This window comes from Onychostoma macrolepis, chromosome 04 (genome assembly GCF_012432095.1).
Source record: "Onychostoma macrolepis isolate SWU-2019 chromosome 04, ASM1243209v1, whole genome shotgun sequence".
Classification (NCBI taxonomy): Eukaryota; Metazoa; Chordata; class Actinopteri; order Cypriniformes; family Cyprinidae; genus Onychostoma; species Onychostoma macrolepis.
In genome coordinates this window covers 29,565,383-29,709,561 of record NC_081158.1, presented here as the reverse complement: position 1 = coordinate 29,709,561, position 144,179 = coordinate 29,565,383, and the positions used below count along the sequence as shown (strand labels likewise).

At 38.4% G+C, this 144,179-nt stretch overlaps 3 protein-coding genes across 23 annotated transcripts in view; 2 read left to right on the top strand and 1 right to left on the bottom strand.

Moving 5' to 3' along the window:
• Nucleotides 1–24,644: 24,644 nt before the first annotated feature.
• Nucleotides 24,645–25,049, top strand: LOC131539627 (perforin-1-like). The gene has a single exon (XM_058774270.1). It carries the CDS (start codon nt 24,645–24,647, stop codon nt 25,047–25,049), a length of 405 nt encoding a protein of 134 aa, XP_058630253.1.
• Nucleotides 25,050–44,838: 19,789 nt separating this feature from the next.
• On the bottom strand, nt 44,839–117,193 carry wnk1b (WNK lysine deficient protein kinase 1b). 18 transcript variants are annotated; one of them, XM_058773838.1, is made up of 33 exons: nt 116,550–117,193; nt 114,513–115,726; nt 84,400–84,572; nt 81,718–81,938; nt 80,034–80,191; nt 75,356–75,444; nt 73,826–74,045; nt 73,449–73,752; nt 73,183–73,367; nt 68,489–69,787; nt 66,855–66,938; nt 66,592–66,627; nt 65,644–65,790; nt 62,423–62,650; nt 62,026–62,093; nt 61,726–61,882; nt 61,509–61,625; nt 61,223–61,330; nt 61,086–61,140; nt 60,867–61,001; nt 59,473–60,563; nt 58,475–58,555; nt 57,257–57,343; nt 56,900–56,936; nt 56,701–56,771; nt 56,114–56,607; nt 55,817–56,019; nt 54,721–54,921; nt 50,880–50,972; nt 49,500–49,541; nt 47,076–47,127; nt 45,459–45,664; nt 45,024–45,196 (listed from the first exon to the last, which is right to left on the bottom strand). In XM_058773838.1, exons 2-33 carry the CDS (start codon nt 115,248–115,250, stop codon nt 45,168–45,170), a joined length of 7,209 nt encoding a protein of 2,402 aa, XP_058629821.1. In that variant the 5' UTR covers nt 115,251–115,726; nt 116,550–117,193; the 3' UTR covers nt 45,024–45,167. The 18 variants fall into 18 exon arrangements, with proteins under 18 accessions (XP_058629807.1, XP_058629808.1, XP_058629811.1 ...); XM_058773840.1 differs by having other exon boundaries at nt 50,901–50,972; XM_058773824.1 differs by lacking the exon at nt 47,076–47,127 and having other exon boundaries at nt 44,839–45,196; nt 116,550–117,192.
• Nucleotides 117,194–119,876: 2,683 nt separating this feature from the next.
• Nucleotides 119,877–144,179, top strand: part of ninj2 (ninjurin 2) — a 32,100-nt gene continuing 7,797 nt past the window's right edge. For 2 of the 4 annotated variants that reach the window (XM_058772687.1, XM_058772686.1), the window contains exon 1: nt 119,877–120,577. Coding sequence is in view for 1 of the 4 variants with exons in the window: in XM_058772688.1 (XP_058628671.1) it covers nt 125,851–125,883 (33 nt within the window). In the remaining 3 variants the exon portion in view is untranslated. Of the gene's footprint in view, nt 120,578–125,621; nt 125,884–144,179 lie in introns of those variants that run through there. The other 2 variants (XM_058772685.1, XM_058772688.1) reach the window with 2 other exon arrangements.

Here is a 144,179-nt window from a genome sequence, read left to right as displayed (position 1 = left end):
GTGTTTGTATCCTATTTTTATCAGCATTGCACATTGGGGTACGATTCGTTCCCAATTATAATTTGGAAAAAAAGCTAATATATATTAGTTATTTGGGTTATTGGTAATAACTAAATGGTTTTATATAATATATATATATATATATATATATATATATATATATATATATATATATATATATATATATATATTGCATAAATAGTTATCTAATATTGCATAAAATCATTTTGACTATTTCTTTTGTGTTTTTGGTTTTGAAGCTTGATGATTCCAGACATCATTTACTTCACCTTTAGTGTTCCAAGGATGAAAGTCATCTGTATTTTCCTCTCTTGGTGCAGAAGGCACCTACCTATACTAGCTGACTTATAATTTAGTATTTAAATGTACACAACATAACCCTTTCTATAGCATATAGAAACTAGTGTAAAATGCACGCATCAGACGTGTTATATGGTGTGATTTTCACTTCAAAATGGAATTTGTCAGCAGGAAGAGGAGATATGGATATGGTACAAACATCTGAGAATGAGAGATGATTGTGAGACTGCTTAGATTTGATTTTTGTTGGTAGGATTACATTGTGATTACACATTTTTTTGCTAACAGACTAGAAGCATTTTGATGAACACATCAATTAACAGTTATTACTCTTGAGCATTTTACAATGGAGGTTTGTCTCAAAGCATCTTAAAAAGTGCTGAGAGATTTACTGAACATTATAGGTGTAATACAGAGTTCCTGCATTCAGAGAACAAACAGCATTGAAAACTCCTTTGGACAACGTTTTGGTACACGTGTCCAAGTAATCATCAAATATCAGGTCTTTGTCCCACACCTCCAGCTTCAAGGTTTCATTTACTTTGCAATTTGGGAAGTTGAACTCTGCAGACCATGTAGGATGAGCAGTATCCCTCTGATATTCTGTCTGCCCCGCAAAAGTAGAGTCACACCAGACCTTGACGTATGGATCAGGATCGTTCCCAGCAGGATCACCGGTGAGGTCCCTGGCATTTAAGCCAAACACCCGAACAGCAGCACTGGCAAAGTCCAGCTGAGACGCCAGCATCAACACGGCCAGAGACACCAGCCCAAGATTATAAAAGACTGCCATGGCTATCAGAAAGAATACATGTTGAGTTATAAAGATTTAAAACACAAATATTGAAATGTAAAAAATAATATTGTATCTTAAGTGTCAGTGTGATTCAGCGTTAAAGATACCTTACCTCGCTTGTATTAGATTGCGTCTGAATGCGTTGTGATCCTCACCCCTTTATAAAGCCAGTACCATCTTCCAGTAAGTGATCAGGTGGTGAAATGTCATTCGTATCTGTGTTAACATTCTGTGTTTTCCCAGTTTACATGTAAAGCTGCCAAGAGTGTATAAAATGTTATCCCAAGAAATCATAGAAGCAGTGCATTAAAACAATGTTAGTAATTATATCCCGAGGCAACAAAAGCAGAAAACACTGGGGCATATAAAAGTGTACGTTAGAATGCCAAAATTTTTTAGCTTTTAAATACCTAGTTTAAAACACTTAGAAATGTACTATTTATATGTTCACATCAGTTTCTTTTTTTTTTTTTAAACCGTTATACCTTTTTTAAGATAAGTAATAATCATGTGGGACAACCAAATAATAATTAAAAAAAAAACATATTCAAACATGTTTTAAGTTGTAAACATTTAGAAGGACAGGGCAGAGTGCATGTGCACACGTGGAAGGACACTGCGTGTCACTCACCTCCAAAATAGGATCCCTGCCAGATGAAGATTTAGTGCCACAACCCATTCAACCAAATTTTCAGCCAAAACTCCCCATTCTCTTTCTATATTGCACGTAGGTTGGCTAGTATGAACACAAATAATTACTGGACATACAGTATATGCCACATTTAAAGGTGGGCACAAATAACAGAGTGCAGTAGTAGAGACATAATATATTGATATTAAATGCACTTAAGTATTAAAAGTGAGTTTAATCAGCTGTTTATTTATTTATTTTTTTTTCATTCTTATCAAAAAAGTCAGCCTTGGTCAAGAGACTGTACAACATTCACGTTCATGTTTTCATAACCGCTGGCCAAATTCAAAAACGAAACTAAAATTAAAACATCTTTGAGAGCAAGGGGGCCCCCTGGTGTTTCGGGGGCCCTACGCAGCGGCTCTGGGAACAACATCCATTTCTCGTGGCCATGACTAGGGCTGGGAATCGATTTCAAAAAGAATCGCCCCGTAGCAGATTTAATTTGTCAACTTAATCATGTAGTTAAACTTCAAAAGACTTCGAAAAAAACAAAGATAGTTGTGACACACATAATGTCATCAGAAACTTCTACAAGCGTATTGTTATGGTTTATGGTAGGATAAGGAGTTTTTAGTATTTATTTCAGCATTGTGTAGGAAATCCTCACTGATACTGACATGACCAATGAAATCTTTAGATCTTTAAGGTTTTTGCTCTTAACTGGTTGTGCTTAGGAAAAGAAATCTGATCTCTCTCTCTAATCATCCCACGAAGAAGAATGCTGCCAAGGTCAACATCAGCAGTCTGGCAATATTTTACTTTAGAATCAACAAAAAATGAAGTTAAATGCCAAATTTGCGATAAAAAGTTGGCATATAATGGAAAACAACATCACCAATGATTAAACATCTTAGGGCTGTCCACAAAAAGGAGGTGACAGAAGAGGATCAGGTAACAAGCTAATGCACCATTTTAAGTCAGATATGGGATAGTTCACTCATGAAAATTTTCTTACTCACCTTAAGGCCATCCAAGATAAAGCACATCAAGGAGCAGAAAATTAATATCCGTGGCTCCTGGAGTTATATTGTTATAGGTGTAAGAGCCAATTTAACATATCAACAATTTGTATATTATTATTGTTGCTTTGAGTGTTGATTTTACAAGTAATAACTGAAAGTATTATGTAATTTTCTTTGAGAGGCAATTCTGATATTTCCTGTTTATATATTTCAGTATTATTTTCTATGTTTTCTGATGTATAATTTCTGTTCTGTTTCTTTAATGGTTACGCCCACTTGTTGTTGCGGAAGATTTAACTTGTAGGGGTTCGTCATAGGAAGAAAGGGAGAAACAGTTTTCTTACCGTCTTGTCTGTCTTTTATGGACAAATCTTGTGTTTAAAGGTTTAAGATAACACAAGATAAAGGTTGACAAGTGTAATATAATAGGATACAGGAAACAACAGGAATTTTGTACATTTTGAATTTTGTTTTTATTAAACTCGCACTTGCTTAACGTTACGGATTTTTGACTGGCATCTTTGACGAGTAAGAACCCATTTTTCCTGCCGCTGTAATACAAGTGAAGTTAACCTAGGACTTTGCAACAACATTAAGTAAGAAGACTTCTCTTTGTCGTCCGATACGAGCAATATTTTTGTTAAACGAGAGGATTATCCAGTGATTCGTGCATCATCAGAGACGATATTTGGATTTAATGGACTATCGCGGCTGAGATTTTCTGATTGCATTTGGATTTCACACACTACAGATGTAGCTGATCGGACTTTGATTACTATGGAAACAGAGGAACTGAACGCTACCTCTAAAAGAGTGTCGAAGATGACTGTTAAAGCACAAGAGGAACGGCTTAACCAGTTGATGGGAAGTAGAAGAGCCAAACTGGGACATTTAACAAGGCAAATGAGAGAAATTGAAACTCTGCTTGAGGACTCTGGTAATGTTGACACTGTGTATGAATGCATAAATGGTGAGTTTGCACAGTCTTTCATTGCATTCCAAGACATTAATAATGTAACCAGAGAACTTATGTCAGATGATGAGGTATATTTAGATCAGATAAACTGGTTTGAACCCAAGTCACAAGCAGTTAAGCACTTTGTAGATAAGGACAAAGATTGGGTTGAAAGAGTAAAACTCCAATCCAAAGAGGCAGAGCAATGTGATGCAGAGGTTGAATGTACTGACAGTGCCTCAATGGTTATTTCTTCTTCACAACTGCCTCTCTTTCCGAAAAAATCTGGTAGTCAGGTGGCCTCAGGTGTTTCATCTACAGCTTCTTCTAGGCTGAAAATTGAAGCTGAAAGGGCAGAGCTGTTGGCACGAGCTAATACTTTGAAGCAGAAACAAGAGCTCGAGAAGGAGGAAGCTGAGCTCAAAGCAAAGAAGGAAGATTTAGAACTCCAAACTGCTATTGCTGCGGCTGAAGCCAAACTTCAGGTTTTTTCCATGTACGAGCCAGCTCGTAGTGTTTCTGATGCATCTGGTAGTGCAACACGAGCAGCCACAACTAAAGGAAACCTTAAAGCTACATCTGATAAAGTAGTACGGCCAAAAACAGTTTTCCGTGAGTTAGCATCTGACGCTGATGCAGCTCCAAGAGTCAGTGATATGCAACAGGATTTTGCACAGCCTCCAAGGACAGATGTGAGCATTCCTTCACATGTTGATACAGGGAGCTTGTTGAACATCATGCAACGTCAAAATGACATTGCTGAGGTTTTCATGAAACAGCAATCTTCATCTACTCTCCCGCCAATGAACATTCCAGTCTTTGGTGGAGACCCGCTTGAATTCACATTCTTTATTCGAGCCTTTGAACATGGAGTAGAGAATAAGACCACAAATAACAGAGACAGGTTGTACTTCCTAGAGCAGTTCACCACAGGGCAACCAAAGGTGCTGGTACGCAGTTGTCAACAAATGCCTTCTGAAAGGGGCTACAAAGAAGCTAAGAGACTACTCTACCAACATTTTGGCAATGAGTATACAATTGCCACTGCCTATACTGCCACTGAACTGGCCAGCTTTAAAATCTGAGGACAACAAAGCCTTAACGGATTTTGCTCTTTTCCTTACTGGTTGTCGCAACACTGTTGACAGTGTGGAATATGTTGAAGAGATGGACAGTCCAAGCAACATGCGTGCGATTGTAACAAAGCTTCCTTTCAAACTGAGAGAAAGGTGGAGAGTAGTTGCCTGTGAGCTTCAAGAAAGGACTGGCAAGAGAGCAAGATTCTCTGACTTGGTTAGTTTTGTAGACAAACAGGCAAAGATTGTTTCGCATCCGCTGTTTGGCAATATTCAGGACAACAAAATGGTGAAAGACAATATCAAATTCAAACCAAACAAATCAAGTAACTTACAAGTGAAAGAAAGGAAAACCACATTTGCAACAAGTGTGACACCGGTTCCAGACCTCAAAAAACAAAGAACAAAGGTACAAGATGGAGCAAAAGCAAGCCATGGAACCCTCTGCTTATGCTGTAATAAAGACCATGGATTGGACGTTTGCAACATTTTGAAGCATAAGCCACACAAAGAAAAACTAGACTTTCTGAAATCTAAGGGCTTGTGCTATGGTTGCTTATTACCAGGTCACATGAGTAAAGGTTGTGTTCAAAGACTTACTTGTCAAAAGTGCTCACTAAAGCATCCAACCATCCTTCATCTCCCAGAAAGGCCAGTGCTTCCAGGATCTCAAGATGGAGACAGTTCCACAACTGTTACAGAGTTGTGTACCGCAACCAGCGAAACCTGTGGCTGTACTGGGGCTGGTGGATTGGTATGCTCTTTGGCCATTGTACCAGTTAGAGTTAAGTCCAAAAAAAGCAATCATGAGGTTACGACCTACGCCTTCTTGGACCCAGGAAGTTCTGCGACATTTTGCACAGAACAACTAATGAAGGAATTAAAGCTAACTGGTAGGAAAGCAAACATCCTGCTGCGTACTATTGGACAGGAAAGGTCTGTTAGTACACATATTTTTACCGAACTGGAAATAAGTGGACTGAATGAGAACCATTTTGTGGATCTCCCTCAGGTGTTCTCACAAAAGGAGATTCCAGTTAAAAGAGAAAACATTCCGCAACAGAAGGATGTTAAGAAATGGAAATACCTTGAAGAGGTGCATCTTCCTCAGATCGATGCAGGTATTGGCTTACTAATAGGAATAAATGTACCCAAGATTCTTGAGCCATGGAAAGTCATCAACAGCAGAGGAGATGGGCCTTATGCTGTCAAGACCATCCTGGGTTGGATTGTAAATGGACCATTGGAGAGAGAGAACATCCAAACTGACAGAAACACAGGATGGCCAACGGTGATGGCAAACAGGATTTCAGTGGTAAGCCTGGAGAACCTAATTCAACAGCAAATGAGTTATGATTTTCCTGAATGTAAACAAGCTGAAATTTTGGAAATGTCTATAGAGGATAGACAGTTTATGGAGTCTGTATCACAGTCCATAGAGCTTGTTGATGGACATTACTGCATTGACCTTCCTTTGAGAAAAAAGGATGTAGTGTTTCCAAACAACTATGTTGTTGCTTCTTTGCGTGCTCAATTTCTGAAAAGAAAATTCAAAAGAAGTTCAGCTTTCCACAATGACTATTTTAGTTTCATGGAAGACATGTTACTTAAAGGTCATGCTGAGAAGATCCCTGCAAGTGGAGCTGAAGGAAACCCTGGCAGAATCTGGTATATCCCACACCACGGAGTGTATCACCCACAGAAACACAAACTTCGAGTGGTGTTTGATTGCGCAGCTACCTACCAAGGAAAATCACTCAACTCTCAACTGTTACAAGGACCCAACTTGAATAATTCTCTCATTGGTGTGCTGACGAGATTCAGACATGAGCCGATTGCCCTTGCAGCAGATGTAGAAGGGATGTTTCATCAGGTCAGAGTCCCTGCTAAAGACAAAGACCTGTTAAGATTCCTTTGGTGGCCTAAAGGGGACACTGCACAGGAAATGGAGGAATACAGAATGACTGTTCACTTATTTGGTGCTACATCCTCCCCAAGTTGTGCAATCTACGCTCTACAAAGGTGTGCAAAAGACAACAGTGCACAGCACAGATCAGAGGTAATTCAGACAGTTCTTAGAAATTTCTATGTAGACGACTGTTTGACATCTGTGGCTACTGAACAGCAGGGTATTGCTCTAATGCATGAATTAAGGGAGGTGTGTGCATCAGGAGGATTTAATTTGACCAAGTGGATGTCCAACAGTCGCACTGTACTTGCATCAATAAGTGAGGAGAGCAAAGCAAAGACAGTGAAGGACTTAGATATGGAGAAAGAAAAGTTACCATTGGAAAGAGCTTTAGGGGTTCAATGGTGTGTAGAGACAGACACTTTGCAGTTCAAAGTAACTCTACAGGAAAAGCCTCTTACAAGAAGAGGAATCTTGTCCATGGTCAGCTCCATTTATGATCCCCTTGGAATACTTTCTCCAGTCATTCTTTCTGCAAAACAAATACTGCAAGAGCTTTGTAGAACAAAACATGAATGGGATGACAGTATTCCAGAAATGCTCAGACATCAGTGGAACCTGTGGTTGGCTAGTCTTCGGAACTTAAATGACTTTCAGGTTGAGAGATGCATAAAGCCACCTGGCTTTGGAGAAGTCACCTCAGCGAAGCTGCATCATTTTGCAGATGCCAGTGAGCTGGGTTATGGCACAGTGTCTTACTTGCTTATGGAGAACTGCAGAGGTGACCAACATTGTGCCTTTATTATGGGTAAAGCAAGGGTTGCTCCAGTAAAATCAGTAACCGTGCCACGCCTCGAGCTCACTGCTGCTACAATGGCTGCTAGAATGGACAATATGCTGAAATCTGAATTGGACTTGATTCTTCAGGAGTCTGTATTTTGGACAGATAGTACTTCAGTCCTGAAGTATCTCAACAATGAAAGCGCACGGTTCCGTACATTCGTGGCCAACAGGGTAACTGCAATCAGAGAGCTCTCAAAGGTGTCACAATGGAGGTATGTGAGTTCTTCTTCCAACCCAGCCGACATTGCCTCAAGAGGACTCACTGTAGATGCTTTCCTTAAAGCAAATTCATGGCTTACAGGTCCATCCTTTCTGACAAAGCCAGAATCAGAATGGGCAAAAATGCCAAATCACACTCTTAAGCTATCTGGCAGTGATCTGGAAGTCAAGGAAGTCTCTGTCAATGCAGTGTGTGCAGATTGTTATGATTATACTTCTCAGTTCTTTTCACACTACTCAGATTGGTACCGTTTGAAAAGAGCCGTTGCACGGTTTCTCAAATTTAAAAACATTCTGAAGGCACTGATGGAAAAAAGGAAAGAGCTGTGCCACAGTCTAAAACACAATGTAACAGTGAATTCTGATCTTGAAAGGGAAATGGAGAACTTCAAAGCTTCACTGTCAAGTGTTACATTGACTGTAAGTGATGTTGAAAAGGCTGAGAAAGAGATCATTCGCTACAGCCAAACAATCATGTTTCCCGAGGAAATCAAAACCCTCCAGCAAGGTAAAACTGTGAAACGCAGTAGCGCTCTCTACAGGTTGTCACCAGTTTTGCAAGACAAAATCCTAAGAGTAGGTGGCAGACTAAGCAGATCAGCTATGCCTGAGGAGTCCAAGCATCCTGCTATTTTAGCGAGGGACCATCATGTTTCACATCTGATCTTAAGATCAATTCATGTAGATGTAGGTCATAGCGGCCGTAATCACATGTTGTCAAAGTTGCGAGAGAAATACTGGATTCCAAAAGCGCAAACAGCCATCAGAAAAATCCTGTCTCAATGCACAGTTTGTAAACGCCAGCACGGCATTACAAGCAAACAATTCATGGCTGATCTTCCACGTGACAGACTTTTGCCAGACGAACCCCCATTTACAAATGTAGGCATTGATTATTTTGGCCCATTTGAAATCAAAAGAGGAAGGTCATTGATTAAAAGATATGGGGTAATCTTTACTTGCTTGACGTTAAGAGCTGTTCACATTGAGATTGCTAGCTCTTTGGACACTGACTCGTGCATTCATGCACTAAGGAGGTTCGTTTCTAGAAGGGGTCAGGTTCAGACAATCAGGTCTGACAATGGAACAAATTTCATTGGTGCAGAAAGGGAGTTGCGAAAGGCCATACAAAGTTTGAATAATGACAGGATTCAAACCACATTGCTCGCAAAAGGTGTACAGTGGATTTTCAACCCCCCAACTGCATCCCACCATGGAGGAATTTGGGAACGACAAATACGGACTGTCAGAAAAATTCTCAACTCCATTGTAAAACAGCAGTCTCTTGATGAAGAAAGTCTTCAAACGCTCTTGTGTGAGGTGGAGTCAATAATCAATAGCCGTCCCATCACTAAGGTGTCCAACGACCCAAATGACTTGGAGGCCCTCACTCCAAATCATTTGCTGCTGCTGAAAGTACAGCCATCCTTGTCTCCTGGGGTTTTTGACGAAACAGACCTGTATTCCAGACGTAGGTGGCGCCAAGTTCAGTATATGGCTGACCTATTCTGAAAGCGCTGGATCAAAGAGTACTTACCAGACCTGCAAGAAAGACAAAAGTGGAAAAGCCTAGTGAAAAATCTCAAGCCTGGGGACATTGTATTGGTTGCTGACCATTCCGCACCACGAAACTCTTGGGTAATGGGACGTGTGCTACAAACATTCAAAGACAACAAGGGTCTTGTGCGTCAGGCCCAAGTGAAAACCAACATAAACACTCTTTTACGGCCTGTTACTAAGCTTTGTTTACTTTTAGAGGCAGACTTATAGTTTCTTACACAAAATCCTATTTGAAGGATGTGGTATGGGTATGTGGTATCTATTGTGTTAATTCAGGTTAACATCTTATTGGAATTTGATCAAGACTATTTGTTATCTTTAAATAATTGTTTAGCTCTTTGGTAAATAGATTGGTAATTGTTTTGTTGAACACAAAGACAATTAGGGGCTGGTATGTAAGAGCCAATTTAACATATCAACAATTTGTATATTATTATTGTTGCTTTGAGTGTTGATTTTACAAGTAATAACTGAAAGTATTATGTAATTTTCTTTGAGAGGCAATTCTGATATTTCCTGTTTATATATTTCAGTATTATTTTCTATGTTTTCTGATGTATAATTTCTGTTCTGTTTCTTTAATGGTTACGCCCACTTGTTGTTGCGGAAGATTTAACTTGTAGGGGTTCGTCATAGGAAGAAAGGGAGAAACAGTTTTCTTACCGTCTTGTCTGTCTTTTATGGACAAATCTTGTGTTTAAAGGTTTAAGATAACACAAGATAAAGGTTGACAAGTGTAATATAATAGGATACAGGAAACAACAGGAATTTTGTACATTTTGAATTTTGTTTTTATTAAACTCGCACTTGCTTAACGTTACGGATTTTTGACTGGCATCTTTGACGAGTAAGAACCCATTTTTCCTGCCGCTGTAATACAAGTGAAGTTAACCTAGGACTTTGCAACAACAATAGGGAAATCTGATTCTTTTCCACGAACTGATTCAGTTCGTTTCAATGAACTGGTTCAATTAACAATTTTGTTTAGTAACCAAGCAATGACGTAACTAATATGCAGTTATATTATTAAATCACCCAATAATAATGCGAACTGTTTCAGAAGTTTCAGTCCAATTTGGTGAACTGATTCACTTAGTTCCCCAAAAGAACCGGTTAAAAAGAAAGATTCATTCGTGATCCGGACATCATTCCGGACTGTTTGCCTGAGAGGCTATGGATTAGGCCAACATGTAATAATGTTGTAACTAATGTTCACTTTCTTGCAAAAGGTGTACAGTGGATTTTCAACCCCCAACTGCATCCCACCATGGAGGAATTTGGGAGCGACAAATACGGACTGTCAGAAAAATTCTCAACTCCATTGTAAAACAGCAGTCTCTTGATGAAGAAAGTCTTCAAACGCTCTTGTGTGAGGTGGAGTCAATAATCAATAGCCGTCCCATCACTAAGGTGTCCAACGACCCAAATGACTTGGAGGCCCTCACTCCAAATCATTTGCTGCTGCTGAAAGTACAGCCATCCTTGTCTCCTGGGGTTTTTGACGAAACAGACCTGTATTCCAGACGTAGGTGGCGCCAAGTTCAGTATATGGCTGACCTATTCTGAAAGCGCTGGATCAAAGAGTACTTACCAGACCTGCAAGAAAGACAAAAGTGGCAAAGCCTAATGAAAATCTCAAGCCTGGGGACATTGTATTGGTTGCTGACCATTCCGCACCACGAAACTCTTGGGTAATGGGACGTGTGCTACAAACATTCAAAGACAACAAGGGTCTTGTGCGTCAGGCCCAAGTGAAAACCAACATAAACACTCTTTTACGGCCTGTTACTAAGCTTTGTTTACTTTTAGAGGCAGACTTATAGTTTCTTACACAAAATCCTATTTGAAGGATGTGGTATGGGTATGTGGTATCTATTGTGTTAATTCAGGTTAACATCTTATTGGAATTTGATCAAGACTATTTGTTATCTTTAAATAATTGTTTAGCTCTTTGGTAAATAGATTGGTAATTGTTTTGTTGAACACAAAGACAATTAGGGGCTGGTATGTAAGAGCCAATTTAACATATCAACAATTTGTATATTATTATTGTTGCTTTGAGTGTTGATTTTACAAGTAATAACTGAAAGTATTATGTAATTTTCTTTGAGAGGCAATTCTGATATTTCCTGTTTATATATTTCAGTATTATTTTCTATGTTTTCTGATGTATAATTTCTGTTCTGTTTCTTTAATGGTTACGCCCACTTGTTGTTGCGGAAGATTTAACTTGTAGGGGTTCGTCATAGGAAGAAAGGGAGAAACAGTTTTCTTACCGTCTTGTCTGTCTTTTATGGACAAATCTTGTGTTTAAAGGTTTAAGATAACACAAGATAAAGGTTGACAAGTGTAATATAATAGGATACAGGAAACAACAGGAATTTTGTACATTTTGAATTTTGTTTTATTAAACTCGCACTTGCTTAACGTTACGGATTTTTGACTGGCATCTTTGACAGTAAGAACCCATTTTCCTGCCGCTGTAATACAAGTGAAGTTAACCTAGGACTTTGCAACAACAATAGGGAAATCTGATTCTTTTCCACGAACTGATTCAGTTCGTTTCAATGAACTGGTTCAATTAACAATTTTGTTTAGTAACCAAGCAATGACGTAACTAATATGCAGTTATATTATTAAATCACCCAATAATAATGCGAACTGTTTCAGAAGTTTCAGTCCAATTTGGTGAACTGATTCACTTAGTTCCCCAAAAGAACCGGTTAAAAAGAAAGATTCATTCGTGATCCGGACATCATTCCGGACTGTTTGCCTGAGAGGCTATGGATTAGGCCAACATGTAATAATGTTGTAACTAATGTTCACTTTCTTGCACAGACGGCCAGTTTTGGTTTATAAGACCTCAACATATTGTCAGGAGCAGTGTTGGGCTGTAACTAGTTACAGTAATAATATTACTTTATATTATTTATGGGGAAGATACGAAATTACAACTTATTTGTGGCATGAAAGAAAAGTAGTAACTATTAGTGTAACTTATTGCTGTTGCCACACTGTAAAATAAAAAAGTTGAGCCAACTTAAAATTTTAAGGCAACCAGCTTCAGCAGATTTTTGAGTTTTCTCAACTTGTCGTTTTAAGTTTATACAACAAAAATTTGAGAATCTCCTACAAAAATAAGTTGAGCAAACTCAAAAATCTGCTGAAACTTTTTTTCTTTTTTTTTTTTTACAGTGCAGAAAGTAATAAGTAAAGTAATAATATTACTTTTGAAAGGAGTAATTAGTACTGAGTAATATATTATATTTTTTGCGTAACTAGCAAAACACTGGTCAGGAGTCACAGGCATTAATTTGTGTCCTCAAAAACCAGTAGCTGCTGATATGTACTGTATTTTATGAAACATAAAGGACCACGGTTTCAGCTAAAAAGATTTCTTTAGTGTTCTACCCGAAGAAAAAAAGTCAGTTACATCTTGGATGGCCTGTGGGTAAGTAAATTAACAGTAAATTTACATTCTTGGGTGGACTTAAGCAGATCAATTTGAAGATTTAAAAGACAGATTTAGGTAGCTTTATCAACTCTGGAGGGATTTCATTTTTCCCTGAAATTCCCTGAAAAAAAAAAAAAAATGATGAGGAGGGAGCCTGCCCCGAAGAAGCTTTTGGTCCAGACATCAGTTGAACAGCAGTTTGGTGCCAAGATGCCGTACCCTGGTAAGTGTATAATCAAAAGATGTAGTAGTAGTCTAAATGATGTAGGGTGTTGCGATATTGACAAAAAAGGATATCTCGATATTTTCTGGGATTTTATCAATAACGATAATTAGACAATATTTTTCTGAGTGTGTTATTGTGCTGATATTTTAAGGACTTCTGGAGTTCTGGATCAAAGTGTCTCAAAATGATGGAACGGCTTAAATAATGACATATCTTTACATTAATTTCTTTTCAGGCTGTACAAAGTGTTTGTCTTACAACAGACCTATGGACATCTTTTGCCATGAAATCATATATTTCTGTGACAGCACATTATATTACTGATAATTTCTCACTAGAGTCCAAATTACTGGAGGTTGAAAGGTAAGATTTTTTATTTTTTTTGCATGTGTAAATTTTTTTCTGTAATCCCTGAGTAAATTCAGAGCAGGGTTAAACTGGCTGCACACTAGACGATTTTCAAATCTTAACCGATTTTAAAACCATGGGAGACCACAGACATGAAGACAGTTCAACCGACTTTTTAAAAAAAAACTTAATATTTATATTTGGTGATGCTAGTTGTGTAGAAATTACTCTTCAGATTTAACAGTCAAGTAACAATGTGCATAATGAGCTTATCTGAGTATATATTATTTCTTTTTTAGATTTGAAGGAAGACACACAGCAGATGGCATAGCCACCCACCTCCGGAGTATTCTATTGGATTGGGGACTTCAGGACAAAGTTTTTTGCGTTACAACGGACAACGGTGCATATGTGGTTGCAGCTGTGAAGAAAATGAACCTGAGACATCTGCCATATTTTGCGCACACTCTTAATCTCATCGTCAAAGACTCTGAACTAGATGATTTGAGATCCAGAGTGAGGTGAGTGGTTGGATTTTTTAGATCCAGCTGCACAGCAAAAGAAAAGCTTGATAGCTTGCAGAAAGACCTGAAAATGCCCCAGCTTCATCTTCTTCAAGAAGTAGAAACTCGATTGAATTCCACTTATTTGATTTTCGAAAGATTTTTTAACCTCCAGGAACCCCTGTCTGCAGCTATGAGCAACACGCACCTGTCCATGTTTTTCCCCCAGGACTGGACTGTAATGGCTGATGCCATTGAGGTGACTATAATTTGTATCATACTATGTATTGTGCAGATAGCTTTGTTTCCCTTACAAAAGGGAAACAAAAATTTGTATATGTTTATATATATAATTGTGTTTGTATATTATATATATATATATATATATATATATATATATACATACAATTGTGTTTGTATATTATATTTATGAGGTGTAATACTGAATAAAAAGTGACATGCATTATAGTATATAAGTAGATATATTGTCATATGAAAAGCTGCAATTCCTTATGTTTTATTTAATATATTCTAGTATATTAACACAATACATAATTCTATATATCTTCAATATACTGTTAAATCATTTGATATAGGCTATTAATCATTCATATATAAGAAAATATACGTTCTTTACATATGGGGTTTGTTTACCATATAATATTTATTTAACCTTAATTTTAAAGTTTGTTTTACCAATTGTTTTTATACAGGTCCATGAAACCAAGTTAATTATTTTAGTACGCAACCTGCAGAAACTGACAACAAGTACGGCCAACAGTTATGCACCAGAGTCTGTTGGCCAGAGGCTAGCTAGCACTTTGAACAAGCATCTGACCAAAAGGTGTGGAGACTACGAATCAACAAGGTTTGTATAGATTAATCACAGGATATATCTCAGTATATAATTAATTTATAACTCAGTTTGTTTGATTATTATTGCCACATGCACAACTTTTAGATTTCTCGCAGTATCAATGCTGCTGGATACTCTGTTTAAAAAAGTAGCCTTTGCCATGGAGATAAATGCAGAGATGGCTGTTCGAGCGTTGACATCCGAGGCCAGCCAACTGAATGCTGTGGAATGCCACCCAGAGGCACCACTCACACAACAACAAACCAGGGCTAGTTGTGTGTGGTCTGATTTTGATTTGAAGGTTAGATTTACTCATCAGATTCTTGCAAATACTGTAAGCATTAATAAATGTGACCCTGGACCACAAAACCAGTCATATAGCACAGGTATATTTGTAGCAATGGCCAAAAATACATTGTATGGGTCAAAATTATCCATTTTTCTTTTCATTTTTCTTTTATTCTTTTAAGATATTTTGTAAATTTCCTACTGTAAATATATCAAAACTTCATTTTTGATTAGTAATGTGCATTGCTAAGAACTTCATTTGGACACATTTAAAGGCAATTTTTATGTATTTAGATTTTTTTGCACCCTCAGATTCCAGATTTTCAATTAGTTGTATCTCGGCCAAATATTCTCCTATCCTAACAAACCATCAATGGAAAGCTTATTTATTCAGCTTTCAGATTATTTATAAATCTCAATTTCAGAAAATTGACCCTTATGAACCAATAAGAAAATGGTTGAAAGTTTTTTTTGTCCCTTCCAGATTGAGGGATCTAGTTGGACAGATTTTTTTTTTTTATTATTCCACTCCTTTAAAAACAAACAAACACATTGGAGACTGAGGCTTTCAGTGTCTTTTACTGTGTGTTCTTTAGAAGAAAAAGCTCCACTGATCTCATCTGTCTCTCTTTGTTTGTCTGTCTCACTCTCTCTCACAGGTGAGTCAGCAAAAAAAACAACATGGATATCATCTCTGAAGTGAAAATGTACCTCTCCCAGCCAAATGTCAACAGAATGTCTTTACCATTGTACTTCTGGCACGAACAAGGACAAAAGTTCCCAAACTTGCAGACTCTGGCAAAAAAATACTTTGCCATAATGGCAACATCTGTGCCAAGCGAGCGTGTATTTTCAAAGTCTGGTGAGCTTATCTCAAAAAGATGCTCTTGCCTGAAGAGCTCTCAGGTGAAATGTATGATGTTCTTACACTACAATATGTGATTGGTCTAGGCCTATGTGATGTTGGAATGGTTTGAACCCTGCTCTGAGTGTTGTTTTTAATTACAAAGTGTATATATGTAAAGTGAGTCTGTTCATGAGCACAAGGCTTTTAAAATTTAACAGAAATTTGTTTAATTTAGCATGTTTGAAACTGTACAGTTTTATGACACTGGATGAAATATGTACTTCACACTGACTGTTTTGTTACATTTCAGAGGTTTTGTGGCTTGAATGCAAGATTAGCACTGCACTAATTGTAGAAAGTAGACAACAGGGGATTGTATTAAAAATGTATAAATTTTTTAAAATACTGAATTTAATAAATCCAAATGTATGGTTATAACCACTGAGCTGTACAGCATTTTTATTTATGTATGTATCCGAGCATGCATGCATGTATGTATTTAATAATTCATTTATTCATTTCTATCACGTGTGTAATGTATAACTTAGTGTAAATAGCGTCTACACAGAATATGTATATTCATTTTAGTTCCAGCACACCTATCTGTAAATATCAAGTGCTCATGAAGATCTCAGTTAGCTGGTGTGTGTTTGATCAGGTTTGGAGCTTTTATGGTGCGTTCACACCAGACGAGAATGAAGCGTTAAGCGCGAGTGATTTACATCCCTGCTAAAAAAAACCAAAACAATAGAAGCCCAATAGAAACCATCACAGAAATTCCAATGGTTTCCATTAAAATACCATTATAAACTGATTGTATCCTAAGATGGCATAAAAGTGGCATAATATAATTTTAGTAATTCTGTCCTCATTGGCTACAAAAGGAGAAAACACTGGGTCAATGACATACAAGAATGTACAGTTCTTTAAAAAATGTATACCATTTTCAGGAAAATATTCAATTCAATGACAAAAAAGTATGTGGTGTAAAAAACTAGTTAAACAGTTGTTTGTTTTAAACATAATATATATATATATTATGCATCTCAATAAATTAGAATGTCGTGGAAAAGTTAGTCAGTAACTCAAATTATGAAACTCGTGTATTAAATAAATTCAGTGCACACAGACTGAAGTAGTTTAAGTCTTTGGTTGTTTTAATTGTGATGATTTAGGCTCACATTTAACAAAAACCCACCAATTCATTCAACAAATTAGAATACTTCATAAGACCAATAAAAAACATTTTTAGTGAATTGTTGGCCTTCTGGAAAGTATGTTAATTTACTGTATATGTACTCAATACTTGGTAGGGGCTCCTTTTGCTTTAATTACTGCCTCAATTTGGCGTGGCATGGAGGTGATCAGTTTGTGGCACTGCTGAGGTGGTATGGAAGCCCAGGTTTCTTTGACAGTGGCCTTCAGCTCATCTGCATTGTTGGGTCTGGTGTCTCTCATCTTCCTCTTGACAATACCCCATAGATTCTCTATGGGGTTCAGGTCAGGCGAGTTTGCTGGCCAATCAAGCACAGTAACACCATGGTCACTGAACCAGCTTTTGGTATCTTTGGCAGTGTGGGCAGGTGCCAAGTCCTGCTGGAACATGAAATCAGCATCTCCATAAAGCTTGTCAGCAGAAGGAAGCATGAAGTGCTCTAAAATCTCCTGGTAGATGGCTGCGTTGACTGTGGACTTCAGAAAACACAGTGGACCAACACCAGCAGATGACATGGCAGCCCAAATCATCACTGACTGTGGAAACTTCACACTTGACTTCAAGCAACATGGATTCTGTGCCTCTCCACTCTTCCTCCAGACTCTGGGACCTTGATTTCCAAATGAAATGCAAAATTTACTTTCATCTGAAAAGAGGACTTTGGACCACTGAGCAACAGTCCAGTTCTTTTTCTCCACAGCCCAGGTGAGATGCTTTTGTCGTTGTTTCTGGTTCAGAAGTGGCTTGGCAGCCCTTTTCCTGAAGACGTCTGAGCGTGGTGACTCTTGATGCACTGACTCCAGCTTCAGTCCACTCCTTGTGAAGCTTTCCCAAGTGTTTGAATCAGCTTTTCTTGACAGTATTCTCAAGCTTGTGGTCATCCCTGTTGCTTGTGCACCTTTTCCTACCCAAATTCTACTTTCCAGTCAACTTTGCATTTAATATGCTTTGATACAGCACTCTGTAAACAGCCACACCTTTCAGTAATGACCTTCTGTGACTTACCCTCTTTGTGGAGGGCGTCAATGTTCGTCTTCTGTATCATTGCCAAGTCAGCAGTCTTCCCCATTATTGTGGTTTCAAAGAACAAGAGATACCCGGAATTTATACTGTAGGGATGGTCATTAATTGAAACTCAAATGTAAATATTCTAATATTTTGAGATACTGATTTTTGACTTTCATGAGCTGTAAGCTCTAATCATCAGAATTAAAAAAAAAAAAAAAAAAACATTTGAGATGTTTTACTTTACATGCAATGAATCTAAAATATATGAAAGTTTCACTTTTTGAAATAACTTACAAGAAAAAATGAACTTTTTCACGACATTCTAATTTATTGAGATGCACCTGTATATATATATATTTATGTAAATGCCTCATCAAAAAAAGCTGTTTTATTATAACACTTTTACTTCAGAAAGCACATGGCAAATTAAATTGGGAACTGGCTGCACTCAGAATCCAAGGAAAAGTCACGTATACAAGCACACATTTGGAAGGACAGGGCATGAGTGCATGTGCACACATGGTGTCTTTCACACCTTTATAATGTAGGATCAGGACTGGATCAAAAGTTTGAGATGGACATACAATATATGACACATTAAAGGTGGGCACAAATAACTTTGAATATATTCTTAAATGTACCAGAGACTAATACAAGGTGCAGTTCTGTATTAAGTGCATACCTTGCAATTTTTATAGAAAAAAACCCTGAAAATCGGTTAAATGTAAATGATCTTGCCATATACAGTAAAAAGCTGTAAATAGTATAATGCATAAATGGTACAATACTGTCAAATGTATGTTTCTTGCCAGAAAAAAAACAAACAAACAAACTATGGGCTTGCAAAAAAAAGTAAAAAAACAAAACAGTAATGTGTTACATTTTATGTTATTTAGTTAACATTTTGCATTTTAGTGTGATGTATGATGGTGTTTTGTCTTTGTGTGTATGACCCTGAGGTAGTATTTTTACAGCAGGGTCTAGTACTATAGCTCTTTATTTCATAAGCATGATTAAAAAGCTTAATGTGTTCTCTAACCGGAGTTGGTGCCTTTGTGTGGTGCACTGTGTGAACTAATAATGATAATGTCATTGGAATTAGAGCAACATTTTACCATCAAAATAGTTTTTTTGTTTTTTTTCTTCCTCAGTTATGGGCTCTATCATTAATGCACTCTAGGGGTTATTTTGGGTGAGCAATCCTGCAGTATGTAGCAAAATTGCAGTTTATCCAAAAATGAAAATTGTCCTTACTCACCCTCATGTCAAAATCTGTATGACTTTCCATGCAAAAGACAAGAGATCGCTGCAGAACATATTGGTTTGTCTCTAGAAGACTTAAAATATGGCATACAAGTCAATTTAATTAATTTGTATGGCGTTCTTGGTCTATAAACTGTAAAAAGTTTCAGTAAAATGCTATAAATGGTTTAACATCACATTAAATTTAATTTTACTGTTAAATATTGTTAAATTTTTTGTTAAAAAAGTGTATGATGCTTACAAGTACAAATTGCTAAATAATTGAAAACAATAAAATTGCTGTAAGTTCCTGTGTGACACATGACATAAGATTATATTTTGCATGAATAATTTAGTTTCTTCTCATTTTTTTTATCAGTAAATGCGTGACATTTACTGGTTAAATCCCATGCAAATCTTTGTTAAATATTATCATGAAACATGGTGGCCTTTTTACATTTGTCAAGTTACCAAGAGTGTATAAAATTGCATTCTAAGAAGACATAAAAGTGATGATTTAAAATAATTTCAGTAATTCTGTTCTCATTGGCTATAAGCAGAAAACACTGGGTCAATTATATACAGAAGTGTATATTATAAAGAAAATAAATAATCATTTAAACATTTAGTTCAAATTCATGTTGATTTTTAAGATTTTTCTTTAAAACAAAACACAAATTATTATAAATTGTTAATTTTCTAGTAAAAAAACAACACCTTTTTTCTTTTTTTTCTTTTTTATGTATATGAATTGTCCAAAAAAAAAACAACAACAAAAAAAAAACAAATATCTAATATTTCATGATGGTTGGACCACATTTGACCATTTTCTCAAATATTAAAAAGCCATTTTTGATAAAATAGTTTTACTTGGCCATGTATAGTTGTCTGTGTTTGTTACAATCAGAAATCACATGGCAAAATAATATGGTACTGCAGTGGCTTAATTTAATTGGGCATTGATTGCACTAAGAATCCAATATGGATATGAAGAACAGAGTCTTGCTCCAGGAAAAGACACGTAGGGCTTGTGCATGTACACATTTTGAAGGACAGGGCACAGAGTGCATGTGCACACATGGTGTCTTTCACACCTTTATCATACAATCAGAGGCAAATCAAGAGTTTGAGATGGACATACAGTAGGCTATATGACACACTAAAGGTGTTGCATAGGGTACGACGGGGCTAAAGGCCCCCCTTAAGAAAAAATGTGCTCTTCACTGCGCCTAAAATGTATAATTGCAGAAAAAAATATAGACGTTGTATTGAACATTAATGGAGCAACAGATTTTGTGTGAAAATAAATCATTCAAGTTGTTTATTTTGTTTAAAAATCTTATAAATGTATGAGGTGGCAAGGGAGGCCTTTTACCCGACACACGGGGGAAAAGACACACGGTATTGATACAAATACTTCAGCTAAAATAATGTTTTTTTAAAAATAATTTGTTCAATAAATATACAGTTATTAAAATATGTTAATATAAAAAAATATATTTTAAAATACAGAAACAAAATAATTTTAATAAGTAAAGATTCTGAAAGTATTGAAGGAGATCCAATAATAATTGAATATATATTTACAGTAGTAACAACAAATTATATTTTATTATATGATATGATTAATATCAGGTTTTTAAATATGATGGTTTCATTCTAAACATTGTGTGATTATCTCTAATATGGACATCCAACATAATATATGATATTTACCATCTGAATCTAACCATGTCATGTCAACAAATGGAAAAGTCAGCTATCTATTAATTATCATGTTAATAACTGTGCGCCTTTAGCCCCAACAGCAGGGGCGCTTTTTACCCCAAATACCATACTTTTACATATTCTTTCGTTATTTAAAAACTGTTGCTTTAATTATCTTAACATTTAAAAAAAAACATAAAATATTAGATCAAGTAAGCACAGAATCAACTTCGCGCTGCTGCAGATGTCTTGGAAAGTGCTAAGCCATGTTTTTGTGTCATCTAGTAAGATGAAAATAATAGGTGTGTTCGACTTCATGCAGCACTGCGCAGACCGATCGGCGGCTGACTTGAAGCAGTGCATGCCGGTTAGAAATTTTGTCCGACTTGAACCAGCGCCAACGCCATGTTACTGTCACGTGTGGCATCAAAGTACCGTGATAGCGTTTGGAGAGCAGCCGGCTCACTCAGCTGGCACAGCTTTTTCACGATTGGCCAAATTCACCATATGACAACAATGACCTGTGTTTCTAACATCTTCAAATCCAATACTGCTCACAAATCTTATTTTACTTGGAAAATATCACATTCATGTGAAAAAAATGGACTAAAGCTAAGCCAAACTTTGAACATTTTATAAAAGAGATTAAACAATATGGTACTACATTAGATAAAATTAAGAACAAAAAAGCAAGAAAGACCTATGAAGCTTTTTGTTACTTTAAATTGTTGTAATTTTACCCCTGGCATGAATTGTTTCACTTTACATATTCTTATGAATGTTTTTTGGTTTTTGTACTTGTTGTGAGTTGTATATGCTTGTACAAACCTTTGTATAATTTTTGCATAATAATAATTTTTAAAAGATACTGGTCACAAATCTGTTTTTAGTAAAAGCTTTTTCACTGTATAGTCGCAATGTTATATTGAGTCACATTTAATAAAAAACACTGATAAGAGCAAATATACCCCCACTTTATTGGTATTTAAATAGTACATGTTTATGTTTATTCTTGAACAAATGCCCCTGTATTGAGCTGTATATAAAAAGTGTTTCTGTTGCTCATGAAAACATTTCTGAAACGTCTGTGCATTTGACAAATATTGTATGTTAGTCACTTCATCTGTGATAGAGTATGCAAACACCACGAGAGCATCACTACCGGGAGCAGAAAGTGTCCGACTTCACCTCTCCACTTTCAATTCCGCCCCCGACTGCAAGCGGCTATTCTCGCCGATAGGTCTGCACAGTGCTGCATAAAGTCGAACACACCTAATATCAAAGGCGCCTTTTACCCCCGCCTTTAGCGAGATGGTCCTCACTGCAGAACACAAGATCCAGGGGGCGTGGTTGGATCTAGATCCAACTCCTCCCACCTTACATATACCTAAACCTACCTGTCTCCACCCCCTGATCCCTAAACCCACCCATCCCCACCCTTTAACCTACCCATCTCCACCCCTAAACCTACCATCTCCACCCCTTAGATGTGGATCCAACCCCGCCCCCTGGATCTTTGTTCTGCAGTGAGGGGCTACTGCCTTTAGGGGCACATATAGGGGGTGGAGACGGATAGGTTTAGGGGTGGGGATGGGTGGGTTTAGGGATCAGGCGGTGGAGACAGGTAGGTTTACGTAAGGTGGGAGGAGTTGGATCTAGATCCAACCACGCCCCCTGGATCTTGTGTTCTGCAGTGAGGACCATCTCGCCTTTAGTCCCATTGTACCCTAATTTTAGTGTGATGTAGCCTGCAGTCTGTTACCCTCATGGTGTTTTGTCTTTGTATATTTGTATACAGAGGTAGTACTTTTACTCTTTATTTCAGACGCATGAAAAAAAAGCTTAATTTGGGCCAAGTTATAATGACGTGTTCACTAACGGGAGTTGGTGCCCTCGTGTGGTGCACTGTGTGAATCAATAATGAGAATGTCATTTCAATTAGAGCAAGGTTTTACTATCAAAATAATTTTTTTTCTCATTCATGGGCTCTATCAGTAATGCACTCTTGGGGTTATTTTGGTGAGTATAGCCTATTCCTGTACTATATAAAAATATAAAAATTCCATCCTTATTTACTCAATCAGTAAATTGAGTAGATTTACTCAATCTAATTCATGTCAAAATCCGTAAGACTTTTTGGGGGTGTTTGGGGGTTGTTAGGTTTGAGGGGGTTAAAGTAGCCCCCAAAGTACTGCAATCACCATATCCTAAAGTCAAAAAATATTATATAAAGGTTTGAAAGCATAAGGATCCAACTGCTCTCTTATTGCTTACACTGATCATTCTGTACAGTGCCACTTCAAGTTAAACACCTATTTCCTCATTATCTTCAGCTTATCAAAAAAGATACAGTAAATGTACTACCTCTTGTGCACCTGTACTCTGTGTGCTGTTTTTGAGCAAGACTGTCTTCTCCGTATCGGAGTCATTGGACTTTGTGTTGGACCAGTTCTATGTCAATTTGCCATATGCTTTCCCAAATCTCCACAGCTCAGAAACAGAAAAAGACAAATGTTCTACCTAAGTATTTAAATAAAATATGGTAAAAAGTTGTAAGGAAAGCACATTGGTTTCAACAGCTTTAAGTCTGGATTTCCTGTACAGGCACATTTAGGGCTTTTTAGAGATACCAAATGTTTGGAGGTTTGAATATGACTTTCTATTACAAAACAGGGCATCATTTTCATATCTTTATATGTTAATCAGGAATTTTTGGCAGACACAAGTTAATAGAAAAAGAAATTATAGATTTGCATTCCTATGAAATATAAGATAGTCTTATGAAAATGTTGCCAGGTTATTACATTGTAAAAAATGATAAGTTGACTTAACTTAAAAATTTAGGAAACCCGTTGCCTTAAATTTTTTAAGTAAATGATAATAAAAAAAAATAAGTTAAGTGAATTGTCAAGTTCACTTAACTTTTTAAAATATTTTATTATTATTTACTTAATAATTTTAAGGCAACGGGTTTCCTCAATTTTTTTAAGTTAAGTCAACTTATCACTTTTTACAGTGTACTCATATTTTTATGGTTCTCAGGAGGATATGACTGCTGTCCAGCTGTTGTACTGTAAATATAAATTACAGCACAGAAAATAAATAAATGGCATAAAAGCAGAAGACAGGTCTCATGACTATAAAAATTATATTAAAATTAGCCAACCGATGCACTAAGGTTTGCTTAAAGTCTTAATGATTCTGTTTTTGACAATCTTTAATGTTTGAAAGCAGAGAATATAAAAGAGAATATTAAATGAAATTGAGAAAAACCCGCTTTTGTATCCAGCTCAGGACAATGAATTGTTAAAATAATTCTTATAAAATCTTGCTGACTTGACAAATGTAAATTTGCCAACATGTTACAAGAAAAAAAAAGTTGTTTAAGTAAATATGCATGGGATCTAACCACCTGCTGACTGCCAGTAAAAGAATTTTGCGTTGGTGGTTGCATTATAAAGGGAGCAAGGATCAAGAAACATACACACAACATCTAAATACAAGCAAGGTGAGACATCTTTAAAACTACATCACACCTCAGCTTCAGTTATTCGTTTTGCCTTTCAATATTTGCGTGTATTAAATCTTCATTATATGTATTCTTTCTGGCAGCCATGGCATTGTTTGATCATCTTGGGCTGATGTCTCTGGCCATGTTGATGCTGGCTTCTCAGCTGGACTTTGCCAGTGCTGCTGTTCGGATGTTTGGCATACATGCCAGGGACCTCACCGGTGACCCTCTTGGAAACAAACCCGATCCATACATCAAGGTCTGGTGTGGCTCTACTTTTGGGGGGCAGACAGAATATCACAAGGACACTGCTAATCCTACATGGTCTGCAGAGTTCAACTTCCCAAACTGCAGATGTAATGAAACCCTGAAGCTGGAGGTGTGGGACAAAGACATGACTTATGATGATCTCCTGGGCACGTGTACCAAACTGGTGCAATATGGGTCTTTCACCGTTACTTGTTATCTCAACAAAGGAACTGTGTTTTACAGGTTTGATGCTAAATAAATCTGTTCCAAATCATCACTTTGTAAAGATGCTTTGAGACAAACCTCCTTTGTAATATCAGTAACAATAAAGTTGAATGGTTTTCATTGCACACTCTGCATGATTTGTAAGTATGTTCAAAAGTTATGACTTTGATTTTTATTTTTAAAAAGCGCACTTATACTAATAGTCATGAATCAAATAGCCTATTTAAACCCTGATCCCTTGAGATCTCGTGTGCTGGCGATTATGAGAAAACAGAACATCTCCAGGCATTACCGCGGGAAGTAGGGCTGCTGAGGGTGCTGCAGCACCCCCTGGAGTGTAGCCCACGAACAAATGGATGATAAAAATAAATGAATGTACAATTTGTAACAAAAAATAAATAAAATTAATTTTATTGAATTAATTTGTATATTCATTAAAATTCATTGAAAAAAGTAGCCTGAGCCTACAATGACCTGAAGCAACGGTTAAATATGAGTTGAACCAAATTGACTGTGAACGTCGCTTCAACTTATTAAACTTATCAAACTGACTTAAAAAAATCATTTGATGCCATGGTTTTTTATTAAGTCCTATATTATTACCTGTAAAGTCTGTGCGTACCCAAATTAAGAATGAACGATTATTTCTACAGACATAGCAAAGAGACAGCAAGAGTGAACGAGAGCGTTTACCTCAGCAGCAACAAAACGATTTGGTCTTTCCTGTTGAACAAAATTAATGCTTACGGTTGATTCAATATTACTCTTAAAAAAACATATCAGCAATCCTACAATGACAAAGTCGCTTATATTAAACACAAAACTTATGAACATAACGAAGACTGATGTACCCGCGTTGTAACAAGTAGTCTATACCTGAAAGGTTTTTGGATTTTCCCCTTCCTTTAAATGAATGCATATGGCTCATTATTATTAATGGAGGGGGGAAAAAAACATAGGCTATAGCCTACAATAAAATAGTACAATGACAAATTTACTTAGCCTATATTAAACTGTGTTTTACCCACGTTTAACACACAAATAGGCTAAATATGGTTTTCCCCTAGGCTACCTTAAAACGATCGTAGTTTGTGGTTTATTATCTTATTAATTAAAACACATCAGCCATAAAATAGTAGCTACAATGGCATATTCGCATATATTAAACATCTAACTTTTATTAACAAAATGAATAAAATGGATATAGCCTTGTATTGTAACCCAAATAAATAAGGCCTTTTCCCTCATTTAAAACGTTTGTGGTTCATTGTTATTTTTTTTAAATGACCGGCATAAAAAAACAAACAAAAACATTTTATATTTTAAAAAAGTTTTATTCATATTAGTTTTTATATATGATATAGCAAAAAAGATTTTAAAACGTTTTAAAATATAAAATGTATGTTCATTTGCAACAGTTATGCTAACAACAATAAAAATACATTTATGGCATTAAAACAGCGACATCCGCTGACAGACACAGTGCTGCGCGGCAAGGGAACATCTCAGCTGAAGATGAGGAAATTACGTCTCTCCCTTTGCCAAGTGCATTTCAAAGGACTACATAATGGCTCGCAATGTGCCCTGTTCACTCCAAAGTCCCCACTCCAAGGGGATAGGGCTGGTCACTTATATATATATATATATATATATATATACACACACACACACACTTATTTTAAAACCCAGTTACATTAAAATAACCATAGTAATTAAACATAGCTTTAATACAATAATCATACTACCATGGTTTTACAACCATGCTTAATGATATTTTTTGTAGTAAAAACCCTACCTGGTCTCATGGCATAAACGTACCTGGGTGCACTTTTTAGCCAGACCGTTTTTACGTAGCCTACCTTACTGCACGTTTCGCCGCAGTTTCATAGAGAAATGTCCACTGAGTGGCGCTAAAACACAGGTTCAGTACGTAAACCCTGGCACGTTTTTATTATGTCGATATAGGTATGTATTGCTGTGCTATTATTACATTGCACATTACAATGTTGATTCAATAAGTTGACTCGTATTCCTACTACCTATAGTCAATGGTGGACCTAAATAGGTGAATGTGTGAATGTTGACCAGCTTATTTCTCATTTGTGTGTGTGTTTAATTGCTTATTAGACTGTTTTTAAAGAAGACTTAGACAAATTATTATTATTGGACATATAGGCCTACATATTATGATTATTTGTTTCTTCATTGCGACAGATTTGAAGAAATTTAGCACTACATCACTTTCTCGCCAATAAACCCTCTGCAGTGGATGGGTGCCGTCAAAATGAGAGTCGCTGATAAAAACATTATAATAGTTCACAAGCAATCCACATGACTCCAGTCCATCACAGAAGTAGCCTAGTATTTTTTTGTAAAATGTACTCCAGTAATCTTTCTTTTACTTAAAACAAAATTGAAAAAAATAAAAAAATAAAAATAGCTTGCCAATAGCAGGTGTGACATTAATACATGTAACAAGAAAAACATTTGTGCCTTGCCGCACAATTATCGTGGGGTTTGTTAAAAAATAAACAGTGTAAGAATGTACGCATCTTTTTTGATTTAAAGTAATGAATTAACCATGCGTCCCTAGGGTCAAAACGACCCGAAACTGATTTTCAAAGATTTTTTTTAAAAATCGAGCGTTGATCATTATGATCCGAGACTTCAGGACTTTTGTCACACTTGCACCAGGAACACAAATTAAAAAAATTGGAGTGGATTCGAAGATGTTAAGTGGCTGTGAAAAAGTAACAAAAGTGTCCCTTGTGGGTCAATTTGACCCGGAGCCGAAAAAGACTAGAACTGCGGTTTTTTTACATTGAATTTTGTCACAGTTGAGCACGGAGCACACAAAAGTCGATTCGATGACTTTATGTGGGTGTAATAAAAAAAGTAACAAAAGTGTCCCTCGTGGGTCAATTTGACCCGGCTATAGGAATCAATGGAATATCCCAAAAAAAGGGAGGGGGGGGGGGTTTCTTTTACCGTACAAAATCTGACACAATCCAGGAAAGATGCATACTCAAACGAAGGGCTGAGACTGCAGAATGTCCCCAATACAGAAAAAACTCACATACCCATACACACAGGCACACACACACAAACACACACATGGTACACACACTCCCATAGACATACATTATAACATAAATTATGTTTCTGCTGGGAAATGAATATCATTTTGACCTTTTTTAACCAAACACAGTTAAATTTGAGTGATGAGGTGAAGACCAATGACTTGAAATCATTTTTAGATTTTTAAATTTATCTTTTATATTTATTACATATTTATAAAAATTTATGGATATGCATGTGTTTGGATTAAAATACAGTATAAATTTAGATTTTTTTTAACAAAATATTTTTGTTACAATGTTTTTATATATATATCTGAAAGCTAAATGAAGCCTCAAGTTGGTGTAGTTTTCAAGATTTCACTTTCTGAGCTCAGTTGAGAATCTCCATAGGGTTCAATAGGCCCATCTAGTGGCTGAAACTATAAATGCAGTTTTTTGTCATTTTTCCCAGCCAGATGGCCTCAGAGACACTCAGTGACCTAGTTCCTGATGGATAATGATGTTTAAAGTAGAAATGGTGTCTTTGTTTGTTTGTTTTTTTGGTGAAAAAATGTATGCAAATATGCTAATTTTTATTAAAAAATCTGGAATTTAAAGAAAATTGACCATGTTTGTGGAATAACAGGATTTATTTACGCCGTCGGTATTCCTGAGGTCAGATCTCCGTTTCAACCTAAAGAGAAACTACTGATGGAGATCATACAACAGACACACACATGTTTGTTTTTGTGAAAAGTGTGGACATCCCATAGGCGTAATGGTTTTTATACTGTACAAACTGTATGTGCTATTGCCCTACACCAACCCTACACCTAACTCTACCCCTTACAGGAGACTTTCTGCTATTTCAGATTTTCAATACACTCCATTCTATGTGATTTATAAGCGTTTTGAAAAGTGGGGACATGGGGTAATGTCCTGAAAAGTCACCTTCTCCTTGTAATACCTATGTCATACCCTTGTCATTATACAAATTTATGTCCTCATTTGTCACAAAAACACACGCACACACACACACACACACACACCTTTATTATAGATTAAGGTTGTTATATTCACAGAGGATCTTAATATCATGAGAGTAGTTAAATGTAGTACATGTAGCTTGTAGAATCATGAATGGTTCATTCAAATCAGTTGTGTGAACAGGATCATAAGATTAATTGAAAAAAGCGATAAATGATGACACCTTTAGTATTTTATGGAAGAATGTCAACTGTTTTTTATTTCCCCATCTAGAAGTAAGAGACCTGCAATAAGCAAGCTTACCATTTACTAGATGTTGTACATTACATGTATACTCTTTCTTTAGCATAAAAACTGTTGAAGAATACAAGTTTTTACAAGAATCTGTCAGCAGGAAGAGGAGAAGCAGGGCTAATATGGCACAAACATATGAGAAAAAGAGGTGATTGTGAACTAATTAACCCCCACAGAAGTCTCAAATATAAATATATGAAAGACTGCACCAGATAAACTGTATTAAAATATTTTACAAATTCAGTGTGAATATTCAATGTATATTGTCGACTTATCAGGCTAGTTACAGTGGCGGTTGGTCTTTCAAAGTGATGGTTCTAACAACTCATACTTGTAAAGCACATTACCTTTTTTCAGATAACAAGTACCAGTGAAAGACCCATATTGCAACACTCTGGTACACGTGCCTAAGCGATCATCAAAATTCAGGTCTTTGTCCCACACCTCCAGTTTCAGGGTTTCTTTTGCTTTGCAGTTTGGGAAGTAGAACTCTGCAGACCATGTAGGATTAGCAGTATTCTTGCGAAATTCGGTCTGCCCCCCAAAAGTAGAGCCACACCAGACCTTGACGTATGGATCGGGTTTGTTTCCAGCAGGATCACCGGTGAGGCGTCTGCCACGCAAGCCAAACACCCGAACAGCAGCACTGGTGAAGTCCAGCTGAGACGCCAGCATCAACACGGCCAGAGACACCAGCCCAAGACGATGAAAGACTGCCATGGCTGTCAGAAAGAATACTGGTTCAGTTATAAAGATTAACAGATACATTTTGAAATGTGAAAATGAATTAGTGTTAAAGATGCCTTACCTCACTTGCATTAGATTTTGTATGAATTCTTCCTGGTCCTCACCCCTTTATAAAGCCAATGTGGTCATAAAAACCTTCTTAAAGGTGATCAACAGGTGGTTAAATCCCATGCAAATCTAAGTTAAATATTATCATGAAACTGTCATGACAGATACACGGAAACAGTATGCAAGTAGAACTCAGTTTTATTGAACTATAGAAATGATGAATCGTGCAGTCCAAAGAGAAACAGGATAGTGGCGCAGGGACTTCAATGGTCAGATGAGTTCTGTGAAGAGAAGTGCAGAAAAAAACTGTAATATTGTGAAATATTATTACAATTTAAAAGAATGTTTATCTATTTTAATATACTTTAAAATAGCATTTATTTCTGTGATGCAAAGCTGAATTTTCAGCATCATTACTCCAGTCTTCAGTGAATGATCCTTCAGAAATCATTCTAATATGCTGATATATTATCAATATTGGAAACAGCTGTGCTGCTTTTTTAATTTATTCATTTTATTTTTTATTTATCTTTTGGAACCCGTGATACTTTTTTGGTAAACAACATTTATTAAAAATAGAGATGTTTTCTAACAATATCAATCTTTACTATCACTTTTTCTATCAATTTAGCAAATCTTTGCTGAATGAAAACTAATTTCTAAAAAATAAATAAATAAATAAATAAATAAATAATAATAATAAAAAATACTGACCTCAAGCTTTTCAACGTATGTTGTTACAAAAGTTATATTTTAAATAAATGCTGTGTTTTTTGTGTGTTTTTTTTTTTTACTATTTATTTATCAAAGAATCCTGAAAAAAGTATCACAGGTTTCCAACACTGATAATAAATCAGAATTGCATAAAATGTATTTTAAAGTTGATTAAATATTTGATCAAATAAATGCAGGCTTGATGACCATAAGTGACTTCTTGCAAAAATATAAAATAGTAATGTATCCAAACTTTTGACCTATAATTTTTTTTTTTTAAGTTGCCCCTATTTGACATTTGAGCCCCTGCCCCTGAGAAACTCTCTGCACGTCCCTGTACCTCAATCAAAACGTGTTATAAAACGGGGGGCCCCTGGTGTTCAGGTCCCTGGGCTGCAGCAAAGGTCAAACAAGAAGCACTCTCCTTTAGATCACGATCTGACTTGCTGCCTCGCTGCCTCATGAGGCAATAACTTTGCAGGCAGCGTTTATTCATGAAGGCACCACACGAAACTGATTTCGGACAGGCTTCTGAGGCAGCGTAATGGTTTAATGATCTACAACAAAATAGAAAGAGTTTTGATAACTAAACAAATATTTAATTACTTTAATACTAATTTCTTGCTAGAAATAACATCAAAAGTGCAAAAGGTTAATGAGAAATATACATTTACACACAAACTAACCACCAAATGCAACTTTCAGACACCATCTTTATTTTTTAGCTCAACCGTCACGGAATGGAACGCACAGGATTGTGGGATATCAAAGGCAGCGAAGGATACATCCATGCAGCCTTCAAAAATCGATCACATGAAGGCATCTCAGGAGACAGGAAGTGAAGCGAATTTTGGATTCGGATGTGTCTTGATGCCTTCCTACCTTGGAATGTGTCCTCCGAAGGCAGCATTTTTCAGTTTTCGGATGCAGTCGAAGTTCATCATGTGCTGAATGATATTTCTCTTTTGTTATTCAACTACTTATGCGTAGTGTAAAGCTTGGGTGCCCCCTGCTGACGAACCTGATTTTAACAAGAATAATTTTACTCAGAACAGTGCAGTCCAGTAATAGTAATGAATGTCACAAGAATGTTCATTTTTTTCTTTTTATTTGTCTCTTATAAATACTCAAAGCTACAACAACACTGCAACACTACAACAACACCAAGCAAGTCCTTTGACCACTTTTTATGGTGTTTTGAAGCTCAACCATTCCTGGCATCATTCACTTCCTTAAGTGTTTTAAGGAAGAATGTCATCTGTTTTTTTTTTCTTCTCTAGGAGTAACAGACACTTACTAGCTGATTTATTAGTTAGTTCATGTTGTACATTTGACCCTTTCTGTACCATAAACACTAAAATGCTTTTGTTTACAATGCCTCCATGCCAGCAATATCAGATCCAGCGCCAGATGCCATGATCCTGTCAATATCAGCTTTGTCTGGTAACAGAACAACTAGTCAGTTAATTGTCTAATATCCAAAACCTGTTAACAGGAAGTCTTGTCTCGTACGCAAAACTAGTTCCCAACACTGTATTAACGGTCTTCTATCAGCCAAGAAGTTGACTACCTCAACACTACAGGACTGCTTTCAGTGTACTGACTGGAACATGTTTAAAGAGGCGGCCACCTACAACAACCACACAGACCTGCAGGAGTACACTGAAACTGTGACTGCTTACATCAAAAAGTGCATTGATGATGTGACAGTCACCAAGACCATCACCACACGAGCAAACTAGAAGTCGTGGATGACAGCACCTCGCTAAACCAGGCAGTCATCCCCACATGTCTCAAATCCACAGCAATCATACCGGTATCAAAGAAATCACCTGTGTCCTGTCTAAACGACAACCGTCCCATAGCACTGACTCCAATCATGATGAAGTGCTTTGAGAGGTTAGTCATGCACAACGTCAAAACCAGCCTCCCTAACACACTCGATCCGCTCCAGTTTGCATACCGTCCAAACCGCTCTACGGACGATGCAATTTCCTCCACCCTCCACCTGGCTCTTACTCACTTAGAAAATAAAGACTCCAATGTTAGAATGCTGTTCATCGACTTCAGCTCAGCATTCAACACAATAATCCCACAACAGCTCATTAATAAACAATTCCCTCTGTAATTGGATCCTGGACATTATAACCGGAAGACCTCAGTCAGTCTGTGTCGGTCACAACACCTCGAGCACTACCACACTGAACACAGGTGCCCCACAAGGCTGTGTGCTCAGCCCGCTGCTCTTCACGCTGCTGACTCACGACTGCACTGCCAAGTCATCAAGTTCGCTGATGACACAACAGTGGTAGATCTCATCAGCAACAACGATGAAACGCACTAGAGAGGAAGTGGCACAGCTGGCTGAATGGTGTGGCTCTAACAACCTGTCCCTCAATGTGGGGAAGACAAAGGAGGTTGTGATGGACTTCAGGAGAAACTCTGTTGACCCACTGACCATCGACAGCTCGTCTGTGGAGAGAGGCAGCAGCACTAAACTCCTGGGGGTGCACATCACAGAGGATCTCACCTGGACCACCATGTCACTCTCCAAGAAGGCACAACAGCGCCTACACTTTCTCCGCCGGCTGAAAAGAGCAAGTCTCCCTCCCCCCATCCTCACCACTTTCTACAGGGGAACCATTGAGAGCGTGCTGACCAGCTGCATCACTGTCTGGTACGGGAACTGTAATGCAGCAGACCGCAAGACCCTACAGCTGACATTGAACACAGCTGCAAAGATCATCGGTGCCCCTCTCCCCTCCATCCTGGACATTTTCCTCACATGATGCTCCAGCAAAGCCAACAGTATCGTGAAGGCCTCCACCCATCCCTCCCACAGTCTCTTCTAGCTCCTACCATCAGGAAGACGGTTCCGGAGCATCAGAGCCCGCTCCGCCAGACTGCTCAACAGCTTTTTCCCCCAGGCTGTGAGAGTCCTGAACTCAAATCACCCCACCCCCCTCTGAAACCCCATAAATGGATCTCCTGAAACATGGACCATCTCATGGACCAAATCTGTCAGTAGGTTAGTTTGTGTATAGGTTAATAGTATTTTACTTCATTGTTGTATGTCTGTATTTATGTAGCACCGTGGCCCTGTGAGGCACGACATCTGGTTCCACCGTATGTCCCCACATGTAGCGGAATGACAACAGGGGCGTAAATTTCATCTAACAGTAATTTTTGAAGGGGACACAAATAATACAGCCAAAATTGTCCTTGTAAGGATAGATGTGTACACAGCATGGAGACTGTGTTTAAATATGAGTTCATGGTTCACCACGTGGTCATATTATAATTATTATTTTGCATCATCCATAGTATTTTAGGTTTGGTCTGAAACCTAGTACTTCTCTTTCGCATTAATTCAACCGCATTAAACCCACTGATCTGCCAATTAACATCATATTGAACAAAACCCAGCACGTAGGTCTACAATATTAGCCTAATATCAGTTCACACACAGGCTTATCGCCATGTTAGTTGTAGTGGGTGACAAGCTACTGTATTAAGCTTGTTAACCTTATAATCGCTCATAGAAAATACATCGGATGTCATAATTTTTTGTCATGACTAATTTAATACAGATGATGCTGGATCATTAATAAAGAGAAAGAATCATTTCACCTGATGTTTAAAGAGAATAAAATAGCCTTGACAGCCTTACACATAACTAACTTGCTCTCTCTCACCGGACTCGTGTGTGTGTATCGGTAAAGAAGGAAAGCAGGCAGTGGACCAAACCACTGTGAGGAAAGGGAGGGGGGAATCAAAACATTTATGAACTTAAAACTTTTTTTTCGTTCATTTTGTTTTACTAATCACACAATTATTTTAAGTATATGTCCATTATATAGTCGCTTGTAATGATATTTTTAGGGGGGACAAGCCTCAGATGGGGGGGTCCTGTCCCCCCCGTCCCCCCCGGGATTTACGCCTATGAATAAAGCTCAACTTGACTTGACTTGACTGAGCAAAGCCATTGAAGAACAGAAGCAGGAGATGAAGTAGTGATGAATAAAAAAAATAGGGCAGAGTTTATTGAATAATCTTAGCCGTGTATGCTTCAGACTTTGTCTGAGTGCAATTATACCACAAGCAATAGCAATGAAAAATTACTGCTTTACAAAATAATATTAAAAAACAATAATAATATAATATTAATGACTGATCAATGAATAAAATCAATGAAATGAGTATATAAATGGCTTAAATGATTAGGCTATTATAAATGAATATATGATTACATTGAATAATGAAATGATTAAATGATAAATTATTAGCCTAAATAAGGATGCACAAAGAATAAATTAATATAAGAGAAAGACAGTAAAACAACACAAATGAAGCAACACAGTTTGCATTTGAGGATCCTTCAACAAGTATCAAACGTTATGTGGCATGATGTGCAGTTTAATGGGGAATTTATTACCCACTGGGACTATATGTAAAAGGAAGAGAAGGAAGACTAATATGACTCAAACATTAACTAACCCCAAGTCTCAAGCTTGCTTCTAAATTCACATTGAATAAAATTTTAAATATTTGTAACTTTTATTATTGTATTGTGTGTGTATCTTTTGATGATGAATATTTTTATTATTTTGCTACAGTAAGTAAGAAAACAGCAGGCTTTCTGAACGCCTCACTTTATAGTGCATTCACTTGTCATGTGCTATTAGTGAATGAGAGAGCAATTTCAGATCCAGCTTAGTCTTTAAAGGGGTCACATAATGCCACATGCACTTTTAGTAGGGGGACACTTTTACTATTTGGCACAACACCGGACGTTTTTGACCGCAGTAAAGATAGTTTGCGGTTCGATATTCAGATTTCTTTTGGCTATTAATACGCAGTGCGCTGTAATAGACACGCAAATAATACTGAATGACATTCTCCATGATTTGTGAATTCAGTTTACAGTGTCCTCCGGGCCGAAATCGTTTTTTTTTTTCGTAGGGATCCTTAATTTTATAATGGCTATAGCTCCAAAAATTGGACAATTGGAAGACTGAAAACGGTGTCATCTTCACCAGCTTGATCTGTGAATTTTTTCACAGAAAAGCTTTTGTCCACAGACCCCTTGGTAAGTCCGCTATAAGGAAAGTGAAAGATAGGCGTTCTTCATGTTTAAACGTCTACTGCCAAATGAACACGCAGATGGCTGGAATAAAAATTATTGTTTTAGCTCGAGTTCCATTTGTGAAAACTTTCACAATCGCATTTTATCGCGTGGCAGTGTTTCTCTTTGCTCTGGCCCCTTTTCTTGTATAACAATGTTATATGGCGCTATTGAATAAAGGGTCATAATTCTAAAAATATAGTCTAAATGTTTTTTAGCCAAAAACATATATGAAATATATGTTGCAAACAAGGAAGCTGAATGAAAAATGTTTTGTTAATAAAATAAATATATTTAGTTTCAACTTTTACATACCAAAGCATATTTCTAAATGGGTTTTTCAGGGGCAAGAAAATGCATTTTGATGGACTGTCAAATGCTTTTAAACATATATATTTCTGTATTTAAAATACATTTTCAAAAATATATAAAAAAAATCAAATAAATGGCCCAAGACGTATTGGTAGAAAATATTTTTAAGCAATTTTTCTTTTTACATTTTTTTGTATGCTTTTTATTTAAATGTATTTAAAATGTAAAAATATATTTTCAAAGATATACAAATTTGGGTCAGCTGACCCTCCTCTGAGTCATGTACATCACTATTCTGATCTGTGAAAACTTTCTGAGGTAAGTACGGGTCAGCTGACCCTACCCTGGGTCACTAACATCACTATTCTGATCTGTGAAAACTTTCACAGTTCAGTACAGGTCAACTGACCCTTCCTGGGTCACTAACATCACTATTCTGAGCTGTGAAAACTTTCTGAGGTAAGTACGGGTCAGCTGACCCTACCCTAGGTCACTAACATCACTATTCTGATCTGTGAAAACTTTCACAGTTCAGTACGGGTCAGCTGACCCTTCCCTGGGTCACTAACATCACTATTCTGAGCTGTGAAAACTTTCACAGTTCAGAATAGTGATGTTAGTGACCCAGGAAGGGTCAGCTGACCCTTCCTGGGTCACTAACATCACTATTCTGAGCTGTGAAAACTTTCACAGTTCAGTGCAGGTCAACTGACCCTTCCTGGGTCACTAACATCACTATTCTGAGCTGTGAAAACTTTCACAGTTCAGTACGGTCAGCTGACCCTTCCTGGGTCACTAACATCACTATTCTGAGCTGTGAAAACTTTCACAGTTCAGTACGGGTCAGCTGAGTTTCCCTGCGTCAGAAAGTTTTCACAGATCTGAATAGTCATGTTAGTGACCCAGGAAAGGGTCAGCTGACCCATACTGAACTGTGAAAGTTTTCACAGATCAGAATAGTGATGTTAGTGACCCAGAGAAGGGTCAGCTGACCCGTACTTATCTCAGAAAGTTTTCACAGTTCAGAATAGTGATGTTAGTGACCCAGGGTAGGGTCAGCTGACCCGTACTGAACTGTGAAAGTTTTCACAGATCAGAATAGTGATGTTAGTGACCCAGGGAAGGGTCAGCTGACCCGTACTTACCTCAGAAGGTTTTCACAGATCAGAATAGTGATGTTAGTGACCCAGGGTAGGGTCAGATGACCCGTACTTACCTCAGAAAGTTTTCACAGATCAGAATAGTGATGTTAGTGACCCAGGGAAGGGTCAGCTGACCCGCACTTACCTCAGAATTTTTTCACAGGTCAGAATAGTGATGTTAGTGACCCAGGGAAGGGTCAGCTGACCCGTACTGAACTGTGAAAGTTGTCACAGATCACAATAGTGATGTACATGACTCAGAGCAGGGTCAGCTGACCCAAATTTGTATATCTTTGAAAAAATATTTTTACATTTTAAATACATTTAAATAAAAAAACATACAAAAAATGCTATATTGCCTTAAATAACATATATTTACCTATATTTAGGTAAATAATACATACATCAAATATATAATAATAAATATATTAATATATAATATGTAATTAATATATTTTTTAAATTTAAAAAAAAATATTTACTTAAATATATTTTCTACCAATACGTCTTGGGCCATTTATTTTATTTTTTTGTATATTTTTGAAAATGTATTTTAAATACAGAAATATATATTTTTAAAAGCATTTGACAGTCCAACAAAATGCATTTTCTTGCCCCTGAAAAACCCAATTTAGAAATATGCTTTGGTATGTAAAGGTTGAAACTAAATATATGTATTTTATTAACAAAATATTTTTCATTCAGCTTCCTTGTTTGCAACATATATTTCATATATGTTTTTGGCTAAAAAACATTTAGACTATATTTTTAGAATTATGACCCTTTATTCAATAGCGCCATATAACATTGTTATACAAGAAAAGGGGCCAGAGCAAAGAGAAACACTGCCACGCGATAAAATGCGATTGTGAAAGTTTTCACAAATGGAACTCGAGCTAAAACAATAATTTTTATTCCAGCCATCTGCGTGTTCATTTGGCAGTAGACGTTTAAACATGAAGAACGCCTATCTTTCACTTTCCTTATAGCGGACTTACCAAGGGGTCTGTGGACAAAAGCTTTTCTGTGAAAAAATTCACAGATCAAGCTGGTGAAGATGACACCGTTTTCAGTCTTCCAATTGTCCAATTTTTGGAGCTATAGCCATTATAAAATTAAGGATCCCTACGGAAAAAAAAACCCGATTTCGGCCCGGAGGACACTGTAAACTGAATTCACAAATCATGGAGAATGTCATTCAGTATTATTTGCGTGTCTATGACAGCGCACTGCGTATTAATAGCCAAAAGAAATCTGAATATCGAACCGCAAACTATCTTTACTGCGGTGGACTATTGTCCTGTGTACGCGCGAGCTCGCTGACTGAATTCTCTCATCATAAACGACAAAGTGCAGATGTACCTACGATGTAAGTAAGAGATTCATTCATCATACAATGTAGACAGCTTCACAGATTATAACGACAGTTTTGTTTTTTGAGAGTGCTTAAACTAGCGATAGCTCGTTTTGTGTAGGCTATATAATTTATTCGCTGTTTGAATAACCGTGGAAAAGAAAACGTTATAATTAGCAATTTACAATGTTTTTATTAAATTGTGACCACCACATACAAATTCAGTCCTATTAAAATATTTTATTAGCCTACATGACACCCATATCTACTTTCCTAAAAAGACGGGTTTATGATGTTTGTAGTTCATAAGCTAGGCTACTTTTAGCTTTACCCTGGAGTTGGTTCACCCTCGCCTATGGGTGAGCATTTTCTGTTACATACAGGGTTCAAATATAATGATTCAGTGTTTCTCAAAATAAAGTTCATAATTATCCTATAAACGTGTAAGAGCTTCAATTTGTTTTTCATAAATCATGTAAAATCATGCAAATAAATGACCACGTAAATCACGTATCCTATCATGTAAAATAATTTATACAATTATCAGTTTTGAGACCATTTAAAATTTTAATAAACCCACAAAATTTGTTTTTTGTAATGATTAGATTTATACATCAAGGTCCTGAATCATCGTCCTGATGGTCAAGTTAAAATTCTCAAAAAATGTAGCTATGTAGGCTATCGGCAACAAAGTTTTTTTGTTACAAGTTCTTGTAAGTCCTCTCAGGGTGAGAAGATTGATCAAATTTAAAAAAAGATTTTGTTTAAATCTTCGAATGCCAAAATATTTTAGAAAAAAGCATGTATAGTGAGTGCACAGAGTACTTTTTAAATATAGACTAAAAGCATTTTATTAAAAATGAGTGGGTTGATTTAGTGAACACATTAATGACAAACGTGCTCGTTTTTCCACTTGTTACTACTGAGCTTGTTACAGCTGAGCTTTACAAACTGCTGATTTGAAAGATTTAATTCACAACATGAAATAGTGTTCCTTTGCGCACTTTACAACTGAAACCACGGTGAGATCCTGTTCTTAACACACTTTTACAGCTCCCCAACTTATCATCACGATGAATGTCTTTGTCCATTACCTCCAGTATCAGGCTTTGCAATTTTGGAATTTGAACTCTTTAAACCACACAGGATTAGCGTTATTCGATACATGTTCTGTCTGGCCCCCAGAAATGCCGTTGCACATGGCCTTGACGTATGGATCGGGTTTGTTTCCAAGGACATCACCATTGAGTTGCTTGGCATATAAGCCAAATACCCGAACAGCAGCACTGGCAAAGTCCAGCTGAGACACCAGCATCAGCACGTCCAGAGACACCAGCCCAAGATGATGAAAGTATACATGCGTTTAACATCTCTATAATCAAACAAATATTGAAACATAAAAATAATATTGTTTTAAAAGTGTCAAGAAGCTGAGGTGTGATTCAGCGTTAAAGATGCCTTACCTCACTTGTATTAGATTCTGTATGAATGCTTCCTGGTCCTAGCCCCCTTTATAAATCCAGTACCATCTTCCAGTATGTGATCAGGTGGTTACATATTATGTGTATCTGTGTCAAGTTTAAGTATTGGTCTATTTACATGTTAACCTGCCAAGAGTGTATAACATTTCAACCTGAGAAAACAAAAGCAATGCATTAAAATCCTGAGTGGGTACAAAAGCAGAAAACACTGGGTCAGTGACATAAGATTGTACATATCATTACATACTATTCATGTTGGTTTTTTTTTTTTTTTTAAGTTTATACCATTTTCAAGAAAAGTTGTTAGGATATTGACCCCAAAAAAGTAATCTGGGGCAACCACCTAGTATAGAAAAAAAAAGCAAGGATTATTACACTTGTTATACACTACTTGTCAAAAAGGTTTAAAATGATTATTTTACAAGACTTGTTGCATGTTGGTTGGACCACATAAGCCTTTAATATTTTAACGAGTGAAGAAATTTTGTTAAAATAATTTTTCATATATTAAAAATTAATATGTTTGTGACAGTGTGAAAGTGTGTCAAAAGGGTATGTAAATGGCAATGGCCTCAATTCATTGCTGGTCTGAACCAGGTTCTAAGGTGCTCATGTAAACATTTAGGACAGGGCAAAGTGCACGTGCACGTGTGGAAGGACAGAGTGCATGCCATTTACCTTAATCAAATAGGATCAGGGTCATATGAAGATTTAGTACCACCACCACCACCACCACCAGTAATTCACATTAATGTCTTCATCTTCAACCGTTTCAACCAAAAAAAACACATCATTCTCTTTTAACAACACATACAGGTTGACTAATATGAACACAAGTAGTTATTGGACAGTATATTCACATTTAATTTTTTTTAAAGGTGGGCACAAATAACATTCTGAAATTGACCACAGTCAGTAAGAAGAGTAGTAGTAGAAAAAGTAACTGATATTCAATGCACTTCAAAATTAAATTTCATCAGCTCTATTGCTCAGAATTGCATTATAAATAATCCAGCATCCATTGTGAATTGAGAAGCAGAGGCAAGCTTAATTTATTTAAATGACTTTTATTAAGTTTACAAATAGGGTAACAAATGCTGTTTTATTGTAGCGCAAAGCGCAGTTTTATATGAAGCTTGAACATCCTATACTTAGTGCAAAACATACAGTTAAACATTGCCGATGATTCCCTACATGTTTTTGTTTGGTTTTCATTTTAAGTAACTCTTTTAACATTTTGTACAATGTTAAATATCATACGGAGCAAAAAAAAAAAAAAAAACACTGAATGAAAGTCGCCAGAGGAAATCTAGAGACTCAAAAGACAGCAAAACAAGCGGATCAGATAGTAGTACAAAACAAAATAACTTAATGACAGGTCAGTAGCATTAAGTAAACATTGTTCTGTTGTATTTCTTTCCACAGGAGAGCGACTAGTAAGGAGGGATTCATTCAATAATATAGTTTTGAGTGAGTTCGTGTGCATTTTTTCTGTGTAACTAAAGTCTCATGCAAAAAGAAAGAAAAAATACATTTTATTGTTTTCTTTTCATCATGAACTGAATGTCTAGCGATACTGAATGGCTTGTTCGTACATCAGCACGCTACAAACAATTTTTTTTTTCAAAGCAAAGAAAAAAGACGTTTTTTATTTCATTTTCCAAGGTGCTGTATCATTTACATCAGAGGTCAGAGGTGAATCTCGTTTAACATTGTAGGTCCTGCACTGCAGTTACATTAGCACCCTCTACAGTCAAACAGGGGGACCTGTTTCTTATAGTGAGAGCAAATTAACACTTGCGTCATATCTGGAACAGGGACATGGCACTCAGAAGGTAGTATTTCATTAGTCTGAACACTGAGCAGGTTGGACCTCTTTGTTGAAGACCTTTTGATGTGTTCACAGTTTGAACGAACCGAGCGACGTAAAGTGGGTAAAAACTAGCTGTCTACAGGTAAAGCGTTGTGTACAAAGCAAGAGATAAAGGTAAAACGATCAGATTTTGAATATAGAGAGCCAGTTGAGAATCTAAACTGTACAGTTGACCTAAAGTGAAGTTCCTGTACCAGACGTTTCAAGCAGACGGCACACTAAGCAGTATGTAACGAGTTGTAATCTAAGTCCTTTCAGTAGTTAAGGTGATGAGAGCATCTCCACTATGTTTTTGTACCCCAAATAAAATGCTCTAAGGATCTGTACATTTGCTTCTGGTGGATCAGGACTGTTCTCTATTCATCTGCACAGTCGAATGTGCTAAAAGGTAGTTTGACACTGCAGGTCTAGTATTTTGATTAAACCAAAGCATTTACAAGAGTGATTTGACTGACTGCTACAAAAAGAGTGAGAGAGTGAGATCCTCCAAAAGAAGCTACTGATCTGCCATAAAACCGAAGGCCATTGTCAGTACGGTGATGTGAGAACTTACATGGGCAGTGAGAGTTCAAAAGAAGCGAACTGAAGAGAAACCAGCGAGAAATATGTCTTCAACAGTGCTGTTTTGGCAGAGAGTGGCGTTCTTGTGTCGGTGAGGGTTGCTAACTGTCTTTTCCCACCTTTCTGGTCCTTTTCTCGACTTGCTGTCATACATCTGTTGCTAAATGAGTCAAACGTGTCTCCCTATGCACACCAGAGAGGATTCGACACTGGATGGCATCAAAACCGATTAAGCAGTGCTGGAAAAACATCTAAGCTACTGGTGGTTTTGAAATACTTACAACATACTGTCCCATGCGTACTAACTTTCCTCGTCCTGCGTTTCTATCTGAGCCGATCCCTCACCTACACAAGAACCGTTCACGCTGCTTAAGAATCCATCTGGAAAACAAAGACACCGTGGTTGTCGATAGAAGTTTAAATGACTCATCTATGTGCTGAGGATAGGCACGCTTCCACTTGCATACTAAGATAGATTGATCAAAGTATCTAAAACTCAACCCTCAAGCACTTTCATAGCCTTTAAATGTGATATAATGGCTGGATTGTGTGTTTGCGCACCTTATATATGAAGCTTTTTGCGACTAGGACTGCGCCATCAAATGGTTTCAGTCACAGCCAGTTCAAAACAACACCTCGTTCCTGCAATATATTAATAATCACCCTCTGTGAAGTCCAGCACTCCAACCAGAGACTCTCCGCTGCCTTATATATCAAACCCCGAAGCAAAAAAAGTAACACAAAAATAAATCAAGGCACTAGAATCTTCAGAAAGCTCACTGGGCTTAGGGAAAGAGGGAAAGATCGTTTCTTCAAGTACGTTAATTGAATCCATTTTACATTCACATTTATCTAATAATATAAAGAAAGTACAAAGGGGAAAAAAGGGTTAAAGTGTCTCCAATAAGATGTGAATAATGAAATAGCTAGCCTTACATCTCATGAACGCTAATATCCAAAACCCTCCAAAATTTCATGTTTTTTTTTTTTGTCTACTTTTTTTTAATCTAATGTTGTCCAACAACATTTATAATAATCACAGTGTTTCAACATCAAAAACTGATGAGTAAATACAGGTCCATACAGAACACGACGACTCATTTGAATGTCTCGATCAAACTATCGTAAGAGGCCCCTAATGCTGCCATGATTAGAAAAAGCTGATAATTAGCCATAGATTTAAAGCTTCACGGGCCACCAAGGCAACCAATCCTGTATCCAAACCCCAATCCAACTGATTTTATCCACCATTTTACAAGTCACCTTGTGGTGTGGCCCGATGACAAAACCAGAAGAGGACGATAAGAGTGTGAATGTGCATGCTGGGATGCATGTAGGAGCTTTGTAGTACAAATCTCGGGGGGCAGCTGAAAGGCCTCTGAACATGTGACAAAAAAAAACAACAACAAAAAAAAACTAAAGTACTGTCCCTAACATTCTGCTACACAAGGCCGGCTTGAAGGGCATAGGGAAGATAAACCAACCAACCAACCAAATGAATGAAATCAAACCCTCATAACCCAATTTAAAAACAAAGGAAATCTGTACATGGATTTTGTCATTTTATCTAATGAAGGCCACTTCCTGTGTTTTCAAATGGGCTTTTTTTCTACCATTGTAATTATTGCATTATTCCATGGCATTGCAGCAGAGGGTTTAGGGCAAGAGGGGAACTAGGTTAGTCTCTTCGCTGCTCACTGTCACCCACCCAACCTCCGTTTTTGTTGACATGCTTGATGTATGAATTTATCAGGAGGATATACAGATGGATGCCGGTGGCATTCATTCCATTTTAGGTCAGCAAACCCCTAATCGAACCCCTTGACAAATGTTTGGGGCTGGGTGGTGAAGGATGCCATCACTACACACCTTAACAATAAAAATGGTCACACCTTCTTTGGCCACGTAACATTGCACACCATTGTCCGTTGTTTTATTTTCATCTTCTCTTATCCTTTGCGCTGTTGTGCATCATCCCCATGGCGTATCTGTAAGCATGCATTAAGATTCTGGCATCTTCTTTCTCAACTATCAACTCGTGACAGAATCTCTGCAATGCACTCAAACGCTTGCCCGGTCAGCCCCCCTTCCTTCCCCCAACTCGAGAGTTATTTAGGCCTGGCGCGGCTAGGCCCTGCCCTACGTGGTCTTCAGGTTGGGTCCACCCGGGTGGCTGACTGACTTTTGCAAAGTGCTGATGTGGAAGGTCTGTAAAGGGGTGGGAACCTGGGGATACTGTCCCAGGGGTTGCGAGGTGGCCAGCAGACCGGCCTGGGTGTGCGCGACCGAACCAGCCCACTGGGCGCTGTAAGGTGCAGAGGAGTAGCCATACTGCGGCGTGGGACACAAGGAGCCCTTCCGGGCTCCCAGAGAGGTAGCGGGAGTGTTGGGCATGGGTGGGTGGCCGCTCAGAGTTGAAGCGATGCTTGGGCACAGCTGGCCAGGAGCCGAGTACTTACGGCCCATATTGGTAGGAGGAACCATCTGAGAAGAGGAGAAAGGAAAAACGTTTATTTAGAGCACGGATTCTCAATTCTGGCCCTCAAGGTCCACTTTTCTGTAGAGCTTTTCTTTAGCTCCAACCTTGATCAAAATCACCTGCCTGTAACATTCTAGAAGACCTTGATTAGCTTGTTCAGATGTGTTTGATTAGAACTGGAGCCAAACTCTGCAGAAAAGTGGACTTTGAGGGCCTAAAAGTTGAGAAGTTGAGAAAGGTTAAAAACTGTGAAGGACAATGTCTTACTTCGTAGCTGTGGCCCTGAGGAGCCACTTGTTGTTGGTGCTTGGAGCCTCTCTTGCCCTGTGACAGGTTCATAGCGTCCCTGGCCCAGTTGTCCACTAATTTGTGCAGCTCGTCTGTGAACATGCCCTTGCAACTCTGGGACTGAGAGACAGGCGGCTGGTTTTGATTCTGAACGGTTCCCGCCACTGTGTTGGTGCTGCTCGTCCCTGAGCGGAGAAAAAGACAGGAAGAAAGAATATGATCATAAAAAAGGAAGTCAGTCCAACACACATCATAATGAAACAACTGATACAATCTGAAGCCCCACAGACTATATTAATGTGTGTATATTTTTATATACAGTTCCTCATATTAGATTACATACATGTATATAATCTGCAAAATGTCTGATTTAGATTTTTTATTTATTGTTATATTTCTTTTTTCTTCTTTACTGTATTGACCCGAATATAAGACGATGTTTTTTTCTTGGAAATACACCTGAAAAAACACGGTCGTCTTACATTCAGGGTCTAGACTTTGACATGTCAATAATACACCCACAACAATAGGTGGCGCCAAAAACGCATAAAACGAGTGTGCCATGAAATATGTAATATAATGTGTGCTGTAAAGATCACGAGTGAAAACAAAAGAAAAAGAAAAGCTTACAGCTGCACGAGTCGTGACTATCATGTTGGCCTGATGGGACCAAACTTCCTCTGTAAGTGATTTTAAAACATAATTCGTACCCAGATTTGAAGACTACAATAAGATTTCACTTCTACTGATAATACAATTTTGGTAGGCTACTATGAGATGGATAGCCTAAATGTTATATAATTCAGATGGGCTACCTGTTATTTTTATGGTATATCAAAGAGTGTATATTTTTTTAATGTCATTTTGTTGGTACATTTTACCAGTATTTACCATACTTTCAAAACAAAAATTTAAATGGGAAAAATATGCAATATGAAAATAATTTAAGAAAAAATTTGTTTTACAGAGATAAAAACAAACAAACAAACAAAAAACAATATTTGGTTTTCAAACAGCCTTTTCCCAAAAGGTACATTTGGAAAAAGGGGGGTCGTCTTATAATCAGGGTCGTCTTATATTCGGGTCAATACGGTAGTTCTGCCCTGGTTTGACGTGATTCTGATTTTTTAACATAACAGATTTTACTTGACAAGAGAGAATCAAAAGCATATTTAAAATGCTGCATTCAAAATGACATTTTAACCTGGAAATAAAGAAATCTTTAGTTAAACCAATAAAAGCTTGATTAAAATAAATAAATAGAGCTGCTGTCAGTAAAAGCAAGACATTTAAAATAAAGAGCATAGAGCAATATATTGAGAACTAAAGGGTTTGAAAACGCTAACAATTATTAAATTTAAGCTGTTATTTTGACTTATGATTATATTAAAATATCTGCTATGCAGGTTCTTCAGGACAACACTAATTAAAAAAAATAAAAAACCTTTTTTTTTTTTTTTTTAAATCTCTTCTAATTTAACTAAAAGCAAAACATATTGCAGATTATACAAAGGGTATGTAAACTTAAGAGCACAACTGTATAATATAATGTCATGTGTATACAAAAAGTCATGGCAGTGAGGCCCTATCGAGCACCTGGGCATCCGCTCTGAGGCTAAAGTGACACTTTTATCACTTTGACTCCAGCCTGCAAAACAGGTCACGAAGAGAGTATTAAAACACCATCTCTGGTTTTCCATCGGTGCATAAACCTAGTGCTTCGCATCTGCCTGGGCTTCATTATCATGCTCGCCATGGTTGTTTTTATTGCAACACAAGAGGGAGCAAAAGGGTGGTGAAATGGAAATGGATTCACCATAAGCTCCAGTATTAGATTAAACTGAACTGCAATGTCTCAAAATTCATGGAGGCTAACAATATAAAACATTCAACAGCTACTATTCAGAAGCTTAATAAGATAGTTGATTAGTACCATTAGCTAAACTAGGACATTACCTAAAAAAAACAGTCTTAATCTTGTTAGCACATTAATATTAGCAGTATGAGTAAATAAGCCTCTTTATGAAAAACAAAGCATTGCAGTGATTATGTAGTAATTTATTTAATTTTTTTTTTTTTTACAAAAAAAGCTCTATTTACTGAGCAATTAATGTGAAGCAAGATGACAAATTCGCAAAATGAGTGGAAATGCCTCAGCTCCTTCGTAAGACTCATCACTGTCATGACTAAGAAATAACGTCTTTAAACATGCACTGGTATATAAGTTGATTGGTCCATTTATCTACACATATCTGTCGAGGAACAAAGAGCTGATGCATTTGAAGAATAGATTGTAAGTCAAAAATAAAGCTGATGGGGGAAAAAACAAAAAAACTAATTTTTCTAAAATCAAATCTTGCACAGTTAAATACAAACAGCACAAATATCTTGCCAATTATCCAGACAGCCACCCGGCGACACAGATAAGACCTGTTAGGATGGCAAACACAGCCCGTCCAGAATGCAGCAACAAAAAGACAGCACATTGCGCCAAGACTGAAGCTCCAAAAGGAATTCTGGGCAATGTAGTCCAGAGCAAGCCATGCTTTGAAATATAGCTACTCCTTTTCCACCATGCTGGTGCTGGCACCAAAGCCAGTGCCCAATTTGGCACAGTTTCATACATTTCCACTGAAGGAAAAGTGTTTTATACTGGCCTTTAAAACTGAATGAATAATAATAAAAAAAAAAAAAAAATAAATAAAAAAAACACGGTATAGTTTGTGGTCAGTTTATACATTTATATTTAAATTTTTACATTTATATTTTATATATAAATTAAAATTTTATATATTTTATAAGTTTATCATTAAATAAACATTAATATATTTCTATTTTACACAAACGCAATCCTATTTTTAGCACAATTTTTGCAATGTAGCATTATTTTAATTACAATTAAGTAAACTCTTCCTCAATTTTAAGTACTGTAATTTTGAACTATTCATCAAATAATCCTGAAAAAATATCAGGGGTTGCACAAGAATATTAAGCAGCACAACTGTTTTCAACATTGATAAGAATAAATGTTTCTTGAGCAGCAAATTATATCAGAATGATTTCTGAAGGATCATGTGACACTGAAGACTGGGAGTAATGATGCTGAAAATTCAGCTTTAATAATAGGAATAAATTATATTTCAAAATATACTAAATCAGAAAACAGTTATTTTAAAGTGTAATAATATTTCAAAATAATACTCTATTTCTGATCAAATACATGCATCCACATAAAATATTGTGGATGCTACAATATTCATAAAACTTGAATATAGTTATAATTTGGCAAAAAAAAGTTTCACTAGCCAAGCACCAGCACCACCTGGTGGAAAAGGGGTAAAGGAGAGGTGGAGTCTCCACACACAGCTTGACTTCAGCATTTACCGGATGACTTCCATTCACTTTGTTCAATACTGGAGGATCCCGGAATCCTCTTTGTGAAAACCTACCTTTCTGTGTGCAAAATGTGAGTTGTATTCCCTCAATACGGTGGCTTGTGCACTGGATAGTGATTAAGCCTTGTGCACAGTGAGGGGGAAATCAGCCAGGCCTCATTAGACCCTTGTAATGGGTGAGAAACGCCATCCAAACAGGATGAGGTCGATGTGCAGTAAGCGGGATGAGTCTTAAGGGGATAAAGGAAGAGTGCAGAAGGGAGTCTGGGGCTTCAAATTGGCTTGTGCGTAATGGGATGAGTGCTCAGACGGGTCCATTTAGAGTGCATTAGTCAGTCTGCTGCTGAGTGTGGCGTCGTTGTGTGGTGAGGCGTTTATCGAGAATGATTTCCAGTTTGGTTTCAAATTTAGGGCAGTGCGAGTTTAATTTGAGAGTGAAAACACACGTGGCATGCCACACTTATAAACACATGAATGGGTCATCACAGGAAAGAAATGCTCAAGTCAGCCTGAGAGCTTAGCGGGAACACCAGCTTCAACAGGCCACGGGACATGAAGCGAGAGGTGACGACAGGAAAGAGAGGGAAGGAGGAGTGGGAGGGTGTAAAAAAAGAGAGATAATTACTACAGAGTTGGTTGCAGGGGCACACTTTTTTCACCATCTTCCCTGAAGCATGGAGAGAACGGTGGGATTGGAGAAAATCAGTGTTACAGTAACTCCACGTCCGACACAGTGCATTATGGGAGTGTATCAGAACATGCTAGTCTAAAACCTGAAATGAAGCCTTGATGGCTGTTACGCTCATGCTCAGTGAGGGTGGGGTGAGCGAAGGAAGGTTCACGTGTGGTTGTGACTGTCGGGTCTGTGATCAGGTATATTAACATTGTGAGGGCAGCTAAAAAAAGATAAGCTTGCAAAGAAAGACTGTGCTGATGTGAGAGGATGTGTGAAAGTACCTGCTCTGAGGGACTTGAAATCTTTTTTTTTTTTAAATAAATGAAAGAAAAGAGACTAAGGGAAATTCATCAGATTGTAAGACTTGCCTAGTTTGGAGAAATATTAGTCACCGTTTCAGCTGTTTTCAGTTCACTCCTTTCAAGAGATTTAATTATAAAAATGTGTGTGAATTATTACATAAATATAAATAACATACATAAATATTACATAAATAATCTTATTGTAAACGAAAACTATTAAAAATCGTTAATTTTTGGTAATTGAAAAAAGTTAAAATAAAATATAAATCTTAAATTAATATAAAAAAATATTACACTTAAAAACAAACTGGCAATTAACTGAAGTTGAAGTAGTGAGATAAAGAAAAAAATTATAGTAGTATATAAAAATTATTATTTAGCATATGTCGAAATTAATATTTACCTACATTAATAAATGATGTTCATTATTAGTTTATGATACCTTTTTATTATTAATAGTGATAACATTTAAAACTTTATTGTGAAGTGTTACCAGTATATGGACACTGCACATTTAAATTATTAGCTATAATTATAACAATTGGACAAAGTTGTTTATGGCATCCAGCTGTGATTTTTTGCGAAACTGATAAGTATTTTCCCGCTTTCAGTATAAATTGCTTAAACTACTTGGGAACTGCTAAAGTACAAGCCGTACTGTTTTGGGACACTGTCAAATGCAGAATGTTATTCATCTTTTAAATTATTAGTAATTATCTTTAGCAATTTGAATATTTTGTTATGATGTTAAACCAAAGCATATATGAAGAAAAATATTAAAACTAGTAAGATGAATTACAAATTACCAAGTGTCCATTGTGAACACAGCTGAATTAGAAATAATTATTGGACCTCATAGGTTACACTAGTGCATTATGGGATATGAGCGATAACTGTTAAGCGATGCTGTTTTTAAGATTCATGACACAATGTCTGAGATGATCGGCCAATCAGAAGGCTTGGCAGAATCAAGAACTAAATCACATGACATTGTAGGAAAGAGACAAAAGAAAAAAGCGTTACACACAAAGAGCCAAGCAGGGCGTACTCAGAAAACGCGTCCTCCTGCCACCTGGTTTGAAGGTCACTCTCTCCGACCCACAGCTGAACTTTACACAGCCTGTGGTACAAAAAGAGGGAAAGAGAAAGAGAGAGGTGGAAAAGAGGAAGAGACAGTGAGAGAGAGAGAGAGAGAGAGAGAGAGAGAGAGAAAGTAAGAGATGGAGCATATAGCAAAGAGAGAGAGAGAAAGGAAACGTACACAAATACACAGTGAGAATGGTAACAGAGGTCAGTAAGCCATGAATTCCTGACAGATAGAGAGAGTGAAGGAGGTGAAGGAGGGGAGGAGTGGCCCTGGGTGGGTGAGCGTCTAGCTGTACGGAAAAGAAGGGGAGGAGAAGCGCCCCCTGGAGGCACAAGCATCAGCCCTGCAGCTTCATCCAAACCAAAGCGTGCGCTTTCTCAGATATGCAAAGCAAATATTCCTATGTTTAGAGTTGATTCACCTGCACTACCACAAATAGGGCCGATATATGATCCACCACAAAAATCGAAGGAACATTAGAGGTGAAAATAACATTTTAATGACCGCTGGACAAGTTTCTTCCAATTGTGTCATCCTGACGTTTTCTCCTCAAATTTGGAGGTCTCACAGGAAATAGGCCACAGCTGCTTAATGTGACTAAAACATCCAAAAATGACAAAACCGAAACAGTAAACCATGTTATTTAGGAGTGGGCGATATACGGGTTGAAATTAGTCATAAATACCATCATTTCGGCATAAATTTGCAAGGAAGAAAGTGAAGCACAAACAGTTGTCCCTTACTTTGAAATCAAAGCAAATGCTTACCATTTTAAAATAAAAGAGAGAAATCTAATCTATTTACATTAAAAAGCTTTTTAAAATGGTAATTTTTTCCACAATGTTTAGATTTTTTAATACAAATAATTAAAGATTTTTTTTAGGGATGTACGATATATCGGCCACCATATCGGTATCGGATGATAAATGTAATTTTTTTGGTTATCGTTATCGAACCGATAAGAAAATTTGGCCGATATATTAAAGCCGATAAATAATGCATTATTTCCTACAGAGGCACTTCAGATGCGCACTGTTCGCCATGATGGTTTTTAATTGCTTGAAATATTATTGGAATCAAATCGAAAAGGAAAATACAGTGGAGTGCAACGTGCAGGGCAAGTCTGTCATATTATAATGAGAACATTACTGTTAAATAATTAATGGAATCTTGTGCGCCCATGTTTTAGAGCGTTGTTACGGGAAGAGCGCATCCACAACGGAGCTACACATACAGTACATGACTAGCACAGTTAAGTTCGCTTGTGCATTTGCAGCCTTTTGTACAATTGTAGGTTGAAATATTGTGTTTATTTTATGCATATAAATCTGATTTATCTCATAGGCCTATAGAATTCGTTTGGTTAAGCTAATAGAGCGTTAATACAGTGCTTCAAGTGACCATTTTTAGCTCATGCAGCAGCGCACAACATTAATAACTATATGATTGGGACTATCATATATAATGAGAACATATTATAAAACGTTTTGAATTCTTTGGTTTAATTTGTCTCAGCGCGTTGTTGCGGGAAGAGCGCAACCACAACAGAAGTTACACATTCTGGTTAGAACGTAACTTAGTTGGAGTTCACTTGTGCATTTGCGTCTTTTCCATACAAGTTGTAATATTATGTTTAGTTTATGTTGTATAAATAGCTGATTAAATCTCATATATGATGCATTTTCTTGAATTAAATAAGCCGCCAGCAAAGCAGTTCAGTTTATCAGTGTTCATTCAGCTCTTACGTTTCAGTGCACAGCAATGCACAACAATTAATAACAATGATTGGGACTATCATATATACAATATTAATAACGAGAACACTATTATAATAAAACGTTGTGAATTCTTTGGTTTAATTTGTCATGTTTCAACGCGTTGTTGCGGAAAGAGCCAAGAGCGCGTCACATCTTATTAGCGCGTAACTTAGTTCAAGATCACTTGCGCATTTGCGTCTTTTTGTGGATATATAAGTTATAATATTATGTTTATGTTGTATAAATAATAAGCGCTTCAGTTTACTTAATTAGAACTGCTTAATTAGACTAGCTAGAACTGCATGCTGCTGTTTGAAACAATGGTATTAATTTAAGATGCTTCTTTTTCAAAATCATTGGCATATTAATAATAACCACCACTTTTATTTTTATCTTATTATTTTCATCAAAAATATGGTTTAATTAAAATAATTTAATTGTCGTTGTGGAGGCTATTCCGTTTAATTTATCCATGGCACATGATTTGTTTTTCTTTACATGTAACCGTTAAGTAATGTTGTCCAGTGACTTGTTTGCATTATTTAAGCATTATTTTATTTATTTGTAAGGCTGCTTTATGTTTGATTTATATTGAAGTAAAAAACATAGCACTGTCACTGCCACTGTGAAAGTGTTAAATGATTTCATAAGTGCTATTGATTCTAAGGAATATTGTGTTGCGTTGTTTTTAGATCTTTCAAAAGGCGTTTGACACAGTTGACCACTATGTCCTGGCTCAGAGATTGGTGGATATTGGAATGCCTCCAAAAGCTGTCAAATGGTTTAGCAACTATTTGAGTGGCCGAACACAAAGTGTTCAGGTTGATGGTGTGTCCTCCAACTCATTACTTATACAAAATGGTGTCCCCCAGGGGTTCATTTTGGGTCCCATTTTATTTAATATTTATATAAATGACTTTTGTAACAAAATGACAGAATGTAACGAAAGCAAAGTGTCATTTTTATGCGGATGACACCGTTTTGTATAGTTCTGCCTCATCCTTAACAAGTGCCTTAGAAGATCTGCAATCTGCTTTTAACTTTATTCATAAGAATCTTCATAAAATGAGACTTGTATTAAACTCAGACAAAACCAAAATGATGTGCTTTTCTAAATCAAGGAAAACAGACGATGCTTGTCAAATTGTTACATTAGATGAGAAAGTAATTGAACGAGTATCAGTCTATAAATATCTTGGTTTCCTTTTAGAAGAAAGTTTGTCCTTTAAGCAGCATATAGAGTGTTTAACAAAAAAACTTAAGCGTAAAGTTGGGTTTCTATTATAGAAACAAAGGCTGTTTGGACTATTTACCAACAATGACACAGTTTAAAATTAGGATAAAGTACTAAATGCACATGTGCTGTTACCAAGCGATGCTGGTAATTATGTTGAGATGATGTTGAATTGCCAACTGTCTTTTACTGTTAAATGTTTTCACTGTATATTTTTTTTTAATATGGAACTTTATTCTGCTGTCTTGGCCAGGACTCCCTTGAAAAAGAAATTCTGAATCACAATGGGATTATTTCCTGGTAAAATAAAGGTTAAAAAAAAAAAAAGTATTTAATGCTTTTAATGGTGAGACTTTTTTGTAATCAGGCTCAAAAATTATCTGGATTTAGATTTATCGGCCAACATAGCGGTAATCGGCTTTCATTTATTAAAGAATTATCGGTTATCGGTATCAGCCAAAATTTTCATATCGGTGCATCGCTAATTATTTTAAATATTTAATTTAAAATTGATTTATAAAAATATTTGTATTTTTAGAAATGCATTTCATTGTAATGACAACAAATGTATTTAATTTCAATGGTTAAAATATGATTTAAAAGTTTTACTTTGCAATTCACATAAAAAAAAAAAAAAAATGCACACACTGATATGGTTAAAAAAAAAAAAATGTCTGCTTTCTGCCCACCCCTAATGTCAATTTATCTTTGTTACTTTGTGTGTAGTAAAAAATAAAAAAGCACAGGGTCAAGCTTAGGGCTGTGATCTGTTAGGTTTCTTTATTTTTACCTTGCGAGGTGACACACAAACTGGGCGCAGAGAGCGTGGCATCACTGGTGTAAGCGGAGCACAGGTTCTCATTAGAAGGGGAGGGTTTGAAGGACTGGAGCAGAGGGCTGCTCCCCCCATCTATCATCCCCCCAGGGGCCAGGAAGGCCTGCTGAGGCGGGTACACAGAGGGAGCGCTCTGTGCAGATAAAGTGCTGGTTGCTGTAAGACCACCAACAAAAACACACATACATATAGAAGCGCTGATCAGAGCCAGGACACAAACACAGATTTGAAGTTTCTGGGGCTGAATTCATAAAAATCGTCTAATAAAAGTAGTTAAGAAATTTTGTTAATGCAGTTTTTGAAAAATTGTTGAAGGAATAGTATACCCCAAGATGAAAATTTGCTTACATCTTGCCATCCAAGTTTTCTTTTTAATCATCAGAACAGATTTGGAGAAATTTAGCAATGCATCATTTGCACACCAATGGATCCTCTGCAGTGAATGGGTGCCGTCAGAATGAGAGTCCAAACAGCTGATAAAAACATCACAATAATCCACACTCCATTTTCTTACAAACATGCTAATTTTCACTTCGCAAGACATTAATCAATGTACTGGAGTGGTGTGGATTATTGTGATGTTTTATCAGCTGTTTGGACTCATTCTGACGGCACCCATTCACTGCAGAGGAACCACTGGAAAGCAAGTGATGTAATGCCAAATATTTCCAAATCTTGGATTGACTGAGGTTACTTTTTTTTTTTTTTTTTTAGCAAATTTTGTGGTTTCAAATATTTTACATTTTTTCCTTAAAAAAAAAATGAAGATTTAAGACACACTATCTTACATTTAAGAGTTTATATACAATGCTTTTAAACAAAATTATTTTTCAAAATTTTCCTAAGCTTTGTCTATAGAACAAACTTGAGAAAAAAAAGATGAGAACCTTCTTAAATATTTTGTATTACAAAAAAAAAAACATTTCTTAACTTCACTCTTTAGTTAGAAAATAAGACGACAATACCAGTTAAAAATAATTTAATTCTTGAGAATGTTTTGTGAATCCAACCCCTGATTTGCACAAAAAGAAAAAGCAGAACAAGTGAATACCTGGCTGTACAGGACTCTTGCTGCCCTGTGAGCTACTGCGGCTGGATTTGCTGCTTTTGCTCTTGGTGGGACGTCGTCTGCGGCCGGCTGGGTTCACAACAGGAGGGTTAACCATGGCGGGAGGTGCTTTGCCTAAGCGAGCAAAAAGGGCATCAATCTCTGCCTTCTGCCGGATGTACAGAGCCTGACTCTCCATCATGTGCCTAGGAGGACAATAAGGAAGTCACAATTACACTGCATATCTTTAAACTATGTTACACTTTCCTGTTACAACATATTAATCAAAACCAAACATACTTCTCCCTCAGCTTGCTGACTTCTCTTTTAAAGTCCTCGTCTTCAAACTCTGAGTCATTGTCACTGCTGAAGTAGGAGCTGACAGAGTTGTTGAGGCTTCCAGGGCTCTGAGCCGGACCATTGCCTACAGCTGGATGGGCCTGAGGTGCCAGCTGGGGTTCTGGGGGTTGTAAGCTCACAACAGGAGCCTCGTCCTGTGCTCTACTCACTGAGAAACGGCCAACCTTTGTGTCCGTCTTGGTGGTCACCTGGAAACGGCCAATGGTGGCGGGCTGGGGGTGGGTTGTCGTCCAGTTGGGGAGAGCAGGGAGGCCGTCTACCACATCTGCTTTTGCGTCTCTAAGGGGAGAGGAGGTTCGGTGCAGCGTGTTCTCGGGGCTAGAGAGAGTGGAGGAGGATGATGAAGAGGAGGTGGTGGAGGAAGAAGATGTGGAGGACGAGTCATGGGAGGTGGTGGGAGCCTGCGGGGCGTTCTCATCAGGAGCCGCTGACACCTGAACGAGTGCAAGAACAAGAGTGCCACCTGCTGTCAAACTCAAACACTATGAACATACCGTTCCTTTTATCACATTGTGAATTCAAGGTACCTGGAATCGTCCCAGTTTGTATCCTCCAGCTGCAGGTGCAGCTGCTGTCTCATCATCCAGAGAAAACGGAACTGAAAGAGAATCATTATTAATAAGCAGAGCTGATAATGAGCTCATGTAATATGAGAACAGGCTTAACTTTTTAGCTACCTACAGTTTGTTTAAAGAACAGGTTAGTAAGTAAATTGGCAGCACATACCTGGCTGTCCTCCAGGTGGCATCCCAGTGATAGACGACTACAGGGATGAAAAAGAATGAGAAACAGATTACAGACATTTATAGATAAAGTGCAAATTAACAACAAAGTAAAAAATTTAAAATAATAAAAATTAAAATAATAAAAATTAATAGTATAAATACATACAGATTTTTAAAAAATGATAGATAGATAGATAGATAGGAGCTAATTCGAGAACCGCTTCTTTTATCTGTTCTTTGTGTATGGAAATTTCCAGTGGTGCTGTTTTGAACTGCAATAAATCAAATCAGACAGATCCTGCACTCAATCCACATGTGCTGGTGGTTTCGGCCAGACCCCTGTCGGTGTTGCGTGTACCTGGTGCGTGACACTGTTGATTGGGACGGTCTCTGGACTCAGCGCCCGTCTCAGCTGGGCATCCAGATCCTCCAGGGGCTGCTGGGACTAAATAATCCATTTCGGCAATTAGTCAAGTTCACTTAGCCCCGAGAAACACACGCATGCAGACTTATACACTTATTACTCATGGCAAGTGCACACAAATACAGCAGGGGAACCGTGTATCTAATTAACTTCTGCATGAGATGATCTGTTACAGTAAGTACAGGGTCAGATGACCATTGCCTGGAAGAACTAAATGCTTTTAATCCAAGCTGAGGCTTCCTTTCATGTTCCACTACATATTTGTGAAATGGAGAGTAAATCCTTTAATTGGTCCATGCACCGCGGTTCCTGAAATGTTTTGTACGGGTTGGCTTGCGGCTGAGTGCTATCACAGTAAGTTTTCTATTCACAAGTGATGGATGAAAAATATCACATCAAATCTACAGGATTAGACAAAGTCTCTTGCATTTAGTACGAATCGCCTTAAGCAGAAGGGAGGGATTTTCTCTGAGTATGACGTGAATGCAATCTGGGTTCAATTTGGAGCAAAGAAAATTATATAATGTCTGAATGAATTTGATTAACTGAGAACTGAATGAAATCGAACTTCATCCACAACATGCTAAAAGATAACGACAAATCACTGATGTTTTAGGGGTGAAAAATTACACTCAATAAGTGGAAGTCAGAGCTCAAAACATGTCAACACACTTAAAAATAAGAAAAATAAAATAAAGAAACAATGAAAAGCAAATGTAAACTATCTTAGCAAACTAGAATTAGAGCTTTTGTAAAACAACTCAAATAAATTTAACAAAGGGACAGAAAAACACTTTTATTCTTCCTTTTAACTATCATAAAATAATTATTAACAAATGAGTTTGAGGTTTTATTACAGTCCCAATAAGACCAGAACGTGAGAAAAAAAACACTGCTTCATGTGTGATGTTGTTTTCAGAAATCACAACCTTCCTGTACTCCACTCGTCAACAGCAGAGAAAAAGAGAAAGAGCAGCGAGTCTGAGTTAATGAGTGTCACAGGTCATGCCCCTAACTGGCCTCAAAGGAAAGCTACGCCATGCAGTGGTTTGATTCTTATGCGATTAAAAATCTTCACTCATGCTCTGCGTGTTTTACAGGAATGCAACTATATAAAAACAGAGTGAGACAGAGAGAGAAAGAAAAGGGCACCTGAGTTAAACAAGGTCCTGGGAAGGGTGGTAGGTGCTCTGTGGGCGGCGTGCCAGCCTGATCTGGGCCGACAGGCAACACCTAATGAATGAAGACGGAAGAGAAACTAAAGCATTGTAAAGATCGCGAGCTGGCAGAGGTGCCAATGAACCGCCACAAGCTACATGCAGCATTAGACTGAGCATTATGGTCAAAGCTGTACTCAAAATGTGACTAGAGATTTCTTATACTATTACAGAAAAGTGTCAGCTGAGTTATATGGCATTCATGTAGGATTACAACGTCATGCATTTTGTCAGTCATGATCCTCAACAGCCATGCAGAAATTGGGTTTAAAAAGAAGACTAAAATCATACAGGTTTTAATACTGTTAGTGGTTTGAGAGAGGGAGGTTAAAATGTGATGTTAAAGACAAGAACAGTGTTTGCTTTAACTGGCACCATGATATCTAACTTATTTGCATTGTGACATTGTTTTCAACTATGCCCCAAATGTACATTACTGTATATATACATACACTACACTGTATACTTGCTACCATTCAAAATATTTGTTTTGTTTTTTAGGACTCTTTGATGAATAGAAACGTCATTTATTTAAAATGTACTATATCTTGTGATCAGTTTAATGTGTCCTTGCTGGAAACAGTATTAATTTATTTTAAAAACTGCAATAACGTAAATGATTCTGCCTGGATACATTATTATTATTATTATTTTTGCATTTATAATTCAATTAAGTTCATTTAAACTAGAAATCAACTTAATACAGCTTAATATATATAATATTATATATACAATATATAAATATTGTTTTTTTTGCATTATAGCAGTTTACTTTTAGTTTAAATGAAAATAATGCCACAATTAAAAAAATCGTAACTGTGCTAAAAATAGGCTTTATTTCCTTTGATTTTGTGGTATGACCTATACATGTTGACAGGTTTCTTGAGAAACTTTAAATCAGCCTTTTGAATTTTTGACAAATAGGTCACTCACCGGTAATCTTGATAATGGTGCTTTGGATGGAGTCGTCTGACTGTAGCCGACCGGTGTGGAGGCATTACCCATGGATGTCATGGGAGAGCCTGTGGGCTGACCGGAGGAGTTAAGGGGTAAACTAGAGGGAGGGAGAGGGGTGCCGCTAGGGGTGGCGCAGGCAGTTGGAGAGGAGGTGCCAGGGACGTTTGCGGCCGCCATGGGGTCAGATGCGACATCAGACTGGGCAGAGGGCGGACCAGAGCCCAGGTCCATGAAGAGCGAGCGCAGCTTTTTATCCAGAGCCTGAATGTCATCAACACCCTTTCCCAGCGGGTCGCTGTCACATTCTACACAATGTGCGTGGCTCTGATTGGGCACGGTGGAGGTTTGAGGTTGGCTGTGCACGGGTGTGGGCTGTACAACTGGTATGTTGGTGGTAACCGGCTGAAGGGTGGGCACTTGTGACTGAGCAGCCGAAGTGGGAATAACCGTGGTGGTGGATGGTGCAAGCGGCGGCGTCTGGATGGCTGTGGTGGGGATGACCGGTGGTGTGAGCTGAGCTGAAGTGGAGGGGATGGGCGGCTGTTCACTACTGCCACCAGAAACAGATCCCATAGAAGTCATGGGGTGAGGGAGCGGGGCAGCAGTACAGGCAGGTGCGGGCATGGGGACTGAGGTTTGGGGGAAGGATGTAGCGGCAGGCACAGCTGGCATTGGCAGAGAGGAAGGAGTGGAAATAACACTGATGACGGCAGGTACAGCTTGACTTTGAGGCAGAGGGAGTTGCGAATGGGCTGGAGGGGAGGTCACGGAGGAGGCAGGTAGGGTAGGAGGAGGAGACGATGACCCTGGAGGGTTTATGGAGACAGAGGGTAGAGATGGTGAAGAGGTCACTTCAGAAGACACTGGGGGAGGGACCACCGGGGCGGCACTAGAGGGCAAGGGTGTTGCGGCAGGAACTAGAGGGGGCATGGAGACATGGAGCATAGGCGGCGCAGTGCTGGGGCCCGGGTCAAAACGGCCTTGACGCATTTCAGAGAATGCCTGCTGTAGACTAACTGCAGACGCAGACACAGAAAGCCCCAAGGCAGGCGGTGCAACTGACACAGCTGATAAAGAAGAAAAATTCAAGACAGAAATAAATATGCAGTTGCATAAGTTGTCTAACATCTTCTAGTCTAGGCTATTTGTACTAGGAGTGAGGATGGACATTAAAGTAAGGGACAAATACATTGGACAAATACATCTTAAAATGTCTTTCTGCATTTCTACTTCCTAATCTAGTTGTCAAACAAACCATGCATTGTATATTACAAATACTGTTGTCTCTTTGACTAATTGCTTTTGTTCCGTCTGCTAAATGCATAAATCTATTATCTAACCTATAACATTATTTCACATAGTACACTCACAAGATGAAGGCTCTTCAATTGTGGGTTGGGGTGAGCTAAAGAACTGTTCCCTCAGTCTGGACTCAGGCACTGGACTCACGATAAACCTTCGTCCTGCAGAATGGACCACCTGGGCAGCTGAACTAGGCGGCACACCTGGGAGGGAATAAGACTTCAGTGCTGATGCATCATTAAAAGGGGACATTAACTTGTTTTACATTGTGGGACTGTAAAATCTACCTTGTTCAAGAGGTGCAGATGTGGTGGGAATATGCTGCTCGTGATCACTAACCATCTGGAATCATTGGTGAAACACTGTTAACTGTGACGCTCACAAGAATAATTTCAACACAAAGAGAGTACAAGAAGGTACGTACCTGGCTGCGCTCTCGCTCCACACCTTTCTCATCTGCTGTTTCTATGACCTCTCGAATCTGTTCGATGAAGTACTCACGCTCACTCTCTAGAATGAATTCACTTTGTACCTAAAACATGACATAACGCCTCTTAATGAGTTTTGGCAGCTCAAAGTGTATTTTGGAAACAGAAATGTAATTTTATTCGACATCAGCTTTTTGTCACATAGATCAAGATCAAAAGAAATCACAGGTTAATTGAGCCTATCTGTTCAGTATTAAAAATGCGGGTGGTGTTTCAAGTTACCATTATCTGTGCAATTTCCTCTGGGTTATCACCGTCTAGATCAAACTTGAAAGTCACCATTTTTCTGTTGTGTGTTTCTAATTGACACTCCGCAACTCTATCGCCCATTCTGGATATCTGAAACACACATCATGTTTTATTTAACATCTCGTGATTTTTCACCACCATCAAAAACTACAAAAACAATAAAAGAAAAAGGCCAATGTGTTGGACGTACATTAAGAACATTGAGCTTGGCCTTGGAGGTTTTTTCATGGCGTGAACGGCTGCGTACTGATCTGCGCTGGTGCCGTTTGGTAGAACGACCCTCATGCCTGCCACCCGTTACGCCCTCATTACCATCGCTGAGCCCAGATGCCACATCAGAATGACAACTAATGGAAGAAAAAAAGAAGTGAAAACACCATTACGACTTTAGTAGTACATCACATTGCATCTGCGTCCACTGTGTATGTTTTCGCATTGTTTTTCACTTACTGATAAACACATTGTGAATCTGCAAAATGGTGATTCTTACCTCTCCACAGCAGGAGTTTGGAGCTGTGACAGTTCTGTCGTCAAAGTCTGAGAGACGATATGAGATGTCTGGAAGAGCAAACGATAAAAACAAAGGAATTGTAGTAGAAAGAGATGCAAACAATCAGATCAAAGAAGAAAAAATAACAATGCATGTCTAAATAAAAAGTACAACTGCTTCAGGCAAAGCCTGAGTGTTTAAAAAAAAAAAAAAAACAGATCTTATTTCACAGCCGAGAAAAGAAAGGACGCTGCGTAAGGACAGCTAAGCAGCTATGTTTCCAGACAAACAGAGATAAAAATTGTATGACATGTCAATACAATAGCTTTGCCCTATTAAGCAAACACAAACTATCTGCACTGATGTGTTCGGGGCCGGTTCGGTCCGTTCCAGGTACCTGCGCTGGGGTGTCTGCTGGCAAACATGGATGTTCGGTGGGGGAAGGGACTGTGGCCACATGGATGGTTGGCACAGGTGTCATTAGAGGCGGCACCAATTGGGGCAGATAGGGCGGCAGCGCTGATGGGGAAGTGGCTGGAGCAGGCACAGCTGCCGGGCATGTCAGCGCTTCAGGCACTGGCTTCTGCGGAAACGGGGCAACTGCTATAGTTGGCGCGCAGAGAAGCTGGGGGAAAGTACGAGAGGGGTAGCTGGATCAGATCAGTGTGGTTGGGAAGATGGAGGAGGAGGGAAATGTGTCTGCAAACACCGACCGGGGGAGATGGAGACGGCAAGGCCAGTTTATGTGCAAAAGGAGCGATGTCTTAATAAACCGAAGGCAAACAATCACGAGATCAGACCACATGATGGAGACAGCATGCCGCGGGGTGAACGGTGGATCACAACGACCGCAAGCAAAACACACATGAAAAACAAACTCCAATTTAAGTGCCAAATGCTTATTAGATTAAGTTAGGAGGGGCACCTTTTCTCTAAGTGCCTATAAACGTTGTCACGGTCAACAACACACAAAATAAAATACAAATCCAACACCACATCAAACACAAATAACACAATTTATTTATACGTGACAGAGCCCACAACTGATAAATCACAAGTAAACAACTTTTCTGTGCCACTACAGTGTACCTGTGCTTTCAGCTGAAGGGAAAACAATAGCTCTGCACTAAACATTGGGAACTGAACAGAGAGACTGATCTCACTACCACACAACTGACAACCATGCAACATACAGGCAGAAACATGCCAGAAAACATCAAATCAAACAAGCACAGCCGAGGCACCGTCAGAGAGACGGCCACAGATACACTGTACATTGTTTGAAACAGAAGCAAAGAAAAGCATACAAAAAGAAGAAAAAAAAACTTCTACAAACTAATTCACCAAGTTAACATGAAACTGCATTCACAACCTAATTTATTTCTATAATGTGACTATAAAATAAGATATATATATATATATATATATATATATATATATACACATATAGACAGTGTAATGCTATATATTTTAATAATGTTTCAGTAGTAATGTAAAATGTATAATAAATTATAAAATATATTTAAAATTACTACATAAACAAATCTTTAAATATAAATAAATAATAAATTATACATATTATATACACACACACATACATACAGTGGGGCAAAAAAGTATTTAGTCAGCCACCAATTGTGCAAGTTCTCCCACTTAAAAAGATGAGAGAGGCCTGTAATTTTCATCATGGGTATACCTCAACTATGAGAGACAAAATGAGAAGAAAAAAAAAAAAATCCAGAAAATCACATTGTAGGATTTTTAAAGAATTTATTTGCAAATTATGGTGGAAAATAAGTATTTGGTCAATAACAAAATTTCATCTCAATACTTTGTTATATACCCTTTGTTGGCAATGACAGAGGTCAAACGTTTTCTGTAAGTCTTCACAAGGTTTTCACACACTGTTGCTGGTATTTTGGCCCATTCGTCCATGCAGATCTCCTCTAGAACAGTAATGTTTCGGGGCTGTCGCTGGGCAACACGGACTCAAAGATTTTCGATGGGGTTGAGATCTGGAGACTGGCTAGGCACTCCAGGACCTTGAAATGCTTCTTACGAAGCCACTCCTTCGTTGCCCGGGCGGTGTGTTTGGGATCATTGTCATGCTGAAAGACCCAGCCACATTTCATCTTCAATGCCCCTGCTGATGGAAGGAGGTTTTCACTCAAAATCTCACGATACATGGCCCCATTCATTCTTTCGTTTACACGGATCAGTCGTCCTGGTCCCTTTGCAGAAAAACAGCCCCAAAGCATGATGTTTCCACCCCCATGCTTCACAGTAGGTATGGTGTTCTTTGGATGCAACTCAGCATTCTTTCTCCTCCAAACACGACAAGTTGAGTTTTTACCAAAAAGTTCTATTTTGGTTTCATCTGACCATATGACATTCTCCCAATCCTCTTCTGGATTCTCCCAATCCTCTTCTAGCTTTCCTGTAGCTCAAATAGTAGAGCACGGCGCTAGCAACGCCAAGATCATGGGTTCGATTCCCAGGGAAAGCAAGAGCTGATAAAATGTAAAAAAAAAAAAAAAAAAACTGTAACTTAAATGCAATGTAAGTCGCTTTGGATAAAAGCGTCTGCTAAATGCATAAATGTAAATGTAAATGGATCATCCAAATGCTCTCTAGCAAACTTCAGACGGGCCCGGACATGTACTGGCTTAAGCAGGGGGACACGTCTGGCACTGCAGGATTTGAGTCCCTGGCAGCGCAGTGCGTTATTGATGGTAGCCTTTGTTACTTTGGTCCCAGCTCTCTGCAGGTCATTCACTAGGTCCCCCCGTGTGGTTCTGGGATTTTTGCTCACAGTTCTTGTGATCATTTTGACCCCACGGGGTGAGATTTTGCGAGGAGCCCCAGATCGAGGGAGATTATCAGTGGTCTTGTATGTCTTAATATTTTCTAATAATTGCTCCCACGGTTGATTTCTTCACACCAAGCTGCTTACCTATTGCAGATTCAGTCTTCCCAGCCTGGTGCAGGTCTACAATTTTGTTTCTGGTGTCCTTTGACAGCTCTTTGGTCTTGGCCATGGTGGAGTTTGGAGTTGGACTGTTTGAGGTTGTGGACAGGTGTCTTTTATACTGATAACGAGTTCAAACAGATGCAATTTATACAGGTAACGAGTGGAGGACAGAGGAGCCTCTTAAAGAAGAAGTTACAGGTCTGTGAGAGCCAGAAATCTTGCTTGTTTGTAGGTGACCAAATACTTATTTTACTGAGCAATTTACCAATTCATTCTTTAAAAATCCTACAATGTGATTTTCTGGATTTTTAGTTTTTCTCATTTTGTCTCTCATAGTTGAGGTATACCTATGATGAAAATTACAGGCCTCTCTCATCTTTTTAAGTGGGAGAACTTGCACAATTGGTGGCTGACTAAATACTTTTTTGCCCCACTGTATGTATGTATGTATGCATGTATGCATGCATGCATGCATGCATGCATGCGTATATGTGTATATGTGTATATGTGTATATATATATATATATATATATATATATATATATAAAAAACACACATACATACATATACACACAAAAAAATTATTTATAATTTTTTTCAGCATTTTTGCTTTTAGCTTGATTTGCTTACATCACATTTGATTGTACCTGTGTGAGCTGGGGGCCGGGCTGGACCTGCATCTGGGAGCTGCTCTGAACCACAGTGCTGGGAGGCTGTTGGGGAGCTTGCTGCTGGGGTAACGAGACACCTGTTTGGGAAGTTGGCCCCAGAGAAGCCTGTTGCGGAACAGCAGCCTAAAAAAGAGAATAAGCATTTTGGCATGAAATACTCTCTATCCCAATGTCCAAGCCTTAGAAAATGACTATGTTTTAGGATCATATGCAGTTTGCACTCGACCAGCTTATCCTATTAGGCCTATGTAATTAATCTAAATAAAGACTCTTCCTTTAGTTTGTAAAAACTAACAAAACATTGACATTTTCATTTACAGTAATGCCCTTAACATGCAAGTCTATGGGGCAAGGCATTGCACAAGAGCATAATTCCGTAACCCATAACTAGGAGTTTAACCGGACAGTGTTCCCACCACTAAAATAAGCACTTACAAAAATACTAGCTTCACATTCTTGCTTTGAAAACCCATTTGAATGTCTTTCCCCATAGACCTTCATTGTAAGTGCATTACTGCAAATCTGATTTTTGTTTTTACAAACCAAAGGACAAAACTATGGTGTGTGGTAATCATCAACAGCACATCAGAGACACTGTTCACGGTGCTAAATCTGGAACATTCCTTTATTAACAATTTAAATAACTTACCTTGGAAGAACAACTCAACACAGACATACTAAAACTTAATTTAATTTCTACACCTTGATCTTGATCTCTGTCTTCAAGACATTGTCAAGCTTTTCAAGCCTCGTTCAAACAGAGCAACATTTTGTCACCTACAGTACCTCATTATGCAATCATGAAATGACAAAACTTAAGACGGCAAGGCAAAGAGCTTCAAAGTAAAGTGCAGGTAAATGAGAAAAAGAGGGCGAGAGAAAAAGAGGAAGAGAGCAAAAGAGAGGAATGTGGTTTTTCTCTACCTGCGAAGGGAGTGCTTGGACGTAGTAACCTCCATACTATAAAAAACAAATACAACACAGTGTAAGAGAAAGCCACCTCTGATGTCCACAGCTTTCACACGCAGGAGAGAATCCAGAGAGATTTGAACAAAAATAAAACTCAAAAAGGTCTTGGGAGTGTTTGGAAAATGAGTGGTTTATTTGCCTTGGCCAATATTGGATATTCATCTATGCTAATGAATGGGGGAAAGATGATTCTGATTGGTCAGACATATTGATCTTACCTGTTGAGAAGCAGAAGCGGCTAATGGGGTGCTGCAGGAAACCAAAGACATGGCACTTGTGGACTGAGGGATTGGGACCTGCACCTGTTACGAATATGAAGAGGAATATGGGGGCAAGCGAGAAAGTGAGAGAGAAACAGATAGAGAGAAAGAGATATGGCAGTGGTGGAGAGATGAAAAGAAAAAAGAGCAAGTCAAAATATGTTGGTGGCTACAGCGAAAAACAACAATGACTTTCAAATACTGATCATTCATACACAAAGTGTGAACACCGAGCAATGCACTCAGGTCACCATTCACTTTTTGTGTATGGCTCTCACATCTCACGATTAAACGACAAACAAACATCAGGTGTTAGCCGGGGAGTGAGTAGGTTTCATGCATGTGACTCTACATGATTCTGTAGTTCGGGTGAATGTTATTAACCAAAAAAAAAAGCTCAGGGAAGCATGTGGAGTTGTTTGTATAACCAAGAAAGCGTCTTCTAAAATAGACCCAACCACTAACATTGCTCAATTTGACCACTTTCCCCCCACATGGAGGGTTTCGACAGAAGCAACCCTTAGAAAGCTACAAGTATACTTGTCATTTAACTTCTTTTCTGCAAGGTACAGACAAGTATAGTTGCTCCAGATGCAGATCACCTTACCTTGGCATTATATTGAAGAATTTATTCATTATTAGCAAGAGGTTTAAGGAGCAGTAGGAAATAAAGTAGCCTTGGCAGATAAGAGGATGAAAATAACAGTGGTACAAAAGATAAAGAGAGGCAGAAAATAGGGGTGGAGAATGAGATTGCAGGATGACATTAATAATGCCAGCCTTCTAAGGGTTAAAAGATGACTTCTCAGTTAATGAAGTTAACATCCTAAAAGTAGTCAACAAATGTTGAGTTCTTGTGCTGGTAGGCTGTTTCTCGACTGGTGTCCTCGACAAAGACAAAATTGAAAACTGAAAGTCACTGAGAACTGTTTTAACCATTTCCAGCCAACTATGATGTAGCAGCATATCTAAAAAGCAGCTGTTAAGGTAGAATACAACAAAAAACATGATTTTTTGTAAGGAAGATTAGAGGAACCTTAAGAGACAAGCAAACCTGTCTAAACCCCCTCTTTGTGTTGTATGTGTCTGTGTGTTTGGTCATACAAATCCTGCATTCAAGCCTCTTTTTAAGTATCTTCAAATCCTTTAAAAACAGATATTTTGACTCTTGAACATTGGATTTTATCGTTAGAATAATTTGAAAGAGGCAATCAAAACTTCAGATTTGTATGCCATCTACAGATATGTAGCGTTACACAATATCTGTGCAAACACACAAGTATCATATACACCATTATATGAACATACACACAAAATAATACTTACAAAGTGCATCTGAAATGAAAAATCTATGGAAATAAAATAAATCACAAAGTCCAATGGAAGGCACAGAAATGTCTTTGCACAAGAGGGTTTAAAAAGCAGGTTTATGCATTAAGCTCAATGCACCTTGTGAACCTTTCTGAGCCCTAAATTATGGCTGGAGAGGGTTAAAACCACAACCACGGGACAAAAAAAAAAAAAATCAGGTAACTGAGATAGAGACAGGGAGTGTTGGGGAAAGGTGGACGAGAACGAGTATTTCTAGGTACCAAGGTAGCGCCCTGATGGGATAAGGCAGGCTCGTGGTATGTGAGGTCCGGTGGAAGGGATGGTTGACGGGCCCAAGTACTGTGCAGAGCAGTGATGTGCGAGGACGGAACGGTGGACGATTCAGAATGTGGAACGAACAGAAATGTCGTCTGACTGGGTGGGTGCCCTTCGCTGATGTTACTCCCTCCATCTGTTTTATAGTAAGTCGTTTGTGGGATGGATTGAGCAGCGGAACAGTCTTGAGGTTGGTACAACTGATGAGGCGGAGGCGAGTGGAACTCCCCAGCATCGGAGGAGGTCATAGAGTCACTTGAAGGTTCAGGACTGAGTTCTTTATGTCCATGGAGAAGCAGGCTTCCCGGGGGAAGGGGCAGCTCCGGGCTCACATAGCTGTATAGTTCTTCGGTGACGGGCTGTAGTCGACCACACAAGCCCTGGTTGCCAGTCGGTTCCTCCAAGTTAAGGTCCATGGAGCCCCGGCGGGCTCGGTAGAGTCTGGACGCCAGCATGGCTGGGTCCACTTGGAGGTTGTGCATGTGGAATTCAAAGGCGGTGCTCGGCTCGGATGTATGAGCCAACACGGGTGGTGCGGAATGAGGAAACGAGTGGGGCTGATACCCTGGATCTGCAGCTGTGGTGTGCTGCGGTGCAGAGGCAGAGCTAGACACACTCATGGGAGGCAGTTGCGGGATCGGGCTGTGGGTCAAGCGCATGTGGCTCTGGACATGAGGGTGTAGGTAAGCTGGCCCAGGCTGTGATTGAGTCTCATAGGCCAAGCTAGCAGCAGCGGCAACCTGCATTTGCTGATGGAAGCTGATGTGGCTTAGCTGATGTGCAGTCATAGGGTAACCACTATAGGCCATGGCTTCCAGATGGTCCATTAATGCAGCCTGGTTGAGGCTGAGTCTGCGTACAGCCTCCTCTTGCTCGGCCCTCACATCCTTATATCCGTACAGCGACTCCGCTGGGGGCTGTAGGTGCAGTGGCTCGGCCAATCTTTGAGGCGCCATACCGGGCGCCATCATGAACAAAGAGGGTTCGACGCCGGGGCCCAGAGCTTCCATGCCGGAAAAGGGGTGCAGGCTGCTGCCATAGCTACGATGGTAGGCGGGCTGGAAGTGACGCGTGTGGGCCTCCAGGATGGAGGTGCTCTTGCGGCGCTGCACGTTGAAAGCTTTAGGCGGGCAAGATGGCGGGGGGGAGAACGAGACGGGCCGTTCCGGGATGGTTGGGAAAAAGAGCGGGGGCTCGACCAGACCTGAGCCTCCTCCACCGTACGGCTGACTCACTGACTGCGGCTGCAGTGACAATAACATACAGCATCTTTGTGAGGAAGTAGAAGAAGCAGCATCACAAAATTCACAAAGCAAGAGAAAAAGAGAGAGAAAATAAAAAAGATGACACGTGAAAACACAGCAGATAATATTCATCCAATCAGGCAAAGATTACATAAGGAATAAGTTAAGAGATGTTTAACTGCTAAATGAGATGTAGAAACATGACAGTGACAGGTTTACAATTAAATACAGATGCTTCACAGGCAGTGGGGCTTAGGAAGCATTTTTAATGATTGCAGTTCATGCCAATCTGTATTTAATGTGAGCACAGGGTTCCAGCCGAGTGGGCCAGGGTAACATGGGTATCTGAAAAGGATTTTTATATGTCTTCATATTCTCAAAACTGACCTGTGGTCAACCCCTCATATTCTCAAGATTTATAACCCACCAGAGCAATGAAATAATCAGATTATTGGCTCCAGTGAAGGGGGAAAAAAGCAACTATGAACCTTTGACATACAAGAAAATATATAAACAAGCTATTTATACTTGATATATTACATAACGGCTAATTTGTGAAACTGCATTATTCATAACACGCCACTTTTTTCTAGCTTAATGCTAACATTCCTAACATCAGCTGGGGACTAGAAAGACTTAAAAAGAACTGTGGTTTGCATTTTTAAGTCCAATAATGGTTTTAATGTTAACACTAAACACTTTGAGATTGTTAGGCTTAAATGTAATGTTTTTGGATTCTGAATAGCTCACTTTGACTTAATAATGTAGAAGGATGCCATTTCATTTTCAGATCACACCTTTGGTGTTTTAGAGAGATAAATATTGGCCCTGAAAACAATTTAATTTTATTGCATGAATTTGGATTATATTTCCACTCTCAAAACTCTTTAAGCTTGTTTTATCTTCTTATTTTAATAAAAGTATTCTTCACAGATACCCACGTTGTACCCAAGTCCTACACAGCAGGAGAATCCTGTTTCACTGGGATACACTAACATACAGGACTGGCAAAGATTGCTGGGAGACTGGCACGGCGACGGGGTGGGGCTGAGTGAAGGGGCAGGACGCTCTCCAGTGCTTTGGACAGTCGGCCCGCAAACGTCTCCCCATCTGGCCTCCCCAGCCGGGGTGAGAGCGGGGCTGATGCGACTGGAGGAGGGGTGGAAGGTGGCTTGGGAGGACACGACAGAGCAGAGGTGGTAGAAAAGCAGGGCACGCAAACAGACATGCTACGACGACGGGGAAGAGGTGGAGGAGGCTGGAGGTGAAGGAGGGGAATTGACTATTAACCACAATGGAACACAAATAACACAAAAAGCCAAATAACCAAAAGAAAACTACAAGGAAACATTTGATACAAGATTAAATATCAACATTGCATTCTAAGCTGCTACACAGAAAGAGAAAAGACCTGCATACAAAAGGTTACATGTTGATAAAATATAACATCTGCTGTCGAGTCAGACCTAAAGAATGAGCCTGGTTCAATTGATGATTCATGAGGTTTCAAAAGCAAAAATAATTTTACAATGACCAATATGTGTTATCAGTAACAGAAACATTTATGCTATGATATGATTGCATGTGACAATATCAATATCTGACTCATGAATCATGAATTGTGAGCAGATTTTGAGGTTAAATTAATACTCGTCTAACCTGATCTGAGATTGATCAGGTTGCATGTTGTTACACATAAACTTGGTGTGTTAATAACTGGAAAATATAAGGCTAAAAACTAAAGAAATTGCACTAAAAATTACATTGTTACTGCTTAAGCAGCATCCAGGCTCCAAGAAATCTATAGCCTAGACAGTCTACCATGTAGACAATGGATACAAATTGAGGTTAGCAAAGTCCATGAAAACATCGCAGAAAATCATTCCTCTGAGATGTTTTATGATATAGAACAGCATAAAAAGTAGTATGCACAGAATATGGACAGCAAAAACAAAGACCATAAACAGCACATTGGGTATAAAAACAAAAGAACAAAAAAAAGTACAATAACAGTCATCAGTGCCATGCAGACTTTGAGTTGGAACTAACTAGCCAGTCAGGTGAGATGGTATTTATTAATAATAAAAGTAAATCATTAGAAGTCACACCTACAGACAATTAGAGTAATAGAGAGTCTTTGACATCAAGGTGTGTGCTTGTGACTAAAGTGTTTCAGGCTCTATGGAAAATGATGTAAAGTAATTCAAAACTAATGAGTAAGAAGAGATGAGAAACTTCAAAGTCCCTGAGAAAGATCTAGATGATGCCCTCAATGAATGACGTGACTCTGATGTACTGAAATGATCATGGTTTAAGTGTCCAGGATTGCAAAAACAACCATCCAGGAAGTGATGAATGCCCACCAGTCTGCACAGCATGATACACTGCTACACGGCACAGCCTTTTTGGGAGGAATCAAAAATACTGACACGAAAAAAAAAAAAGAAATAAGTTAAAGTAACCCAAAGAATGTATTAAAATGCAAAGAGGATGATGAGGGAGCGGCAGCTCAGGTACACGTGGGAAGTGAAAATATACTTGGCAGTCAGAAAATAAAGAAAAAGCGAGACAAAGAGAGAGAGAGAGAGAAAGAACTGAGAGCAGGCTGTATGAAAAGAATCAAACCCATTTAGAGTGTAGACGTTATGGCTTTGCTTTCCTTTCTCATGCATCATTCATTTAGTGTCTGATAATAACAAGCCATCATCAAACTCCAAAGATAAATACATGCAACCACAAAGAGATCATATTCAAAAGTCAAACAACAATTGAACATTGATTCATTTGTTACTCAATCAAGGCTACACTAATTCTCTAAAGATCATATCTGTATTGCTTCATTGGGTTCTTTCTTAGTACCTTTGCACAACATTAACAAATGTTTTTAACAAATATTATGGGAACAGATGGAGACATTTCAACTAAATAGATTGTAACTGAAAATAAACGTGGCCACATGATTTGTTGAATTAACCTGTCAATAATAAGGCCAAGCATACACTACCATATAGAAACACGTTTTCCTGAGTGCATTTAACAACCCAGTTTCTTGTTTTCCATAGTATTGTCATTGTTATTATGCTATATATATATATATATATATATATATATATATATATATATATATATATATATATATATATATATATATATAGTTGCTTTTGCATTTTAACAGCTTTGTGCATCAGTGAATCTTTTGAGAAGTTTGGCATGGTACACTGATCATCATTTTGGCTAGAAAACGCTACTAGACTGTTGTGTGGAATTCATCAATAGGCATCAGTTGGGAAAAAAAAAAAAAAACAGATTAAGGATGCAACTATGTGACCTGCTACACTGAACCTGCAATTAGGTGTTGAGTTCTTGACTTTGGCCCTTCTTCTTCTGTGACTTACCATGGGCTGCTGGGGGTATGCGGTGTGCTGTTGGGGAGCTTGAGAGCTGGGAGGGTAGGCGGCCTGTCCAGGCACCTGCTGGGGTTGCGACACAGCAGGAGAACTATACGACATGCTGAACTGGCTGAGGTGAGGTTCTGAGAACACGGATGAACCCTGACCACTATCAAGCGTCCCGTCAGCCACTGGGAAAAGATACGACATTCATAATTAAATAGGAAATGACAGGTAGGTTGATGAACTGATAGGTTGTGTCTAACACTTACAGGTCATTCCACTTTGCATGTACTGAAGCTGCTGGTCTACATCAGGCTCCTCACACTCGGGCTGGACAAGGCCAGGAGTCGGAGGCTGGGAACCACACTGGCTCTGTGCAGAACCTTGAGAGCCGGGCACGTTCTTCAAAGACTCGCTGGACAACTGCTTCTGCTCCTCCTCCTGCTTGCGTTTCTCTTGCTCGGCTCGCACCTGCTGTCTTTGCTCTCGTTTGCGGCAGATCAGGGACACGCGGTCTCTGATGGCCTTGGCCATGGTTTTGTGGTCACCCTCGCAAACATAGCCTGACTCAACCTGTATTTAAACATAGCATGTGTTACCATCTACATGTGCTATATCTGATTCAGAGAATCGTTGATAAACCCACCATTTCTTGAGCCACATCTTCTGGCACGTCCCGATGGAGGTCGAAGGAAAACTCGATGGCTTCGTTGTCTTTGTATTTGCCTTTCAATTTCTTGACATCTTCAATGCGCAACCAGAGCTTGATGGCGATCATCTCCCCATCGTCCTCCTCAGCCAACTCCACCCGCACCCCAGTCTCCTCCTGGAAGAAGGCATGGTTCACAAGGTCCTTGATAGCGTATCTGTTAAGCGAAGGGGCAAAATGGTAAGCAAACAAGGCAAAGATGTTAAATAAGGATAGCCAATCAATAAAATAAATTTAGAAGCACGTGGCTGACTAAGATCAACCAAATCACATTTGTTATCTAATTTGGAGGCACAAGATGGAACATTGGGGTTGTCCAGGATGAATTAATAAAAGAGTCACTGAATGATCCAAGAGAGGCGAAGCCAAGCAAAATAAACTAAAAATATCGAGGACCTGACTTGAATTTAAATGTCTCATGATCAAATTGATGTTTATTGAGTTTCAGAACTCTCCAGACACGAAGTTTGATAGCTTGGCGCCATTCTGTGGTGATGTCGCATGAATGTCATGAAAAAAAACTTAATCGTCCCTGGTTGTGTAGCGATAAATATTCTATCCAACATTCTATCCTGTTGCATTTGATTCCACGGAACAAACTTATTCTCAATTCACAACTCAAGAGGAGACATAAGAGGAAATCTATGAATGTTTAACATGAACTCCAAATAAAATGTGCATATATTAACAAATTAAACCACACAGGATGTACGTACACAGGGATTGACCAATTACAACACATTTAAAAAGAGCTGATCCATGACACCTGCATGGAACGATGGATACAGGGGTAAAAGATAAGATTGCACTATCTTTTTACCAAGTCAGACCTCAGAAAAAAAAAAATCAAGTGGGCTTAGTTGATTAGCTGGATATAGTAGACATCAGCTTTTCCAGTGCTTCATCAGCGGAACATCAGACATCGTCTCACCTTACGCTCGACACGCTGTTTGCGATTTTCCATTCAATTTTTTATGCACTGAAGCAAAGCATCAGCTTTATGACTTTCCACAAATTATTAGGAAAAATACTTCAGATGGTGATCAAGATCATTAAAATACATATTATAGCTAAAATTCAATATGCATGCAAAATACGAAATCAAGATTTTTTTGGCTTGGCCATTTATGTAGTTGGAGTTGAAAAGGAGTCTGGTCAAGGATTATGTTTTTTTCTGTGTCGTGAGGACACAGTGCACTCTTAACTGGCTTGGCGTGATCACAGATCCATTTCACAGAGTGGCTTGTTGCTGGAATTTTCCCAAAACAGCGTGTGGGAAACCACTTATCTACTGCTACTATTCACATTCCGCATGGAGGACCATAAGCCTAAAGATTGCGATATACACTCACGAGTTCAGCACATCTTTGGGTAGGCTCATGGCACACTTCGCTGAGAACTGAGGTATGACTGGATGAATGAGTTCTGTGAACGCAGCGTGGGTGTGGGTAGTAGGCACAGCCTTACCTTTCATCTTTGTTTTGGCGAATACATCCCTCGATGATCTCTTTCACCTCTGGAATGGCTACCTTGTCGAAACTGCCAGGTTTAACTCCCTGCGGGGTAAAAACACAAAAGAACGTTAAATCAACATCTCTTTAGTGCTGTGAAAGAAATCCCTTTAGAGCTCCATAGGGACTCAACAAGACTACATATGGTGGACGCTTTACGCGCTTTAGTGCCTGCCAGGTGAAAATCATCTGATCAATTTCTCAACAAACCACACAATTTGAGATGGCAGAAGACGAGCCAAAGTTTAATACTTAGGGTTGAGAGTTTATTCAGATTCCTAACCGCAAGTATGAGCAATAGTGATGTCTGCCATAGTAAGCATTAATAATAAGTGTTTTTTGATGGCATACGTATAAATGTGGCTTGCATTACAGTGAAACCCCTGACCTTCCAGATATAGCTGTTTATCTGACAGATTAATTCATTTTACTGAACAAAGTTACCTTCTCAGTCATCAGGAACGCTTACATCTATTAAGCCAGGAGTTTTTGGAGGAAGAAAAGCGAAAAAAGTTATGAATAATCTTTTTAAAATTGATATTATTTTCAAAAAATATTCTAAAGATTCATTTTGGATTTAGTACAATGACTACATATTTATCCAATTATTTACAGGAATTAATATTTTTTTTATTTAAAAAACATGAATTAAGATACACATAAAACACTAAAACAGAATGCCCTTTTAGATTATAATTAAATTTAATATCTAACGGAAGATGAGGGTACACAAAGTACTAGTAGAAATTCTGCTCTAAAAAAGCCAATTTTACTATTAAAGAATGTTAATTTACCATTTACTTCACTCTTAAATATACAGGCAAAACTTTGGTCACCTCAGGGATAAATGTTTAATTCATTTTATTAAATTTCACTTCATCTCTACAAATCAGAATGGATTTCTAGCAACACAATCTCATTACCAGCCATCAGATTTAGCACTGGAAAACAATAAATTCCACCATGAGATAAAACCACCATATTACAAATCAATCTTACAAAAATCTTCTGCAACTTTCCCTGCTTTGTATGTACATTTTTTAAATTCTGACCCCTTTAAAATCATTTAACATTAACAAAGCCTACATAGAGCTAGAGCTGTCAAAACCACCCAAGACAAAAAGAGTGCAAGAAACTTACAAGTGAAATCCAGGAACACTGTGTTGCTTTACAGAGTGGTCTGCCTGAACTATTACTCCCCCTGTCTCAGCATTACCTCCTTATATAAGTCTGTAACCCCCCTCAAATTCCAGTGCCAAACAAAGTTAAGGATGACGGAGTATCTAACAGAATTAAGGCAGAACGGCGAAGTATTCTGATAACAAGGTGATTTAAAAAGCTTGTTACGGACGCTGTGAATGGGTCCCCTAAAGCCAGATACATGCTGTTCCCCAGCTCTCCTACCGGATAACAAAGGCTGAAAATTAGAAGCAATCATTTTGTATTTAACAAAGCAGAGAGAGAGGAAGGCTGCTGGAACAGCTGGGGGTGGATGTAGAAAAGGAACAAAAGCAATCTTCAACTTCTACTCTGTCCAACTCCCCAAGTGACAAAGTGTTACGATGCATAAGCATACTGAAGAATACTATTTTCTGGTTGAACTCCTTCGATGCCGCATCTTGAAATTACTTTCAAGGGTTGGGAGATGCAGCCAAATGACTGGGACATTATATGCAAACTAGACTTTTACAATTTTTTTTCATGCTCACCTCGAGTTTCTATGATATTCTGGTGAACATTCTGGTACGAAATGCGATCAAGGGCTTATTTTGGACTGTTTTATCATCTGGTAAGCATAAATTGTGAATGTTAAGTTACATTCTGAAGTGTAATACTTGGCAAGAGCACATGTACAGACAATACTCACATGACTTTACACCACAAATCTGATGCCATTGTTGCCAACAAACCAATTTTCCAGTGAATAAATGTCCAGTGCTATTCATTTCAGCTCCACCTCTAAAGCCTTTGCTTTAATCACTATAAAAATAAAAGGGAAGATCTGCATTGCAGTAAAACCTGTGTGGCTCTAATTCCATGAACAGACTGAAACAACTCCATGCTCACTGCTTTGAGATTACAGGCAGCGTTTGCAGATGTTTCGACAGAAACCGTTTCATTGTAATGAAAGCATTTACTCTAGGCCTAGATGGGACAAGTCCCACATCTGTCTGTGAGGGTAACCTCGGGTCCACTGAGCTTAAAATGCTTTCTGATTGCGTAAAGCTTAAATTGCTTCTCTCAGTGAACTGTTATGCCTGTGCGATTGGATTTCATGCGATTAAAAACCCTTCAGGCAGGGTGGATGCCAGTTTCCAGACAGGCGGACAGAACTGGTGAAATCTAGGATGTGCTTTGCACTTTCCAAAGCTAACAGGTGGAAAGGGTAACACCTCAACACCTGATTCAAGAGTGAGGATAAAAAGAAACAGACAACCTTTTCTGTACCACAATGTTGACTCAACAAAAGCACTCTAGAACCTTCTACAATCACTTTTTCAATGACTAGAGTTACAAAAACATTCAGTCAAATAGAGAGGATTCAGTATGGAGAATCAGTACTGCTCCCTACTGGTGAGCCCCTCATTGGCTTATCACAGTCCTCAGCCAGTTGTTTTCTGCCTCTGCTGATCATATTTTCAACCTCCAGCATCATATGATCACCCTATTGACCTGAACGAGAATAAAAAAAAGCTCATGACTGCCTTATACTCCCCCCCTCCTCTTCTCTGCCAATGATATTAAAGGACATCAATGAAGGGAAAGGCTGATTCAATTTATAAACTGCAGCAACATGACTGGCCTTTTCCAGCCTTCTAACAATGGTCTTGGACTCATATATAGCCGTACTCTCAGGGACATTCACCTCGATTGTTCTGACGACAACATTGTATGTTCATAAATAGGTGGATACTTTCAAGCACCTTCAATGCCGATTACATCACAATGGCTTAAAAGAGATCTGAAATAAATAAATCCAAGAGAAACTGAATATTTTGAGTTCAAATGAGACCAAGTCAGTCAAACACGAAACTACATTAAAGCCGGAGAGAGCAATTGTTCGAGCCAGAGACTGACTTCATGGAAAGTCAACACATGACGCACCACAAGCTGATATCAGTGACGGCTGTAAAACTGATTTAATCAAAGAAAATTTTTTTATTGCGACTGGCAGGAAAAAAGAACCTTACACATCCAGATATCCAACTGTTTTAATTTTGGAGAAATTACTTCTTACTGGGTGGGTCTGGGATAAGGTTGGGCTGTATGACGACCAGTAAACTGGTCAAAATGAGGAATCTTAAGGAGTGTTTTTTTTTTCTTTTTCAATAGCTTTGAACGTGGCTCATCCAGTCAGAATTTAGAGTCACAACAATCAGTTTTATAATGTTAGCTGTACAGTCTTTTGTTTTGTTTTATTTTGCACTGATGCCAGACTTTTTCAGTTGTTCACTGTAAATAATCTTCTTCATTTCCATCAAAAAAGAAAAAAGAAAAGCAAATAAAAATTTAAATTCAGATGATGTACCTTTTGTTTCTAAAATAATAAATTCACCGGCATATCCAAAAATAGGTATTACCATATAAATATTAAAATATATATTTTTTAAAGAAATTAATACTCGTATTCAGCAAGGATGCATTAAATTAATCAAAACTGACAGCAAACATTTATAATGTTAAAAAGGAGATCTGTTACAAATAATTATATTTAATTAAATTAAATTTCATTTCAACAATTATAATAAGGAATGTTTCTTGAGCAGCAAATCAGCATATTAGAATGATTTCTGAAGGATCATGTGACACTGAAGACTGGAGTAATGATGCAGAAAATTCAGCTTTGCCATCACAGGAATAAATTAAATGTTAAAATTGCTGTCAAACGATTAAATCGCATCCAAAATAAAAGTTTTTGTTTACATAATATGTGTGTGTGTGCTGCTGTGTATATTTATTATGTATATATAAATACAAACACATGCATGTATATATTTAAGAAAAATATGTTATGTTTTTATATATATATATATATATAAAATATAAGAATATAAATGTATATGCATGTACATTTTCCAAAATATATGCTGTATGTGAGTGAATCTACATATACATAATAAATATACACAGGAGCACACACACACATATTATGGAAACAAAAACTTTTATTTTGGATGTGATTAATCGCGATTTATCGTTTGACAGCACTAGTTAAAATGTATTACAATACAATTTTTTCACAACATTACTGTTTTTATTTTATTTTTGATCAAATAAACGCAGCCTTGGTGAGCAAACCTTTGAACATTAATGTATATTGTGATATATACTTTTAACATTACATAAAAGTAAGATTTTGGTCATACCACCTACTCCTCGTTGCACAAAACTATTCATTTGAATGACACAGTTACATAATCTCATGTATAGTGTGACGCCTCCAGCTGTGGGCAGGTTCCAGTGAGCGCATAACAGCACAAGCTTCTTTTATTGAATTATTTCATAAGCAGAATCCTGAGGAATGTGTGGGTGTAATGACAGAGCTGGCAAAGATTATAGCAGAAGGAGAGAGAACGAGGCGCCCAAAGTGAATGAGGGACAGAGACCGAGCAGAGGTGTGTGAGGGTACTCACGCTGGTGACTCGGCGATAGATTTGAGCGGGGTTCTGACACTCGGAGTACGGGTACTCAGAGGTAGCCATCTCCAGCATGCACATTCCGAAGGCGTACACATCCACCGACTCGTCGTATTTTTCCTCGTACATCTCAGGCGCCATGAACTCAGGGGTACCTTAAATCAAAAGAACCATTCAGAACTCTCAGTGCCTGAGATCTCTACTCACCCCAGCAGGGCCGGGGAGAGGAAGGGAGAGAGGAGGAGGAGGACAACTGCACTGTTGCTCCGTACGGCCCTGAGAGGAGAGAAAGAGGGGGAGCAAAAGATATGGAGAAAAGGAAAAATAAAAATAAAAAAAGAGGAAGGGGGAAAACCGGCCTCAGTTATTTAGCAGTGAAAGAATCCAGTTTTTCTCTGCAAGGCCTTTAGATTTTCTATTGCAGTACTTTAGACTAGTGCACAAAGCAGCCAAGCATCATCTCGCAAACAGGAAGTTGATTTAAGCCAGACGCACATGCGTTGGTGCAGGTTACTTTTAGAGCTGATTGATGGGCTTCGAAACGGTGTTTATCTTTACAACACGGCCGTGCCGCCAACACGTTAAATGACGTACCGGACAGCGGTGGGCGACTAGCTATGGAACTTGATCTATGTCAACAACACAGTTATGGAAAACACATGACCGACTCACCTTTCTACTAGCCTGTAACAAGAGAAGGTTAAGCAGGTTAAAGCACAGAGCAAGCCCATAGCTAGTGAGTGAAGACTCTCGTGCACTAGCGCGTGTTAAAAGGCCTCGCACAGGAAAACAAGCTAACATAGATTCATATTTGAAATATTTCCGTTTTTGGATTAGGTTGCTTTGTTGACTTACCACTTACTCGCCATTTTTTAGAATACTTACTGTATGAACTGCAGGACATTAAATAACCCATACAGTGGAGTGAGACCAGCTGAGATTATAGCCCTACAGTTTAAAGGAAAAAATTCTCAAAAACCAAGAAAAAAACGAAAACAAAAAATGGAAACAAGTCAATTTTAGAGGAGACAGAGAGAAGGGATCCAGAAAGAAATTTATCACAATATCTAAACCATCTGAAAAGGAAGAGGGGAAATAAACTGATGAGGCAATCAGGAAAACCTTTGGAAAAAGATGTTAGACATTACTGGCAGCAAGAGAATTTCTAGGATTTGAATAATTATAGACCACAGGTTCCAAACCAAAGTGTTTATTCTGTTAATAATGATGCGAAAAATTCCAGTAGCACACTTACTAACAAAGCGTTATCCACCATGCGGCTTTGTTGCTATTCTTAAGGCATATATTAACCGAAATACCCCAAAGTTTATGGAAACTTAAGAGTGTTTTCACCTGTTGCATTTACAGGCCAATTAGTTTCAGGTGGGAAACAGCAGGATCTAAAGACGTTCTCCTCTGGTTTTCCCCCGTCTCCACCCCAAATTAAAACTTGTACCCTTGGCTGCCTGGAAAACTGTGGTCTAAGGTGAACAGTGTAGCTCGGAGCTACAGCATGCCTTACATATCTGAGCATAACTGACAGCAAATGCCCCACCTTCCCAATTTCACCTTATCATTGAAAAGACAAGCAGTGACATGATACATATTTTGGATTGTATACGCCATGGTGAACTGACTTGGGAGGTGGGGAAAGCAAGAAAGTTATAGCACTGGGTCGTACCTATGACACTCTTAGCGAATGACGAGCGCTTGAGGGTGGCCAAGCCTAGATCGCCGATCTTAACGGAGCCAGTGGGACCAGTGATGAAGATGTTGTCGCACTTAAGGTCCCGGTGAATGATGGGAGGAGCCCTGGTGTGGAGGAAATGCAGGCCCTTCAAGATTTGCCGGCACCAGCTCCGCAACACCTTTATCTTCATCACCTTGAAGCGCTTCAGATACCTGAGGAACAAAGAGTTGAGAATTATCGCTATGTTCTTTTTCACTAGACCTTGACAGAGTAAAAACAAAGCAGATGTATCAACGGAAGATGATACATGTTTCCAGGTTTGGTGATCATGTCTTGGATTTCAGCCAATGAAATGAAAATCAATGACAAAACTCTCTACTCAACAGCTCAATAAGATCTCATTTCAGTCCATATGAGGATCAGGGACAATTAAATGATTACATGATGATGGTTCTGGGTATTTGAAGCATCCATATGGACAGTTGCATTCCCTTCTATGAGTCCCAGATAGAGAGGACAACAGCGTGTGAAGAAGGCGGTACAGCACTTTCGTTAGATTAGCTTGGCCTAATCAAATCTTGGAGCCAAGCCATAGCCAGGATTTGGCCTTGTTGTAATCCTCATTACAACAATCTACTCAGTTCAGGCACCTGAACAGGGGGAGCTGGGTACCCTTTATCCCATAATGCCCTAGGCGAAGACGGGCACAAGCTCACAAGCAAAACAGAACATATACAGTAGCACAATTGACTCATTTGTTACACGATTTGACTTTATTTTAATCTGACACACCGTTTCTGCTCCAACCTGTTTGTCTTGAGAAGAATCAGATAACTGTCTGAAGAAACATCAGTTTATGGATAAGTGTAATTGTGATTCAGAAATCGAATCCTTTCCTCTTCCTTTTCCTCTTCTCATAGTAAAAGAAAAATGGTTGAATAACATCGGATCAGATGAAACTGGTTTTGCAAGGCAGCGCGAGAAGAGATATTAGAAGAGCGTTTTTGTGTAAACAGATTATCTCTGTAGTTTGCTTAGTTAGATTGAAACGATCAATAAGTATTGCTTCGCCCAATGGCAGGAGGTGGGTGGTGGTACAGGGCGGCTTTGATGGAGTGTGGCGGCTGACTGACAGGTGGGAACGGAGCCAAGGGTAAGTCCCGAGGCGATACTGGAGAGAGCAACAAAGCCTGATTCAAAACTGTCTCATCACTCAACACACCCAGCGGCTCCCAGAGGGCCTCAACAGGCTGTTTTCCAGCTACACCAACAACTCTCTCTGCACTTCTCGAAACATTAAATTACTTTAAAACATTCCGTCCTCAACTATATAAACCCGTCAAATGTCTGAAACATTCAAGAAAATGTTATGAATTTTGATTGTCAGATTTATCTTTCAGATCAACTACTTTCACAGAGCAGTAGTCTGAATAATCTGTTTATGTACAGTATGTTTCAATCCGAAATATTGGACTAGAAAGCTTTAAAAGGTCTTTTATGTGAGCATACAGGAACAGGGTGAGGGACAAACCACCCCCTGAGCAGTTTTGTCTTTGGTGACCCAGACAAAAATGAGAACAAAGATTAGTTTAGACATGGCCGTGTCTGTAGGACACTCCGTTTCTACCTGACCTCTTGATCACTGTTTATCTTTGCGGTGGAGGAGCAGTCATGCAGAACGCCACACATTGCCGGAATGCCAGGGCTGATGAATACAAAGCAAACCTGACATGGTTTCTCATTTTTCCTTTTTCGCTCATCTCCCCATGTCTCCTCCTAGCAGTAATAGTGGCATTTCTGTTGTTGTGAGCAATGTGACAGATAACTAATTGTGTGTGACTGAGGCTCTGAGGATGATGGATCTTTGTGGGACTCATTTTTATGTGTCCTGGATACTCATAACAAATGATTACAATCAAATTTTTAATCTGTTCCAATGTTAAAGGGCCAATCCAGTTCAATATGCCTGCATCATTTATTGGTTTTCTTGGTGACGTCTTCATGTGCATGAGTCACCAGTTATTTTTTTATTATTTTATTTCAAGAAAATTGAATAAGTCTCTATGCCACATTTCTATGAACTGATTTGGGAAAAGCAAGAATGGTATCATAGTCAGGTACTAATATTTAAGTGGGTGTATATGACTCTGTTCGTGTCGGAGCCCATACATCCACAGGAGGGGGCTGCTGGTCCAGTTTGTGGTTCATCTCACTACAGCTCCAGCATCTGTTCAGTACCCACAATGCCTGTCTCGCATGAAGGTGACATGCCACTCTTCCCCTGCGATCACTCTGGTAACAGTTCTAACTCAATCGCTCTATTGTGATTGTGTTTTGTAACAGCTAATCACAGCCTCTGTGGACGGTCCGCTAATGGCGATGGACATGAGGCTGGTGAAAAGCATGTTTGAAAGGCCATCCTGTTGTTGCATTTGAATGCTGTACCACAATACAATATTAACTGCAGTGGACGCTGTGAATTGAGAAAAAAAATGAAAATAATGAAAAACCTCGGTAACACACTTTATGTAAGTTAACAATCATTTACATAATACCACAATCCTACAAACAAACTGCACACTTTTGCTGAATTTTGCATTTGACCATTGATTACGCAATATTATGTTGGACAGACAATATAATATAAAAGTGGACCAGATGCTTTTTACTAACGTTTTTAGGGTTCCTGACGTCATGAGCTCCGTCACCAGCACGATACACTTGCGGCCTTTGGAGGGCGACTCCCATGAATCGTAAAAACGCACGATGTTTGGGTGCTGCAGGCCTTTCAACATGCCGGCCTCTTCCTTGAAGCGCTGGCGCTCTGATCTCGACAGCTTCCGATCCTGCAAGGACAAGAACAGAAGACATATAAACCTTTTAGCCACTTGTTTTACTTAAACGTGATGGAAACCATACTTAACAACCATTTATTGTATGTTAATCATTTCTCACTGAGCGGAGAGCATTACAGATGTACTTTAAATCAAATGCCATGGCTTTATGTTAAACCACTATAGCTCACGGGGGAACTAGAGGGGGTCCACTCAACCTTAAATAACGTAACCCGACCCCAGATTCCTGCAAGACCTCCAAAAGAGCCTCTATAGACAAAGCATAAAGCACAGGAGGGGACAAGACTCAACCAGTTTAAACACAAATGGTCCTCTTATCCTGTGCTTAATCCCTGTATGGACCACACACAAAACGCACCTATAAGATAAAGAAACTACAAAAGCTCAGTGCAATTGGTTCAGTGTGACCGGACACTACATCATCTCCCTTGACTCTCTAACCTACCCACAAAACCTCTCTGATATTCTATCCAGGGTAGCCTGACCTGCCCAACCACAACAGTGTCAGGGTTTTTGGATGGAACGCACCTCCCTGCGCATGTGGGTATCCAAGCGTTGATGTCAAAGTTCCTTTCCGGTCAAGCTGAGCTCTTATCAGCAGTTTAAACAGTGCGAGCAAGCCTGATCATTAATCATTATTATGATTGCTCCAGCAACCGCCAGTGATGAATTAATCCAGCGGCACTTTATGGAAAAAAGGACCACTTTTCTGTGGCCTACTTTCACACAACCCCAGCGCTTAAATCATATGCATTACGTGAGCACTAATTCCATTCTGCGAAAGACTTGCCCTGCATACCTGGTGGTAAAATTGCAACGTGCATCTTATAAAAGCTATACGTAAGAGTTCAGTGAGGACACCTATATAGATTCTCCGGCTATCTGCAACCAGTCTATTCGATGTCATTGATGTGCTGCCGTTCTAGAATGCTGACGGTGGCATTCTTTCTCCACATTAATGCAGACAGAGTCATTCATTTCCCAAATGCACTAACAACCGTACTAGCAGCAGGCATCTGCAACCCATTAAGTACCACTAATCCCAAAGGACAGTAGAGGGAGAGAGAGAAACAAAAGGGATTCAGCCTTAGATGGGGGAATGAAAGTGTAAACACTATTGACTAGGGTTCAGTGCAATGAGAGCAGAAAAAAAAAAAATGTGATGGAGAATGAGAAAATGCTGAAAATACATTCTTGTATGCAAACGCTTGGCCAGTGCATTGCAAACATGTACTCCTGTTGTGTATACTTGCATACTGTGATGGTATTCAGGTTGTTGGGTATGAATATGCTGACAGTTTAACTAACTTGCTCAGCAAGGTTCTTTTCAAACTCTTGCTCCAACAGCATTTGACCTGAAAAAAAAAAACAACTGTAGAAGAAGATAGTTCACGTTAATGCCACTATGGCGTCCCTTTTGGTGCAAAATTGAGGTTGGAAGCATTCATGTACTTGCATACAGTTTGATTTTGGGTCCCTGGACCACATTTTGAGGCCAAACTTTAAGAAAGGCAGTGCTCTGAGTCTCCTCTCTGCAAACTGAGGCCATCTTATTTCCCATCTCACTGTGTCTATAGATAATCTAATCAATGGCTGATAAAGCAGGACAAAGGAAGAGGTCTTCTGCAACATGCGGGGGGTTGCAGCTCTGCTAGTCGCTCTGCTAGTCTCTCTCCAGGTCTGGGGCAAAAAGACCTCATTGATTGCGACTTAAATGGAAATTCTTCGCTCTCTCTCGCTCTCTCGCTGATAAGACACAGGAAGGATAAACAAGCGTGAGTGAGTGGGCGAGCGCACAAAAGAGAGTAAGGGAAGTGATGCGTTTAACTTTGGCACCTCATGCAAGCTTGTCTTGGCAAACCGCAAGTGTCACTTTTAGCACCCCGCTTCTCAAAATAAAAACACAGGTGCTTGTGCTCTTCTCAATCATGTGATGCAAATTATTGAGGGTTTGGTTACAGGAGTAAACACAGCTTTAACAGACAATACACTGTAGGTTAAACTACATAAAACAGACAAATTAGACAAGGAAACACTTGGAAACCCTTGTGGAGGCAACTACTGTAAAGTGAGAGAGAGAGAGAGAAATATATTTAAAATACCCAAGATGCCCGTGTTTACAGATATTATTCCTTAGCAGACAGAAACAGAATTCTCGGCAGCTGAAAATGGGGCTTCAAAAGGTAAAACACTGAATTATTAAACAGCAATTTCAAGTTTCTGACTCTATTGAGTAAATTCTGCCTTTGTGAAAATAAGCATTCATTTGGTTCAAAAACACTTTTAAACTTGGGTGTGTGGGTGTAAAAGAGACCGCATATGCGCCCTTCTTATCTATTAACTAACTCACAGGCAAACAGATCAGCTTTTCTCTCTAGTTCTGCTTAGCCAGTCACGTGAGCTTGTGCAGTTCAGCGAACAATCAGCTGTTTACTCGACTGTCGCACACAAAATATCTTTTGGTCTACACCTTTGGCCTGGCATAGAGATATAAACGCAGCTGTGGTGCCCTCCTGTCTGTAAACAAGCCAAAAAATACCGCAGTAACCAGATACAGCAGCGAGCCTTTCTAGAAAACTCACCCCTGCTCTTTTCTGAGAAAATAAGCCAAATGCTAATACAATAATGATAATGGATACGATGCCAACTCCTGAAATTGAATTAACACAGAGCTGCTCTGTTTTCCTCAAAAGGCTAAGTCTTTTTTACTGCAGTGCTATTTCTACAGAGTAATGGGGTAGATAGTGTTCGGCCCGCCGAGCGGCATCAATGCAGATGGGAGACTCTCACCTGATAGCATTTTGCAGAAGTTGTGTGGGTGTACAATAAGATGCAACAAGACGCTCGTGGATGTGGCGGGAACTGGATCAAAGCAGCTTCGACCACATCACAGAGCTGGACTAAATATGTAGTAAGAGCAAACCGAACGTCATTTCAATCAGTGGATCAAATCTGCGGAGCAGGCTGAGAAAGAGGCAGCTGTGAGAGCCACCTCTGAATAACAGCGCACTTGAATAACCCCTGAGATTTGCATTTGTAAAAAGGCAAATAAAACGGATTGGCATGACTCATGCAAGCGGGTTGCATAGCATTCTCGTAGGCAATGCCAGTGGAGAATGGAGCAAACGGTAGATCAAAGCTCTGAGAGATAAGAGCTGGCTTCAGTAAACGCTGAACCTCAACAGTTATAGATAAAACTAGAGGCTCCTGAACTCTGGGATGGTTACCATGTGCGCAACTGGTCAGGCGATGCTCGAGTCCAAACAGAGGTTGCGTGAACCAAACAAATTTTAAAACATTTACAGATAATTCAAATGCCTTCTGTCATTTTGACATAAATATAAAGTATCTGGTCTTCTGCAATTCCCTACTTGCTCATTCATGGTGTACCAATCAATAAAATGCTGTCATTTTCATATAGTGAGAAAAGAATAATACAAGTGCTTAGCATTGATATCACAAATGTTCTTGTGATATCAAAGTCACATTAAAAATACATGGATTTATAAATTAATGTATTTAATTAGTTAAAATAATTAGGAAAAATATAAATACAGACAGAAAATAATAATAGAGAGAGACAGAGAGAGAATTTTATTTTTGAAAGTTTAACAAATTAATAAATACCTGAAAATACATAAATGTTTTAGTCAGTCAAATAAGTCCATTTAAATAAAGACATTTAAATTAAATATTAATAAAAAAAATTACAATTAAAAAAAAAACATTTACATGTGTTTATTACATGAAGAAATTATTATAAACAAGTAAATATTTTACAGGTGGACACCACATTATGAAAAAGTATTTTATACAACAAAGATTATTGGAGTATATTTTACAAAATAAAATGAAATAAAATAAAAATAAATAAATAAATATTTAAATGTGTTATTTGCAATTTCTTTGTTATATAAATTTACTAGCAATTTCTAAGTGAAAACTGTTTCACCACCTTTTTTAGTTTTAGAGCATGAAAATAACTCTAAAACCCAAATAAACAATCGGTCAATAACCCAATCGGTCAAAAATAACCCAATCGGTCAAAGTGACATGGCCAACTCACTTAAAACTAACTAAATTATGCTAGGTAGACAACAAATGTATTACAAGAACTTTTTTGGCAGAATACTTAATATCTATGCAGAATGAATTTGCAGTCCAGCTGGAACAAACTACTTGCGTTAAGAAAAGTTGTAGTTATAACTGTAGGGCTATTATCATTGAGGATTTTCTTAACAGAAGGGGTTTGTTGTAACCGGCTACAGGGCTCTGGCAAAACATACAGCCCTCCATAAGCTCATTTTCTCTGCCATAGGAAGAAGTGTTAGTCCTCCAAGTGCAGACAGCTGCTGAGTTCTCTGTGTCTGCCAGGCTACAGATCTAATGATTCGCATCAGGCCGTGAACGCATCTTTTAAAACACGGCCTGACGTTCCATGCTAAAGTTCCCTTCAGCAGGGGAACTTCCCAAACAGTTTACAGAACAAACAGCTGCTTTCCATATGCAGCTCATTCATTTCTCTATTTCATGTTCGTATAAAACAGTTGATCCTTATTCAGAGTATGCTAACACCATCGTGGAGTGAAGACCACATCCTCGGTTACGCTTGCACTGTAATGTGTCACATCTGCCCAATCTCATGCCAAAAAAAGAACGAAGGGGGGAAAAAAACTGGCCCCAGGCCCTGGTTTCTAAGAACACAAATCCATATCTGTGACAGTACTTTTCCACAATAATGGGATCCAAACTGCAGAACCTTGTTTTGGGCCTCTTGTTTTGCTGTCGGGCCAGATGCACTGCAAAGCGAACAAGTGTGTGCTTTTGCATTGATGTGCGAGAGTTTAAGGTGGTAGAAAAGTGGTACTGTGAACATTAAAGAACAAAACATACTCTAGGGAAGTAGATTAAAGCTCAATTTCAATACAGTACAACTTTAAGTCAGTATGGAGTTAAACATGTCCGTTCATCAGTAATGGTTATTTTTACAGCTTTGATGCTATGCATATATTATTATGAGACATTCTTTAAAATATGGAACAAGATCCAAGCTCAGTTTCTCCAACCAGGGGGTCAGTGGCCTGAAACAGGTAAAAGACCCCTAGTTTAACAAGATTCTTGGCGAGCAAGTTATTTAAACAGTCAGCAAATTGCCATTTAATGGCATGATGTTTGAAATCTAACACTTCCCTTTGGGTTTCCTTCCCACCGCAGTAATGCAAGAATTCATGTTAAGTATATATGTGTACATGCACATGTTGGCCAAGCATCTGCATACTTGCATAGAGTATTTATGTGGCCTTACTCTAGCAATCACAGAGTCGTCAAGCTTCATTATTCACCGGTGTACTTCCTGAAGTGATTGTGGGCATGCAGAGCACTTAGTCTGAGTTAATGGAAAGACAAAGATTCTGTCCTCCAGGGGGACCTCATTCCCTCTGATCTTCTCCAGGATTCATGTTTCACAAACACAGGCGCCAGTCAAACAGTGACTCTAAAAATACCTTCCACCACCCCTCCCCTGCTCGACCGTAGTGCGCTGGGCATCTAGTAGACAGTGGATATAAAATACCAAACCGAATCCATTTCCAAAATACACTAAGAAAGTCAGATGAGAGGAAACGACAACTATATACTCTCAAAGAGGTTAAAAATCTGAGCCCATTAATTGTGCACGGACTGAGTGAAGGAATAATCAGCTTAGCTGCTGTGATGTGTTTGATAACTGTATGAGCAACCCGGCTGATGGACAGACTCGATCACATGACTGCCTGAAAGCCTGTGCTCCATTTCCCAGCAGCACTTAGTAATGGCCATGACAGGAGTTTAATACATCAAAACAAGTATGAACCACATCCACTAGGCACATATGCACCATCTTTGTTCTACATGTTGCCTTGATAAAGTGGAAAAAGGGCAGCGGTTCAACATGGAGCCTTCTGGGCGTTTCGGGGCCAAACATGACGACCGATCAGAAGTTAAAAAATCCCCACAGTTACACAGGCTCAGCCAATGACTGCTGCACTCTCGCTGTTGCAAACCATTGTAAACATCATAAGACTTTCATTTGACATCTGAACGGTCTGAATCAGTGCATGCCCTGTTTTCCGTCTGCAGGTTGAAAGATGCATAAAAAGCCATTAAAGCAGACATCACAGTTCTATTCAATTCAATTCACGTTTATTTGTATAGCACTTTCCGCAATACAAATGGTTGCAAAGCAGCTTTACAGAAAATTAAAGTTTCTACATTATATTTAGTAGTAGCTTATCAGTTCTGTGTGTTGCAGCTATTTAAGGAAAAGATCTATAATAGAAACGTTTCTGAAGGCGACAATCCAATAATAAAGTGTTGTTTGTGTTGCAAATATTAAATTTTTTCCACCTCCCTTATTAAAAAAAAAAAAAAAAAAAAAAGAGTGACCAGCTTGTAAGATGTTGGCGATTTGTTTATGAGATGATAATGTTTGCTGGATCTCTCACTCCGGTCACATGAAGTCCGGGTCATCGGTTCAAATTTCCCAACTGACGCAGCTCATGCCTTCTCATTAACCAAAGATAAGCATTTAGGACTGCTATGCGCCTTCCCTAATTTCAGTTAAAAAATTTCCTTCGGTTTATACATCAAAATGTATTGCAAAAAATGTTTTAGCTCTTGACCAACATACTGAGAAACGCTAGATGGTGTTAAAAGTGAAAAAAAAAAAAAACAGGATTTTCTTGCTCTTTTGATATAAAAGTCAAGTAATACTGTATATGGAAATAAATTAACATTCACAACTTACCAATGCAAAAACTGGTTATTCATTAAAAAACAATCATGAACACATTAACATGTGACTCCTCATATCTAATTATCAATAGCCATTCAGTATTCGGCATGAACACGAACTGGAGGTAAGCCAATCAGAGTCAAGGTTATTTACATATTGAAGCCTTAAAAGGTGCAGTAGAATAATAATAATAAAAAAAAGATGTTTAATTCTAAAGGTAACAGAAAGGATCATGCAAAAGTAAATCACAACCTTGACTAACATTAAAAGTGGACTTCAGTGTGGAAAATTAAATGTTAGAAGTAAAATATGGGTCCTTTAAGCAGAAAGTCCAGTTGATTGGGTAAAAGAAGTGCAGCAGTGCTGCTTGTGCACACCAGTCATTGCTCTGCCCTGCGAGCAGCGTTTCTGATAACCTCCTATGGAGTCTCAGTGCCGATCGAGTCGTCAAGCCGCAGAGGTCCTGAGGGGTTTACACAGAAGAAAAATGACACAGGAAATGAAAAAGGAAAAGTGCAACAGTCAGGCATCTGCTCTGAATAAGACCGAACAGTTGTTCCTTCAAACAGCACTGAACTAGCTGCAAAAACCATGACAGCTTCATCTAGATCTGAAACAGGCAGAGAATGCTGGACTCCAATTAGGGAAGGAAAACTAAAACTTGATTTTCTTTTTCTCAAACCCAAAGATTTGCCATCAATCAGCACTTAACAGACTGCTCAGAACCAGGGCCATGTGTTCAGTGTGGCCTAATTTTTGGAAACTGCAGTTCACCCCCCAGGGTGATTTGGTGGAGAGTGTAATTCGGTTATCTTCTAATGAACATTTCAGTTGTCACCGTTAAGAGTAATGTTTGCTGGGAGCTAAACGGAGGTCAAGGTGTAGGTCTAGTGGGGAATTCCAACTGTTATGCCTCTGACCAATGTGCTTCTCTGGACAACTAGTTGACTAGAAAGACCTTTTTAATGAGAGTTTTAGGGTCACATGAGTATTGGTACTAAATGCAACTCTTCTATAAGTTTACTGACAAAAAGTGAACAACTATAACCCCCTATTGCATAAAGTCCTCGAAAAAGTGAATAATGTATAATAAAACGGGAACACCGCTCACAGCAGGCGATTTGAAATATGACAGTAATTGTATTGAAACTGAATGTTCAATGCAGTGAATTTGTAATAAAGGCAGAAGGCACAAAGCCTTTTCCAATTTCCAAATTCACCCATACAGCATTTTGCGACAGACTAAGGTTTACATATGTATACAATGCTTCAATAGACATTAATAGTGATATAGATAACAGTAATTATAAAATAATAATGTTATTCTAAAAACTAACACAGTCTTAAGTATTACAGCTACCTATAAACTTGAAAGGTAAAAAAATAAAAATAAAATAAACAGCAATGTTATTTTCATATTAATATACTATTAAGGTTTTAGGTATTAAAGTTTTTATTTGTATGTTTGCTTTTTATATTTTCAATTAAAGTTGTAGTACTCTTTTCATTTTTATTATTTTTTTGTTTCTATTTTTTGCATTTAAGCATGTCAATATAGTTTTCATTCATTTTTACTTCAGTTGTAGTATCATTTTGGTAAGTTGAACATGAAATGAAAATGAGAAATGTTGCCTTGCAAAATAAAATAAGTTTTATGTTTTTTATATTCTGTTTCCTTGAAAGTTTATTTCATTTCAATTAATGACATTTTTTTTTATGGTTTTAGTTTTGGTTAACTATAACAACCCAGGTTTACAGTTCTCACAATGCTTCTGGGTTTGAAACCTTAAGGACTCAACTAACTCTAGCTAAGAAGTCCTAGAAACATTCAATCAATCATTTTCCCGATGAATCATTTATTAGGCTCATAGTCTGAGAACATGGATTGGTTCCATGATGCCATTCACCTTTTAAGCACTTCTATTATCTAAATTCATTTGCATATCTTTATATTTATATTTATATAATTGCAAATATTGAGTCAATAATGGCTTTCCTCCATACTAAAATTCAAACACAAATTGTCATCTGCATTAGAGAAAGCAACTTTATAGACAGAGCATTTACATTCTGACTCTAAAGGTGGAAAATTGCCCAATTCGATGCAGGATGGATTCCCACATTCAGTACAACCTTGGCCTTATACAACACACCAAAAAGTAAGACTAAACTAGCTCAGTACATAACTGGAGCTATAAATAAACTGAGAACAATACAGGAGGAAAAAGGAATGCTACAGAGAAAAAACAGAGAGCGAGACAGAGACCGATCAAGATGAGGAGAGCAGCAGTGTAAGCTAAAATAAGGCCCTTTCATGGTCTCACTTTGAACCAGATCCATGTGTCCCTGAGCGCTGTGTGGCTCGCTATGTGGCTCGCTATGTGGGTCAGAACGACAAGGCACATCTTCAGTACATCTCGCTGCCTGTCACAGGCTTTGGGCAGTGAGGTCAGGAGGTGATGAGCTCTCCGTCAGAGCCAAGCACACAGCAGTCTAGTGTCACCCAGAGACAGGCACCATTGTTCTGCAGGCAGACCAGACATTTACTGAAAACCTGCATGTCGTCTGCTGCAACAACAGTCCTTCTTGGTTTCTGGACTCATTCCCCTCCCATTCCCCATGGCCCAATCCATCTTCCATTGAAATAAAACCAGGCTTTAGGCAGGGGTGCATAGTGTGAATGTCGGAGGGAGTTTGGAGTGACAGCCTCGAGGTCTGCACCCTCAATGTTTCGCTCGGCTGAAATGTTTGGTGTGACACCGCTAATAAATCACAACACAAGAAGCTGGGCAATAGGGCGGATCACACTGCAACTAGACCACAAGCATTGAAATCTACATTGTTAACAAGTCAGAAAAGTTGGGAACATTGAGATCTCTGCATTTCTACCATAATTAGTAAGATATCACAAATTAGACATTTCCGGAACTTTAGAGACATTTTAAATCCCATAATCCTATGATCGCCAGGGGAATGCGTTGGCTTATCTGCATATTGAACTCTAGCCTCTCTGATCCACAAAAAAGCTCCTTTTAATCAATATAATGGCTTATTTTTTTATTTGTCACAAACCGAGCAGAGGCAAACAATTTCTGAATGTGACAATGGTCCACTTGTAGTAATGAAACAAATCACCTTATGGAAATGTAGTAAAGTTAAGGAAAGGTGTTCCTAAACAGGCTGGTGTGTTGCTTAATAAATCGCTGAAATAAGCAATTTAGAGTAATCCAAGGCTAGACAGAATAATATGCAGGTTATGGTGACATTCACAACTGTCCTGCAAAGCACTATTGATTGTGTTATGAATTGAAATTTTGAAGTGTCATCACATTTAAAGATAGTTACCCAAAAATGATCGCTGACTTTCACTGTATTGACAAAAATGGTTAAAACTTCAAAATATTTATATAATAAAGAAAGTCAGTCATGCAGTTTTGGAACAACATAATTGTGCATAAATTTGAGAGATTTTAATTTCTGCGTTTGCTCCAATTTATCCCCTTTAAAGGAAACAGAACAACCTAAAAGTGCCAAATGCAACTGGTTATCGAGTATGAGATATCACTTACCCTATCCATAAAAACTGCCAAAAACTCCCTCTTTATAAATAGTAAAATTCCAGATAAATCAAGGCCCACTCACATTTAAAGCTCACAACCTAAATGGTCCACAGAGCCAGTCATAATCCCCACCAACCCTGAGGGAGATATAAAAGGATAACGTAGGTCCTGGCTTTGTACATCGCTCTGTACACCTCCACACTCTCAAAGCCTCTCTACAGCACAGCACACGCGCCCCCTCAATTATACAGGGATTAGATGCACTGCAAAATGGGAAAAAATGTTTTAGTGCATAGCATCCTCTGCACTTTAAATGCTGCAGCCTCGATGAGTATACACATTTAATACAGACCAAGCAAATGAGGTCTTGAGTCACAAAGAGAGAGCGTAGTAACATGCAACTTGGAACAATAATGCCTTTCTCTGGATTTTTATGAGGCTAGATTTTGCACAGTTTAAATGACAGTCACCAAATTAAGGAGTAAAGCTAATTTGATGTTTAATGAAGCAAACCGATATCCATACATTTACACTGGGTCAGTCTCTAACGCATAACACCATCGGACAATATCTAATAAGCAGCAGCAGGCCCAAATTTGAAGATCTTTAGCAGAAGATTTGGTTTGGACCACGGTAACATGCTTCTGTTACATTCTGGCTACGGTTAAACTATTCCATATGAGCGTTCCTCACCGCCAAGTGGCTGTTCATGCAACACACTAACCCAGTTTCCACAGTGGCCCCTGATCCTAGAGTGGAAGGTTACGTCCAACAACAAAAATAAATTTTACATCGTCTCATGGCAAACATTAGAGCTGAGCAAATACACTAGGACTCATAGCACAAGTCAAGCATGTTCGCCTCACCCGATGACAGCAAGCCATTGAGCAACAGCTTGTGTACATAGGAGCTTGAAAAATACCCTGCAATAACTCATCTCTCACCCTTATTCTTTCCACCTAATGTCCCATTGTCAAAGGCAGGGCAGGTACTTTGTCAAGGGCACACCACGGTGTTCTAATTTAAATGGCCCTTAAATAAAAGGGTGCGAGCTTAGCGTGCAACATTCTGTAAAACATGGAGATAGAAATCACATCCCATATAGGGGCAGGTGTTAATGTGTGCCAACTTGCAAACAGCTGAAAGCTTTGGAACACCATGCCACACAGTTGTTGGAAACTCGGGATCAGTGTATATAGTTAATTTAGCCTATATATGGGTGTGTTTGCAAAATCTTGTTGACCCTATGGACTAAACTTGATTTACCTCATCCCATTGGGAGATGGAGTATCAAGGCACACAATCTAAAAAAAGTTATACGGTGTATTAAAATAGCTTGAATCATGGTTGGACAAGCTAATACATGCATAATAGAATGCCATCCATCCTTTCATGTTGGGAAAATCTGAAAACTCACTGTGAGAACTGTCAAATACAAAGCAGGTTTGTATATAGGGGTCTTAAGTGGATTCATCTTCTGCCACAGGGGTAAACAGTAGGGCGAGGATGCCTATGGGACCGTCATTACTGCGTTCTGCAGGTTTCATTCACATGCTGACTCTCCAGTCATATGAAAATGTAGGTCAAAGTGGAATAAAGCTTAATCACTATGAGTAATATGCTCAGTCAGAGATTTTAAACAGATTTGTTATCTGGCTGGCCAGTTAGTAAAATGAGTTCATAATGACTGTGATTCAGAATTATTACTAGTTCGGAAACCAGCAACCCTTATCTGGCTTTCAGATAATGAAAACACAAATCATTACACATTTCTTCCAAAGCACTGAGAACTCAACAAATTATACACAAAGAAAACATCCAAGAGGAAACTGTTAAGAAAACTGATACAACAGATAATTACATAACATTTGGGTTTTCTTCCCATTAAAAAGGGATTTAAATGGCAGAAGTCATGGTGAAAGGAGGAAAGGAGACCATGAGAATAGAAATGAGAGGCCAGCCTTTCAGAACAATGACACAAAGTCAGTATAGAGGAAATGACACGTCAGTCACTGACAAACGGGAAGGTCTGAATTCAGTCATTTGAATAGTATACAAATGTTTTAGCATATATTAAATAGTAATAGGAATGCTAAAATTTACTGGCTAATTTTATACTACATGAAAAGTTAAAAGATGACCTACGCTGAGCTTGACTGATGCTTTTGAATAATCCCTCATGGCATCGCATGAGTCTTTTTGAATTCTCCTAGAAAGAAAGGTCTGCAATACATAGTCATTTTATGACAGCAACATTTATGAATAGCACCGTACAGTCATAAAACTTGGGTGTGAATTCCTAGAGAGGAGTAATGCATAGGATCTCGGGACCATACATCAGGAGACCCACGCATATGTATGACTACATCAATAACAGATGTTACTTGTCTCCAAGTTATCATTGTGGCATGACACGGTTCAAGAGAACGGGGCAAGAGCGCAGCTTTTTGCCAGGAGTAACGTAACAGCCATGTTGGGATGACTCTTGTGGCGTAAATCAAATCCTGTGGAAAATTGTGCAACAGTCATCTACACGGGCCATGTCAACACCATGCTGCATTACATATGATTTTTTAAAACAAGGGTGCTGGTCGCACTTCCACAAAGTCTTCTGACTTCTGCAGCTAATGAGGATGTTTCACCTCTGAGGAATATCTACTTACAACTAATAGCGTCTCAATGCCACAGTTGCCTCCTCCTGAAGCCATTAACAACAGCAAGTGGCTGCGAAATGACATTTAAGATAGAGATATGAATACCTCATATACCCTCATCCAAAGCCTTGGGCATTATGATTATTATATAACAAAGATCTCATAACCTTTCCTAGCACAAACCTTTCTCAATATCACAAATCTTTGCAGTCACCTCTGAATGAACTCCATGCAATCTGTTTCAAATCAGCCACCTTAGATATGAAAAGATGGAGGGGGGTGTTCAAAGGACTTGAGTTTTTAGCTGTGGGAGGTGGTGGACAAAGTTAATAGGACATGTGGTGAGGAACTTTTATGAGGAGCGGGCTATTTGTAGATGAAAGGGAGAAAGGACGAGTACAGGCACAATTCTCTTGTCTGCCTGTGGCATTGACGCTAATATACACCTTTGCTCTCTATAACAATGTCCCTGAACGAGGCTGGCTCACCTGTACGCTTTAAATTGATGGTGCTAAGCCTGCAATTTTAATGGAGCAAATCACAAGCAATTAGCTTTACGAGGGCCTGTGCGAGGAGCATCAGCCATTAGAGACAAGTAAAATAAAGATTCTTTCATTAGCTCCAACTGTGGTTAATTCTGTAGCTCTATTAGAGGAAACGAAAATATTCAGGGTTCATAAGACAAGTAGTTTAAAGGTACTTTCAATAGTGGTGGCTTGTGGTATAGGACATGATGGGCTGTCAGTGGCCACACTTAAAAAAAGGAGCAACAAGTGGCGCAAACAAGCTTCTTTCAAATTACCAACTGGTTCCAATGAGTGGAACTTTGTTCAATATTTTGTCATGTAATGCAATGATATATATATTTAAATGTGGCTAAGTTTCCAAATACTTCTTGGGGCCACTGAAGTATGTGAACGTGAAGTACGTGGAGGACTGAAAAAAAGAGTTGTCAGGTGACTCTTTAAATAAATCCAGGTGGTTTGTGCAGTGCTATGAATGACAGTTTGCATAGCTGAATTCAGAAGTGTTTGACGCGTGTTGCCTTCTAGAAGCATGAGCAAACATTGCACACATAAGAAGGCGCATGAAAGACATGCTCTGTGATATTCTGCTGAAGCGCGCATAGTGAGGAGTTCTTTAGAATATGTGTATGCTGTGGAATATTCAATGAAACTAATGGATGTCATGAACGGTGGTTTGATTTGTGGATTCACCTGCAGCAGGAAATAAGCAATTTCCAAATAATGAAAACTCCACTCTTTCAGGCTTCCATAACACAATGATTACATCAGTGGCAAGAGTTTACGAGGGGTCACAAAAACAAGAGACCTGAAAAACAGGCGAAAACAGAAACACAAACAGAGCCTTATTTTGCTGAGGCCTCTGGATCAGTGCAAAAAAAAAAAATATCACATGCTTACGGTATTTTGAATTGAACTAAGCCAGGCGAAACAAATCATATTTATAGCCGCTCATCGCAAGGCAAATAAGCCAAATTTATCAGTGTAGACAACTTGAGGTCAAATGTACGGACAGCTCCTACAAAGAGCAAGGCTGTTTCTTGAGGGTGTTTCCTTCTAAAGCTACTGATAAACTATTGCTGCATGTCGAGACCTTGCTGAGCCATATGTGTGGTGTGAACATCCTTGAATGAGGAATGGTATGACGTCAAGATCATTCAGAAGTGCAAGATAGCGTGCTAAACACTTCCATGAAACTTGTGACTCATTAAAAAGACCTTAATGTTTGGGCAAACATTTTTGCCACGGTATCTTACAATAAGCTTCACAGATACAATCAAAATGATTGAAACAATGATAAAGACATTCATGCTATGTTAGAATTTTATCATTCTAAATGTTACATCAGTTTTCAAACAGCCCAAGGCGTGTGAGTCAACTGATGAGTGACCTAAGCCAATCCCACGTATTTGACAGGCTTGTTGCCACACGATTGGCGACGTGACACTGGCATGTTGTTGTTTTTGCAAACCCTCATGACACATAATAAACTTCCGATTTTACAAAAAGGCTGATTTGAATGTCATCAGTTTATTTAAAGTATGTGACGGGACCATTTGCCTCACAGAAAAAAAAAAGGCTTTTACAGCTTTCATAAGATAAACACAATTTTCCATGCATCTGGAGTGTGCCCGATTACACCTGCTGTGCGGATAGTGAGCTTTACCTGAACAGGAAGCCCTTAAGAGATCCGCTGCCATGGTAACAAAGTCACCAGGTGATTAACAGCAATGATGATCATTCATCAGTGCAACTGCAGGTACCATAGTTCATTACCAGCTGTTAACATGAAATGATACAGCAGAATATTTTCCTCAGTGTAGCTTTCTCAGTGCGGCGCTCCCAAACTTAAGTGAGTCAAACCCAACATGACCTTACCAACCAGTGGCAATGCCAGATTCACATGGCAAAACTTGAGGATATGCGATTAGGCAAACACTCTCTGTCTTTGTGCAGCATACTAGCTGAACTTAATTGCGGAAGTGGTTCAAGCAGCCAGCTTGTGGACTGAATCAGCTTGTGTGCTGACAGTCAGAGGGAAGTTTGAGCCTCGTAACGTGGTTAATCTGATAGCAGCAGTAACCTCCATTAAGAGCTTTCTTCCTACAGGATGTGACTCATGATTGTGAGAATGTTTGAGGTGCAGTTACAGATTCACATCCGGCAGTATGAGCAAACAACACTCTTACACAAAAATGCAAAAAATGTGCTAATATTCCAAGAATCTCGGGTATACAGATCTTGTTTAATTAGCTGATAATGAAACTCCGTTGGCATCCAAATCAATTAAGTAAAAATGCAATTGACCATGAGTGTTTATGGGACAGGATGCAACAGGAAAGGCTCGCTGTCACTCTCAAACATGGCCACTCCCCCTTCCTTCTGATCCTATGAGTAGCCTAACTCTTTAGCTGCATCCAAAATTGCTCCCTATTTCCTAAACAGTGCATTATATGGGGTGTCGCACATTCTCTTATTATTTCTTAAACATTGGAAGCAACATGGCAAACTAAAAATTATTATATAATTTTACTATCTATGAAAAAAAGCAAAGGTGGTAAAGTATGCATCTATAGTAAAAAATCAAATTATTATTATTACTATTAATACCATCATTATTTTCCATACTTAAATATTCTACAACTATCTATTCTATTCAGAATTCATTCCTGTTCACTTACACCACATATAGTGCACTATAAGGCATTCGCTATACAGGAAATAGTGAATGATGCAACATTTAGCTTCCTGTAGTGAGCATGATTAGGATAAAGATTTCACCTGAGAATGAAAGCAGCTGTGACTGCATAACAGAGGTAAGCACTGGCCGCAGGAAATAGCTACTGGAATCCAGCAGATTGCCAAAGAAACAATCCCTTATAAAGAAACAAGGCTTGCAATGATTACGTATTCCATTAATTACAGTTTTAAAGACTATAAATCCCATAGACACGACCAAGTGGTTAAATAAGTGTAATCTGCGACGTTGGGTAATGAAGGACATCAGACCTCTGATTACAGTTGCAGAAGTTGTTGAAAAATGCAAACACTGATATCAATGAGCTACAGTCAGTCAATCAGCTCACGCACAACAAAAAATTCCATTCGAAGAAATAAACTTTTGGCATTTCATATGGGCTGAAAAGAGAAAAGGCCATTTGGCTGAAGCATGGGGTGAAAGCCCATGGGGTTCCCAGACCTGACCTTTAGCTGTCCTTTGCCTAGCCACAGACATTTTGGCCTGACTCAGGGCTGACGCCATGAGGAACCCGATAGACCTTTCTACCCCTCACCCATACGTTCAATCAGTCAAGGCAATCTGCCATACATCTACACATGGTGCTGCTTAGAGCAGATTCACCCCAAGGGACGGGGGCAACTGGAGGTATCAGGCTCCTGACTAGTCACCCCTGACTAGTGTGTTGAGCTGTAGCTTTCAAGCACATTACAAGCAGTGTGATCACTCAAAGTTAGAGAGAAGAAAACATGTGGTAAAGTTACTAGTGTGTCCTGGCTTTTATTAACAAGACAGAAACCCCGGGTTTCTCTTACACTGTGAAAAAAGACCCTTTCTAGATGATCTGCATTCCACTAATCTTCTTTCTCAAGAGAGAGGGGTTTACCTAGTCAGAGCATGCATATAGAGTGGTTCTAGTTATATATTCATTGCTATGTAAAAGGCAGAGACTGTGTTCTCTGAAGAGTCTCACATTTTCTGGAGAAAGAATAATGACTGCAGTGATCTGACCAGCTCTCCTACTGTGCTTTTTATTGGGAGATTTGGTTGTAGGAGCCAGTGAGTTTGAGAAGCCCATTTTTCTTGGAGTGATTTGAAGATTACAGCCTGTGTATTTAAGGCTGAACTCAAAGAAAAGGGTTTCTGAGATTATGGTCTGCATTTGTAATTGCGCTCTGTGTGGTGTGATCGGCTCCAGTGGTCCAGTTTTGCACCAGCCTATAGTTTAGCTGTCAGGACTAACCCTCAAAAGCACAACTAATAACTCCATTACATACAAAGATGAACAAAGGGAAATTAAAATGCACAGGTCTTTGCCTGTAACTTCTAAAGAAATTAACTAGGCCATCATGTTTGAAAGAGTTCCAAAAATTAAACTCATGACTTCTTACTGCAAACCTGCATGACTTTCTTTCTGTGGAACGCAAAAGAAATTTAACATGTCCCTGGTGCATTTTCCTCATACAACCTAAGGGGAAAGGAGACAGACAATGTCAAGGTACCATAAAAAAAAGAAGTTCACAACTTGTGCCCTATATTCCAAGTCATAGAAAGCCGTACAAGCTTGAATTGTGAAGAATGATATTTACTGATATTTAATTTTTTATTTACTTAAAATCTCCCCCTCTGCCATTGTTCCCAAATTTCATTTGCACTAATGTCCATTAAGACATGGCACAGTAAAATGTGTGGAAGCAGATTTGGTGTCTAAAACATGTTTTTTTAGGAAGACAAATTATTTAAATTTACAAATTTCAGAACAGTTGGAACAGTGCAAAAGTTGTATGGAGCACTTTTAAGATGTTCAACAGTTCTCATTTTGTATTCCATAGACATAAAAGTAATTTAGGTTTGAACCAACATATGGGTAAATGATAACATCTTGAATTTAAAATTTAAAAAAATGAATATTTCCATTCATGTAAAATAATAATAGTAACAATAAAAGCATTAAAATAAAATAAAAGCAAGGAATTAAATCTTCGACAGAAAACACACGCTTGTTTATCATTGTTGGCAAAGAGGGTTGTGATACATTTGTAATAAGCAGGCAGCTGCAGTGAATGCTCACCATGTGCATCACAGAGCGCATTGTTAACATGTTATGTTAACAAAAGATTTTAAAGTCTTTAAATCATTCGCAGGGAGGTCTGCCTAGAGGTTTCCCAGCAGTAAATACATTTCACATCTAGGGAACTGACCATAATAGTTACTACCCTGCATATGATGCATTATATCTTTGCAGGAGAGTTTGTTCTCTCTGAACAATGGGACTCTTGTGAGGCCCTCAATCCTAACATGCTCACGAGATGGAGAACTTCACCTCTCGAGAACACAAGGGCAGCACATTTCCATCAACGGTGGAGTAATTTACACAGAAGAGGATGACCTCCGCAGCGATCTGACACGAGACACACACATGCTAATATCTTGGCTCTGGAAATCATTTCGAAAACTACACTTCCTCAATCAGAAAAGGGCGAATGACACTTATAAGAGAAGACATTACTGGTGGCGTGTTAACAGCTGTGGTGGGAGGACAAGTGGGGAGGGGTGGAGTGAAGCGGACAGGTTGGAGAGGGCTCAAGTTTCTGTCTGTCTGATTAGATGACAGACATCCAAATGGGCAAAGGAGGAGGGTCAGGAGAAACCCCTCAGCTGGGGCGAGGTGTGTGTTGATGCAAGCAGCAGGTTTGATGTGACAGCGCATTCCTCACAGCCACACAAGATACGTATTGCTCAGCAATGGGCCCAGATGCACAAAGTTCAGGCATCTGCCTGGCAGCCATGTTGTGGATCGCTTCATCTCTTGGGCACTGAATCTAGACTGATGACAAGTGCGTGACCGCATGAAAGTTAATATGCAGTGCCAATTACTTTGATGAGAAAAGCAAGTCATGGGAGAGAAAAGCAAGTTTGTAAACTATGAACAAAACCATGAAGACTATTAACAGTTATTTATATAAATGCTTCCTGATGATTATATAAACAATCCCTAACAATGATGATTAAAATTGATGCCCGCTGCATCACCGGAAACCCAGTGTCAATAGCTAAATTTAATCCATAACAAAAAACATTCTCTGTCAGTGTGACTGAAATGTGTATATCCATAATCCCTAGGATCACAAAAAGGAATTGATGAAAAATCTGCTGCCCTTTGACAAGCCTTCGTAATCTCCTTAGATCCTTTTCATGTAATGACAGCTTTCCTACACAGCTGGGACGAGTCAAGACAGAAGCCTAACATTTTCAGTTAAAGTATTGTATTTTTTTGTTGATCCATTTGATCTTATCAGTAAAAAGCTACAAAAAAAAAAAAAAAAAAAAAAGACATCAAGAGTCTTCAAAATGTCATTGATTATGTAGTCTCGCATAGCCAGACCATCAGACTGATGGCTGAATCCATGGCAGCTTTCATTGGCCAAGGCCTGCCCATGAGGCTTTTTTACCAACGTGTCAAATGCCCAATCACAGTTTGTTTCGTTCAGCGTCACGTTTCAATAATAACACAATAACAGACCGGTGTGTAAATTTACTCTCGAATAAAAATAAACTCTCAGACGTATTTTAAAGATTCTATGCCGCGAAATTTAAATATTTCACATACTTTTGAAAATCCAACATTTAGATGATCCTGATAAACGCTTGACAGCTTTCTTCTTTCGTGAGGGGGTTTGGCATCACGGTATCTTTGTTTCCAGGTGGAACGTTAAAGAACACGACACACACGTCTCCCGGAAATCTCCCGGAAATTCAACCAATCTGATGACAACTTTGAAACTCCTGAAGTGTTTCCAATTTTGTGTGCCATATGCATCAGACGTTTAGCCAACGGTCCGAGGCTGAGTCTATTGATTATGCATAGCCATTTCTGCCAAGAAACCTCCATATTCAAGGTGGCAATAAAGTTCAATTTGTCTGTGCACGTCAACCAGATTTGTTATTATTCAACCAAGTCGCTAAAAATGTTTTCGTTTTGTAATTCAAACTGTGTCTTTGTCATGACAGTAGTTTCTCTGGAAAACTGTCTGTAAAAAAAACTGTCTTGAGTTTTCGCTAATGCACTATAGCACCCCTCAAGTAATTTTCCCAGATTAGCTCGCTGGACTGAAGAGAATGCAGGAGAGAGAGTAAGAGTGGAGAGAAAGGAGAGTATTTTGGATTACTGCCCAGAGTTAGCGCCCATTGCCCAGGGTGTTTATTAGGGCCCTGTAAAGGGAAAGCACCACTGAGCGCTCAGCAGAGCGGAGCACGGTTCAGCAGAGGTAAATAAGTGGCGCTCAAAATGTAAATCACGCGCTGCTGACACCTTTATCCCACATGAGAGTTATTTATAGGAACGGGCGAGAGAGAGATAGTGAGCGTTACAGAGATACATTCAGGGATTGAGATGTTTTTTCTCAATTTCCCAGAAATATCTGAATAAATGCAAAGCAGGAGTAAGAGAGGGAACAAAATCTTGCAGGGTGCATGATAAAGCAATGGGTAGACATCAGTGCCTCCTTTATCCTTGAACAGGAACACTGATAAACAATGACTGCTTCAAAGAACTTAAGATAAGCAAGCTGTTCGGACGCTTGCTCTAGATGGGCTGAATCTGCAACTTCCAACCAGAATGCTGGGCCTGGATAATGTCTTCATCTTCTGCCTCTGAAATCAGAGAGGTTTATGAGTGTGAGTGAGGAACAGGAACAAAGTAAGAAGAGTCAGTGACTAATAAGGCTTAGATTCATCTTGATGTGCAAAAAACCTCCAGCAGACGGGAATATGCTACACCGCATTCACGTACACTCAGAGGCGACAAACTCTCCTGTCATGAAGTGCAAGCCAAGGCACGGCAGGTGTAGGTGAGTCACTGAATTAATCGGCTCTTGTGAACACCTGTCTGTTGTCTGGATGAATCAGGCCTTTCTATCAGTCTAACTTTCTCAAGAGACTCCAAAGCACAACTCAACCACATCCTCCTCTATAGCCCTATCAAATTGACTCATCGCTTCGTCTACGGAAACCAGCAGAAGGGAGAGCTAAAGCTCATTATATGTTGTTTGCCATCCTGCCCTCTGGCACCTGAAGGGTCCTCCATGCTCAAAGACCCAAGAGTCGGAGCCTTATCTATGACTGATTGTTCTCATTGTTTACACAAAGACTATGCACGTAGACCACACAAAAGAACAGCTTATTGTAATTTTGAACCACAGTGGTAGCATACTAGTAGGTCATTGTTTGAAAAGGGGGGAGACCAGTTGCGATAACTAGCAAATTTTGGCTCTTCTTGGATCTTCTTTTGTAAAGAAAACTTTGAAAAACTGAACAAGTAACAGTTAATCATTGATTTCACCACAACCAGCCTGCATGTGTCTGCAACTCAGCAAGGAGGAAGTTGTGTGGAGACAGGCGTGATCCACTTTTATACCTGGAGTACAGTAAGCAGGTTTGAGGACCATTAAACTGAGAAAAGCAACATTAACCAAAGTAAACCTATGTTGCATCTTTTTCCTTCACACCGTACTTCTACACTATTCTAGGCCATTAATATGGTGTGCTCTTACTTAACCCCTGCACACTATGATCACCCCTGATGTGCAACTGATGTTGAATGTTGAAAATGTTATGCCCTCAACGGGCACAGCTTCCCTACATAGCTGAAGAAGTACTACTAAATGTGCTACAGCTAGTGGCAACATCATTTGCATTTGAAATGACCCATTTGAGACAGTACTTTTGTTGAATGTGTTAGTCATAAGACCTTTTGGTGATGTGTCAAGTAGAGTTCAACTTTATGCAAATGCATAATGATGAGATTTGGGCAACTACCAATAAAGAGTGGAGCTCACATAATACACCTCCTAACACAGTTAGGCATGACAGTCAAGTAATAACACCTACTAACAACCAAGTGAAACTGTGACTTTCAACAATTCGATCTTTGTCAGTCCTTTTCTCCAAGAAGTGGGATAACGTCCATGCACTTCAAGTTCAAAGTAGTAAAGTTTGATTCATAGGATGAACATCGAGCTTGAAAGTAAAGCGGAACAAGGAAGCAAGCATTGCTGACCCATCTAGGGCAAAAGCCACAGTGTTTGTAAGCACTGACAGCACAGAGTGAGCTTCCTCATCAGATGTTTTACACACAGGAAGCTGAAGGCTTCCTTTTCCTTTTTGATGATACAAATGCAAAGACAGAACAGACAGCAGCAAAACAAGAACATCAGACAAAGCAGGAGAGCTGCAGATAAAATTGAGATGCTTCGTCAACTGAGGTCCAAATTCTTAGATGTTGTTCAAAGTAGCACAGTTGGTCTATTAATAGGCATGCCGTTGACAATGCAGAACTCTGCTAAAGTAAAACTTGTAGAATACCAGAAAGTACAGTTAATAATGAAATCTTGGGAAACAAGGCTTTCAGTCAATGACGTAACAAGCTTTATGGTGCTCAGGGTGTTCACTGATCATCAGGGCTGCCTCAAATCCATTAAGCCTGAAAGTGGAGTGAATATGTTTGTTCTTGCAATCACAAGCCTCCGAGCAAAGCGTACCAGATTAGGGCATCAGGCCTGCATTCCTTCGGCTTGGGAGAATCACATGTGAAGCGTCACGGCACTGCCATTCCAACTGGCTCTGTCTGGAATCAGAAGAACTTGCAGCGATGGCGACAGCCCAACAAGAACAAGAGCGCAGGGCTTCCACTTTATACTTTCCAGTGGTACTAGCTTGCATTCTTTCTGTCTTTTGCTGTCCGTTCCAATGGCGTACAGTAGACAATGAGAGCAGAGAAAATGTCACATGGACAAGAGTCCAGGAAGATTATTTTAGACAACAGATTTTAGGTAACACCGGAGCTGTAGTAAGGGATTTTTTTTACACAATCCAAAACTGCTTTCTATGCAGAGTGAGCATTTGAGCACTATACTCCAATATTTATGAAGCTGGAGGTGGAATGAATGTGCACTGAATGTTTTAGACTGCCTATCCTCTTCACATTTATACACACAATAAAACCAAGAGTAGGATTATCTACATATGTGGAACATAATTTTGGTCAGACGGACGGCCACTGGTGCTCATCTCTCCCTTAACCCCACTAACCTATGCAGGGTCACAGACAGGTCACCATCACATGGGAACGTCCAGCAAGGCAGGAACCAGCCACCTGACTGTCACATTCCACAAGGGAGAGGCAGAAGACAGAAAAACTGCTGCAAGGGAAAGAATGTTAAAGGGTCATTGGGGACTTAGTAGGAAGTAGTTTTATAAGGAAATGGATTCACATTTTTCACAATTTCAGGTGAAATACACAAGAATAGTATTCATAGAACAACAATCACTATCATTTCACACTAAGAATCAAGTGGAGGTGTGCAACAGTCAACCAAACGGATTTCTATAGAATTTACTGTAAGAAATTGCATAATTCAACCAATCAAAATAGAGCTTGCCAGATCGTCAAAGTCTATGTGCAATATCCACAAATCTTGGCTGTGCCATTTGAGACTCGGTATACAATGACATGGGAGGGTCACCGTGACCGACATATAGCGTCAATGTACAGCTGGATACAACAGCTGAGATTGTGCCACACTTCTTGTTTTTTTTTATTCCTGAAGTTAACATGAGAGCTAAAACATTCCCTCGGGCCAACTCTGCCCCACGTCATCACACAAAACTGTCTGCTCCAGTTCGAACCATGGAGTGGAACGACAGCGGCAGATGAGGTGTGGCTATTTTTAGCTTGTAAATGGGGGAAGAAAATCAAGATTCTGGAATGAATGAATGCTTTTTATTTTTTGCATGGACAACCTCTCAACACTGAGAGGTGTCCAGAACGATGTGTACTACTGCAGAGGATGAGCTAAGCTTGCTTGAGCATCCTGAATTAAGTCAACCTCCGGCAGGAGAGGACGTCCTAGTTTTCCACCCACAACAGGGGGTTTAACACAGCCTTGGAATGACGTAACAGACCCTGACAACCCAATAAACACCAGCTCTCGTTGATATAGCTCAGGCTACACCTCTAGCACTGCATTTATAAAGGTGTGACAGTGCTAAAATATCCCTGACATTTAGCAGAAACAGCCTGCCGCAGTTCCAATCAAACAAGATGCATTCCTTCGGATTAAGTGGAACACTATCACATACCTGTAATGAGATTTAGAAGAGAGGGAAAAACAGCATTTTCTGTAAATTCCAGACTTTCTTGGGAAAATTAGCACTCGCATTGGTCTGATGAAAGAACAAACTCAGTTATAGCCAGGTCTGCTACATATCCTAACTTGCTTTACTTTTACAGACAACCTATGATATGATCTGCACATGAAACTGAACTATACACTTCATAAGTCTGAGCTCTTACTTAAAGAGAGAGAAGTAGACTTGGCCCAAAATGTACTTCATGGAAATATGTAAATGCAAATGCTTCAAGCTATGCAAGCTCAATTTCACACATCTATTTTACACTGTGCTAAAAGGTCTTCTGGACTTTCTGTTAACCATTTCAGCCAAGCACTTCTGAAAAAGCAACCTACTTCTTATACTTATCAAATTCCAAAATATCTTGCATCCGTACAGCTATTCTGAGCTTTCAGCTTGGTTTGTGGTTGGGTAAGGCAGACAATACTAGAGAGAGCCTCATTCAATCGAATGACCCCCTCCTTTACGTTTTTTTGTCCTCTTTTAAAGCTGACGTCCTGCCACAAGAATCCAGAGAATGTGAACACGAAACAGCCACTGAAATCTGGGAGGAGTTGCGGGTCCAACCAGCCCACTCTACAAAAAGCCACTTCAAGAGCAGCCTCAGAGATGCTCGTCATACAGGATACAAGGTTTACATGCTTCCAAATTTAGGGTATGCTACGTCATTGGAATGAAATCACAGAATGAAAAACTGAACCCCCTTCTGAACAGTCAGAATCAATCTGACAATAACTGCAATCAATTAGATTAACTAATCAGCATGTTATACATGTAATTGGACTAACAATTTTAACTGATCAGCATCCCTATTAGAAATATGTGCATTAAATGGTGATGATGCACAGCTGACAACAAACTAGAACAAATGGGGTCAGTAGGGTGAAGATAATTGAGGGCGAGACTGAATGGTAAAAGCACTATGCGCGTGTGTCAACAGCATCTTAAGAGGCTTATTGAATAAAATGAGGGGCAGTTAGGACAAGCGGCTGAGATGAGCAATGAAACGTGAGGAATTTATTGCCCTCCCATTGTGACCTTTAACACACTACGCTACCTACAAAACCACCAGCACAGAGAGACAATGATGAGACCGCGAGAGATCAAACCGGATTTTCCTCACAAGTCTTGAAACTTGAATTACAGTGTTCCATATCACATGCTATAGATCAGGATCTCAAAGAGGAGATGAGCACAGTGTTGCAGGACTGGGCTCCAACAAGCCTCAGCAGGCAAAAAAAAAAAAAAAAATGTCAGAGACAGACGAGCAGCTGTATGAGATTACGCATTCTTTTGGAAGGAGTACAACCTGCTTTGTTACCTGTGAAGTATTTACAGTGGACCTGTCCTTTAGAGAGTTACTATGCAGGCATACACTAACTTGCTTGTTGCGATACGCTACTCAAACCATTTGTTGAAATTAAGCTGCATTCAAAAATGTCATGGTACTGACATCACAGCCATTAACTAAGAGTAAAAAATAAAATGCTACAAAAGTTTAAAATGCTTTAAAGAGCAAATATCAAGTTATCACATGGAGCGAGGCTGAGGGGAACTGACAGACTCAGTAGTAGGAAATAGATTTATTATGAATCTAGTGAGAAGTGAAACCGCAACAGCCTCCAAACTTGAGCGGAAGGCAAGAAAGACAAGAGAATCTCTTTAAGGAAAGAGCTGTCAGAGTATGTGTTGAATGCACACATTTTCTGCTTTGCATACACTTTTCTGTCATTGTGCAACTGTAGAGGTTTAAAAAAAGATTACCTTGGAAAAAACATCAGATTCACATTAAGTGGAGATAAAACAGTGCAAGTGAAACTTAATGCCAATCAGATAGCATCTAACAATGGCACGGCCCTCAGTATATTTCCATTTACAATGACATCTTTTTTCCTTCCAGCCCGTGTAAGACACAATGGATAAACACACATACACACGGGCCAGTACTGTAAATGAGGAAGGAGATCAGCGCTTGCAAATGAAGGAAGCGTTGCTCCTGTCTTTGTCTTTCTCACTCCTTTGGAAAAAAAATGGATTGCAACAATGAAAAGGGAAACGGCTATGGCTAGGATCCATGGGATTGGATTTCTTCCTCAACTGTTCCCCTAACATCCTCTGCATTATTCACAGATGACGACACTCTCTCTGGGGTATGTCTCTTTTAAACCGACCCGGTGTTTAGGCACCTCCTGCACAAATTCCTGCAATGTGCTATCTCCCAGCTAGCATATGGTGATAAGACTGACGGCGCGACAGCCGCATGGTTTTAAATAGTTTAGGGTCAAAACCTCAGTCAACAACTTGCATCTGGATCAGAGTATACATTTGTGAAGAGAGTAAATGTATGGACATAGGACCCTGTGTGAGTGTGTGCGCATGTGTTTAGACAACTAATTGCAAGGGGTTTCCATTCCTCACGTCTGCTGGAAAAGCTCATGAAGAAAAAAATTAAAAGCGTGTGATGTGTGGTGAAGTCGATGCTAACCAGCTTATACAACATTAGGGAACTAAAATCACACACTTTACAATTTTTACAAAAAAAAAAATGGGTAAGAGAATGTTAGAGTGAAGATGAGAGAACATACACAGATCAGAAAGAAGAAAATGTGAGTGGTACTTGCTTTTTTTTTTTCAAAGGTTTTATCATCTGAAATGTATAAGCCAAATCACCAAATCTCTCATTTAACAGGCCACACAATTTGAAGCATCAATGTTTGTAGCACAAACTGTGCAGGACAAATTACACACCAACGTTTAATACTGAGGGTCAGGGGTTTGTTAACCAAGTATGAGTAATACTATGTGGTGCTTGCTAAGCGAAGATTAACATCACATCCAAAATATTATGACTGCACCCTGCTTTGTTTCAGCTCTGTAACTATTTGGCATTTTAAAAAAACATTTGGCAGAGAGATAGATGGGAATGAAGTGAAAAGACGGAGGGGGGGACTGAATTCTTCACAGTACATTTAGCTCTTGCTCGCCCTTTCATGTCTTTACTATTATAATTCAGCTGAATAGAAAAACAAAAGCGTAAAGGGATGCCTCGGCTCCCATTAGGACAGCCCTTGCTCGCATCTCCCTGAATCCATGAGGAATGAATTGGGGGGGGATGTCGGCCTTTGTCATTCTACTAGCTCATCTATGATTCAACACATACCAAGGCCATGAGGACAAGAGAGAGACATTTTTAATCCAATAAAAATATTCAGAGTGATAAGGATTTACTGATGCATGCTGGGTAACTGAAGCCACTATTCAAACAAATGATAGCACAATTCTAAGTAACTTGCTGCTAAATACGTAATAATTGCATGAACTGGAGAACATCAGAATTTCAGACAAATAGGAGGAAACGTTTGAGTCAATCCATGGAAAGAAACTAATTCCCAAGTGATCTCAAATGCGAGAAAAAACAAGCTCGGAAGATGAATCAGCTCTGGGAAATAAAGCAGTTTACATTTCTCATTAAAGTTGACTAGATAATCTTCTTTCCTCTTCTGCACCCAAGAAAAGTCTCTTTTACTGATGCCCAGTAAGACTTCAAACTTTACAACTACTAAAGCGTCCTGAAAATGAAAGAGAGAGAGTGAAAAAGAGAGAGAAAGTGGCCGGGGCGGACACAAAGCAACCCTCCCTGATGTCCTAGCATTGCTCACCCCTTGATTCTTTTCCTGCGCCCTCCCTTTGTCAAAGCAATCTGGGGGTTTCTATTGGCTAGACCTCTGCTCCTGCTTGCCCTTTGACCCTTGAATTACTTAAGAGTTGATCCATATGCAGAGCACATCCCCCTTTTAGCAAGTGTCCACACTTCATAATGCTACTTCCACCAATGCACATCGGTTCAAACCCTCGTCCTGACGTCACTGGCACCATCCGCTCTTACATTCCACAGTCTTCCACCCCACCCGCACTGCATATTTTACACACTTTCATCCATATGTGCTTTGACATGTTTATGTAATGGTTTAAATCTATGAGTGCTTGGGAGGAATTACTAAAACAGTCTGATATCAGTCTGACCGGTGTGTATAACGCTTCAGTTTATGCACAAGGACCTTCACCAGGCAACTGACAACAATCCATCTTTATCTGTGTGCATTTATACTTGCTCCAAGAAAAGTCCATACTGAGTAGAAACTAGATACCAGGACGAACACAGAGGGTCTTGTGATATTTAGAGGAAACACTCGAGCCTGTATGTAATGAGATCCAACTGAGTTTCACTTGCCAAGACCCAATTTGTCAGATTTAGATGTCAAGGTGTTATTTAAAAAAAAAAAAAAAAAAAAAAGACAACTCTGGCCTAATGTAACTCTACTCTTGATTTAAAACTAAAATAGCTCTGTCAAGAGAGTAACAGGCTAATCAACGCAAATAACATTTTGCAAGTGCACAAATGTAGATGTGAGCATGTGATCAACACAATGTCCAATTGAACACTTGAAATGGTCTAGAAGTAACAAACCTCAGTATTCAAGGTGTCTGTACCAATAAATCAGATTTGATATTACTTGGATAAGTTATTGTTAACATATTGATGTTAACTAACATGCTCTGCCATGACAGTCAAAAGCAAAAATTTCAAAAGCAGCAAAAAAAACAAATACAGTGGTTCTCAACAAGAAGTCCGCAGAATAATTCAAAATTATTTAAATTAATAGATTATTATTAACACAATTTGTATTAATAATAATAATAATATTATAAAAACATTATTGAAAAACATGCAGTTCTTATAACTTCAAGAATAAAAAAAATAACGTATTAATTCAGGAGGCTTTGAGTCAAAAAGATTGAGATCAATTGCGCTAACACTATACTGCCCCTTGTGGCAGCACTGAAAATGCAACATGTAGCCTACACTGTTTAAATTTGCGATCTGTCTAATTTTGATGAATGAACATTATAAATCAAGCTAACATCTGCATTCAAGAAAAATATGAATTTAACCACTTCCTGATACGCAAGTTTGACTTTATCAGGAATTCATATGACAATACAATTGTGATTTGCATTCTCAGCATTGCTACAGGCGGTGCTATCGGATGTACGTGCATAAAATGTCTTCATTTTATCTTTCAGGTCAACTACTGTAATGGCAGAACAACGGTTTGAAAAGAACTTTGCTGACTCAGTTGGTTACCATGTTGGCATTTTTACAGCTAACTATCTGAATAAGCATGTACAACAAGACCATGCATGACAGGATCACCTACATACACGTATACAGTATGTTTTGGGCCTAACCTGCAACTTCACCAAAGTTGTTCTTCACCCTCATCCTGTAGGGGCACCATAAGAACCATGACCACAAAACTGCACAAACAAGTTACACCAACATGACTTCCTGTTGTAAACCTGGCATTCATTTCTGAATTGATCGCTCTGTTGTGTTTCACAGGAGCACTTTGAAGAGTTCACATCAAACAACATAGACATCCTCTGCAACTAATGAAAGGTGAACATAGTTGATAACATGGTAGTTTCTTACCTGAAGTTCACACCACGCTACTTCCACCGTAGTCTCCGTGTCCAAGCCCTTGTAGACGGTTTTGAATGAGCCGCGTCCAATCTCGATGTCAAATTTGAGGAAACGCCCATCGGGTGAGGTGCCCACAGCTTTGGTCTCCACTTCTTCATCCTCCTGAACCTTTTTCTCAGCCTCCCTCTGCTCAGCTTCAGCACGGGCCCTCGCCGCCCCTTTCTCCTCCTCTTCCTCCTCACGTTTGTCTGCTACTTCGCTCTCCTGCTCTTTGTCGCCCACATCGCTGGGCTCCTTCTCCACCATCCCAAGGGCCTCACTCTGCCTCACACCCACATCCTGCACAGATGGGATCTGTACCTCCACAATCCCATCAACCCCAGCAGCTCTTCCATCCTCTGCATGTTCTTTCAATATGACACCCGAAACACCCACTTGGGTGTCAATGGTAACGTCAGGGGCCGAACCCAGCACCACAGGCACAATGAACTGCTCGCAGTCCGGAGGCGAGGTGATGCAGGCTTTGCTGGGCAAGTCGAGGGCTGTGGCATTGGAGTCACAGATGACACTACGCCTAAAAAATCTGTGCTCAGCCGTCTTCAGATCTTTATCCATGGTGTGGCGTCGTTTTCTGACCTCCGTGTCTAGCTTCTCACCCACCAGTGAGTCCGAACCGGAGCCGTTCACATTCTTTGGAGGTGGAGGGGCCAAGAAGGTCACCACCTTGTTGGGATTTTCCGATGACATCTCTCCAGGAAAAAAAAAATAAAAATTAAATGTATAAATAAATTATTATGAAAAAACTCAAATGTAAACCTTGACCTTTTGCGGAAATTTTCTCTTTCTGCTTTTGACTGTGGCACAAAAAGCCTATGAAAAAAATTAAATAAAAGCTCACGTGAACCACGGAGTTTGCTGGAAGGCCCCCTCCGTGGGGTATTCCTTACTAACAGTTACTCTTACAGTGTAAAGGGCCAGAGCCCAAGAGAGGAGGTGTTCTTTTATAAACGTAAAAGAACAAGACACAGTCACTGAGAGGCAAGCACTGATGGTGACAGACAAAAACTGTCAAATCCACTTCATCCATCCTGCAGTGACCCGGAGACAGCCGTCATTGGGCATAAGGGACCGCAAGAGGGAAAAGGGCAAGAGCCTTGATATTCTTCAGACCTTCAGAGTGCAGGAAACCTGGCTCCAAAACCCAAAAACCAGGTCCAGGTTTACTACAAGAGACATATAAAGAACATATTAATTGCACACTCAAATTTATGTTTCCTGGTTTAAAAGCACTAAAAGCTGTTCTCCATTCTAACAAGCATTTTTTAAAATTATAATAACAGCATCACTTATCTGAGAAATAACACATATTAGCTTATGTTTCAACTAAAGACACTTTTACACAGCACTAAATTTTCAGTATAACGTTTAAAGCAGCTGCAAAAGTTGACATTAAATGAAAACGTAAGCTACTTCGAAGCCTTCTGCTAACTCGGGTTTCTGTGCGTGCGACTGCTGGGCTTTCACAGGTGTTCAGTTTCAAAAGCATAAATGTAAAAAAAATTAAAATGTTGCGCCTCAAAATGTCAACAAAACAAACCCGTGTAATGGTAGATGAACACGTCTACTGCGCACGCGGGGGTCGCGAGACGGGTCGCCCTGGTTACGTGGGGTGGCCAGCTGAGATTTGGGGGATTTTTGTAAACCTCCAGCAAAAGACAAGCACAAAACTCAAACAATCTCTGGCGTATTTTGCATTTTGGACGCGTTTAAATGATTAAAAGTTATCAGCGACGTTTTTGAAAAGTTGTCAAGTAACGGCGAACGTTGGTATCGAGCTCATTCTTAAAATAATGCCACGCGCGTCTAATAGCGTTTTTTGAACAGGAAGCGCTTTCGAATATACAGACGCAAAATACCAGACTATAAAACACAATTTATATTTAATATTGTGTGCCTGTCAACCCATAACAAGCAAGCAGAGGTTTATAACCAGGTATATAAAATTTCTGCTGCAATGAAAAAAATAGGAGGCTGGCCAGCGATTACCTTTCGTATCGTCATATCCATTCCCATCTGATGTAGACAAAGCGACAGCTGCAGTTGCTTGAGTTGACCGAGCGAGTAATTTAAGAGAGGTAATCGCCAAATAGTTATAAAGACAAAAAGAATCACGGCTGGAAAACCGAATGATCAGAAAATACAAATTCCATAGGTTTAGCAGAGCTACGCGTTCATCGTGCTGTTTGCTCTACAGGCCAAGTTCAACACTGGGCTGGTGAATCCAACGTGATGCAATGACTCTACTAAATTCGGTATCCAGCGTAACGATGTATCCCGTGATAAAACATTATGACAAATCAACAACAGAGTCCGGTTCTGGTCGACTGCACGCGGATCCGCTGCACACCGCCGATTTTCCTCCTTTCACGTGAACAATGCAACAACATCCACTGCGGTCCGCGTTCGCTGCTGTCGAGCCGGCTGAGTCGTTATCCTTATGCAGCAGTCGAAAAACGACAACTGGTAGTCTCCATATGTAGTATTAGGGTTTCTCTGGAAGTGCTGCTCTTGGATCGGGTGGTGTTATTAAGAATCCAGTCTGTCACGTTGGTTTTAGCTCCGAGGCTGCTGCTGCTGCTGCTGTCTACCCTCCCACTGAATACTGACAGCAGAGACGCCAGCCGACAGTGTCTCTCAACGGCCTGAAGAGGTCGCTGTTTCCTTCCTCAGTTTATTTACAAAATTGCTGTGCACAAGTTGATTCCTTTCCTCAGCAGCAGGTTAAAATGAATGCAGTTTTCTTCAAGTATACATTTGTTTGCAATGCTAATTCTTATTTTGTCCTAAAATATGTAAGAAACTGACATTCTCAATGTCAGTGTATCCTTATCTAATTGTTTTTTGACAGGTGGTGTTGTGTAACGCGTGTCAGTTGCACACTCTCTTATCTAAAGTGCTTATTTAGAGCTTGCTCCAAGTTAGACCACTGCAGAGATGCCAGTGTATCTCGTTTGCCCTGGCATGGAATTCTGTTCTTCTTCCATGCGGCTAATTAACAGTAAATCTGCGAGCAATCAGGACGTTAAACTTAAACTTCTGGCACAAGTTTACAAATGAAGAGAGCTTTTCAAATTCCAGCATGTTCCATGCAACAAAAATAGTTTTTTCTTTGTAATTTATTACAGATGATGGGCATTAAATAATGAAGTATGAAACTGTTAACAGACCTTCAGAAAAAGTGCATGCACATCTATTAGAAGATAGTAGATAATAATTAGTCATATGAATCGTGAAGCATTTTGAAAATACTATTTAAAAAGATATCCAACAATGAAAGCAAAAACTAAAATACTGTATTTAATGTAAGTGCTCAGTGCTTTATCAACGAGGAAGCATATACGGTAAGCAAGATTTCAATTGTTATTTTGCTAAAATTAATTTATACAGTGCCCTCCACTAATATTGGCACCCTTGGTAAATATGAGTAAAGGCGGCTATGAAAATAAATCTGCATTGTTTATCCTTTTTATCTTTCATTCAAAAAATTCACAAAATTCCAACGTATCATTGAAGTAAAACAATTGAAAGTGGGGGGAAAATCTCATTCTGAAATAAATGCTTTCTCTACTTCATGTTGGCCACAATTATTGGCACCCAATTATTGCAACGTCCTTTTGCCAGGGTAACAGCTCGGAGTTTTCTCCTATGATGCCTGAAGAGTTTGGAGAACACCTGATAATCAGAGACCATTTTCTTCATACAGAATCTCTCCAGATCCTTCAGATTCACAGCTCCATGTTGGTGCTTCTTCTCTTCAGCTCACCTCACTCATTTTCTGTAGGGTTCATGTCAGAGGACAGGGACAGCCATGGTAAAAGATTCATTTTGTGATCAGTGACCCATTTTTGTGTTTATTTTGATGTTTGTTTTGGATTGTTGTCCTGGTGGAAGATCCAACCATGGCCCATTATAAGATTTCTAACTGAGGCAGTCAGGTTTAGATTTTTTATCTGTTGGTATTTGACAGAATCATGATGCCGTGCATCTGAATAAGATGCCCAGGACCTCCGGCAGAAAATCATGCCCACAACATTAAAGATCCAGCAGTATATTTAACCGTGGACATGGGGTACTTTTTTATCCCTGTTTGTACTAAACTCATCTGGTGGGTTTGCTGCCAAAAAGCTCTTTTGTCAGTTTCATCTGACCATAGAAGCCAGTGCTATTTGAAGTTCCAGTCGTGTCCGATAACTGAATATGCTGGAGTTTGTTTTTGGATGAGTGAGGAGAATTTTCCTTGAAACCCTCCCGAACAACATGTGGTGATATAGGGGATGTTTGATATATTTTTTTTAGGTTTCTGTCCTCAAGACTCAACTTATCTCTACAATTCTCCAGCTGTGATCCTTGGAGAGTCTTTGGCCACTCAAACTCTCCTCCTCATCGTGCATTAGGACGATATAGACACACGTCCTCTTCCAGGCAGAGTTTTAACATCTTTAGTTTATTGGAACCTCTTAATTATTACCCTGATGGTGGAAATGGGGATTTTCAATGCTTTAACTCTTTTCTTACAGCCACTTTCTATTTTGTGATGTTCAACAATCTTGTTCTGCACATCAGAACTATATTCTTAGATTTTACTCCTTGTGATGGATGATTAAGGGAATTTGGCCTTTGTGTTTCTCATATTTATAATCCTGTGGAACAGGAAGTCTGGCTGGACAATTTCATGCTCCTAGTCACCCTGGTGTGCTAAAAAATCGGAATATGAATGGTAATATACTTCAGAGATACTTTACTCATAAGAATTTCTAGGGGTGCCAATAGTTGTGGCCAACATTGATTGGAGAAAAACATTTATTTCATCATGAGATGTTCTCCCCACTTTCAATTGTTTTTACTTCAGTGATAGGTTAGAATTTTGTGAATTTTTTGAATGAAAGATAAAAAGGATAAACAATGCAGATTTATTTTCACAGCCGCCTTTGCTCATATTTATCAAGGGTGCCAATATTAGTGGAGGGCACTGTACATTTTTAATTGAATTATGCGTATTAAGCATATCTCCTTGGTTTGTGTTATACATTTCACTTTATATTTTTGCAAAACTTAACACATTCAGTTTTATATTTAAATAAAATATTAGTACTGATGTAGGAAATGGCAAATGCAAGTTATGTTGAATTTTCATCTTGCAAAAAATTTTACACATAACAGCATGGGAAGTGTAAATTCAAATAAAGAAACGTTATTGTTTTTTGTTCTCTTTTTTCCCTGGCCAGGCTGTTTCCTCAAAGCCTATTAATATGAAGCCACTTATAACATTATACATTTGTTTTTCTTTTTTGCATTCCCTTCCTCCGCAGATGGCACACACGAGCGGGATCTTTCCTAACATTGCAGATTCTCTATGGAGGCCACTGCTACATAAAACCACCTGGGGGGTCCAAAGAGGTGACACAAGCATGTGCAAGATGTGCTAGTCGAGTAAGACTGTAAGGTGTTGAGGCCACGGTATGTGTCTTTGATTGCACCCTGAGAGGCTGTTTGTTTTGGATGCATTGACTGTGGGATGGGTACAGTTTGTTCTCCTGCCCAAATGAAGGCAGTGATTGAGCTCTGTTGACATACGGGTCAATTGGGAGCATGTGGAAATTTCACACTGGTAAGAATAACACTGGTAAGAAGACCGCATTAACATACATTAACAAACCTTTCTCTATTTGACAAATTAATTTGTGCAAACAGAATGTGTCAAATGAGTCCACACAGCTGATAAAAGCATGACTCCAGTCAATCAATTAACATCTTGTGAAGTGAAAAGCTGTGTGTTTGTACTCATATTTTTGCCAGAAGCAGAGGTTTAAAGTTCAAACACTTAAACATTGAATTTGGACATTTGTGGATTACGTGTGGATTATTTTGATGTTTTATCAGCTGTTTGGACTCTCATTCTGACGGCACCCATTCACTGCAGAGGATCCATTGGTGAGCAAGCGATGTGATGCTAATTTTCTCCAAATCTGTTTTGATGAAGAAACAAACTCATCTACATCTTGGATGGCCTGAGGGTGAGTAAATTTTCAGCAGATTTTCATTTTGAGGTGAACTATTTCTTTAAGTTGGTGTGAAAATTAGATTAGAGAAGTAACAAACTAAGGATTGAGAAAGAAAAAGAAAAAAACCTTCAAACTGTAAGACTGCATGTAATATAATATAGCGTCAGTACATCAGTTTATCCACTAGGCGGTGGTAATGAGTGGATGAGAAAAACAGACTTTTTTTTTTTAGCACCCAACAGGTATATGCTGTCCATTTGATTATTCATTATGATGACAAATATAATTTGTATATTTTTAAAGATTATGCTAGTCCCCTCAGTGTGCATTACTGGGATATTGTATTTAGACTGGTCTTTTAAGATAACTGCAACACTCCGGAAGGTGAATATTTACTCTGAGATTGAAACAATGCACAAGCTAATCAAAATGAGTGTAAGGAGGGTTATCTTAAAGTCACCATGTCAAATGCCTGCTGGAAAGTTTAACGTTCCATTGTAAAGAGCCACTGGATGTCCGCACATGCTAATCTTTCAGCACACTTGAATGAAAAGTCTGGTCACATACAGTATTTAATTTAGAGAATATGCAGACCCAATTAATTCAAATTTCAGTTCATGTACCAGGAAACATGCAAACAGAAGAAAATTTTGCCCAACTTTTTTTTTTTCTTTCGTATTGTGTGCAAATAAATTGCATATATTGGTCATAAGACAAATGAACATGGGATCTGACATAAAACAGTAAAGCTTAGTATTTTGGCCACATTTTGGTTCAGAACACTCTTTAGTTGTCAGAGTGAAGTGATGACAGATGACCTGTCAAATATCTGTGCTTTTGTTCAAACTTCTAAAGCAAGTCCTGTTTGATGGTATGGAGCAGAGGGTACACAATGTACAGCACTCACACTGGGTGGGTGGAATCTATCTATTGTCTTACATATAGGAAAACAAACCCATTAAAAGCTTTTGTTGATTAACTAAAAGGAAATGTCTTGAATTTGTTCATTAGGTCTTCATCTCACAAAATTCTACTTCTCAGAAGAATTTTTGTCTTTGATAAAGTTTTATTTTTTTTTAATTGGCATAAAGTACCATTCAAAAGTACTTTTGGGGTCAATAAGATTTTTGTTTTGAAAGAAATTAATACATTTGTTCATCAAGGGTGCATAAAATTGATCAAAAGTGACTGTAAACACATTTAAAATTAAGATTTCTGTTTCAAATAAATGCTGTTCTGTTGAACTTTCTATTCATAGAAGAAACCTGAATAAAATGCATCATCGTTTCCACAAAAATATTAAGAAACAACTGTTTTTTTTTGGGGTTTTTTTAGCACCAAATCAGCATATTAGAATGAAGAGTGGAATAATGGCTTCTGAAATTCAGGTTTGACAGTAGAGAAATAAATTATATTTTAAAAATAGATTTTAAAAGAAAATAGTTATACTTCAAATTATAATAAAATTGCATGTTTTTACTGTATTTGTTATCAAATAAATGCTGCCTTGGTGAGCATGTATAGTGCATGCACAGCACATTAGCTCACAAATGGACAGAGTAAGGAAATGTATTGGCCACTTGGGCCAGATTCCAACATGGATAGAAGTTAATTTTAATTCAGTCTATTTTAGGCCTCAGAGTGGTCATCTGCTCTGGCTTAGTGTTTGAGATTACATGAGATGTTTTGGGCACTTGCGGAGCACAAAGAACCACAAATGCCACGTGTCCACCACTATTGCAGCTGCGATGGCATTCAGCCCATGGACCATGTCAGTGACTATAACTGCTAATGCCTCATTGTGTATTTTAGGAGAAGAGTGAGTGAGTGACCAGCACGAGCTGTCACTGTGGGAACAGTCAAAGAGAGCGAACATGCTGCTGTTTAGTTCTTCACAGATGAAAGAAATAGTTCATCCAAAAATTAAAATCTGCTGAAAATTTACTTACCCATAGGTCATCCAAAATGAGTTTTTTTCTTCATCAGAGCAGATTTGGAGAAATTTAGCATTAATGGATCCTCTGCAGTGAATGGGTACCGTCAGAAAGAGATAAAAACATCCCAATAATCCACACCACTCCAGCCCATCAATTAATGTTTTGTAAAAGTTGCATATTTAGAAGTAACAAATCCATAATTAAGATATTTTTAACTTTAAACCATTGCTTCCGGCTAAAGTTGAGTCCGCTATATATCCACAATACTGTGAAAAATTGTCTACTCTGAATCAGGAGAGAAATATGCACATGCAGATCAAGCACTGTTTACAAGCAAAAACGCACAGCATTTCACTTCAGAAGACATTAATGTACTGGAGTTGTGTGGATTTCTTGTGGACAATTGTGATGTTTTTATCAGCTGTTTGGACTCTCATTCTGACGGCACCCATTCACTGCAGTGGATCCATTGGTGAGCAAGTGATGTAATGCTACATTTCTCCAAATCTGTTCTAATGAAGAAACAAACTCATCTACATCTTGGATGGCCTGAGTGCATTTTTAAGAAATTTTAATTTTGGGATGAACTATTGAAGCTCTGGACGATGGCACAGTTGAGTGAACCTTCGTTTCAAAGGGCAAAAATGTCTCTACATCCATCTTACAAGACATTCTCTTTTTTGGCCTCTTTTTTTTTTTCTTTTCATAGTGAGGCTCAGAACCTCAGCAAACACAGGCACATGTTTAACATACCTGCATCGGGGCAGTGCAGGTGAAAGAGCTCTCTGTCAATCCACACCCTTAATGGAGGCTGTTCTTCAGCTTCGGCCTTTACCCTTTACATATATCAGCTTCATTTGATGCTTTTCTTTAGCCAGTCCTCTCTGTGTCTGTAATTACAGCAATTATTATTCTCCCTTGTGACTTTGTGAGTCAAATCACTATTGTGACTGCATAATGGGACGTTATGTGCCTTGCTTGGATAATTGCTAACAAGAAAACAAGCAGGTCACTGCCGTTTTGGATGAAAATATCCATTTCATGCTTTAATACTGGACACGTTTAACCAAATGCTCGCTGTTATCTAATATGTGAGAGCATCCCAAGGCCACAATATCAGAAGAAAGTGTCTCGTAATACCACACGGCTGCCACTGTGTAATGTGTGTCAGACTGCTGTGGTGTGCTGGTTTGTGTATGATGGCTTGAAATGCAATATGCATAATATTGTGTTTTAATCACACAATATGTGGTCACACCTAAACGTCTGCAGCATTACGACACTGATGGTCGTAATAGATTCAGAAAAGCCAGTAGTTTTAAGTTTACTGAGTCAAACTTTGGTCTTTGTGGAGAGCCAGTCCCACCCTCCTATACTATAAATGTCAAGGACATGTGAAATGATTCTAAACTCTCTGATAGCTAAAAGTAGCTATAACCAGGCCCTAGATAAGATTTCCTCTTATATTTTTGTATGAAATAAGATATTTACTGTTACCAGGAGACATTGATTTAAAAAAAAAAAAAAAGACGAATTTAAATCTAATATGGGTTATGAGGATTATGTGCTTATTTCTTGAAGGGATAGTTCAACAAAAAATTGCTCACTCTCATGTTGTTCCAACCTCATGTGATGCTTTATATAATGAAAGTAAATGAGTTGTGGAGATGTGAAGCTTCAAAATTATATATCAATATTCCAAGTTTTCTGAAGCCATTTCTTTTCGACGAACAAACTGAAATTTAAGTCACTGTTCACAAAAAAACTCTTGACATCCACCTTAGATCTCCTGATGTGTTCATGAGAGTAGCAGTGTCTAATTGATGAACGAATCATTCTTTTGAATCAGATCTTTTCAATGAATCATTTGAGTAAGTTTGCAAAAAAACAGTCTGAATAATTGATTTAGTAATTAGACTGGTCCAATTCATGTTCATCTGGTCCAATATCCAATTCATATACTTTTTTTTTTTTTTAATCTTTTCAATGAATTGGATGATTCAGTAGGAATTAGACTGATCCCAATCTTTAACTCAATGATTCACTGGATTCAATTGAAATTTTGGTCTGTTTGTCATACAAAGCTATCAAATTGCTTTAGAAGACTTGTGTTAGAATATAATGACACAAATATCTTATGAATTATATCTATAATGTTTTTATGAAACTTTATGGTTCTTTTTGTTTCATTGTGATCGCATAAAAAAGAAAGTCATACAGGTTTGGAATGACATGAGGGTGAGTGACAAAACTTTTATTTCTGGATAAACGATCCCTTTAAGCCGAAGTGCACTCTTAAAAATAAAGGTGCTTCACGATGCCATAGAAGACCTTTTTTGTCCATAAAGAACCTTTATCATCTGAAGAACCTTTCTGTTTCATAAAAGGTTCTTTGTGGAGAAAGAAGGTTCTTCAGATTATAAAAAGGTAAGAAAGAGATGATTCTTTAAAGAACCTTTGACTGAATGGTTCTTTGTGGAACCAAAAATGGTTCTTCTATGGCATCGCTTTGAAGAACCATTCAAGCACCTTTATTTTTAAGAGTGTGTATAGATTCTGCATGACTAATTGTAAAAATAACAGCTGTTTCCAACAAGTTTTCTTAAAACTGTCGGCCATTGTCTAGCCAAACAAGCATTTCTACCCCAAACTTATGCCATTGGTTGAAGCAGAAGTTGACATGTCGGACCGCGCAAACAGATAGAGACAAATTGAAATAGCCAGTGTTTGCACTTTTCGGAAAAATCAGCCTAGCTTACTTAAAGTAGCCTCTGCATTTTAAACTAGCAGGAGACGGTATTTTAACTCTGAAAACATTAGACACATCATCAAATTTATCACTGTTTGCCTGTGTTCCCAATTCAGTCTTTTTGTGTGCTTTATATTAAACCACTGACCACATATTGACCACACATTTATAAAAATATCAAAATGTTGCATTTTAAGTGTTGGGTGAGTGGATGAGCTCTGAATGTAGCATTTTACTGGATGGGGGAATTTGAGTCTAATTATACTGCCTGGGCACTTGAACAAGAAACAGACAAAATCTAGTCTTTCTTCTCTTTGCAGACTGTGATTACATTGGCTATAGTGTATTTGACTGGTTTACTGTTTACAAAGGAGTGCTCAGTTTTGTTGTGACCCAGTCCAGTGGGTTGGAGTGGGCTGGAATTAAAAAAAAAAAAAGGAATGAATAACACACTTGTTTGCCTGGACGGCTGTCCTTGCTGTGTGCCATGAATTTCTTCAAAAGCTTTTACCAACTTTCCCTTTCTGAGGAACTCTGAGCATATATCTCGACTCTGATTCAGCCGTTTAGCACCAGCGACAGTCGTCTGGGATTCAGCCATGCCAGCAGCAAGAGGACGTACAGATGTGCAGGTACGCTGAGTCGTCTAGAAGCCATTGGTATTTCTTTGGGGGCTGCGACATGGCATTCCTTATTTTCTTTCCCTTGCTCTCTGTCCTTCTCCATCCTCACATCGGGGTGCAGAATGTTCTGTGTATTTAGAGGAAGGTAATCATGTAGTTCTCTCTCTTCTGAAGCTGAGCATCACTCAAAGAATCCATCAAATATCAATTAGTGATAGACTGCAAAGACTGACTGAACCTTTAATGTACCTGATGATCAACACGACATGCACTTACCAGACTATTACTGGGGTCAGGAGGATTGTCGCAAATCTCTGACAGCCATGGCTTCTCAGGGAGAGAATTACAACACTGGGAAAGCTGGGAATTGTTTATATGTTCAGTAAAAATGAGTCTCTTGAAGCGCAATTCTGAAAAAGGTTCTATTTCTGGCATCGTGATATTTTTAGATGGCTCATAATCTCAGATGACTGAAACAAGCAATTCTGAATTGTTTCTTATAGGATTTTTAAGAGGTTTTAGAACGAAATAATTTAGGAATAAAATACAGTTTGACGTTCACAGGTACTCTTTTTTCTTAAAAGGACAGTTCACCCAAAACTGAAAAATCTGTCATCTGTAATTTACTTACCCATAAATCATTACAAACCTGTATGACTTTCTTTCTTCTGTGGAACACAAAAGAAAATATTGTGGAAAAAACTGTAATGTTTTTTTTATACAGTGAATATCGGCAGGTTCATATTCTTAAAAATAAATAAAGTACGCTACAATTCAAAGGTTTGGGGGAAGTAAATATTTTTTTTTTTTTTTAAAGTAAGACGTATCTTATGCTCACCAAGGCTGCATTTATTGGATGAAAAATACAGTTAAAAAGGTACTATTTTTGAATATTATTACAATTTAAAATAATTGTTTTCTATTGTAATATATTTTAAAATGTAATTTATTCCTGCGATGACAAAGCTCAATTTTCATCAACATTACTCCAGTTTTCAGTGTCACATGATCCTTAAAAACATTATTATTATTATTATAAAAACTGTTGTGCTGCTCCATATTTTTCTGGAAACTGTGATAAATGTTTTTCAGAATTCTTTGATAAATGAGTTTATTTAATAATAGAAATAGAAATCTTTTGTAAATTTATAAATGCCATAACTGTCACTTTTGAACAATTTAATGCATCCTTGCTCAATAAAAGTATTTATTTATAAAAAAAAAAAAAAGACTGATCCAACTTCTGAACAACTCTTTTGCGTTCTGCAGTGAACTTTCCCTGCAGTGAGGTTTTATTCAATGACTTTTTCAGATGTGCTTCTATTATTAGTGGCATATATTAAATTCCACTTCCTAGGGACAGATTCCGGCAGGATTTGTTTGTCACAGGACTATCCTTGCTCTTCACATGCCTCACATCCATCTTGCTATATATGTGCCACTAAATGTCCAAATGTCATATCTGCTGACTTGTTAATTTTTTTTAACAACATAATGTTATTATCTTTAATAACCTGTGGCCAGAGCAGCAAAGACAGAAATTAGTTATGAAACTAGGGTCTCAGCGCGGTCACTTGCAGCAGAACGACACACCATCATGTGTCCAAGAAGCCCAGCTCGCCGGGTCTCCAACGTAATCCACAGTCCTGACAGTGAGTTTAGGATCCCATTTCCTCAGGATTACACAGCTCTCAAAGGCAGGGCAGCTGGAGTACGATATGATATTACAGAGCACATTGATCCCTGTGAAAATGATTGCCAGATAATGCACTGATTAAAACAGGGGCCATGGGGGTTCAAGGGATGTAAAATGGTTTAAGGTGGTTCATCTGACCTCAGATATGTGCATTACTGGTATGAGATAACAGATATTACTCAGTTTTACCCTAGGGGTGAAAAGAAGTCAAGTCACTTACATGAAAATTATGTTTCGACTTTCCATGGTTTTGAGATTTAGGCCTAACTTTAGGCTGTTTTTCTATGCCAGTGCAATTTATATCTAATTCTTTCCTGAGATTCTCTCCAGTCTTTTCTTGTATTCTCCACTGAAACATTTGGAGTGTCTTTGTGAAGTACAGCATGATGACTGGCATTTCTGGGAATTGGCTACTACTCTTTGACCTGATGGCACCTTGGTGCCACTTCATCCAGGCTCTATAGTGGGCAGTAGCACCTGATCTGGCATCTCTCACACTAGTGTCACACATTTGAAGGCAACACAGCCACGTGTTGAATGCATTTCCTTCAACTTTGTGTCATTTTGTGCTATTTCCCTTCATGACTGGGCATGTGGAATTCATTTTGAATTTCCGTGGAAATCCAAGCAACGTATAGATCTGTCTGGCCTGCAGGCCTGGATCACGTCCCATGATGCAGTGCTGCTGTTGTAGTAACAATAACAGCTAATACTCTAATGCACCCAGGAATGCTGGGAGATTTAAGTGTTTCCAGATGTAGGATGAAACACAGATTTGCACAATTATGCTGTCATCTATGAAGGGGTCCTGTAAAAATTTAAGTGCACTCACATGATGATGCGTAAATGTGAATGTTTTAAAAAAATTTGCAGCAGTTTTGGTGATTTTGAAGCTTAGAATGAGGGCATGAGATCATGAGGTTTACACCGAAGGCCAAACATGTGTTATGTAAGTGCATTAAACAGGGTTATTGGTAATTAGGTTTGTTTGCTATAATAATAACACCGTGTTTAATGTTTAACTCTCCTCCTCTGGTTACGTCGTCTGTTGGCTGAATGTTTGGTCACTGTGGTGACAGTTGGATGCAGATGGCTGTAGTTTCTGTGTAGATCAACACAAACACAACACATCTACTAGGAGAAATAATAGGAGAAAAAAATGCTTGTTGAATAAGATCTTTAAATAATACTTTACTGTATATTAAGCACAACGGATCTTGTATTAAAGTAAGAAATAGTTTGTGAATTATCCAATTGCCAGTCATAAAATGGACTGCAAAAGCCGCCCATGCAAGCATTAGGTCATTTGTGTCTGGACATTGTCATTCTTGGACATTTACTCACAAAAACTCTTTAATGGTTAGTTCCCTTACTATATATGATGAAAAACTGTAATACAAAGACACATTTCAACTTTTGACAGATTTTTCAGTTTTTGTAAGTGAAAAAGGACAAGTCATATTATAATTTACAGTGAAAAAAGTGAAATGCATACATATAATTATATATATTATTTTTTCAGCACCTTACAGAACCTTAATGATCAGAGGCAAATTTGTTGTCTTTTTTTATTTGTTTGTTTTTTGTTTGAAAAATGGAGTAGTCATGCCATTCTTGTCTAGATGCTTTTTAAAAGTAAGAAGGAAGGATGGAAATGGTCAAATATTTACACATTACTGTGTTTGAGTTAGCAGTTGCCTTTTTGTGTGATCGACATTGCTGTTACGCTTATACGAAGCATGCGTGTTTATCCTCTTTAAAATTTAAAAGCGAGAAGAGTAAATGTTGTCATAGATCTGTATGATTTGTATTTTGTTGTGTATGCAAGCGTTTTCTCACTGCTCAGTCTGTCATTCACGTCTTTTCTCAAGAGCTTCCCTCCATCAAGTGAGCCAATTCTTCATACCACTGGAATCCAACCAGACCCTCGCTGACTGACATTGTTTAACCAAGTCAGAAGTTTTCACATTTTTCATCTATAAGACACCCACAGTAGTCAGCGAGATAATGCATATACGTTGGCATTGTGACCCAACAGGCCACAATGTGCTCTGGATTCAAGGCTGATGGGGTCTTCAGGGGTCAGAACTAAATGATATATGTGCATATCCCCTCACCTGTGGGACGGGGGAATGGGGCCCCTTTCATAGGGGCCTCTCGGTGAGAGATCTCACACGCAACATGTTGCACCGGCCCGTGAATGCATCCGTGAGCCCCCCGCAGACACGATAAGCTCTTTGATAGAATGGTTAAAAAGTAACGACTGAAAGAAAATTGAAACTGGCACGGTTCCACTGTTTGCCGAGTCTCTAGAGAATGTTTGTTGAAAGTTATCGACTGACACTACAGCCGTATATGAGTGAATAATATCTAACCGGAGGCTGCGATAGTGTCACGTCTGTGATGAAGCACCTTGAAGTTTTTGATTTAGTGTCCCAGTGACAACATGATTATTGCTTTGTGGGTTTGACATTATACACAATTCAGCGGATCTATGCAGTTTTAAGCACTCTATATGCAGTAACCTTTAAAAAATTTTACACTTAAAAATTTATAAATGTCAAAGCAAGATCAAAAGATCAAGGCAAGTGGTATTTTTCAAAACACTGAACAAAAATATGCCTTTAAATATAATATAATATAATATAATACAATTTTTATATAACATATGTGACCCTGGACTACAAAATCAGTCATAAGTAACACTGGTATATTTGTAGCAATAGCCAACAATACACTGTGTGGGTCATATTTATCGATTTTTCTTTTATGCCAAAAATCTTTAGGATATTAAGTAAAGATCATGTTCCATTAAAATATTTTGTAAATTTCCAACCATAAATATATTAAAACTTATGCATAAAGTAATATGCATTGCTAAGGACTTCATTTGGACAACTTTAAAGGTGATTTTCTCAATATTTGGATTTTTTTGCACCCTAAAGCCTCGTTTATACTCGCGCCTGGCTCCACTTCGCGAGCCTCCACTGACTGCGCGCGCACCTCCCCAAACGGACGAGGCGTTTATACTTGACGCGTTCGCTGTTGAGATATTCTTTGAAACGACAGGGGGCGCACAAACGAAATCGTCCTTTAAATCCGCAGGAAGTATAAGAGAAGTAGGAATTTTACCGGAATTACGTCAGATCATTCAAGATGGACTATTGTTTGTTGATTTAATAAAATTTTACATCAAACTTTTTGTTCACTCTTTCATTTCTGTGCATAATGCAGACACATTTCTACATATTGTAGTATAGCTAACGGTATGTGGGTTATTCCACAGTGTTGGAATTTACAGGATGTCTTATTTATTATTCTAACATTTCAAATTAGACCACATTATTAGAGTACAAGTTAGACAAAAATATTGCCACGTTGAGGCTCAAGTAGGTGTAACTGTTCAAATACCAGATTAATGTTATAATGTATATAAGTTGAAACCCTACAGTGTTTTGCAAATGTAACACTTCTATAAAGGTTAGGGACTGCAAAATGTACTTTGCCATAGATTAACCCATGTGATGTCTTTGTTATGTTATATAAAATGAGAAGATATAAGAACAGTTCAAAAGAGCAATTTGATCAATATTGTTTTATTCTGAATACAATATATTACAGACACATTGTTATGTGGTGCATAGAATACTTTGCTACAGTGCTACAGGTATATGTGAATAATTATTTTAAAACTATTATAAAAATTACAAAGAAAATATAAGCTGTTCATGTTGACTGCGGCGCCGCGAGAACTGTTCGCTCGAGTCACAAAAAATGTCGTGCACACCGCCACGCGAAATGAGGGGTGTTTCATAATAAATTCAGACAAGCTCAGTACTGACTCGTTTTTCGTCAGTTTATTTTCATGAATGGGTACAAAGGATTTTGGGTGATTGAAGGTCGCGGAGGATACATCCCATGCATCCTTCAAATTCAGCTGAAAGAAGGACGCGAAACGAAGGCTGTCTTCCGAGGACCCTCCCGATTGAGATGGCCTTCAGCGACGTTTGATGACGTGGCAGCCGAGATATGCAACCTTTGTAGGATGCAGCCTTCCGTTTGAGAAACACCCGAGGTCGCGCTCACCCAAAGCGAACTTCCGCTAACACCGCGATGACGTCATCGATGACGTCGAGTATAAACCAGGCTTAAGATTCCAGATTTTCAAATAGTTGTATATCGGCCAAATATTCTCCTACCCCAACAAACCATACATCGATGATATGCTTATTTATTCCGTTTTCAGATGATGTATTATACAAAATTAAATACAAAATTGTATTGTATTTAATTGTAAAAAAAAAAAATTGACCCTTTGTGGTTCAGGGTCACATATTATAACTACTATAACTACTATTGAGCAAGGGCACATTAAATTGATCAAACATGACTTTTAAACTTGTTACAAAAATGGATATTTCAAAATTAATTAATTAAAAATTTTGTTCTTCTGAACTTTCAGTTTAAAAATGTGAACTCTCAGGAATCCTGAAAAAAAAAATATCAGTTTCCACAAAAATATTAAGCAGCTCAACTGTTTTCCCTGATAACAATAAGAAAATATAGCTGCAAGCAGCGATTACTGGAGTTCAAGCGATTTAGGTATTTAAGCACATAAGGAAAAAGACATTACATATTATTTAGCAAGCCTGTAACCACCGAAATCAATTATTAAAAAAGCATTTTTGGCAAATCCATGTGATTTACCATAAAAATATGATGTTTTTATAACATTTATGATTGTTATAGTGCCAGCTGTGGTCCGATGTCCCTGAAACATTGCATGCTTGTTTAAAATCACCTGTCGCATGTGCTCAGCAGGTTTCGTGAAGTTTTGAGTTTTTGTTTAGGCTTTATAGGCTTTTGGGTATATTTGGACAGGCTTCTTTTCTAAATGACCCCGTTATAGCTTCCCAAAGGGTAAATTTCAACATGTTTTTGGTAATTATTGACATAGAGAGTCCAGAGAATTTCACTACGGTGTTTTTTTTCCAGATTGAGTGAAAAACCTAGGACTAGTTCGCAAAAGTAGGTTTTTCACATCTTCTCAATCATTTAAAAAACGATTTGATTGACAGCAGTGGTTCTAGAGGCAAAATTGTTCGGAACGAGGAGGTCTATCATACGATATCAATATCGCTTGTATGTGCAGAAAACCGCGCAATGTACAATCGTTTATGCCCTCAAAAAATGTGATACTGCCCCCCAGTAGCCGATTTCTTTAAAATTTCTCACAGACCTTTGGGGTCGTGAGTCAAACAGGCCCACCGAGTTTCGTTCCGATCTGCCTCCGTTAACCTGGTCTAATAGGTGCTCAAACTTCATCGACCAATGGCAGCCATGTTTTTTTGAGATACGCAAATGTCCCCATAGACACTTGTGGCAAGACCGTGCACAGCGATTTTCACGTTGAAATGAAAATGTAAATAGTTACAGCCATTTTTATGTTTATTCCCTCTTATAGTGCCACCAAGTGGCCAATCTCTGCGATTTTTTTTCCCCCTGTGACCTCAGCTTGAGCTCTTACATAAGTGTTCCAGTTTGGTTCCGATCGGGCGAAAAACCTAGGACTAGTTCGCAAAAGTAGATTTTGCAAAAAATGCGAAATACCCGAAAATTTTGCCCAACTCACAAGGAGCCAAGGATTCCAACGTCATAAGACACTTGAGCGTGCGACTGACGGTTTAGGAGTTATGAGTGATTTCGTACTTTCGATCGCTGTAGCGCCCCCATCAGGCCGATTGGAGCGAGCCTCGGTCACGTTGTAGGTGGTATGACTCCTTCAAGTTTCAAGTCTCTACGACTCACGGTTTGGTCTGCTCGATCAGTTTTACGTGGAAATCGCTCATCCGTGACCATTCTAACAATTACAATAGGGTTTCAGCACTACGCGCGTGAACCCCTGATGAGCTCCCAGTTAGCATATTAGAATGATTTCTGAAGGATCATGTGACACTGAACACGAGAGTAATGATGCTGCAAATTCAGCTTTGCATAAATGTCATTTTAAAATATATTTAAATAATAAATATTAATAATATTACAGATTTTTACTGTATTTTTAACCACAAAAAAAATTCAATAAAGAAATAAAATAAAAATATTACCAAAAAAATCAAAATGATTTATTTTGATACTTCATGGCTGTCAAACATTAGGAAACATAGTTAATATGATGAACACCCGTATGAACTTTTCAACCATGTGAAGCAGTTCATTTGTAAATGTAACTTAAGTGTCCAGATAGTTTCGGGACCACCAGATCTCATAACATCAGCAGTCACACTTTGTTCCAGTTGTTTTCATACAGCAGGCATGTGTAGCTGTTGTCTTTCAGGCTTCACTGATGTTGGACACACACATGGCTTGTCACTGACAGCATGATTGATCGCTTGTGGGTCAGCTGTCAGTTTAAGTTACTTTATCCAGTCACATCTGTCTGCTTTCCTTCTTCGACAGTGCTTCTCAGAGAGAAGGAGGGAAGGAAATTCAGTTTTTAGTGGGCCAAACCAGTGGGTGCTCCTCAATGAAAGGCAGGAAAGCCCTGGAGGAAAGTCTCATGCTGAGATGTCACATGTGAAAGCAAAACACGTGGGGTTTTCTGGGGTCATGCCTTCTGCTTCCAAATGAGATTCTTTGGGAATCATGTGTGCCCCTCTGACATGAAGGATTAGAGTCGACAGAAACATCATGTTGCCTTCTAAGATACCTCAGTTCGAAGAAAGCATTGCATGTGGCCTTCACAGAGAAGACAATCCCAGAATGCATTGCGACACACTCAGTGAAAATATTTGTCCAAGATGGCAGACGATTCAAGAGAAATATAGACCCTGCAAAAATAAAATAAAAAAGATAAAGTAGTATAATCTACATAAATATAAATTTATGGACTTATTTACCAGGGATTTGTTATATGTATACATGTGTATATAATATATGTGCATATACACACACACACACACACACACACACACTTAGCAGTACTTTAATTATAATATCTTATTTTTATTATTATCTCGTAATAATGAAAAGTTATTTTTTCAGCAGGATTATATATACAGTGTTACACACATATTTTGTTTTTCTTATTGTATTAATGCATTAACTAATAATAATGGGATGCTATATAATAGGATGCTATATAATAACATATAATAAAATAATAATTATGGATTAATTTACCAAAAAAACTGTGTTAGACATACATACATATTGTCTAACAATAATATGTTTTTTGGCAGAATGGTATATTACATAATTGCATATATAGGCCTAATAAAAAAATACATATATATTTTTACTTAACAAAAATATTAAATAATACTTAAATGTATACAATAAATTTGACTATATTATAATATTCATGACAGTTATATATAAAGCATATGTGGACGTTTATATAACCATTTCCTGTTATATAACTTTTCCCTCTTCCTACAGACTCTCGGCCAATGTGTTTTCACTTTAGAACATGCTAGGCTGTGCATTAACCTGCGTCCTTCAGCCACAAAGAGGAACTCTTACTCTGGTATGAGAGGCATGTCTGTTAAACATGCTGTTGGCCTGTTTCACACTAATAAAATATGGGTGTGGATTTAATACCAGTCATTGTTTAGTCCCATACGACACCGACAGCGACCCAGAGTTCAGCTGCTTTAATGGTGTACTGATTGAATCCAGCTTTCCGTGTGCGTGTAAGGCACAGTGAGTCGTTTGTGCGTTTTTAAAGCAGCGAGAAAGGTGTGAAATCTTTTCATCGAGGATGTGTTGTGGTCAACAGCCAGTGCTTGGATAATCTGAAACTCTGGACCACAAAGTAATGCTTTGTAAAGCAATTCAAGTGTGTTTTCATGCTGCAACCTTGCATGTTACACCACCTTTTTTGTGGTATCAAGAAAGTGGATGTCATGACCTTGGGTTTCCATGCGCTTCATCTGACTGGAACAAATTTCCCAGACGAATACACAAACAAACGTGAAACTCGGATGCTTATGTAATAAGAGCGGTCCAGAGTCAGTATACATGGTTTGTCACTGTTTGGCATCTGTCCATCCTGTTGTCAGTAGAAGAGATGCAAGTCGTTTGATGTATTCTGAGATATTTTTGTCGGCTGTTCAACTCGTTCAGAGACTTTCCTGTCTCTTTGATTGATGTGCGCACACAAATGCACAAAAACATTTCTGTTTTTCTTCACATCTTTGAACTCCTTGTTTGCCACTCAGATTTTCTGTTTTTGACTTTCACAAAGGAATTGCTGCATTGTTGCATTTTCATAAACACAATGTACTTTCCACGCCTGCTAAGAATCACATTTTTTGATATTTTTAAGACACACATGAAAAGTGCATTCGCAAACGACAACTTACATTCTCACGCTACATGCTATATATGAAGAAAATATATATGCCAGTGGATATTTAAAATTAATATGGTAAAAAATATAAATATTTTTTTGATGATAATATATTGTATTAATATTTTGAGTGCAACTGTATTTTTGGACAACAGTTTTTTGTACAGCCATGTACAATATATTAGAGTTGTTATATATAGTTAACTAAAACTACAACCATAAAAAATGTCATTACTTGAAATAAAATTAATGTTACAATAAATAAAAATGTATAAATATATGGTAAAGTAGACATATTTTTAAAAAAAGTATAGGGTAGACATTTAAAAGAAATGAATAAAAATGACAAAAACACATAAAATTACTAAAACTAACTCAAATTAAAGTGAAAATAGAACATATAAAAGTAAAATCTAACTTAAAATATCAAAAACTATAAAAGTATATCAATAAGACTTAACATTGATGTATATGTATATATTTATAATGTATATGTACGTGGCAAAATTAATATGGGAATAAAATAACAAAAAAATAAAATTTCTCATCAATTTATATACAATAAGAAATGATGTATTTAAAATTAATATGGCAAATATTACAATACAAAAATATTAATAATAAAATTATTTTTAATAAAACTATTTTTTTAATTTATTTATTTTCATTTTTAAAGCAACATCTGAAACTAAAATGTCACTTTAGTGAAACATAAATGAAAGGCCAACCTCTGAGCAATGCAATTTTGCTCTGAGCAGTTTCTCCCTCTCTGAACAGTTTTATTGAGCTGCTTGTTCCCCTGCAGGACAAAGTTGGTCCTGCATGAGACCATGAACACCCCGGTGGAAGTATCTCAGACGCTACACGGCCTTCAGAGCGGGATGAGTCATCACAGCCACATAAATCTGAAGTCAGCCTGCCCCAGAGATTCTTCTCAGCACACACACACACACATGCAGATAATAAAACCTAATGCGTTTTTCAGCCACTCCAGCAGTCATTTGACAAACTGGACGTTCCACTGTAATATGACACCAGTGCTTTGTGCCGTGGGCCATAACTCCCTTGATGCTTCCACACACACACACACACACAGAAAGAGAGAAAGACCTGTCTCCCTTTAGATGTTTGTTAACTCACTGACCAGCAGAGCAGGAATTTGCACTCGCGTTTCTAACAGTTTGAACTGTATTCAGTATGAAAGACATTCCAGCTCATGTGACTACAGCAGCCATAACTAAAGCTGTCAGCCGTTTCGGTGCTTTCCAGAGCAGCAGCTGCCCAATCCAGGCCATTTCGATGCCCTGCCCTGCCCATACCAACACTACCCCAACCGCACCCCTCCGTACACACACATATTCACACATCCTCTAACTTTAGAGTGTGTTAACCTAAAGACACAATTAAAGAGCACTGGTATAATCATACAGTAACACGATGTATAAATCTGGGTGACTTTGAGGCCAGTCTGACAGAGCAAAATGCCTGCAGTATAATCATCTATCATTTTGAATGTGCTATAAATTTCCCTGAAAATATCTGGTGCCCTCTTTTATGATTACAGGCCAGTGATGGTAATGAGAGAATCGTGGAAATTGTTCACAAGTCGGCAAAATGGGTTGGTCTCACTGCAAATGTGCAGTTTTATCTTATGGCTTGTTGCTAGGACGGGAATACAAATATGTTTCATTGGATACAGTTCAAATCAAGCATAGAAGATTTGGCATAGGGTAATAGAGGAATATGAGTTTATCAGAGAAATGTCAAATGTGTGGGCATGTGTTTGGACTACATCCAGTTACTGAGCCACATTATTGCTAAACCATAAATACCAAAAAGTGCATGAAAAAGGTGTAAGTAAAATAAATGAGACAAAATATTTAATGATAAATTTAAATATATTTAATTAAGTGAAAATAAAAGTTGTAAGTAAAGTGAAATAAAATAAAATAATAAAAATGTATATATTTAATGAATATTTAAATGTAATAAATTCATGTATGAATATTGTAATTAAGAAATGAATACATTTAATATATATATTAGTGCTGTCAAATGATTAATCGCATCAAAAATAAACGTTTTTGTTTACATAATAAATAAACACAGTACACATACACATATTATGTATATATAAATACACTCACATACAGTATATATTTTGAAAATATTTATATGTAAATACATTTATATATTTATATTATTATATTTTATATTATATAAAATATATTTCATATATAAACATAACATATTTTTCTTAAATATATAAATGCATGTGTTAATAAATATACAGTACACACTCATATATTATGTAAACAAAAACTTTTATTTTGGATGCGATTAATCACGATTAATCTTTTGACAGCACTAATATATGTATGTGTATATATATATATACAGTGGGGCAAAAAAGTATTTAGTCAGCCACCAATTGTGCAAGTTCTCCCACTTAAAAAGATGAGAGAGGCCTGTAATTTTCATCATAGGTATACCTCAACTATGAGAGACAAAATGAGAAAAAAAAATCCAGAAAATCACATTGTAGGATTTTTAAAGAGTTAATTGGTAAATTCCTCTGTAAAATAAGCATTTGGTCACCTACAAACAAGCAAGATTTCTGGCTCTCACAGACCTGTAACTTCTTCTTTAAGAGGCTCCTCTGTCCTCCACTCGTTACCTGTATTAATGGCATCTGTTTGAACTCGTTATCAGTATAAAAGACACCTGTCCACAACCTCAAACAGTCCAACTCCAAACTCCACCATGGCCAAGACCAAAGAGCTGTCAAAGGACACCAGAAACAAAATTGTAGACCTGCACCAGGCTGGGAAGACTGAATCTGCAATAGGTAAGCAGCTTGGTGTGAAGAAATCAACCGTGGGAGCAATTATTAGAAAATGGAAGACATACAAGACCACTGATAATCTCCCTCGATCTGGGGCTCCTCGCAAGATCTCACCCCGTGGGGTCAAAATGATCACAAGAACTGTGAGCAAAAATCCCAGAACCACACGGGGGGACCTAGTGAATGACCTGCAGAGAGCTGGGACCAAAGTAACAAAGGCTACCATCAATAACGCACTGCGCTGCCAGGGACTCAAATCCTGCAGTGCCAGACGTGTCCCCCTGCTTAAGCCAGTACATGTCCGGCCCGTCTGAAGTTTGCTAGAGAGCATTTGGATGATCCAGAAGAGGATTGGGAGAATGTCATATGGTCAGATGAAACCAAAATAGAACTTTTTGGTAAAAACTCAACTTGTCGTGTTTGGAGGAGAAAGAATGCTGAGTTGCATTCAAAGAACACCATACCTACTGTGAAGCATGGGGGTGGAAACATCATGCTTTGGGGCTGTTTTTCTGCAAAGGGACCAGGACGACTGATCCGTGTAAACGAAAGAATGAATGGGGCCATGTATCGTGAGATTTTGAGTGAAAACCTCCTTCCATCAGCAGGGGCATTGAAGATGAAACGTGGCTGGGTCTTTCAGCATGACAATGATCCCAAACACACCGCCCGGGCAACGAAGGAGTGGCTTCGTAAGAAGCATTTCAACGTCCTGGAGTAGCCTAGCCAGTCTCCAGATCTCAACCCCATCGAAAATCTTTGGAGGGAGTTGAAAGTCCGTGTTGCCCAGCGACAGCCCCAAAACATTACTGCTCTAGAGGAGATCTGCATGGAGGAATGGGCCAAAATACCAGCAACAGTGTGTGAAAACCTTGTGAAGACTTACAGAAAACGTTTGACCTCTGTCATTGCCAACAAAGGGTATATAACAAAGTATTGAGATGAAATTTTGTTATTGACCAAATACTTATTTTCCACCATAATTTGCAAATAAATTCTTTAAAAATCCTACAATGTGATTTTCTGGAATTTTTTTGTTTTTCTCATTTTGTCTCTCATAGTTGAGGTATACCCATGATGAAAATTACAGGCCTCTCTCATCTTTTTAAGTGGGAGAACTTGCACAATTGGTGGCTGACTAAATACTTTTTTGCCCCACTTTATATATATAAAGTGAAATAAGTTATATTATTGTAAATGAAAATTACATTTAATTAAAATTGCATTAAATAAATTTACTTTAAATAAACTTACATGAAATAAATTAAATTATAAATAAATTTAATTTTACAATTAAATACATATTTATTTATATATTTAAGTGAAATTACATTAATTCAAAAGTTAATCTAATTTAAAAAAAAAAAAAAATTTTCACGCTCCATGCTACGACACACAGCCAAGCTTTGTGAGATGTTTCTGTGAGCACACTGAGTTTACATCATGCCAGAGCCTCGGTCTGCTGGAGTCCTGTTTGTCTGAGGTCATGTTTTCATAGGGAGGGACAACAGATAGAGAGAGCTCAGGGGAGATATAGAATAAACGAGGGAGGACTAGAGAGAGAGAGTGAAACATGGTGATAAGATGGTGCTGGAAAACTGAACTGACAAACACAGACCTCCACCCCAAGCTCAGGAACCTGCTCCATACATCCTCTGCTCCTCCATTTACAGTTCTGTCTCCCTTTTTCTCTCTTTATTATTGTTTCCAGGACAGATAAGGTCAGAGAGCCCTGAGCCCAGCGCCACAGAAAAACTCTTTATCAAAGGACAGAGGAGGACTGTGTGTGTGAGTGTGTGTGCGGCTATTCTCAGGCCTTCTGCATGTCATTTCTGAAGCAATTTTTGCAGAATATATGAGTGTGTGTTTCTTTTCTGGGTTAACCCCGAGCATCATGACCCAGTTTATAGAAGTGACACCCCAGTTGTCCAGCTTTTTGTCGCTGTATCCCAATAAAACCCAGCAGAACACACTCACATTCACTCGGAAATGAGGACAAACTGACTTTTTTTGTTTTGTTTTAATATATAATATAAAAAAACTAACAAATTAAAAAATTCACTGTTTAAAAGTGAGTTTTCAATTGAGGACATCCCTAAATGTCCCCGAAGGGGAATTGGGTCAGATTTAGCTCACTTTTGGAGACAATTTTAGCCTAAAACTATAGGCAAGTTCACACACACACAAACTGACGTTTACTTTTTTAAATTAATTATGTTTTTATGCAAAGCTGCTGTGATTATAATGACAAAAAAGAACTTACTCCATTTTTTTAATGTTAGAAAAATAAATAATTATTTAAGAAGTAAGTTTTTCGATTTAGGACGTCCCTAAATGTCCCCAAAGGGAAGTTTGGTCAGACTTAGCTCACTTTTGGGGACAATTTCGGCCTAAAACTATAGGCAAGTCCACACACACATTCGCAAAATGCAAAAGTTCTTAAAAAAATTATGTTTTTATGTAAACCTGCTGTGATTATTTTTTTTAAAGGGGGGGGATTTTATTTAGCTCACTTAAGGACAATTTTGGCCTAAAACTACAGTTAAGTCCTCACACTCAAATTGAGGGACGTCCCTGAATGTCCCCAAAGAAAGGTTTAGTCAGATTTAGCTCTTTTGGGGACAGTTTTGCCCCCAAACCAGTTAAGTCCACACACACAATCCCAACCCGCTCTCATCATATATAGTCACTCCAGTGACAGCCCACTGGGGCACCGGATCTGATCATTTACTCGTCCTTGTGTCACTACAGGAAATATAAAGAATTTTTGGTGGTTTCATGGAAAAGCAAAGGTAGGAATTTTATCCTGAAGCTTAAAGTGTCAAGTAAACATTTCCTGTTGTCTAACTCTCACACACTGATATGACAGGGTCAGGGATGATATGAGTATGAATTCTTTAAGTGCAGCATCTCCCTTGGGCTCCATTATAACTTTGCACAGTCTTGTACATTGCCAAACAGGGTGTGTGTGTGTGTGTGTGTGTTATGCTACACAAAAGATGAGTTTATTGCTCAGAGGTTGCTTTTCCATCTCATGGAGGTCTCATTTGTGTCTTTGCCTTAAATATATCTCCTAAAACTCTTACAAACAAAGGTTCTATACTGGAGTGTTCCGAGAAGAACATTTAACACTCATGGAATCGTTCTGTTCCACAAAGGTTCTTTATAGTGGAAAATGTTCTTTAGTTCTCTGAAGTTTTTTTTTTTTTTGCAGTGATAGCGTTGAAGAACCATTTTTGGTTCCCTAAAGAACATTTCAGTGGACAGTTCTTAAAAGAAGAAGTTTTTCTTAGTGTGAAGAACATTTCTAAAGAACCTTTCTCCACTATAAAGAAGCCTGAAATGTTCTATGGATGTTCTTCAAAGGTTCTTACTAATGTATTTTATGCTAAAACATATTCATAAAAGTTAATCAAGCTGATATACACATTTAAAGGGAAAAAAACATACCAAAATATGCTGATGACTCATCCTGCACTCACTCGTTTTGTCCAATCAAATGCTTTCTAAAATGAAAATATCCCTCCCCCCGATACCAAGATGTGCACTTTGGTATCAGGTGATTTACACCTGCTAAGACTACTAATTGACAGAAGAGAAAATAATTCTGATGTGTATAATATACTTTTCATTTTTGTAACTCCTCTTAGTCGTATTCCATGTATCTCTCATTTTAAAGAACCATTGTTTACAACATTAAAATGACTTTTGTTATTTTAAAGATTCCATCTTCATAATAAATATTAAGTAACATCTCGCCCAGAGCCAGTAAAACACCGCCTAAACAAACTGAATTTAGACAGTTCTTCACTAATTTGCTGTATGAAGAATAGGTACCCAATTAGCACAAACGTGATACATCAGATTGATATCATGATAGTTTTCGATAACATTATCTTATAGATTAAAACACCACTTTTATATCTATTTAATCTTGTATGAATGAAATACAGTAAATATACTTACAATGATTCCTTGGCGGTCGTTGAGTCCTCTAACGTTACACCATTTTAAGACACGTGCTAACGTCGAGGGGCCTGTGTGTGCGGGATATATCAGATAAATATCTGCATGGTTTTCGATTACAATCTCTTATATATTAAAACAACACTTTACATCTGCTTAATATTGTATGAATAAAAAAATATTACAATAATTCCTTAGCGGTCGTTAAATCCTCTACTCCATTTTAAAACACATGCACAACGTCGAAAGGCCTAGCGTGCGGGATATATCAGATAAATATCAGGATCATTTTCAATAACATTTACCTAATAATCAAAAACAACACTTTTACTTCAACTTAATCTTGTATGAATGAAATAAATATACTTACAATAATTTCTGTGTGACCGTTGAATCCTGTGCATCACGTTGAGTGGCCTGTGCTGTGCGTGCTCTTAAAACAGTGCGCATGCATGTGTCTGAGAGTGCACGTCTGCAGCTCATCTGACTACCAATATTAAATGGCAAATCATGTTGATGTCTGTGATGTACATGCAAACTGTTGGCATGTCCTTCTTTACACCCCACCCCAATTTCCTGTTTAGGAAAGCTCTTTTCTCCTATGGGTACAGTAAATCTATAATGCTATAATTTCTTTCATGATGGCTAGAGGCAGGATGTCACCAAAGGTTATGAGTGAAAACAAAGACTCACTCAGAAAACACATTTCCAACATCTCAGACCCCCTGCAGAAATGAAAAATGAGGAAACTAGTCAGTTTGTAGCCAGAGAGAGTGGGTGAGGGGAATTGTGGGTAGATAAACCCAATGCTTGCTTTCATGTGTGTGTGAACATATAGATAGAGAGAAGAGAAACTGGTTCACGTGGTGTCTAAGAGTGGATTTGGTGAGCCACCACCTCAAAAGAAGAATCAAGTTTGCCCCCCCCCCCCTTCCCTCATCTAAATCAGCTGTTTTCTCAGCCTCTATTTAGCCACATCCGCATGACAAATTCAAATGAAGTCAACCACACAGTTAATACACAAAGCCCTTCCTCTGCCTGTGTGAAAACTGCACACTGGTTCCCAACCTCCCAAATGATCACAATAGCAGCAGCAGTGACACACTGAGAGTCACAGTGCCAGGAAGTCAGCGCAGGTGACAGTCTGTTTGTGAACAAATAGCTCAGTGAGTTTAAATAGTTTATTACAGTTTCACAGTGTCGTTTTAGAGACCTATATTCCAGAAAGTAGCCTATGAATCAAAATTGTTTTGATCAAATATTTTAATCTGTAGCCATATAATAATAATAATAATAATCATCAAATAAATAAATAAATAAATGCATACATAAAAATGATGATGATGATGATGATGAAGATAATGTTGTTATAATTTATTAAATATATATTTATTTTTACAGTTGTATTTACAGTAACAACAACAATTAAAATTATTATAAATAAA

Excerpts from the sequence above, each read along its gene's own strand:
- LOC131539627 (XM_058774270.1), top strand. The coding sequence starts at position 24,645 with ATGGCATTGTTTGATCATCTTGGGCTGATGTCTCTGGCCATGTTGATG.
- wnk1b (XM_058773824.1), bottom strand. The coding sequence starts at position 115,250 with ATGTCATCGGAAAATCCCAACAAGGTGGTGACCTTCTTGGCCCCTCCA. Across the intron at positions 75,445-80,033 it reads TCTATCGCCGAGTCACCAGC|GGAGTTAAACCTGGCAGTTT; the intron begins GTGAGTACCCTC and ends TTTACCCCGCAG. Across the intron at positions 56,772-56,899 it reads GCCACCTGGAGGACAGCCAG|TTCCGTTTTCTCTGGATGAT; the intron begins GTATGTGCTGCC and ends ATTCTCTTTCAG.